The 144179-nt window shown below is 43.5% G+C and overlaps 1 protein-coding gene across 2 annotated transcripts; it reads left to right on the forward strand.

The window, feature by feature from the left end:
• The first annotated feature begins 45956 nt into the window (after positions 1-45956).
• OS9 (OS9 endoplasmic reticulum lectin) lies at positions 45957-114306 on the forward strand. Of its 2 annotated transcripts, XM_088465917.1 has the most exons (15): positions 45957-46146; positions 61652-61828; positions 61973-62036; positions 70844-70920; positions 78272-78370; positions 79198-79399; positions 79854-79997; positions 83104-83246; positions 84592-84637; positions 85006-85094; positions 90834-91058; positions 92954-93155; positions 102668-102835; positions 107591-107700; positions 113949-114306. In XM_088465917.1, the coding sequence occupies exons 1-15, from the start codon at positions 45994-45996 to the stop codon at positions 114084-114086; spliced, it is 2037 nt and encodes a 678-aa protein (XP_088322043.1). In that variant the 5' UTR covers positions 45957-45993; the 3' UTR covers positions 114087-114306. The 2 variants fall into 2 exon arrangements, with proteins under 2 accessions (XP_088322043.1, XP_088322044.1); XM_088465918.1 differs by lacking the exon at positions 102668-102835.
• The last annotated feature ends 29873 nt before the right edge of the window (positions 114307-144179 follow it).

Raw genomic sequence — 144179 nt, forward strand, 5'->3', positions numbered from 1 at the left:
GAACATAATTTTAAAGTTATCCATCACTATTTTGTTTGAATTTTTTTTTTTTTAAATACAGTATACCATAAAAACAGCAATTTTTATGTTATACTGTAGTGATGGCCATTGAACGCTATACCATCGATGGTTCAACCATCATTAGAAGCCATCAATTGCTTAGCGATTGGTCGAGATCCGTGTAGACCACAACTGACGATGTTTCCTAAACATCGTACTGATTCCTAATAGTCGCTATTTAGCACTGCAAGTCGCTTAAGAAAGAATTGCTTTCCAGACGAATCGTGTGGTTCCAAAGCACAAAAAGTTATTTATGTAAACAAGGAAAGCTTTAACAATTAGAATAAAAAGCAATGAAAATAGTATGGCCGATACATACGCTTTGTGCTACTGGTCCCAGTATGCAGTATTTCAATCCTGAACCCTGCTGTCACCGTCACCCAAAGAAATGGAGAAATGACTGCATACTGCACCCAGCTCACAAGCCTATATTCGGTACAGATTACAGAGACAACAAAGGCATGCAATAACAGATTCTCATTGGTTCTTGCTTCAGGTCACTCTGGTCATTGGTTAGTTCATATGTTGTCATTAGGGGTATGTCTCAGTTCTCCAACAGCTTCTTTGTGTAGTTTTCCAGCCGAAAAACTAGCTAAACTGGCTACAGACACTTAATACAAAATGGTAACATGCTAACCAATGACTCCCTATGATCCATTACTAGCGGATGCATTATGCAATCTCCTTGCCGATAGAACCAGAGATCTGCGAATAAAGAGGGATTTAGTGTAATACCAAACACGACCTGTCCACTGTATTCCGAACCTTAAATCTCATTAAAGTACATATTACATCTTAATCATTATCTCACAATACCTTAAATAACTCTGATTATTAACCGTAGTGAATGGGAACCATTTTATACCTATGCGTGTAATGTAATGTTCATATGTATGGATATGAGTATGCATGTGAGCGTCTATGTGTACGCATGTGGATACACATACGAGTATCTATGTATATGCATATATGTTTATGTGTGTGTTATGAGTAATGGAGATATATATATATATATATATATATATATATATATCCGTAACTTTATCCATTTCTGGCATATTTAACATTAAGCTTGCCTGCACCGAATTCCAAGGTGTCTTAAACAAAAAGGTTGTTCTGCTCAGAGGAGATGAGCAGATGTTTGCTGGAGTCATGAAGTCTGATAGCTCATCAAAGGTTTTCCTCTGCTTATTTGGAGTGTAAATGTCAGTTCCTCTTAACTGCTTTAGCATTGAACAAAAGGCATACAATTGCTAAAGATATTCGGACTTCTGACAGTGGTTTTTAACTCTGCATTTAAAACACTCCTCTGCTCATACCAATATCTGTGTGCATTTTAATTATTTGTTACAGACATACCAATACACTGACTAAACCTTGCATAAATATATATATACGCATTTGTGTGCATCGGATTGCGCCGACGCTGAGTTGTGTCCGATTTACTCTTTATCAGCCCATAGACGACTAGATCGTCAGATAATAATTGTACAGTGATCATAACCAATTATTTGACTTCGACAATCGATTGATGGCCACCAGCAATTGCAAACCACTTGTTTTCAGTCAGACCATCAATGGTTTGCAAACCATCGATGGTCTGTTGCCGTCCACAATTAGAGGCTCTGTGATATCTATCGATATATCTGCGTGTGTGTGTATATATTATATATATATATATATATATATATACACACACACACACACACACACACACATATACACATATACATAGCGTTCCCGCTAGGCTGTTTTAGCGCGGCACCCTACCCTCCTTTTGGAGTGCCCTTTCCTTACTGCGCAGTGTTCCGCTAAAACTGCAGTCTCCATGGGTGGAGAAATGTGCGGTGACCCGGTCACTGCTGATGAATAGACGCCGGGTGCATGTGCCCAGCATCCATTCTTCCTTTCAGGAGCGCTTGGGGGCTGCCCGGTGTGTCCGTAAGTGCCGGGCATGCCCCCAAGAGTGACGAACAGGGGACGTGTCTTATAGACACGCCCCTTTTCAATGGCCACACCCCCTTTTCAGGAGAGCACGTGGAGGTGCCCTCTCTAGCTCTGGCGCCCTGCCTGCAGCCGGAGCTAGAGTGAACACTATACACACACATAGTATATATTTACAAACAATCTACTGTCCAATCACTGCGTCCAGCAGTGATCGGGACAGAGGAGGAGCTTGAGCAGGGAAGAGGACTGGGAGGTATCAGGTGCCCGGCCCAGGGATAGAAGCAGCCGCCGACATTGGAGGAGGTGGCCTGCTGGCCGGTGGGTCACAGAAGCGGCCACCATGCTGGGAGGAGAAGGCCAGCCCCGGGATGCAGGAGCCGCCATGCTGGGAGAAGAAGGAGGTGGCCAGGATGCTGAAGCCGCCGCCACTGACGCCATCGCGCTGGAGGTGGAGGATGGACCCGGGATGCAGGAGCCGCTCTCTGGGAGAAGGAGGTGGCCAGGATGGTGACGCCACCACGCTAGGAGGAGGCCGGCCCCGGGATGCAAGAGCCGCTGCACTGGGAGGAGAAGGAGGTGGCCAGGATGCTGATGCTGCCGCTGACACCACCACAGCGCTGGGAGGAGGTGGCCGGCCCAGGGACGATGGAGCAGCCGCCGCGTCTGGAGAAGGTACACAATAGCAGGCAGCCGGTAATTGTAAGCAGGAGCAGCCAGATGGTGTGGCGCTGGCTGCTTCTGATTACAACTACCTATGGAGGAGGGTCACGCAGGCTGTCTGATCACTGCTGGCCACAATGATCAGGATTTACTGGAGCCTGCAGATGCACTGGTAGGGAGGTGCTGCGAGATGCCCGATCACTGTGGCCAGCAGTGATCATGACAGGCTGGAGAGGCAGCCACAGTTGCAGAGGGACCAGCAGGTCCCTCTGATGTAGGAGGCTGCTGGAAGATTAGCTTCCCACAGCCGCCTAGTGGGCACTTCTGACTGGTCGTATCAGATACGACCATGTCAGGGAAAGCCCAGCCTGGTGTGGTTGTATCTGATACGACCGTGCCAGGCAAGTGGTTAAAAGATTATTTTGGGGTAATTTGAGGCATTTTTTTTTTCACCCCCAAAATGACAAGTAATTATTAGAGACGAGTGGGTCCGGTTTTCAGAGAACCAAACCCACCCAAACATAGACAATCTGAGCAGGATCTGAGTCAGGCTCGGGTTTTCCTGCCTGAATCTTAATCCAAAAATGAGGCAGAACGTAATCCTCCTGCTTTTAGATTCTTGCAGGTTTTGGATTGTGTACAAGTCCCTCCCGGCTGTGCTCCATTGAGGGAGGGCTGTGCTGTCTAATCCAAGGGTGTGCTGTGTCCAGGGGGCTGTGTTGCCCATCCACCAGGGGTTTGCTGTGCAGGGCTGTGTTGTCCAATCCAGACAGGGTGTGCTGTGTCCATGGTGCTGTTTGCCCATCCAGGGGTTTGCTGTGCTGGGCTGTGTTGTCCAATCCAGACAGGGTGTGCTGTGCTGTCCATCGAATGTAAAAAAATAAGTAATAAAAAAAATGTACATTTTTTTTGTGTTGTACCCCACACTGTGACGCTATATGCCATACCCCCCCTCCCCCAGTGTATCCAAAAGCACTGTGATGCTGCTGGCCATATTGTGAGTGATGCTGTAGGTTCATCATACTGCAGTTCAAATAAAGCATTGTGAGTGATGCTGTCGGTCAGTAATACTGCAGTGTAATGTTCATAAAAATAGTGTGACACTGTAAGTCATTGATACCGCAGTATAATATTTAAAATTGGTACAAATTGATGTGTGGGCTGTACCCCACTTCTTTTGTGTTAGTTAATATGGAGAATGATCAGTTGAGAGGAGAGCAGGAACCACATACTAGTGCTGAAGCTGCTTCCAGTACCACCAGTCATGACGAAACTAGTCTGTCTACGTCATATATTAAAGCCGATGCCCAAGGGCATACAGAGCTTAAGTAGGGGCATCTAAAATCTAACCAATCTTTCACAGTTGCAAAGAAAAAAACATCAAAGGGAAAGTTAGCTGCAGAAAGACATACAATTGTCAACATGCCTTCCACCACATGAAGTGGCTAAGGCCATGACCTTTATTTATGACTGGTGGTTCTGCCTCTTATGATGATTTAAGCCCTTCTCTCTATAGACATTTCAAAAAAATGAAAATTGTTAAGGCACAGGAACCAACTGTGTGCTCAGAAATGTCACAAATCCCTGAAGAAAGTCTAAGTGTGTTGGCGGGTGCCATGTGTGAGCCTGACCTTTCTAATACTGTACTCAAAGAGGAGCCTCCTTCCACCACTTGTACGTCCTCTATAAATGTGGGGATGAGCACCACAATTCAACATGCTGACATAGAAATCAAGGATGCTTCTGTGGAAGTGCACCAGGATGGGGAGGATATTTGTGTAGCTGACGCTAATAAGGATGTTGATGATGAGGATAATGTTGATGATGAGGATGTTTGTGAAAATTAGGCACCAGTGGAAACAGCTGTTGCCCATGATAAGGAAAAGACCATTGTCATGCCTGGGCATAAGACAAAAATTCCACTTCTTATGTGTGGAGTCATTTCTACCCAAAACCGGACAATAATTGTCAATGCATCTGTAAAGCCAGAGTAAGTAGACGTATGGATCTTAACCATCTAGGAATCTCCTCCCTGTTACATCAACTGCAGTGCATCTATCCAATGTATGATTACCTAATGATCTATATACCTAAATGTCGCTATTTAGCGTTGTAAGTCGCACAAGAAATAATTGCTTTCCAGACTTTGAGTGTGGTTCCAAGGCACAAAAAGTTATTATTCACATAAAACGCATTTAGTTACACGCTGTGATCTAAATACAATTAGCGCAAAAGATTATACATAAACAAGGTACAGTCGATACATACGCATGCGCTCTGGATCCAGATTTACAGCATCAAAGGTGAAGCCTCTGTCAAAAGAAAGAATATGATGACTAACTACTGAATATAGAGCGCCTGAATATATACCCTTACAGAGAGTAGGCAATACAATAGAAACGAGTCGGCATTATCCTATTGGTTCTTCTTCTTGGTTCTTCTGTCATAGGTCAGTTTGTACAATGGTAGTTCAGCGCTCCAATGGCTCTTTGTGTGTGTTTTAACTAATCAATAGACACTACATACAAAGTACATTCTAACACTTAATTGTCTATAATCCATAACTTACAGACGCATGTTGCCGATGGAACCAGAGATCTGCAAATAGACAGTGGTTTAGAATGGTACCAAACATGGTCTGCTTATCATGTGCTAAACCTTAGATATCAAATACATGCATTTTACATCATAATTAGTAACTTTAATATAAACTATAATGTGCAGGAACCTTTTATGAGTGCGTGTATATTTATGATTATATGTAAGTATGTGTTGTGTGTCTTCATGCAGCGTAAAAGGTGCGCTGCATGCAGGGGTTGTATACAGCACAAAACATACGCTGTGTGTGTTTCTATTTATTATTGCAACTGTATATATATATATGTGTACATGCATTGTGGATACCCATGTGATCGTTTAAGTGTATATATACACATATATATATATTTTAATATATTCACATTATATATATAATTATATACACATAGCTTCAAACAGTAATATTACTTCTGTCTGAACTAAAAAAAATTACAGACAATGGCGTTTGTCCTGTTCACAGGTGGAGCAAGCTTTGGCAAGAAGTCTGATAACTTTAACAAAAGGCTTTTCTATGTTTATTTAGAATACAATTGTCACTTCTTAACCACATCAGCATGGGACACAAGGCCTACAATTGCTAACGATAGCTACACGTCTGAAATTGTTTCTAAATCCACATTCAGAACACTCCCTATGAGCATATCAGTGTCTGTGTTATACTTCAATTGCCACAGTCTTTAAATATATGTGTATTCATGATTATGTAAAGACTTTAACAGTGTGCAGTAACACGGCAGATGTACACAATGCTAAAATAGCGCCCTGCACAATAATATTATACTGACTATGCCAGATGGCGTCGTGCAAATATTATTTTTACAATTTAGGTCATCCGGCTTTGAAAAAAGTTTTTGCCAAATTCAGAAACTTTGGCTAAAAAAGTAACAAGCAGTCCAGCATCAGCTAGCTCCCTTCTCTCTGCTAGATCCAAGCACCTGCCATATTCACCACCAACAACTTCATCAACAATATCCTCAATCATGATTGGAAGTAGTCCTGCATCCAATTTGATAAGGCCTCAGTCCTACCCTATCCAGGATTCCTCAGAAGAATCCTTGAGCGCTACGCCTGCTGCTGGGAGTGGATCGTCATTCCAGAAGGAGTCCAGGAAGACTACAAGTAGTAGTTTAAAAAAAAAATGGAATGCTTAATCCTTTGCAAGGGGGAGCAAGTATGACAGCAGTCATCCAGTTGCACAGCGGATTACTGATTACATAACATCTATGCTGGTATTAGATGTGTGTCCAATATCCGCAGTGGGATTTAGACAGTTAATTGAGGTCCTGTGTCCCCGCTACCAAATCCCATCTAGATTCCACTTCACTAGAAAACCATTTCTCAGCCTGTACAGGGATGTTAAGTTTTTTTAGTGTCCTTCAAAATGCCGTTGTACCCACTATCTACTTAACCACAGGGCCGGCGCTTCCACTAGGCAAGCTTAGGCAGCTTCCTAGGGGTGCCAGCCACTAGAGGGCACCCGGCCCTCCGATCACCCCCCCCCATTTGCCGAGTGTCCGCTGAGATTGTGTTACCAGTGGGCACCCGGCTCCTTCTCTACCTCAACCACCACCCCGCTCCGCTCCCCTGGCACCAGAGGATGGAGCTGACTCCTGAACTCCAGCTTCCGGGTCCTGCAGTGCACTATGGGAGTGACGTCATGACATCACTCCCATAGTTCCGAGGAGCGGGCGCCGGGGACGGACAGCAGCAGGCACTGGAGCGGGGTTTAAGGTAAGCATTTTTTTTTGTGTGTGTGCGCGTGGGGTTTATTACAGGGGCCGCATTACTGGGGGCACTACAGGGGGCATTACAGGAGCCGCACTACTGGGGGCACTAAAGGGGGCACTAAAGGGGGCACTACAGGGGCCTTACTATTGGGGGCACTACAGGGACTTTACTATTGGGGGCACTACAGGGGCTGCATTACTGGGCACTACAGGGGGCATACTATTGGGGGCACTACAGGAAACATTACAGGGGCCACATTACTGGGGGCACTATAGGGGGCATTACAGGGGCTGCACTACTGGGGGCACTACAGGGCCTTACTATTGGGGGCACTACAGGGTCCTTACTATTGGGGGCACTACAGGGGCCTTACTATTGGGGGCACTACTGGGGCCATTACAGGGCCTTACTATTGGGGGCACTACAGGGGCCTTACTATTGGGGGCACTACAGGGTCCTTACTATTGGGGGCACTACAGGGGCCTTACTATTGGGGGCACTACAGGGGCCTTACTATTGGGGGCACTACTGGGGCCACACTACTGGGGGCACTACAGGGGATATTACAGGGGCACTACAGGGGGCATTACAGGGGCCGCACTACAAGGGCGTTACTACTGGGGGCACTACAAGGCCCTTACTACTGGGGGCACTACAGGTCCCTTACTACTGAGGGCACTACAGGGGCCTTACTACTGGGGGTACTACAGGGGCCTTACTACTAGGGGCATCATATGGGGGCACTACAGGGGCCTTACTATTGGGGGCACTACAGGGGCCTTACTATTGGGGGCACTACAGGGACCTTACTACAGGGGCCTTACTACTGGGGGCACTACAGGTGCCTTTACTACTGGGGGAACTGCAGGGGGCATTACTACTGGGGGCACTACTACAGGGGGCATTATTACTGCTGGGGCACTGTGTAAGGGGGACCATTACAGTGGGCATTGCATAAGGGGCACCATTACAAGTGGGCATTTAGTGTCTTAGGGGAACTACTACTGTGGGCATTGTGTAAGACCTAAGTTAGGGGGGACTCTTAAAAATTTTGTTATGTTACATGTGTGTGTATATATACTTCTGCCTGTGCCCCCCCCCTTTGTACTAATTTAGCCCCTCAGGTGAAAATTACTTTGCACAGGCGGAGTGGCGGATAAGTTTTGTGTTTTATATATATATATATATATATATATATATATATATACACATATATATATATTATATATATATTGGCAGTATCACCAGAGATGGCACTGGTGAGCAGCAGATTCTGTGTGGGGCAGGAGAGATCCACCCACACAGAGAAGAAAATGATTCTGGGAGATTGTGTAAGGGTGCCCAGTGGTTTCAGTCCAGGGAGGACTGAGGCAGAACAGTCAGACAGAGGGCCTGATTCGGATGCTCGTTCTGAAAAAGGGGCTGGATATTTAAATTGATTGCTCGCTATTTGCGGTATGTTGATGCCTCTATGTCTGAGCGAGCATTCAAAAAATGTGCTCGCTATTTTGTAAAGATGCCCCTTTGCCGTTCGCATCACACGTCATCTCCAGTATTTATTAGATTAATCGGGAACATCGAAAGGCATCTGAACTGCTCGCAGTGGTTGTGGTAGGATTTTCTTACCGCTATCACTGCGAGCAGTTCAGGCTAAAAGACAACCAGTGACGTGGTCGATGGCGCGCCTTTACTAATTATGCACTCCCATTAAACACCCTTTTGACAGTTAGGCACGCCTGCGTTCGGATCTCCACTCCCCCGTTTTCAAGCACCTTCCCCTGTTACCACCCACAAACGGTACATTCTGTCAAACAAATTAGCAGCCCCTCGCTGTTTTACGAGCGCACGATTTCCGACCGCAATGACTGGTTTGTGCATGCGCATTATGACCCATACGCATGCGCAGTTGTGCGAACATCGCTCAGAGCGAACGAGCGGCCGTTTACAAGCGGCTCTGAATCAGGCCCAGAGCTCATTGTGCCAGGAGGCCTGAGCCTAGACCTGTGAGATACAGGGAAGGCCATCAAACTCTGTGACTGAGCTATGGTACCTGCAAGGAAGCAGGCTAGACTGTGAGGCTGTGGCAGCCAGCCAACTAGAGACCAGGCTGAAGCCTGTGTTAACCTGCAGGAAGCATGGCTAAGCTGTCTTTGGACTTTTTGTTTGCAGACTAGCTGCACTTTAATAGTGAGGGTTCAAGAAGTGAGCTAGTGCCCTAAGAGAGGGCTAGATTGTTTTTATTTTATATTCTTGTTTCCTGACTGTCATGCTTAAGTAAAGCACCATTTCCTTTATTTTACTGGAATACAGCATTCCAGTAAAATTCCAGGGTGTGGACGCTCATTAAGCACCTAAACACTGCACCAATCCTCCCTCTACTGAGCTAACTAACCCCAAGCCATCACAATATGTGTATGTATGTGTATATATATATATATATGTAATTTTTTTTTGTTATTTTTTTTAACACAAAACTCCTCTGCCTTGACACCTGTGCAAAGTAATTTTCACCTGAGGGGCTAAATGAGTATCGGGAAATGGGGGGGGACGCATACAGAAGTTTTGCCTAGGGCGCCTAGAATTCTAGCACTGGCCCTGCTTAACCACAGATATGTGGAAAAGCGGACCAGGGCAAACGCAAGATTCCATGACTGTAACAGCCCACTGGATGGGTATATTGCCTTCAGTGGCACCAATAGCAGCAGCAACTAAAAAACAGCAGCTCATTCAGAAGCAGGCTACTCTGCGTATCACCAGTTTCACTAAGAAGCATAACACTGACAAAACTTTTAGGGGAACTCAGGGAAGTCATTACAAAATGGCTTACCCCACTTTTACTCTCCTCGGGATTTGTGATTTCTGACAATGCCACCAATATTGTGAGAGCATTACAGCAGGGTGAATTCCAACATGTCCCATGTTTTGCTCACACAATCAACTTGGTGGTGCAACATTTTTAAAAAAATGACAGGGCCGTGCGGTAGATGGTCTCTGTGGCCCGAAAAATTCCTGGACATTTTCATTCTGCAGGTGCATGCAGGATTGCCGACCGCTGCTCTGGGCCCAGGTGACAGGGGGCATAGCCTAATCATGGGTGGCATGGCAACGCTCCCTTAGAAAAAGTGAAAAAAAACACATTTCGAGTGCAGCGAAGCGGCGCTGCATGCTGGGGAGGGGGGCGCTGTGTGCCCCTCAGCCCGATGCACAGCCAATGGGGGGCACGATCAGCGTGATCACTCCCCCCATAGGCATAGGAGACTGCTTCGGCTGCTGCTTTAGCAGCAATGAACAGTCTCCCAGTGCAGCCCAGTACACAGCAGCCCTGTCACCAGCTGAAGCAAGAGGTAGTTACAAAGTGGAACGCCACCCTTTACATGCTTCAGCGGATGGAGGAACAGCAAAAAGTCATCAAAAGCTACACAAAGAAATATGACATAGGAAGAGGAGGGGGAATGTATCTTACTCAAGCTCAGTGGATAATACTTTCCGTGTTGTGCAAAGTGCTGAAACCTTTCGAAGTAGTCACCTGTGAAGTGAGTTCAGACACTGGCAGCTTGAGTCAGGTAATTCCCTCAATTAGAAATACAAAAGGATAAGTACATCTGCACACACCTACAATATTAAATGTAAGAGCCCCATATTATTATCATAAATAAGTTATTGTTCCATTTGGTGGTGCTGGCAACTGACACAGAAAGCTTATTATCAGCGGAACACGTGTCAGCATGCCCGCGCTGTGTGTTTTCACCTAAACATTACCTGTGATGTAATCTCAATAAGAAATGTGTAAATATAAAACTGTTATGTGGAAATAGTCCTAGTTACAGGGACATTGATATGTACACGAGCCCTTAAGTCACACTATCTGAAACTAATCGAATGTGGCAACATTGTTATAATGTGTACCTCTCCTGAATGCCCTGACAGCAGCCACAATAGGAAACCAATACAGGCTTCAGTGAGAGATCTCTGAACATCAAACAGAAACTATGAATGAAGGCTGATCTCAGGCTGTGACTGCAATAGATAACAGACCTGTATATTATTAAGCGTCATAATAAATAGAAGATTTAAGGGGAATTAGATACTCTGGGTTAATACATATACCCAAAATATCTGTTTAGGGGAGAGAGATTAGTGAACCTGTTGTAGCCCAATAAGTATTAGTAAAAATAGTAATATAATTGATAAGGGGAATGTATATCCGGACCTTATAAAGCCACTATTATATTACATATAGCAGTTGACATCACATTGCATGGGCAAATTTTCCCATTGTCAATCAATACTATACTGTAAATGCACCTTTAACTAACATACTGTATAAGGCACAGTATACATTGACTTGTAAGCTAATGCTGTATAAGAGATGAATTTATTACGAACCAATTAACAACAAGGTTGAATAATCTGATTGGATTAGTTACGCAACGTCCAGCTCCTATTGTATGGAAAAAGATATAACTGTCCAGCATATGATTCATATAAAATTGATCTACCGATGAGAGAATAAGTGGACAATATTTTATATGGTACAGTATAAACACATTGATTGGACGAGTCAAGACATCCATGCAATAATAATTATTACAAAAGCATATTTGGAGACTAATTGTATTAGTCTGATTTATTAGGCTTTACATTACCAGCTATAATTTATTGTAACGCAACTCTCACTTTCTCATTACCGCTATGACTCAAAGCTCAATATAAATATTTAAATACATATTATGATGAATTAACAACACAGACACACAGTGGGGATAATATTTATTTTAATACACATATTCAATATACACTTTTTGTCACCACTTTCTAATTTTTAATCTCTATTTCGCTGGGACATTTTTAAAGTATACTTTAATAAACGTTTAGCTTTTTATATAAATTAATTGTTGTGCACCTCCTAACAGACAAAACCTCTCTCTTCTTGCATTATTGAATTCCCCTAATTAGACTGTCGGAAAAGAAGCTTAAGAAACTGAAGGAGGAGCTGAAACGAAGTGATTCCACTAAGAATGTCGGACTTGTAGATCAAGTACTTTATTCTGCGGCGCTAAATCTCAAATAGATGACAAAGGTTTTTTCTTTCCTTTCTCCGGATACTTTTCAACCTTCTCCTTTTACCCAAGTCTCTCAATAAAGAAAAAAAGAAACAGAAAACAATAGTGTAATATTGTCTGGTGATTTTAAATAAAACTTGGATTAAGGATCTCCTACCAGAGAAAGTGGTCTACATTCAAGTAGACATTCAGGCATGTAAGGTTTGGGCAACTTATGTCATATTCTGTCCCGTTTATGCAACTCTTTATACTTTTCACAGTCACTCAGTAGGTCATCCGTCCAGAAAATATGTAAATAAATATAATAAATCGATAGTATAATACCATTTTATTTATATAAGACAACACTAAAAAAACATAAAAAATGAAGAGAAGGTGGACTCTCGCCAGATGGTGTTGTCTACCAGATAGAATAGTAGACAAACAACGCAAGTATTATCAGGCACCAGGCGTCCCCAGGCGACAAAACTGGTCCCACCTTTGGATAGAGTCCCAAGATCCCCTTTACCTCCGTCCTCCTTTTCTGCCAACGCGTTTTGATATATGGATGTATATCTTCCTCAAGACATGTTAGGAGGTGAACTGGGGACTGCTTATTTATACCCCTGTCAATCAAGTACAGATCATCCCTAATACCAGACAAGGACCAACTAATATTTCCTATCTCTACACAAAAAAACACAAATTTCCAGTCCCTTTGTGCCGTTTCATTGTTTATCATTCACCACGTCTTCCCGCTTTCTTACTCCCTTCCGTCGGACATGCGCACATGACTTTGAAGGATGTTCATCCTTCAGAGTGTCCAATCATCAGATGGTCACGTGCTACTTCTTATGTAAATAAAACGGTATTATACTATCAATTATTATATTTATTTACATATTTTCTGGATGGATGACCTACTGAGTGACTGTGAAAAGGATAAAGAGTTGCATAAACGGGACAGGATATGACATAAGTTGCCCAAACCTTACATGCCTGAATGTCTACTTGAATGTAGACCACTTTCTCTGGTAGGAAGTCCTTAATCCAAGTTTTATTTAAAATATTACACTATTGTTTTCTGTTTCTTTTTTTCTTTATTGAGAGACTTGGGTAAAAGGAGAAGGTTGAAAAGTATCCGGAGAAAGAAAAGGCCTTTGTCATCTAATTGATATTTAGCGCCGCAGGATTCTTTTGGTGATATTTTTTCTTTGCTCATAATTTGGGGAGTGTGAGGTGACACTTCCACACCTTTTAAGGGACCTATTGGCTGCTTTAGCGCACGTGTTTATGTTCACATTTTTTTTTATCAAGTCCTTTATTCACTTCGCCAGGATCAAAGAGTTGTCAGGATCTTATAATCAGATCAATACATTTTGGCGACCGCGCTCGATCCCGGGTTAAAGTCATACGTCATGTCTTTTTTCCCAACGGACCCATATCTGAAAAGATGCAAAGAGCTGTTGGTAAGGAAATTGTCAGCTCAAGTAGAACATGATGCAGCGATGGCTCCTCCTTCAGTTTCTCCAGCAAGTGCAGCTGCCAAGAAAAAACAAAACTTTCACAAAAAAAAGACCCACTGGTGATGAAGAGGAGTCAACACAACCAAGTTTTGACATCTGGTCGGGTCTAAAAGAATTGCCTACAATTAATGAGACCTCTACAGTGATACGGTCACCATTCAAAGAATGGTTGAGGACTATTTTAATGATAGCGTCCAAATAGGCATGTTCAGAAAGTCCGTTTCACTACTGGCAGGAAAAAAAGCAATTTGGAGGCCCTTGCACAAATTGACTTTGCTTTGCTTGAGCTGCACACCCTCCAGTGTGTACTCAGAAAGAGTTTTCAGCACAGCCGGGAACCTTGTCAGCGATCGGTATAGGAGGCCATTTCCTCAAAATATGGAAGATGATGTTCATCAAAATGAATTACAAATTCCACGAGGAAGACCTTTACCACCAATTACATCCAACAATTAGAGGCACCTGTAATGGTAGATTCCAGCGGGGACAAATTAGTATTGTGTGAAGACAATGGAGGCGGCTTCGGCTCTGACGGGGCACCTCCTCCATTGTCCACAACATATTCATCCCACTTAGGGCTGTAAATATGTACCTGGAGTGTACCGTCAAGGCCGCCCAATACATGGCACCCCTTCCCAGCACCTGAGAAACCACCATACACTAGTGGACGGCTCCATATCAGATGATCAGCTGCTGCCTTCGTTTATCTATAGCCTGTCTGCATGCGAATTGCTACATTACAGTGTCAGCGGTTGTGACAGGGGGGGCACCAAATTATAACTTGCCTCCGGGCGTCTGGGATGAACTTACGCCACTGTACACACTGATGAGGGTGAGGAATTGGATGATGATGGTGACATCTTGCCTCTGTGAAGTGGTTGCCAGCAATGTCAGCTGCACATTGGCAGCTTGTTTCATGGGGGCCCAATCTAACCAATCGCTTCAGCCACAATTGGCAGTCCCTGTCGCTGAAGTGATTGGTTTGTTAAACTGTGCATGTCCTGTTTAATATATAGAACATAAGGGTGGGTGGAAGGGCCCAAGGACAATACCATCTTGCACCTCCTTTCTTTGCATTATGTGCTGTTTGGGTCATTGCTGCCTGACATTTTTAATTTCATAGTTTAGTTTATTAAACTGCCATCCTGTCTGCCACTGCAAATGTTTCATAGATGTCCTATATTTTTTTTAAAACTGCTGTGCTTTTGTGCCGCTCTTTTTTTTTAGATTCATACTGTATGTATTTCAACTAAAATCACAAATAGGTACATTTGCAAAATACTCTTATGTCATTTTTCAAACTTGATTTGTAGATACCAACCTGGTAGGCTTGGTCTTCTGTGGTCATAAGTCATGTTTTGTCAGATGCAACTCAAACAGCAAATGGAAAGGCTATTTTGTGATGGTATCTGGAGATGTTCTCCCTCTTCCCCTCCCAATACATTATCACAGAAGTACAATAATAACATATGTTTAGTACCAGACTTTTAAATCCCTCAGCCCCTTTCCAGTTCAGAGCCCCTTTGTGTGCTGTCACAGATAGCATCTCCTGCATGCCCCTTTAATTTTTTTTTTTTTAAATGTTGAACCACCAAAGAGCTCAACTATGGCAAGGACTGATGTGAATGAGACAATTTTCTTTGTAAATGATTCCCCTCCTCCCTGAAAACTTTGCTTCAGAATCCAAAACTTAAATTTACTACGAATCAACCCTTCCTTTCCCTGCCTGGAATCGGTATGAGAAGCCGGCAACTGAATTCAGCCGCCGGTTCAAATACTGATGCTGGAAGGCCGAATGGTACAAAATCCTGACAGGGGCAGATAAGTACCCTAACCCTCCCCTTTCCCCCCCTAATCCTCCCTCCTTTAGTGGTGCCTGACCCTAACCTCTCCGGGGGTGCCTAACCCTAACCCCCTCCTTCCCTCACCCTAAACCTAACCCTCCTTGGGGGGTGCCTAACCCTAATCTCCCCCGATGGTGCGCAACCCTAACCCCCCCTTCCCGTAGCCTAACTCTAACCCTCCTGGGGGGGTGCTTGACCCTAAGCTTCCCCCGGGGTTTCCTAATTCTAACCCCCCCCCATCTCCGGCTATCTGCACATACTTACCACCATCCGGACGTTCGGGATTCCGGCAGTCTGGATGGCGACGGCGGTATCCTGATGTCCTTTGGGATATCAGCGCTGGCATTATGGATAATAATACTTTGCAACAAAAACAGGCCCAAATTATGTGATTTTAGCTGTTTTTATGATTTAAAAAATTAAATGCAGATCCAAAACAAGAAGGAGATACAGATTCAAAACAAAAACTAAAACATGGGGTCAGCGCACATCCTTAGTAATTGTTGGCCCAATAAAGCTAATTGAAAAATTCCAAATACCGAATTAGGCATTATTGGGGATGTCCAAGTGGATCAGAAGCAAGTCGCAACATTTTTACCTTAAAATACAGATTTTTCCTACCTTTCACCTGCTCAGGGGGGTGTGAACAAAACCAGGTGAATTTACTCTGAAAAAGAAATGAGAGTATGGAATTGAATTGCAAATGTAATGTGCAATGTGAGTTTGCCTTGAATTTGCCTCACGGGACCAAACTCACATCCAATTGAATTCCCCCCTAATTGTGCTGAGTAACTCTGCAGCCTCACTGTTTACCTGTTTTCACATACAGCATTCTATGGTGTCTGGTGTGTAACCTGCTGATATGTGCAGTGGCAAACGCAGGATTTCTAGAGGGGGGTTTCCAAATGCGTGATTTTAGAGTGAGTGTGGCCGGTCCATGAAGAGGGCATAATTACCACTTATCCAGCTTTAATATGCGTCATACAAAGTGTATTGTGTGTCATCATTCCAACATATACAGGATCACAGTAAGCCATTAGATATGGCAGTAGGGCCATCCTGCCTGAGCTGAATGTTTTTATTTTAGATGTGAGCACCATTCCAGGGCATGGGAGCAAGTCCAGGAGTTTGGGGGAGCAGCAGAAGAACCTAGCACTGTCCTGGACATATATGTAAATATTGGGCTCTATAGCACTGCATCCCTAATACCTCTTTTCCACCAAAAACCCAGGTCCGACCTGGGTTTTTGGACATGGTTCCAACCCTGGTCAGACCCAGGTTAAACCCATTTACACTGCACCTTCGATCTGGGTTACTCCCAGGTCAGCCCTGTTCACACTGAACTCAGGTCTGCCCTGCTAAACCTGTGAGGTCATAAAAAGTGGGAGGTGACTGCTCCACAACCACCAATCAGCTAATTTTAGGCATGACCCAGGTTGGATAACCCGGGTTGCACCGTTTACACTGCACCATTACCCGGGTCCATCCTGGGTCCAACCCTGGTAGCTACCTGGGTTGGGTTGCTGGGTCACTTGACCTGGGTTATTTTTCAGGGACCCTTTTACACTGAGCTGCGACCCGTGTAGACCCAGCAAAAACCCAGGTTTTTGCTCTGGTGTAAAAGGGGTATAACAGTGCATGTTTTCCAAATCCTCTAATTGGTGCACAGGTTATTTATTACTGGCTGATAAATGTTAAAAGATCCACAGGTGGTGCTATTTATTTCATTTATGATACTGAGAAGAACATGCAGCGTTAGTAAAATTCCATTATATTACCATTTCTATTGTGGTTATGGTGTGGGCTGGGAAGGGGGGTTTCCATCTGCGTTTGCCTATGATGTGAGTACTAATCTGTGATGTACACAGATCATAAATAGTAGACACCAGTGTAAAGACGTATTTGAAGGCACACCAGGTGAATACATTTAAACAGGAGCTTAGGTTTACTGCAGTACACAGGTTTCTACAGCCGTACCTACAGTTACACAGACAGATAGCAAGATGGAGTGGAGCATACAGTGTACCAGCTTGTCATGTACAGTATATGCAGCAGTAATACAGGATATTGCAGGGTAGTACTGTGGCGCTCAAACACAGTGACAAGATGGCACCGAACATGAGCAGAAGATCTGATGACGCCTTTCTTGAGTAAAGGACAGATGCTTTAACCACTTGCCTGGCATGGTTGCAATTTTCCGACCATACCAGGCAGTTCTTTATCTGCTCTGGTCGCAAAATTTCCACCAGTCAGATAAACATGAAGGCGGCTGCAGGAAGAGAATCTTAATGCAGCTGCTGCTCAGAGGGACCTTCCGGTCCCTATGCTAGCCTGCACCCTCTCCTCCTGTGTCTGCTGTGCTGCCGATCACTGCTGATCGGCCAGTAAAGCAGGTCCCCAAACCCAGCGGCTGCAAAGATTAGCAGCCGCTGGGAAAAAGTCAATTACTTCCTCCCTCACCTCCTTAGTATACATGGTCCCTGAATACGGTGTCAAATTGAAAGTCGCAATGTTTCCAGTGTTCCGATGGTGGTTCCGATGTTTGAAAAAACACTTTTTTTTTTTTTTTAAATGAAATAATTTTGGATAAGTTGAAATAGATGGTCCTCACCTAATTCACTCATAAAAAAACCCGACAATTTCGGAGCGGTTTTTAGAAAACAAAATAGTCGGTTAAGTGGTTAAGTAATGGAGCACCCACACCCACAGCTCTAACGACCGCTAGGGGCTTACGACGAGACCCTAGGGTAGGGTCTCACTTGTCGTAAGCCCCGGAGAGCTTGGGAACGCCTCCGTTTGGGCTGCCACCCCCCCGGCCCACCTTCCAAATGGGGCGAGCTGTCAATCAACATCGACAGCTCGCCCCCTTTGGAAAGAGACCCGCTACGACCGGCGCTGTCGGTCGTAGCGGGTCTCACGCATGCGCACGAAGGAGCTGGCTCCCTCGTGCGCATGCGCAGTAGACAAATATCGAGGCGGCCGTGCGGTCGTAGACCGTACGGCCGCCTCTGAATAAAGCCCTCTGTGCCGCCAAGATGACACAAGCGGCTAGGAGTAGAAATGCACACTGTGCCGCCTAGATGACACAAGCGGCAAACAGCAGATGTTATGTGGACAATGCCGCCTGGATGGTACAAACGGCAGACAAGAAATAAAGCAAACAGGAGAACTGGAACTTGACTGATACAAACAGGAGACTGGTCACAACCGGAAACACGTGAAAACGCTCTCACCGGCAAGGAATGAAGGGCTGGCTGCAATTTAACAGATTCAGGGTCCAATCAGAGCAAGCCCTGCAAGCCTCCCTAATGACAGGCTGTGTGCACAGGCCAGGTGCACACTAGAGAAGACAATTAACTAGTGTGCAGCTGATACTGCACACAGACAGACAGTAATTAGAACACATGAGATCAGCACACAGACAGACAGGAATGACAGGCTAGGCTAAACACAGACAAGACAAGATTTAATGCAGTGTGATTATCTGCTAACCACAGATCCTAACACACCCTCACCCCAGGGATACTGGGTGCCCAATTTACATTGGCTGATCACGCCACAAACGAGCACACGCATTGTGTCATGCGATTCCATGCACCTGTATCTGTTACGTTATGCTATGGAGTGTGCTGCGATTGCACCATGCATTCCTATCGAGACACGGTCGGGTACGCAGTGTGTATATCCGCTCTCGGGCGCGCATCTCGCACTATGCATCGCACAATTTGCCGCGCCAGCTTCAAGGATATAGCTGGGCAGATCTTTATGTTAATTTTTTTTTGTAGATAACCCCACCACCATAGCCACAAAAAAAAATATTTTAATAGCCTGCATAAATTTAATAGGTGTGTATGCAGAAGCGTTAGCTGACAAAAGTCTTCAAGTGTCCCAGCATTGGTCGTATCGGTAGGTCGGGATTTTATGTCCTGAGTAAAAATTGCGATGTCTGACCTCCTGAAAGAAAGAACACACAATGACTGGATGCACAATGGCTGGATAATTGCTCTAAGGCAGTGGTTCCCAAACTTTTTGAAATCACGGCACCCCAGAGTATCAGTATTGTTGTCACAGCACCCCTAAGCCAATAGTTTGTTATTGAGAAATTCAGAAAAAAATTTAGTATGTAGTAAAGTGAAGTAAATTGTGCTTATCGGTCATCCTTAGGCTCAGTTATGTGGAGGTGGACAGGTTTGCGTTTCTGTTCTGTGGACAGGTTTACGCTTCAGGGTGCCCCGGCGCACAGTTTGGGAACCACTGCTCTAAGGATTATAGCTTTTTTATCTAACCTGCAGAGTGATCTGCAAAGTGTGCACCCAGCTTAACAATACTGTGAAGATGTTATTATTGCACCACCTTGTGGTAGAAATATAAAAGGCAGACTTACATTCTACAAAATGTGTGAATAGATTAAAAATCATATGCTGTGATCTGGTTGTAATTAATGACATGGGCGTCGAGAGGGGGGGAGCGGGTACAGATTACCCGGGCCCGGGCTTCCTGAGGGGCCCGGTGGGGGCCCGGGTCCGGCGCCGCCCCCCCTCCCTCACAGCAGCCCAGCACACAGCGTGTGCTAAGCTGCAGTTGGAGACTGCTCGTGGTTGCTGAGCAGCAGCCACAGCAGTCTCCTATGCCGGTGCAGTGGAGCGATCACACTGATCGCGCCCCCCCCGGCTTTGCGGCGGGCTGAGGGGGCTCAGAGCGCCCCCCCTCCCCAGCACGCAGCGCCGCTTCGCGGTGCTGCAAATCTTTTATATTTTTCCTTTTTTTTGGCAAGGAGGCATGGCCATGCCTCCCGCGATTAGGCCACACCCCCTATTACCAGGGCCCGCTTTGGCTCTTGGCGGGCCTGATTAGTGATGAAGGACAAACAAACTTTTGAATTTGTAGAGATATGCATATAAACAGAGCCATAGGGCCTGATTCAGAAGGGGACGCAGTGCTGATCTTTGTTTTTTGTACTGCACATGCGTCACGATTGTTAGCGCTGGGGAACGCAGAACAAATTGTTGTGCAGAGAGAGGCAATTTTAGTGGAAATTCCTGGGAGGTTACATGGGCTATTACTGGTGAACAAGCCCTATCTCGTGGGTGAAACGCGCGTCCAGTGGAGGGGCTCCCGTCGGCGCCGATGGGAACTCCCTCATACTGCTTGGAGAGCTAGGCTGATTCTTCTCATTCATGACACACACAGGTATTTCTTCTGGTTATTCTATTGAGTCACTCTCTCATTCGGTCCTGTAGTGGTATCTTGCAATGCTACACAGCTACTTGTCGTAAAAGAGGAGAGGATTGGATTGCCGGGTCGAGTGACCCGGCAATCCAACCCAGGTAATTTGCAAGGTTTAACACAGGAGTAACTCGTGAAACCCTGCAGTGTGAACTGCATGCTCCGCGTCACGATGACCTGGAGGGCGCCGCATACCTTCCGATTGGCCAGCTGCAGTGGCACTTGGAGATGACGTCATCTCCAAGCGTCCACTTCAACGCCGGAAAAGCCCCGGTGTGACCGGTGCCAACTCGGGAATATCCTGGGTCAGCATCGGCTAAATTCCGGGTCTGATCCGGATTGGAACCCTGTTCCAACTCCGGGTCAGACCCGGAATTTAGGTGTAAAAGTGGTATTACAGTGTTTGTGATACTGATTCAAGACTGCAGAGTGCCTGTCTGGAGCGTCCAAAGGAAGATACTCAATATTTAAGCAGTGCCCCCACAAAGGGTTCTGTCTATTTTTGTAGTGTTCTCTTTGTTGCAACAAACCTTTTCCTAGGTTACATGGGGGGCTAGTCAGATGTGAGCATGTCGTGACCAGTCACTGCATCTTTTTTTGCAGATGCACTGGCAATGGCGGCCATGTTCAGACATTGGGGCAGATGTATGAAGCTCTGGAAAGTGATAAAGTGCAGAGTGATAAACGGCCAGCCACTCTGCTCCTAACTGTCATGTTACAGGCTGTGTTTGAAAAATGACAGTTGGGAGCAGAGTGTTTGGTCCTTTATCACTCTCCACTTTATCACTTCCCAGAGCTTCATACATCTGCTTCTGAGCAACCATAGGATTGCTCTAATGTCTGATGGTGCAACGGATGTGCGACTGATGGTGCAATGGTGTGACTCCTTACACAAAGTAGCGGATTAGAGCCGCAGCTGGTGGGTGTCTCTGTGCAAATTCCATCAGCTGTTGCATTAGCATAAAGACGTAGTCATGGTGCGTAAAAACACGCTCTGACCTCTCGCTCTTCTTGGATCGATGTGTTCCTGCTCTTTCGACCATTTACAGATATACAGTAGATTTTTCGCTGCATTGTTCTCCCATATTTTAGCCGCAGCTAAATCTATAATTGCTAGATATTAGAAGTCCCCTGACCCTCCTGTAGTTTCTGCTTTTAGGAATTATGTTTGGCATATTGCTAGCATGGAAAAGATTACCTACTACCTACTGTACAGTACATGATTGCCCAAACAAGTCTGAACTCGTCAGGGTTCTTAATCAGACTGCCTGCCTTGCCGTTCTCGGGTCCTCCTCATCGGCTTATGTGCCTTGTGGCCTAGTAAGACTACATCACTTATCATTTGCATTTTCCTGATGTGTATTGTTTGATACGAACCAGTCTCCCCACCCCCACCCCATGTCTTTGGTTTTTTGTTTGAATACCTCGTTTTACAAAATTTTGGAAAAAATGTGGAAACATTTCTGATATATAATTTGTATTCTTTTTGAAGTGGATTTCTGTTTTTTCCTTGAACAAAGAAAGAGTTAAAAAAAAAAAAAAAGAAGATGCTGTCACGGCTACATTAACACCACCTCTGCATCAGGCGCATAGTCCTCTAACTTCTCACTACAGAGACAGCAATACAATTCTGACACAAGCAAATCAGTTATAGAAGTAAGGCTGGGTTACACATGTAAAGATTTTCTGTCCAACCATCCAACTAGTTGGTTGGTTGGAATGAAAATCTGGTAACGTATGGGAGTAACTGATGATTAGCAATTTGCTCTTAAATGGCAGAAAACAGATGAAAATGGTCGTCAGAGAAGTTTGTTAAATGTTTGAGCTAAACCATTTGTTCAAACAACAGTTTTTGTCCATTTTCCGGCGTTTGGGAGCAAATTGCTGATTGTCATTTGCGTTCATACCTTACCAGATTTTCATTCCAACCAATCAACTATTTGGGTGGTTGGACAGAAAATCTTTACGTGTATATGCAGCTTCAGAATTCCATTAACCAAGTACAAAACCAGCACTTCTAGTTTCAGTACAGATACAGATATCTGGTGCAGTGATGTGACGCAATATTTTCCTGTGGATGAAAGAAAGGGTGAAAAGCTTAGTTATCTCTCCTACCTCTTTGTCAGACAATAGCTGAAGACTCATGTAACTCTCTATGCCAGAGGTTTCCAAACACAATCCTCAAGGCTTCTCAACAGTTCAGGTTTTAAGGCTATCCATGCTTGAGCACAGGTGAATTAATTAGTACCTCAGACAATTTAATGTAACCATTTGTGCTCAACCATGGATATCTGTAAAATCGGAACTGTTGGGGTGCCTTGAGGACCACATTTGGGAACCTCTGCTCTATGCTATATAACCAGTGGCGTAACTATAAATTTTGCTCCCCCCCCATGGCATTTTGGTAAAATCATTACAGGGCCATTTATACAAAATTTGTCTCCCAGTGCAAAAGTTAAAAGCATGCCCCCACCCCCCCTAGACAGTTTACAGTATTTTTCCTCCTTGTAGTAATACACCTTACACATTATGCCACACACTGTAATGCCTAATACTAAAGTGCCACTTACATATTTGCCCCCTGACACCATTTTATGCCCCACAGTAAGGCTTCTAATTATCATTATCAGGAGTCTTATACAGTGCCCCCAGCAGTGTCCCTTATATAGTGCCCCTAGCAGTAGTCCCCCCTATGCAGTGCCCCCAGTAGTGGTCCCCCTTATGCATGCCCCCAGTAGTGATCCCCCCTATCCAGTGCCCTTATACAGTGCCCCCTGTAGTGGTGCTCCCTATTTAGTGCCCCCAGTAGTGGTCCCCTAGCAGTAAGCCCCTTATATAGTGCCCCAGTAGTAGTTTCCCCCCCAGTAGTAGTCCACAGTAGAGGTTCCCACTCACGATGCAGTGCCCCCAGTAGTAGCCCCCCCAGTTGTAGTCCCCAGTAGTTCCCCACCCCAGTAGAGGTTCCCCCCAGTAATGGTGCCCTCAGTAGTAGCCCCCCCCCGTAGTGCAGACACATAAGTTAATAAAAAAATTTTTAAAATGCACTTACCTGAATCCACGCTCCAGCCACTGCTCCAGCCGCCACGGACGCCACACGTCAGTCCTCCCCGGCTGGCGCGCTCTGCAATATGGGAGAGACGTCATGACGTCTCTCCCATTACCCACTGCAGGAGCCAGAAGGCGGAGCTCATGAGTGAGCTCCAGCCTGGCTCTTGCAGTGGGTGCTGCAGCAATCAATGAGAGTCTGTCTGACTCTCATTGGCTGCCGGTTAACACACACATCGCCTCCATGCGGCGGTGATGTGTGTGCAGCAGCAGCCAATGAGAGGCTGTCTGACTCTCATTGGCTGCTGGTAAACACACACATCACTGCGATGTGTGTTTAAACTGCACAGCTTGAGCCCACCTCCCGCCCTCCTCCTGGTGCTATTGGGTAGTGCTCAGGGGGAGGGAAGGGGCTGGGCTATGCAGCTCAGGACCGGCGCTGGGTGCAGGGAAGCCTAGCGCTGGTCCTGTGTAAATGTGTAGCGCTGACCGCACACACTGCAGTCGGCGCTACACTGCCTAACTAGGACTGGCTGGACCATGGACGGTGGTGCCCCCCGTGCCGCCGGTCCTACGGTGCTCAACCCCCTTTAGTTACGCCACTGCAGTGAGGAAGAAGCATGGAGCAGCAGGTTAGGATGAGAGCTGGAAGGCTTTGATGAAGTAGTGGGTCTTGAGAGCCTGTTTGAAGATTTGTAGAGAGGTGGAGAATCTGACAGGGAGAGGGAGAGAGTACCAGAGAGAGAGGGAGAGAGTACCAGAAGGGTGCAGCACAGGCAAAATCTTGGAAGCTGGAGTAGGAGGAAGTAATCAGTTTGTCAAGAGAGGCGGTGTGCATTTGTTGAGCAAAGTGGGCAGGCAGGAGTCTGAAGTGAGGAATCTGAGAAGTAAATGGGAGAGGTTTGGGTGAGGGTTTTGTAAGTGAGTGTATGAAACTTGAATTGGGCTGATGGGGCAGAAGAGGCAATGTAGGGCTTGTATGAGAGTGGAGGCAGATGTTTGGAGAGGAAAATGAGCCGACCAGCAGCATTGAGGATAGATTGGAGTGGAGAGAGGTGGGAGTCAGGAAGACCAGATAAGAGGAGTTTTACAATAGTACAATATGGAGATGACCAGGGAGTGGATGAGAGTCTTAGTTGCCTCCAGGGTGAGAAAGGATCTGATCTTGGAAATATTTTGAGATGGAAGGTACTGAATGTGTGGTTTGAAGGAGAGGGAGGAGTCAAGGATAATTCAAGACAGCGCACTTGAGGGCTAGAGGAGATAGTTAATAGATAATGAAATTGTGGGAAGTGAGGTTATGCGGGAGGGTGGGAAGATGATCAGCTCAGTCTTAGACATGCTACTGCGTCTTTGTATGCAGCAGCTGTGCATAAAATATGCAAAAGTCATAGGATGCCCACTGCCGGCTTCTGTGATCCACTGGTTGTATCCCAGGACTCAGCATATCCTCTGCGTGACCATTGGACATCTGAGTAACCCTCAGTCTGGCAAAACCACACTGCCGGGGCCAGTGAAACTGCATCCATGGACGTAATAACTGGTTTCAGCACACCCAGAAAATGAGGCTGACATTTTCTGGAATGCTCCCCAAACCCCAGCAGCATGTTAATCATGCTGCAGCTTACGTGGCACTGCGACTGTCCATTGTACTTGCCTACTTTCCCAGGAAGCTCCTGAATTTTCAGGTATTCCCCTAGAACGACTGGAATAGTAGGCACTCCTCCCACATCCCGCCCGCTTCCTAGAGAAGGGCAGAATGCGGAGAAACTTACCTGGAATCGGAGGGTCCATGAGAAGAGGATGGGGCCTAATGACATGATTTACCTGGAATTGGCGGTCCATGAGAAGAGGATGTGGCCTAATGACATGATTTATCTGGAATCGGAGGGTCCATGAGAAGGGGCTGGGGCCTCATGACATGATTTATCTGGAATTGGCGGGTCCATGAGAAGGGGCTGGGGCCTCATGACATGATTTACCTGGAATCGGCGGGTCCATGAGAAGGGGTGGGGCCTAATTACATGATTCTATAAAAATCACTTAATTTGGACGCACAACCTATTTAAATATGCATGAATCGCTGTGTTTTGCCATGAGGGGGTGGGGCCTAATGACGCAAATAGCCCGTTGCTGTCCCCATCACCTTCCACCTGCTTCTCCTCCCCGGGCCGCTGATTGGCCAACAGAATGGCCAAACAGCGACCAGGCTGTTGATTGACAGCCTGGCCACTCACAGCTTATCAATGGCCGCTTACTCTAGTAGCGGCCTTTGATTGGATGACAGCCCGGCAAGAACTGTATGTGAAAACACATACTGTACATATCTTCTAATTTTTTTTTTGTTTTAACCCCTTAACTGATTTTTTTTTTCTAAAAACCGCTCCAAAATTGTGGGGGGGGGTTTCTGAGTGAATTAGGTGAGGAACATCCATTTTAACTTATCCAAAATGATTTCATAAAAAAAAAGATTTAAGATTTGTAAAAAAAAGTGCTTTTTTTAAACATCAGAACCACCATCGGAACATCAGGAAACATCGCGATGTTCAATTTGAAACCGGTTTCAGGCTCCAGGTACACTAGGAGGGGAGGTTAATTTACTTTTTCCCGCTGGGTGGGGGGTCCTGCTTTGCTGACCGATCAGCAGTGATCGGCAGCACAGCAGACACAGGGGGAGAGGGTAAAGGTCCCTCTGAGCAGCAGCTGTGGGAAGATTCTCTTCCTGTAGCTGCCCTCATGTTTATCTGACTGGTCAAAATTTTGCAACCAGAGCAGATAAGGAACTAGAGACAGGTGTGCAATGTAGTCTATGTGAGAGCTGAAAAATGTCTAATGAGCTGCTACACAAAGTGGAAACTGCAACCCACTGAAACATGTAACAGATATAAAGGGAAAAAGATAGTGTTGATAGACAAATATAGACAATTTATTACAACACAATGTGCAATAAAACAAATAAAACAATTAGAATCTAATGTTGCAATGCAATAATGTGTAACAGTGTAGTTATGCCCTCCTTCTGAAGAAACTGGGAGTCAAGTCCTGGAGAAATGCGTTATGGCTTATGGGCTATCTGTTTTTATGCTGCTACTTTGGGACAGACTAACATTGAAGTGATCTCCTCCTTTTGTTCTGGAAACTATCCAAATCCCTCAGTCTTGGTCGGCTTCTTGTTACACAGTCTCCGTTTGAAGCTCCCGGATTAAGGGGGTCATTCAGACCCGTTCGCAAGCAAAGGACGCTCGCAAACAGGTCGCTGTTGCCCCACTGCGCATGCGCATGACGGAGGGAGCTCCATCGTGCGCATGCGCGAGACCCGGATAGCGACGGGCTCTCCGTCGCTCTGGGTCTCACAACAAAGGGGGCGTGCTGTCGATGTTGATTGACAGCACGCCCCCTTTGGTGGGCGTGCCGGGGGCATGACTGCCAGACAGAGGCGTTCCCATGGGAACGCCTACCGTCTGAGTCCGGCCCCACTGACATCAGTAATGATGTCAGTGGGAGTGATTTTGGCTCTGATAGAGCCAAAATCACTCCTGGGCTTGCGGAAGCGAGACCCTACCTCATGTCACACCTATTTGGATACAAACCAACAGCGGCTGCTGGCCATTCAGGCACTGACACATATACAGGGTGTCAGCTGACTTAGGGCGTGATTCAGAGCTGAACGCTCTGACCAGAGCGCTCGCTCTGAATCAGGGCCATCCCAGCTAAATTTGGAGTGGCCTCCTGGCTGCTCGCATAGCTGTGGGTGACCACCCACAGCTTATGCGAGCGGCCAAAAAGATGGTCGCAATTGTCAGGGAAATATAGATCAAGATGGAAGCGAAGCTGGTTGTGTAAGGGTTAATTAATCTTGCTGTGTTGCATAGACCTGTAAATGACTCCTTTATGTATACCCTCACCCTGTAGACATGGTATTACTTACATGGTACAAGAACAAATGCTAAATCTCCAATCTAAGTTTAAACCCAAAAGGGGATCTTTGGAGAGGTCATGAACGGTAGAAATGATGGATAATGTCTCTCTTTTGACATGTGAACCTTGTATGACCGAACATGAAGTCCTCCATGTCTGATTTATAAATAGTTGTGTTCAACATGTAAGCCCTTCGTCATATTAGGAAATAACTTGTAATTAGTTATGCTTGTGTCTGTTACCATATGTGGGATGAAACCTGCCTATTTAAGACTGGAAAAAGACCTGTGCAAATTGTCTCCTTTCATTCTGACTTTAAGAGGAGACACCCATACATGTATGTATTTAAATAAATTACTATATTGCTTTCAACTGATCTGAGTGAATGTATTGAATCATTAAGATTATTGCTACATCATTTGGTGTTTCTGCCCGGTCAGATTACTTTATTTATACAGGAATACTACAGCCACTGGATGCTCTGTCACAGAAACTCAGCAGCTGCAGGTAAGATGTTTTATTTTTCCTTCATTTTTGGTGATGGAATAATACAGTGGGTCAATCCTGTGTAAAGCAAAGTTAACTCCAAAAAACGGACTCCTTTTACGGGGTACGGATCAGGTGAATGCTTACTTTTTCCTAATGATTATTAATTGTTGCTTATTGTACCCTGTGATTATTGAATTGAACAATTATTGAACTGTGCATTTATGTTTCATATGTCATGTTTTATGGTTGCATGATCTCTGCATTGTTTCAATAATATTGAATACTGCTACTAGGAAATCCTGTGTTATTCTGAATGTGTGAATGACTGGAGAGAAGCTGTGATAACTGAGATGTGTTGAGCGTGAAATAAGATCTCTGCTTGCAAAGAGCTGAGAGTGGTTTTGCAGTTGTGAATGAAACTTAAGGTGTGAGGACTTCTTGGCCAAAGAGTAACAAGCTTCACACATGCTTGTGAAAAACAAGGGTCCCGGGCTTCATTTCAGGTGGAAATTTAGCTTTTAAGGTTCCGTTTTTGTTGGACGCATCAACGACAGGTTTTGACTGGGTCATTTGAAATACTGTTCCCGTCCCTTATTGCGATAAGGGGTCCTATTTTTCTGGGGAAGGCTGGGTTAAGAGGATGAGAGTGCACTACGAGTGTGACGAAGAGAATGGGACAGGGACGATCTGTTGAGGGGAAATATCCCCTGAACGGCCCAGCCAGTAATATGTATCGAAAGAATGGTATGATTGCGGTGAAATATTTGAAGAATTGGAATAAACAAACACAGGATAAATCTAACGTTTCCTTTTACAGGTACATTTAACAGTATATTTTTAAATGGTCTAGGAATGTTTTTACAAATTGAAATTTGCAATCCTTTAGTCATTATAAATATAAAACCATGATCCTTTAAATGAAACATAAGCATGAATAAGAGGGAGGAGGTACCATGGGTGGAATAAGAAGTTACATTCATTCCGGGGTACCTCTAGTAAAAAATTATACAAAGCGCTTCTCAATTAAAAATCTGATCAGTAGGTGGCCAGAATCTAAAGGATTTCAGAAAACCTAAAAAACTTCAGCTGAGAAAATTATATAGTTTAGTATAGATTTATTATCTTACACAGAGGTAAAAAGTGTGCCATCTAAAATAAGCACACAAAACAGGAGGAGGGCAGACACATTATCCCAGCTCTCCTAACCTGTAAATTACTACAAAGCGAAACACTACACTACACTACACTACACTAAGGAAAGGGCCTGTTTAATTTATGTGCTTCAAAATATCTGTTGCCATTGCTAACAGTTTTTCATACTATAAATAGAAAGTTATACCAGGTTTATGAATTATTAAATTTTATTGAATTAATGTATACATGTGCAAGATACTGATTTGCATTCTGTAGGATTATCACATTCTACCATTGAAAGCACTAAGCCTTTTGTGATAATAGCAAAGTTTGCAGAATAAGCTCAGAGTAAGTACTCTGACACATATTGGTAGTATGTCAATTTTAATCTTGTCTCTTATGAATAGATGCTCGAAAATAGTTTGCCATATTTAAGAGAAAAGGATTGTGTTTTTGATAGGACATGCATGCCGATGGAAACGTTAAAAGTATTCCGGTCACAATTTGTGTTAACTACTGTAAAGGCAACCAATTGTTTCTAATTAATAAAACATGCTGAACAGCTATCCCAGAACCTTGATAGTACTCGCAGGAAACTAAACAAGATTTCCAAGCATTAGAGGAACTATCTTTGCCACCACCTGCGCTAGGAATTCCTAATTAAAACCAACTTTTCTTTTTGCCATGAAGTTTTGGGCCATGCTGCAGGAGTGTTAACTCAGCGTCATGGGGACAACCAGCATCCAGTAGCATACTACAGCGCTGTTTTGGACCCAGTAGCGAGGGCTCTCCCTGTTTGTCTGAGAGCCGTAGCAGCAGCTGCTACACTAGTTGACAAATCTGCAGACATTGTCCTGAATCAGCCTTTGTATTTGTATGTACCTCATGCAGTAGCTACTTTACTTACCTACAAGCAAACTCAGCACCTAACTACCTCAAGGATCACTAAGTGGGAATTGGCATTACTTGCACCCAGTAATCTCATCATCCTGCGGTGCAACATTTGAAATCCTGCAACCCTTCTGCCATTTGATAATGAGACTTTTCAGTCTCAGAGGGAGGAGGGTGGGGATGGGAGCACACATGATTGTCTTTCAGTTGTAGCACACAATTTTTCCCCACGTCCAGATCTCTCTGATGATCCTATACAAAATCCAGACTTAGTTTTGTTTGTGGACGACAGCTGTCTGAGATGGGAGGATGGCAGTCTTGGGTCTGCATACGCTGTATGCACAACAAATGACACTCTGGAAGCCAGAGCCCTGCCTGCCCCTCACTCAGCTCAAGCAGCAGAACTTGTAGCTTTAACAAGAGCCTGTGAACTGGCCCATGGTAAAAGTGTGTACATTTATTCTGATTCCCGTTAAGCTTTTTGGAAGAACGAGATTTTGTTGTTACTTTGTGGAAAATTAGAAATGTTCGTTTACAAAAGTCTATTTGCATGCATAAATGTGAACTGCTTAAGTTAATCCAAACTGCTTTAGATCTCAATTATTAAATATGTTCAGTAACTTCGATCTCCTTCACTTACAATCTTTAAGCAGACGCATGAGATGAGGACAGCCTTTACTGTCTGTTGTGACACCACATAATTTATAGACTCTAGGGACATATGTGTAAATGTGCTTCCAAAAGAGTTATTCGTGTTCATATGGTGTTGGTTATAAAGATTACAGTCAACTGCATCCTGATAATGTTATTCTGGGCCAGTCATAATATTTATATGAAACCCTTGCAATTGTCTTTACCTATGTGCAAACGATCTCTTTATTTAGCTACCTGCAATAATTGTACATGCCTACTGAAGCAACCTCCCCATTTCATGTTGTAATAACTTAGGATTTTGGATAATGAGACTTCTCAGTCTCAGAGGGAGGAATGTGGGATATGCATGATCTAGGGTATGCAGGATTGTCTTCCAGCTATCTCTAAACACAAGTATAGAAACTAAAAATATAGAAGCGAGATCATGAGGTCATGTAGCTGCACACAAGTTAGAAAAGTCAGCTTTTAAGAATCAAAGAAATGAGAAAATAAATGTGTAAATTAAAAGTTGTGTGTCTGGGGAAAACATGATTTTAAAATATTCACCTATTGTACACGATTAAACATTACAGAAATAAAATAAAAACTTTTAAGCATACTAATGAAAACTAAGCAAGACTATTACTAAGTATAAGAAACACAGGAAATGCATGAATTGATAATATGATAAAATAATTATGACGACAAAAATACAAGTGCATTTATGTTTGTAATTTGTATGTTTTGCAACCAGCTTCCGATTCACAGAGATCTCCACTGGGAGCAGGAAGGATGGCAGCCAGATTGTTGGAGGCTTGCGACAAAGTATAAGGACAAACCAGTAGCACCTGAGTCATTTTGGCTCGTGTCAGCACAGATCACATATGGTCTGATCCACGCAAATAAAAACAACGGTGACTCATTTGGTTGAGACTCACTGGTATGCTTCTGGGTTCTCCAATTTTGTTTCCTAGGTTTGTTCCATTTATATGCAGAACAATCTTGGAAGAACGCTACCCAACCAATCACCATGCCTTCCTGCTCTAGAGGGACTATTTCAAGTGGTATTGATTGATTCCATTTAGCTTCAGAAGGTAAAACAAGCATAATTATAATAATGTTTTGTGTATAAAAGTGTTTGATAAATTGGGGGTAGGGGAATAATGGCAGAAATGTATTTATAAAATGGGTTTTCTCAAGTTACATCAAGGGAAGGGACACATTAGACAAGAAGGTATTCAAGAACATGTGTAATATGATGAATTCTCATAAGGCAACAGGTGCACACCCCTTGTTATCCACAGTCTGTTAAAAATTAAGATAGATGGACTCTTGCACCAAAGTAATGTCTCTGGCTTTGTACATAATATGAACTATGCCCAAAAGATTCTTATATCTACCTCACCTTATGATGGCCCCTGCTCCAGACGTTTCTACAGCACAAGATGTCACAGTCAACTATCTAATCACCATGAGCAAACAGATCAAGCAGATACATGAAGCTAAAGTTTCACAGCAGCCTAGTAACCCTGCGGCTTGTCATGATTTAATGCCTGGTGACTTTGTGATGATTAAAAACTTTTTGCGTTCCAGTTCCTTATCAGATCGGTGGGAAGGACCGTATCAGGTGTTGCTGACAACTCCCACAGCAGTAAAGGTTGGAGAAAAGTCTACCTGGATTCACGCATCACATTGCAAAAAGGTCCGTTCTGTTCCACCGGGAGAACCTGAGGATATTCTACTGACAACCTCGCTTGTTCTACGCCCGGATCTGTAACCGCCAGAAGGGACATAATAACCTCCCCTGGTTTTGTGTTACCACCTAAGTCGGAAAGGAGCAAGCTCCTCGACCCGTGAAGAAAAGAAGATGTTGTGGGTACTGTTCACCTTGCTTTCACCTGTCATGATGAACCCACTTGTCGACTACCAGGGACATGAACTGAGAGAAAAGAACTCTATCCTAGCCATTCATGAGGCCATTGCTAAAGTTAATAACATGACTGATTGTTGGGTATGCACACATTTGCCAATGAATTCTGAATCTGGTATACCCTTAGTAGCTGTTCCTGTAACTTGGGAAGAACCAATGAGATTTGATTGGGTATATTGGAGGGATAATTTTTTAGTAACTACCCGAAGTGCCAGAATTAGCCCAGAAAGAAGGATAAACTCACCTCCATTAGAAGTAGTAGCCAGGATAGGTACCCCATCCATATGTGTAAAGCATAATGATTCTACTGCCCAAGCGGTACCAAATCCTGAAGCAGGGAAAATACCTACATATAACAGAAAGACAACAGATGGGGGACACTGACTGTCCCCAGGGATTTGTAGTTCTAAATAACAAAAATGGAAAAAAAGATATATATCGAAATAAGTGGGAACAGTATTGGTATTCAATATTTCCACATGGAAAAGATGCTGCATCCGGCAGATTAGATGCATACAAGCAGTGCCTCGACCTCATGATCAGTACTGAGGACGACCACCTTGAGGAGGAAAGTAACAAGGAAACACAAACACTTAAAATAGCTTTGCAAAAAAGATTTGCTTTAAATCAGGTGCGGGCCTTAGAAGAAGGAACATGTACACTAACAGAAAATGAATGTTGTATCTATATTTCTAGCGAAGAGGGAACAGGACATAATATGTGACAAAGGAATTTGTCAGAGGGAGGAATTGTCAGGGAAATATAGATCAAGATGGAAGCGAAGCTGGTTGTGTAAGGGTTAATTAATTTTGCTGTGTTGCATAGACCTGTAAATGACTCCTTTATCTATACCCTCACCCTGTAGACATGGTATTACTTACATGGTACAAGAACAAATGCTAAATCTCCAATCTAAGTTTAAACCCAAAAGGGGATCTTTGGAGAGGTCATGAACGGTAGAAATGATGGATAATGTCTCTCTTTTGACATGTGAACCTTGTATGACCGAACATGAAGTCCACCATGTCTGATTTATAAATAGTTGTGTTCAACATGTAAGCCCTTCGTCATATTAGGAAATAACTTGTAATTAGTTATGCTTGTGTCTGTTACCATATGTGGGATGAAACCTGCCTATTTAAGACTGGAAAAAGACCTGTGCAAATTGTCTCCTTTCATTCTGACTTTAAGAGGAAAGGACACCCATACATGTATGTATTTAAATAAATTACTATATTGCTTTCAACTGATCTGAGTGAATGTATTGAATCATTAAGATTATTGCTACATCACGATGGTCAAAGACCATCGCAACCATCGGGCTTGCGACGAGACCCTGCAGTAGGGTCTCGCTTCCGCAAGCCCAGGAGTGATTTTGGCTCTATCAGAGCCAAAATCACTCCCACTGACATCATTACTGATGTCAGTGGGGCCGGACTCAGACAGTAGGCGTTCCCATGGGAACGCCTCCGTCTGGCAGTCACGCCCCCGGCACACCCACCAAAGGGGGCGTGCTGTCAATCAACATCGACAGCACGCCCCCTTTGGTGCGAGACCCGGAGCGACGGAGAGCCCGTCACTATCCGGGTCTCGCACATGTGCACAACGTAGCTCCCTCCGTCGTGCGCATGCGCAGTGGGGCAACATCTACCCATTTGCGAGCGTCCTTTGCTCACGAACGGGTCTGAATGACCCCCTTAATCCGGGAGCTTCAAACGGAGACTGTGTAACAAGAAGCCGACCAAGACTGAGGTGAGCCACAGGACCAGACGGGTATTATTCCACAGCACCCTCAATTATCTTTATACTCCGGCAGCATCTACATTAGCTCCACTGTGCTGTGCATGCAGCTTGTTATAGAGACTTTCATTCTATATACCGGATTTGACATTTCAAATATTTCCTATTAGGTGAGATCCCATATTAACTGGAATTCGTTATGTATGTGCATGCCTTTCAAAATCATTTCCAATCAACTGAATTTATTACAGGTTGACTCCAATTAAGCTGTAGGAACACCTCAAGGATAATCAGTGGAAACAGGATGAACCTGAGCTCAATTTTGAGCTTCATGGCAAAGGCCGTGAATACTTATGTACATGTGATATCTTAGTTGTTTTTTTTTTTAATTAAATTTGCAAAAATCTCAAAAACACTTTTTACACGTTGTCATTATGCGGTATTTTGTGTAGAATTTTGAGGACAAAATGAATTTATTACATTTTGGAATAAGGCTGTAACATAACAAACTGTGGAAAAAGTGAAGCGCTATGAATACTTTCCGGATGCACTGTATCTCACTTCTTGAGCCCTCACTAAGCTAATCTGCAAACATAAAGTTTCTCAAAGTCTCTCACAGGTTCTGTATATCACAGGCTCCACAGCTACTCACATGTACAGCCTCACAATCTGCCCTGCTTCCTTGCAGGTAACATAGACTCCAGCCTACTCACATTCACAGCTCAGTCCCAGGGTTTGGTGGCTTTCCCTATCTCCAACAGGTTTAGGCTCAGGCCTCCTGGCCCTTAATGGTTTGCTAGCACAATGAGCTCTGTCTGGCTTCCACAATCCCACTTGGACTGTCTGACTGCTCCATTCCCACCTAGGCTCTGTACAAATGGTAGCCTCTAGGTGTGTTCCCACACTCCTCTTATTCTGTGTGCAGGCAGATCTCTCCTGCTCCACACAGAATCTGTTATTCACCAGAGCCATCTCTAGCGATACTGTCACAATAACTATTGCAACGATCTATGCTCCAAACCCTAGATAAATTTCCTCTCTTAAAAATGCTTTTTAGTAAATTCAAAAATAAAAGATTGGCAATTTATTAATTCGAGGAGACTGGAGACTTCAATTTAATATTAGACCTGAAAGTAGACAAATCAATCCAAAAGAAACACTGTGTTATGGTTCTAGCATGATTGAGAGAGACCGCAAGAATGCTGACTAAGGCAAAGGTTAGCTTGAAGTGGCAGTCCTCCACAACTAAAACTTGCTGGAGTGAGGCTGGAGAAGAATGGTACTAGGATAGATATATGGGTACAGTACACAAGCAGCGGCAGATGATTATGGTCTAAGGTACGTTACGGGACTATGGTGCAGCTAAGTCACCAACAAAGACAATCTGGGAAAATGTGTTAGCTGCAAGGCAGGAGTAACCAGGACTGTGAAATTGCAGGATTTCAGACAAGGACTAGACAGGCAAGATACAGACAAGGACTAGACAGACAAGGACTTGACAGGCAATACACAATAGTTCACAGACAAAGTTCAAGGTGCGGCCTTGAGGGCCAAGGTGCGACAAGAACGACACGGTGCGACCTTGAGGGCCGAGGTGTGACTGGAACAGGATGGAGGTGACAGAAACTAGACGGAGCGGCCTTGAGGGCTGAGGTGCGACTGGAACAACAGATGTGGCCTTATGGGCAGAGGTACAACTGGAACAGGATGGAGATAACAGGAACAAGACCGAGCGGCCTTGAGGGCCGAGGTGTGACAGGAACAAGACGGAGAGGCCTTGAGGGCCAAGGTGCGACTGGAACAACGCGATGCACCCTTGAGGTGCAGCCTTGAGGGCTGAGGTGCGACTGGAACAGGACGGAAGAGACAGGAACAAGACAGAGCGGCCTTGAGGGCCGATGTGCGACTGGAACAGGATGGAGGTAACAGGAACAAGATGGAGCGGCCTTGAGGGCGAGGTGTGACAGGAACAACACAATGCAGCCTTGAGGGCCGAAGTGTGGTCTTGAGGGCCGAGGTGTGACTGGAACAGGACAGATGTGAAAGGAACAAGAAGGAGCGGCCTTGAGGGCCGATGTGCGACTGGAACAGGATGGAGGTAACAGGAACAAGATGGAGCTGCCTTGAGGGCCGAGGTGTGACAGGAACAACACAATGCAGCCTTGAGGGCCGAGGTGTGGTCTTGAGGGCCGAGGTGTGACTGGAACAGGACGGATGTGAAAGGAACAAGAAGGAGCGGCCTTGAGGGCCGAGGTGTGACAGGAACAAAAATATGCAGCTTTGAGAGCCGAGGTGCGGCCTTGATAGCTGAGGTGTGACTGGCACAGGACAGAGATGACAGGAACTAGACGAAGCAGATTTGGGGACCGAGGTACAACTGGAACAACACGATGCGGCCTTGAGGGCCGAGGTGCGACCTTGAGGGCTGAGTTGTGATGGGAACAGGATGGAGGTGACTGGAACAAGATGACAGACAGGTGCAGCAAGAACACAGGCTGGAGGCAGTGAGGTTGAGAACACAGCAGGCTTGAATTGACTGGAAACAGACTGACATGGCTTGGCTGGGCTGTGGTATGGACATGCCATGGGCAGCAGAGAAGTGGGCCACGGGCAGCGGAGAAGTGGGCCACAGCTGCAAGAGTCACTTCTCCAGGAAGTCCAAACAGCAAGGAAACATGGCAGATGACACAGGCGAATACAGGTCAGGCAGGAACTGCAGAACTACAGTAGGTAAGACCGGCTGGAATTCAACACAGGAAAAACATACTATGGATGTCAGACTGTATAACGAGCATGAAGTATAGGGCTGGCTGTAACTTATTAGGAGCAGGCACCAATCAGAGCAATCCCTGCAGAGAGCCTCCCTAATGACCAGATAGTATGCAGCTGGGCTCTGCACACACACAGACAGGCAGGAATGCAGCAATGAGATGCATAGAGACAAGACAGGATTCCAGCTGAGAAATGATGCAGTGTTTCAGTCTCATTTACAGCTGGGACCTGCCACCAAGATGATGCGCTGTCGCGGATCCTAACACACTGCAAATTGAGGTCCTTCAACCACATTTAGGAAATTAGTAGCAAAACATAATCTATATGACATAAGGAACCTACACCCATATGCAAAGTTGTATGCATATGAAGATGCAACCACATCTGCATGTATGCCTAGTTTTCTACTAAGTAAAAGGAAAGGGCTACAACCCGCACTGGTTTTATTGTAACCTGATATATAGAGAATAAAAACTCTACTAGTGATCATAAATACAGTACATTAACTTCATGATTATTGTTATTCTTTATTGACATGGTGCCTCAAGAAGTTTGCAGTGCCGTACAAAAACAGAAACAGTGTGAACAAAAACCAGAACGAAAGTGACTTACAACAATACAGAACATTGCAGAACATGGACATTGTTTATAAACATTGCTGCATCAGCGGTCATAATATTCAAATAAGCAGCAGGGTGGCAGAGCCCAAAGGTTAGGTGCCGTTGTAGGCAGTGGGGAGGATATGGTGGTAGAAGTGAGGGAAGGAAAAGCATAAGAGAGAAGAGGGCCCTGTTTGTGAGAGCTAACAGTCTAAAGCGGTATATGGAGGGTATGAGTGTGGTTTAATAAGTAAGGTAACAAGACCTCTCATGTGTGTAATGTTCTCTATTTCATTCTAATTTCCCACCAGGCCAGAGCAGGTAGACCACTGCTTCCCCTCATGGCTATTAGACTGAGCCTCATATCAGTCATGCTGTCCCAACATCAGTTGTAAGATAGCGGGGCTGAAGAAAACACGGTCAAACATTGAGGTGTGTAGAGTGATCAGATTTCTATGTCTAAAAGGCACATCAGCAGCTAAGAGGTGTATGGTCATGGAAACAGGTTTGGGATTGGTGCACTGCCTTTGATAATGGCAGGACAGACATTCAAGATGAGCAGCAATCCAGCCGATCAAGCACGTCCACCACAGATGACAACTTGAGCCACACTGAAGGTCTGATTCAGGAGGACAGGTGCATTCGAGTTAGTGATATGGCTGACGAACTGAACATGTCAGTGGGTACTGTGCACATCGTTCATGAGAAACTGGGGTAGTAGCAGTCAGTCCTCTCTCTCCCTGCGTGATTGATGTGCCACTTCGGAGCAATCACACTCACCTGCTTCCCCCACACCGGCACCCCTGCTAGTGCCGCATATATATAATATTTTTTTTTTTTCCTAAGGAGGGGGTCTGATCACACTTCCCGAGCTGGCCACACCCTCTTCCAGTACCGGGCCCGACAGAGCTGTCGGCGGTCCTTCATGTACCTACCCGAGCCCCCTGAATTGTGTCATCATGTTCCCTTTTAGGCCCCAGAGCGTATGTCAACATGCCTCCCCCCACCCCTGAGTGTATGTCACCAGGCCTGTGGGCCTGATTCAGACCCGGTCGCAAGCGCTGAGCGCTCGCAACCGGGTCGATGGTGGCCTAGAGCGCATGCGCACGACAGAGCCGGCTCTGTCATGCGCATGCGTGAGACCCGGATAGCGACGGGCAATCCGTCGCTCCGGGTCACGCACCAAAGGGGGCGTGCTGTCGATGTTGAGTGACAGCACGCCCCCTTTGGTGGGCGGACCGGGGGGGTGGCTGCCCAGACGGAGGCGTTTCCATGAGAACGCCTACCGTTTGGCGGCGGGTCCACTGACATCACAAGTGATGTCAGTGGGAGAGCTTTCGGCTCTGTTTGAGTCGAAAGCTCTCTGGGGCTCTTGACCATCGCGACCATCATCCTGGCCGCTCGCATTAGCTGTGGGTGGCCGTTCCATAAAATAAAAAGACACCCTGATTCAGAGCGAGCGCTCTGTCAGAGCGTCCGGCTCTGAATCAGGGCCTCAGTGTGTATGTCTTCATGTCCCTTCTTTTTTTTGTGCAATCTATTTTTATTGAAAACAAATCAGTAACATATACTGAAAAAGGCATATACAATATACCATCACAGTAAGCAAATTCAACTAAATAAAATGTATACATAGAGATAAAGTAAGTAGCATATTAACAATTATTCAGCCTGATTCAAATCCTCATAAAACAAAAATACAAAATAAAAATCTTAGAAAAACAAATGAAAAGGAAGGAAGGAAGGGAGGGGAAATAAAATTGTCACCATACCTATGAAAGTAAATTAGGAATTTGTCTATGTGCAATTTTTTATCTCAGTAAACATTAGTTCTTATCTAATATTTGGTCTTATCTAGAGATTCCTATTGGCTACATACTGCAACATCGCCAACACTTTAGGGATATAGAGTGCATTATCTGCATTGTTTACTTTCGTTATATGTACCAATAGAAGGACAGACACCCTTCTATAAGTACAGCCTACCCCGAACACCTAGCCTCAGTCCAGTGCACAATTAAGTCCCCTTTTTTTGCCTTTAAATATACGGGACCATTAGTCCTCTGTCAACTCTCTGTTCAGGTTTTTGATAAAAAATGGATATTAAATGTCTGAGATGGGCTGGAGATTCCATGCATCTAGTGCTGTTGGGCGAATGAGATGAGCCAGATGGAGAGTGAGTGTCCCCAGCAAAAGCATCGTCTGGGGTGAGATAACGAAACAGATTAGGATGCGAATGATTGTCACCCGTTTCTTGGCACTGGCCATCTGAGTCTCTTTTTTAGATTTTCCCACTGAGAAATTGTGGCAAAAATAAAACAGCAAGTAGAAAGAATATATTCACAGTAATAGGAGGGCCTTTTGCAGAGAGTTCCCAGATTACAGCCACCAACCACTGTTCTCCATTATGCGGGTGGTCAGGGGATCATGGCTTTATAGAGCAGTAAGATTCAAACCGTATGCACAGAAAAGTCTAATCCCAGACACGTGTGGAAAATAAGTAGTCATTGACGTGCAATTCTAGGACTCTCCGGTAGATGGCACTGCATTCCTACAATTTATTATTATTATTATTATTATTATCCTTTATTTATATGGTGCCACAAGTGTTCCACAGCGCCTTACATAGTACATAGAACTAATAGGTGAACAAGAAACAAGTAACTTACAGGACATTACTGTGCAGGACAAGGACTCGATTTATATACATTGCTGCAATAGCAATTAAAGCACTCACAATAAGCAGCCGGGAGTTGGCAGTCACATGTTAAGTGCCCTTATGAGGAGTAAGGAGTAGAAGAAAGTGTAGGGAGAAGCACATGAGGGAAGAGGTCCCTGCTCGTGAGAGCTTACATTCTAAAGGGGAGGGGCAGACAGACAGGTGTGACATAGAAGGGGAAGATAGGGAGGAAAGAGCATGAGGTGGGTTAGGATGAGTGCTGGAAGGCCTTGATGAAGTAGTAGGTCTTTATAGCCCGTTTGAAGATTTGTAGAGAGGTGGAGAGTCTGATAGGGAGAGAGAGAGCATTCCAAAGGTAGGGAGCAGCACGGGCAAAATCTCGGATGCGGGAGTGGGAGGAAGTAATCAGTTGGCAAGAGAGGCGGCATGCATTTGTTGAGCGAAGTGGACGGGTGGGAGTGTGAAGGGATAGAAGGTCAGAAATGTATGTGGGAGAGGATTTGGTGAGGGCTTTGTAGGCGAGTGTAAGAACCTTGAATTGGCATCTGAAGGGGAAGGGGAGCCAGTGTAGGGCTTGAAGGAGAGGGGAAGCAGATGTAGAACGTCTGGAGAGGAAGATGAGTCGAGCAGCAGCATTGAGAACAGACTGTAGTGGAGAGAGGTGAGAGACTGGGAGGCCAGCTAGTAGAAGGTTACAGTAGTCACAGTATAGTGGGTTATTATTATTATAATTTATTTATATGGCATCACAAGTGTTCTGCGGCACCTTACAAAGTAAATAAACAAATAGGTTGATTTACAGTGACTTACAGTACAATACAGGACATGGATAATATACATTGCTACATTTGTGACCATAACACCCAGATAAGCAACAATGCAAAGCAACCAAGTGTTAGGTGCCCTAGTAGAGAGTAAGAAGTAGAGTAAGGAGAAGCACAAGAGGGTAGAGGGCCCTACTCATAGGAGCTTACATTCTAAAGGGGAGGGACAGACAAACAGGGGTGACACAGATGGGGTAGGCAGGGAGTAAGGAATATGTAGCAGCAAGTTAAGATGAGAGCTGGAAGGTTTTGATGAAATAGTGGGTCTTGAGAGCCCGTTTGAAGGATTGAAGAGAGGTGGAGAGTCTGATGGGCAAAATCTTGGAGGCGGGAGTGGGAGGAAGTAATCAATTGGCGTGAGAGATGGCGTGCATTTGTTGAACGAAGAGGGCGAACAGGAGAGTGAAGGGTGATGAGATTCGAGATGTAAATGGGAGAGGAATGGCTGAGGGCTTTGTAAGTAAGTGTGAGAACCTTAAATTGGGTTCTGAAAGGGAAGGGGAGCCAGTGGAGAGCTTGTAGGAGAAGGGAGGCAGATGCAGAGCGTTTTCAGAGGAAGATGAGCCGAGCAGCAGCATTGAGGACAGACTGGAGAGGGGAGAGAAGTGAGTTGGGGAGGCCTGCTGAAAGATGAACCGTCTCCCCAGTCTGAGGTCAAGAGCGTTCTGGAGCAGGTTTTCATCAAGGATGTCTCTGTACATTGCTGCATTCATCTTTCCCTCTATCCTGACAAGTCTCCCAGTTTGTACCGCTGAAAAACATCCCCACAGGATGATGCTGCCACCACCAAGCTTCACTGTAGGGATAATATTGGCCTGGTGATGAGCGGTGCCTAGTTTCCTCCAAACATAATGCCTGGCATTCACACCAAAGAGCTCAATCTTCATCTCATCAGACCAGAGAATTTTGTTTCTCATGGTCTGAGAGTCCTTCAGGTGCATTTTGGCAAACTCCAGGTGGGCTGCCATGTGCTTTTTACTAAGGAGTGGCTTCCGTCTGGCCACTCTACCATACAGACTGATTGGTGGATTGCTGCAGAGATGGTTGTCCTTCTGGAAGGTTCTCCTCTCTCCACAGAGGAATACTGTAGCTCTGACAGAGTGACAAACGGGTTCTTGGTCACCTCCCTGACTAGGGCCCTTCTCCCCCGATCACTCAGTTTAGACGGCCGGCCAACTCTAGGAAGAGTCCTGGTGGTTCCGAACTTCTTCCATTTACGGATGTTGGAGGCCACTGTGCTCATTCAAAGCAGCAGATATTTTTCTGTATCCTTCCCTAGATTTGTGCCTCAAGACAATCCTGTCTCAGAGGTCTACAGACAATTCCTTGGACTTCATGCTTGGTTTGTGCTCTAACATGCACTGTCAAGTGTGGGACCTTATATTATAGACAGGTGTATGCCTTTCAAAATCATGTCTAAACAACTGAATTTACCACAGGTAGAGTCCAATTAAGCTGTAGGAACATCTCAAGGATGATCAGTGGAAATAGGATGCACATGAGGGCTTCATTCAGAGCCGCACGTAAGCGGCCGCTCGTTCGTTCCGAGCGATGTTCGCACATATGCGTATGCGTACGGATTGTAATACGCATGCGCGAACCAGTCAGTGCAGCTGAAAATTGTGTGCTCGCTAAATAGCGAATGCCTGCTAATTTGAGTGACAGGAGGAGGCATATGTGGGTGGTAACAGGGGAAGGTGCTTGAAAACGGGGAGTGGAGATCAGAACGCAGGCGTGCCTAAAGGTCAAAACGGGAGTTTTAAGGGTGAGCATAATTAATACAGCAGCGTCATCGACCACGTCACTTGGTTATTTTATAGTCAGAACTGCTCGCAAGATTGCGGTAGGAAAAACCAACCACAAGAATAGCGAGCAGTTCATATGCCGTTCGATGTACTCGATTAATCTAATAAATAGCGGACATGACGTATGATGCGAGCGGCCAGGGGGCGTTTTTTTCAAAATAACGACCGCATGTTTTGTTTGCTCATTCAGACATAGAGGCGTGAACAGACCGCAAAGAGCGAACGGTTAATTTAAATAGACACCCCCTTTTTCTGAACGAGCGAGCGCAAATAGCGTCCGGCTCTGAATCAGACCCTGAGCTCAATTTTGAGCTTCATCGCAAAGGCTGTGAATACTTATGTACATGTGATCTCTTAGGTTTTTTTTTATTAAATTTGCAAAAATCTCAAAAAACTTTTTACAGGTTGTCATTTTTGGGTATTGTGTGTGCAATTGAGGACAAAAATTTATTTATTCCATTTTGGAATAAGGCTGTAACATAACAAAATATGGGAAAAGTGAAGCGCTGTGAATACTTTCCAGATGCACTGTATATGTATCCATGTTCCTCCAGGCCCATGAGTGTCTCTTGTCATTCTTATTTGTGTCTGGCCTTTGTTTCCTCATTTGCTTTTGTTTCCCATTACCCCTCTTAATATATCTGTCCCCCCACCTACTTCTACCATTTATCCACCCCCACCCACCTTTCCCCATGCCCTTCACAAACCAATATTCCTCCTGTCCTGCATTTTCTCCCACCACCCCTTTCTTCTTCCACTTCTTCCCTCTTCACCCCTTATTTTCCTCCTCCTCTTGCTGAAGGCAATGAGGCCCTGTTGGCTGCCGATCAGAAGTGACATGGAGACATCTGAGAAAGGCATGTGATAACCATCATTTGATCTCAATAATTTTTTCGCTATAACCTACTGTCACTGGCGAAAAGCCTGACAACAGTAACATTAGTACAAAAAAGGAAAGAAAAGCAGTATCGTGGTGCACAAATTGAGAGATAGTAATTAAAATGTAACTTTTAATAAATAATTAAAAATAGATCCCCTTGACAAAAAACATCATTGGCAAAATATTAAACAAAATCTACACTAATAAAGGAAATAAATAAACAAAAATATTTTAATTGATAAATGAATAAATGAAAAAGGGTCATATTCGCATCAAAAATGTACTTCCTGTATATGTTGATTATTATCAAAGATATTAAATAGATAATCTACTCTGTATTGATATTATCCTTGTTAGGTGGTAATAAATACCAGAGTATCTCTTTCTTATAAGACCACTTTAATAAAACAATGTTGCATGTTGAGTTGTTACACTATTTTGCTGCTTATCAGTAGACATACCACAGAATATTGTATATTGCGTTGCTATAATTGTTATATTAAATAGTTCTGATAATGTTTTACTTATTGGCAAATATACAACTCATCTATTATTAAAGATGGTGATAATTTATTTAAATCATTCATTAGCATACAATAGATAATTCGTATATGGAGTGCAACAGATATAACTTTATTAACCATGTTAGTGTATTGGGACAGATGGTAGGTGTCTCCAAAAGGTCTTTAGGGATTGTAATGTGTGATGTTTCACTATGATTTTATTTTAGGATTAAATTCCAGAGCAGGTCCCACATATGGGCATTCCTTCAAGCATCTTTTTTTTCTTTTCTTTACCATGATGCATCTTTACAAAACACAAATGCACTCATGTGCATATCTAAATAAGGCCGCTCCTATCTTTGCATTTACTTATTCTAGTCTGAACTAATGCATTGCTGTCTAAAAACGGGTGTGGATTAAAAGATAGATACCAGATGTTTGACATTCAATAGGTCGACAGGGACAAAAGGTCGACATGTAAGAAGGTTGATGGGTACAAATGGTCAACGGGGTCAATAGGTCAACACAAAAATGGTTGAAACATATATTTTTTTGTTTTCTAACTCTAATCTTCACCTAACCTTCCCCTTGGTGCCTAACCCTAACCCTCCCTCCTGGTGCCTAACCCAAACCATCGTGGTAGGTGTCTGACCCTAACTGTCCCTTCTAGTACCTAACTCTCCGGTAAGTGCCTAAGCCTTATAAAAAATAAAAAAAAGTCTACCATTTTTTTGTGTCAACCATTTTTTGTGTGTGTCGACATTTGACCCTGTCGACCATTTGTACTTGTCAACCTTCTTACATGTCGACCTTTAGTGTGTCAACCTTTTGTCCCTGTCAACCTATTGACTGTCTAGCATCTGGTGTCTATCTAGAGTGACAATGTCAACCTTTTTACTGTCGTTCTATAGATAGACCAAATTCCCTAAACACAATCCTCTCAGAAATGATTTGCAATGAAAAATTAAATGGGATCTATGAGACAATTCTGCACAGTGTGGATGATTTCATGTACATTTGTCTGAATGTAAACAATAATGAATAAAAGGTTCCTTCACTATCCAGTGTCCGCATATGAATTTGAAACTACCCGGCTTCAACACATGATGAGCCTCTCTTTGCATCCACCACCAGCAGAAAGAGAGTTAATAATATTAGCACTGCCAGTTTCATGGGATTGGTTGAAGTCACCGCTGATTCTGGCCAATCACCGTTACAGTCTGTGAGAGCCAAAACAAGCCCACGCCGGCTCTCTTACAGCCAATCAGGAGTGACAGAGTGGAGTGAGTGACATTTCTTCCCGCCAGTGGGTTTACAGCTCGTTGTTATCACTCTCTGTGGGCGGGGACGTAGATAAGGAAATGCGTTGCGTCCGTGAGGTGAATAGTGACAGACAGTCGCCTTGACCTATGGGAGTGCCTCCTGTCACCGAGCGGGCCAATCAGCGTCTGGCAGGCAAGAGCGAGCGGCATCAGGGTGATTTAGCACCGTGCATATTGTGTAAGGGCAGGCAGGGAAGATGGCGTTACCTGGGGTCTGTGCCCCTGTTGCTGTCAGTCTATGGCTGCTGTTTGGTGTCGCATTGGCGTCTTTGGGCTTCCTTAACATAGAGGAGCTGACGGAGATGAAGTACGGAATAGAGATTCTGTCAGAGCCGGTGATAAAGGGACAGGTAATCACATAGGGCGCAGCAGCTGTTAGCTCGGTGCACCGGGGTCTGCTCTGCTAACCTGTCACTACAGGTGTAATAGTCCCAGCTGTGCCCTCACCCGTATTACCCGTATTACACTTACCCCCCTCCCCATTACCGTATTACTGTATGTGCTTATACTTATTCTGGGGACTAAGGGCCCTTCAGTACCAGGCTCACTCCCCTCATCCCCATATCCTGTTGATGCTATTTCTTTATTTTGGAAATGTGAGTATAATCCTAGAATGGCTGCAGTGGAAACTTTTTCCAAGACAAAAGGAATGCATTTCTTACCCTATTTTTTATTTTTTTTGTTTTAAATCCCAAACTCCTATCGCACAGTTGTAATAAGAAAGCACTGACATACATTAGATGTGTTAGTGAGTGTTTGTTTCACAGCATCAAAAATAGCTGCACTCCTTCATTTGAATTACAGATGTGTTAAAATGGGTCATGAATGTGCATGTCCAACCTTTATGTTGCAGCCACCAGTGAATAATAGGAAGCGCCATTAATATACTGTTGTTCCCTGGACACTGACTCATTTTAATTCTTGATCACTAATGTAAAATTTGCATCAGATTCCATTTAAGTACAGATGACTTTCCTGAAGGGAACATCTGTTCACGTTTCATCTGTTTGTAAACCAGGGTTAGGTTGATTTTAAGACAGATTTTACTTTTGACATATTGGTGTAAATAATGCCCCTTTCAGACTTTAGATCCGGGAAATTCCCAGGTTTCAACCCGACCCTGGCAAAGAGCAGAGTTGGGCTGAAAACCTGGCTCGATGCGCATTCACTTGGATCTCTACAGTTGTGCTGAATAATGTCAAAAAGGTAACCAAAAAAATGGGGTCTCCATAGGACATGGATGGAGTTCTGATAATGTGTTCCTCACACGCTGGACCCTGAATTATGAATATCCCTTTGGTGTCTGAATTGAAAACTATAAAGTAAGTTTTAAGACTTGCATTATCTTCCTCTGGTAAATCGGTGAGTGTGACTCAACCAATAGGAAACATCTGTCTGATGTACTAAATTAAGCTAGGTACACATGGTTTATTTATTTTCTTGACAGCTGACATGATCTAGAGGACATCCAATTTTCTGTATACATACACAATTATCGTTCCTATAAGTAAGATACATTTCCGTAAATATTGTTGAGGTGATGTTTATTTTTACATGCAGTTTGTCAGAGGATGTCTGTATATACTGCATTTGCTGCATGACCTCTGCTTGTCGGGGACTGACTTACGCCGCGCAGCACTCCTGGGGGGCATATTCAATTGGGAGCAAGGTTTAAACTGCAAAAGACCTCGTTGCCAATTTTGTGTGGGTATGCCACTCCCAATATCTCTGGTGTCCAACTAAAAAAAAAAAAAAAAATGCACATGGGATTTTTTTTCTTATAAAACTCTGTGGTGCGAGGGGGGGAAAAAAGAAGAAACTTATTGGTCCGGTGGTCTCTGTGGCTCCCGGTCATCTCCCCTCCATCTTTGCACTGGGGAGATGTAGTTCTCCCTTCTTCTGCCTCCAGGAGGGGCATGCAAACATTCAATCACCCACTGACACTCACTCACTGACACACATTTATACACACACTTGGGGAAAAATTGGTTGTGCTCTGGGGCTGTGAGGAAAAAAAAAACCTCCCTCTGCTCAAAAAATTAAGAAAACAGCAACTAATTGAATAGCAAGAATCCCGCACCTGTGGGAAAAAAAACCCTGAAGGAGCGGGATTTTTGCTATTCTCGCACCTAATTGAATATATGCCCCCTGATGTCTGGACCTGATCTGTTGAGTTTATGAATGACAGTCAGCTCCAGGTGCTGTGTACACACTGTGCAATAATCGGAATGAGCAGCCGTGAATTGGCTGTTTGGCCTGATAATTGCAGTGTGTACCTTGCATTACTCTAAAGGCACACATCCACTAGACGACAGGCAAAAGACTGCACGATTACGACATTGTAATCGTGCAGTCGTTTGTCTGTCTGTGATGTGACTACACTGAACGAGCAGTCGTTCAGTGAAGGCACATCAATCATCTGCAAACATGTTGAACCTGACGATATCGTCAGGTTGTACAACATATTTGTACGATGATAGTGTCTAAACGACCAGCAATCTGTAAACGATTTTCAAATTATTATCGAACAATAATATTGTAATCGTTCAATCGCTGAATTAAATCGTCTAGTGGATGTGTGCCTTAAGTAGAATGTTATCAAGGAAATGTAAAAAACATTTAGCAATTGGCAAACTTAAGCTAGGTGCAAACTATGCTATTCTCAGCCTGAAGTTGCTATATCAGATGTCAGGGTCAATAATTATGTAGTGTGTATGAAGCACCAGGGTCCCTGCGGTTGGTCTAAAATCCTCCCAATTTCATGCGTTCTAGCTTGTGCTACACGCGATATGTCTGTCCCGTCAGAAAGGCATAGTTCGGAGCCTGTTGCGTGTGCGAAGATCACCCAATCCTGCATCTAAAAAGACGTCGCCTCAACGATTTAAAGTTAGGTAATCGATTGAAACTGAGCAATTATTGTGTAGTGTGTACACTCCACATCTGGTCTTATTGGGATTGTTTTGGTCATATGAATTTGTCTAGGTGTTGGCAGATCTGTCAGGTGTGTACCTAGCTTTAGTTTATTTTCTGTTACACCAGTTCTGGATTGAATTCAAGCAGATACATTTGGTAACTTCATGGTGTATTATAGTGATACTTATTATCTGCGTTCTGTCTGTACGCACTGAAAACTTTATCCTTTTGCAGTAGTGAGCAATCCATTCTGAATAGATACATGAAGGTATAATTTGTATTATTGACATGTTCTCTAAATGTGAGACTATGCATTGCTTTATGCTATTTTGTGCCTTAGTGCAGGGCTAGCCAGTCACCATTCTTTGTTAATGCTTGGACTAAAGCTGGATACCCACGTAAAGATTTTCTGTCCAACCATCCAACTAGTTGATTGGTTGGAATGAACTCTGGTAACTTATGGGGAGTAACTGATGATCAGCAATTTGCTCCTAAATACCAGAAAACAGATAAAAATGGTCGTCAGACAAGTTTGTTAAATGTTTAATCTAAACAATTTGTTCAAACAACAGTTTTTGTCCATTTTCCGGTGTTTGGGAGCAAATTGCTGATTGTCATTTGCTTTCATACCTTACCAGATTTTCATTCCAACCAATCAACTAGTTGGATAGAAAATCTTTACGTGTATATGCAGCTTTTGGCTGACCTCAAACTACAGTAGGTACACCTTAATCTATCCTTGTACTTCAGACCAGTAGCTGTTATAGTAATTGTAATAGCAATAATGGTCTGTTGGTAACACAACTTTCTGATTAAGCTTGTGAAGTGAATGTACGGTACAGTATAGCAGCACATTGTTGGCTTTGCCCATGATGTGCCTTTGTGATGCATTACAATGCTGGAAACTGCTCCCTGAATTGTTCTAAAATCACATTTTAGTTCACAGCCACATAGAAGTGTGTATTCAAATACATGATTTACTGGCTACTATAAGTGTGGCTGTTGTGCAGCATCGTGGTCATCGCTGCTAGTTGAATTTAAGTAATAGATTATTCATTTGCTAGGGAACTGTTTACTCTCCTTCATACCTGATGCTGTTTTCTAAAGTAATATGTAACTGGTAGCTCACAGGCGGGTGTCTAAACAGATGCACAGAGATGCTGCGTCTTATGGGAGTGTCACAGGTGTTGCTGATAGTGGTTGCATTCAAAGTCACAGAACCGTTCACATCGGAGGCCATATACAGAAGCCTGATCTGCAACTACCATAGGGCTGGCGCAAGTTTCCACGGGGCGTCTAAAGGCACACCAAGCAGTATGTCAGCATCAGTCCTTGCACGGATGTGCATCAGGGAAGGACTTTGTAGCAGACTCAGAATAAGGCTCTTTATGAGCAAGGACACGTAGGTACTTGATAATATACATGGATAAAAAAGCTACAAAGGTGGGCAATTCCTTTAATTGCACTACTTGAATTGTGCAAGGTTTGTGGACTTTAGTAAATAAACAATAAAATGTCATTCAAAATATTCCCCTACCTGAATAAAAGTACTACTTTGTGGACAGTGACTTATTAGTACTTTAAAAAACAAAACAAAAAAACTCCAAAACTTGTGACATACAGTAGGCGTGAAGGTCATTAAAAAATCATCTTCTTTAAATAGGGTAAATGAACTGCCAGCACTGCTTTCTGTTTTGTTCCAGGATAATGAAGCCCTGTTCTCTTGTTTTAAGGTGCAAACCTCTAAATTAAATAGTTACTGCAAAGTTCTATTTAATCCAGCAGTGCATTCAAGGGGAAAAAGACAGTTATAAACGCTACCGCTACATAGTTTCACTTCCCCCTGCAACATTTATTATGTATATTGCACAGCAATTAAATGATTCAGTCTTTACCCCTGTCAATCTTGCAATATTTTGGGGGCAATTCAATTGTTTTAGGTGCCCATAGCTCCCATCTAAACTGACTGGGATCTATTCAGTTGTATTGGGCGCCCAGCCCTGAGGCTGCACTTATCGCTGATTTCTGTTTGCACCCTTCTGAGGTGCGAGCAGAAATCTGCCTAAAGTAGGGTTTTGGCGAGTGCCAAGTCTCCCTACTGCAGTACAGCCAGCACTTAGCGCGGGGGAAGCTGCCTTATGCTGCTAATCCTGTGCATTTGTGCGCACAAACAAATGAACAATTCCTGTCACTTTAGATGGGAGCATTGGGCGTTCAAAACAATGAAATTGCCCCTTATATTCCCTCTGACACCAACAACACACACATGTATCTAGGGGGCCATTTTATTTAGGAGCAATGTGCCGCGAACATCCCACAATGGCCGGCTGTGCACATATTTGGCCAAGCCACTAATTGATTAGCGCCCTGTGACTCTGGCATTTGTGAGAAAACCGGAGCACCCAGTAGTAACCCACTACACAGTGAGAACATGCTAACTCAAGTCACACAGTCTAACTCATGGCCCCAACAATGCTTATCATTTAACACTGATGACATAAATATACATATGTGATGGACCACTATGGAAACTGTGACTCATCATGGGAATCAGGAAGTTGAGAGAATTTTTGGGATAAATCAAAATATTTTTGACTGTCCGTTTGATCAAATGACATATCTTGTACAGTAACGGTAGTTTCAGGTTTACAGCAACTTTGAAGGGTTTCTCCCTTCTTTCCCTTCCTCTTTTTGGGTGCTAACTTCTGTTTCTTCAAGCTACAATACTCAACCTTTATTTGCATTGTAGCCATGTCCAGCTTGAATTATAGATACTTTTCTCATTCATATGCTTCTTATTATAGGTTTTCATAGTATTATTCATAATATATACACAGTGCCTTGCTAAAGTATTCACCCCCCTTTGCATTTTTCTTGAATTAAAGGGGGGTGATTACTTTAGCAAGTGTCACATGCTAAACAACCTGGAATTAAAATGGATTGTTTGAAGGTGTGTATCATTTCATTCACAGAACATGCCTACAATTGTGAAGTTGTTGTGGGTTTTTTTTTTTTTTTTTTTTTATATTGTGAATCAAACAACATTTAGGATAACATAACAGAAAAGTTCAGCGTGCATAACTATTCACCCCCCTAAAGTCAGTACTTTGCCAAGCCACCTTTTGCGGCAATTACAGCTGCAAGTCGCTTTGGATAAGTCTCTATGAGCTTGCCACATCTGGGATATTTGCCCATTCCTCAAGGCAAAACTGCTCCAGCTCCTTCATGTTGGATGGTTTCTGCTTGTGAACAGCAATCTTCAAGTCTGACCACAGATTCTCAATTGGATTGAGATCTGGGCTTGACTTGGCCATTCCAACACATTTAAATGTTTCCCCTTAAACCACACGAGTGTTGCTTTAGCAGTATGCTTCGGGTCATTGTCCTGCTGAAGACCTCCGTCCCAGTCTCAAATCACAGGCAAACTGAAACAGGTTTTGCTCAAGAATATTCCTGTATTTAGCACCATCTATCTTTCCCTCGACTTGAATCTGTTTCCCAGTCCCTGCTGCTGAAAAGCATCCCCACATCATGATTCTGTCACCACCATGTTTCACTGTGGGGATGGTGTTTTTGGGGTGATGGGATGTGTTGGGTTTGCGCCAGACATAGTGTTTTCCTTGGTGGCTGAAAAGTTACATTTTAGTCTCCTCTGACCAGAGCAGCTTCCTCCATACATTTGGGGAGTCGCCCACATGCCTTTTGGCAAACTCAAATCGTGTCTTCTTATTTTTATCACTAAGTAATGGCTTTTTCTGGCCAGTCTTCCATAAAGCCTAGCTCTATGGAGTGTACGGCTTATTGTGGTCACGTGCACAGATACACCAGTCTTTGCTGTGGGACTCTGCAGCTCCTTCAGGGTTACCTTTTGGTCTCTGTGCTGCCTCTCTGATTAATGCCCTCTTTGCCCGGTCTGTGAGTTTTGGTGGGCGGCCCTCTCTTGGCAGGTTTGTTGTGGTACCATGTTCTTTCCATTTGATGATGATGATGGATTTGATGGTGCTCAGAGGGATCATCAAAGATTTGGATATTTTTTTTCTAACCCAACCCAGAATTGTACTTCTCAAAAACTTTGTTCCTGACTTGTTTGGAGAGTTCCTTGGTCTTCATAGTGTGATGCCTCTTGCTTAGTGGTGTTGCAGCCTCTGGGGCCTTTCAAAAAAGGGTGTTTATACTGATAGATCATGTGACACTTAGATTTCACACAGGTGTACTTCATTTTACTAATTATGTGACTTCTGAAGGTAATTGGTTGCACCAGAACTTTTGAGGGGCTTCATAGCAAAGGGGGTGATTACATGTACATGCCAATTTTCTGATTTTTATTTATAAAGATTATTTTTTATATATATTCTTCTCATTTGACTTCACCAAATTAGACTTATTTGTGCAGATCCATCACATAAAATGCAGGTTAAAAAATAAATAAATTACAGGTTGTAATGTAACAAAAAAGGTAAAAAGCCAAGGGGGTGAATACTTTTGCAAGGCACTGTATATATGTGTGTGTGCTAGCATATTCAGTTGCTCTTTGCAATTACACTGGTAGATATTGAGAGTGAAGCTGGAAAATGAAAGTACTTTGAAATGCTACAAGCATAATGTTTTACATTCAGGAGTATAGTGCTTTGCGCAATAGTTAGCGCTGAATCTGCACTTTTTTTTTGTGTAACTGTATTTTTTTTTGAGACAAATATTAAAGTACAGATACATATTGAGATACATATGAAGATATATATATTATAGCTTGACGACAATTCAAGGGTGAACATAGCAATAATAGGCTTCAAATCGCAAGTGATTTTGGATAACAGTGAAACATAGTTGGTGAATTAAGCTCAATTGTTCTTTTGCTATGCGTTTTAATATTTTGGAAATGAAAATAAATAGTTTAGGCTCAACCCAATTTCGCCTTATTATAATTAACAGAGAGGTGAGACCTCAGAATTTCAAAAGTTACATTTAAAAAAAAAAAAAAAAACCTTTCGTAAAATTAAAATACAAACACTGGAACGAAATTGTTGCATTGAATTTAGAGTTCTGTTAGACAAAGAACATAATTGTCTCATGTCTAATTTTATTTTTTATCAATTGTATAAAAGACAGAGGAAAGGATATGATAAAAGATAAGTATATATGAAAGATCTAGATGAATAAGGGAAAGAAAGAGAGAGAAGGAATAGGAGGGGAGGTAAAGGGAAGAGCAGTGGATCTGGAGCACGGAGGAGGCCGCACTCCACGACAGCTAAGTATACGGGATGAAATTAGATATACTCTATGGCTGGACTGGGGTTTTGTCGGAGGCAAGATATGATTGCAGCCACTGCGTTGGTTGAAAACATCTAAGTATCATGCTTCCAATTTTGCTGGGTTGAGATTCGATGTATCTCCCAAATGCTAAAGAATTTTTTAACATGAAGCTCTTTACAAATAGGAGCTTCTGTCCTATCCATTTTAAAAACGAAGAACAGCTTCTCCTCAAACAGTTTAAAGGAAGGTGGGTGTGGGGATAGCCATTGTTGCAGGATACTCTTACAGGCAACATTAGAGATTATGATAAGAATTTTCCTGTTGTCTAGATGTAGATGGTGGTCAGGGTTTAAAAAACCTAATACTGCCCATTCAGGGGTTAGCAAAAATGATTGGGTAAAAGTGGATGTTGTATAGCGAGCGATTTGTGACCAGAATGTCTGGTTTGGAGTGCAACTCCAGAGTCAATTAAAAAGTTTAGCGGGAGAAATGCTACATTTGAGACAGGAGGGGGAATCCGACACGCCAACCACATTCGTGCGTGATAGGGAAAGGTAGCCTCTGTAGAATATTATATCTCTATCTCTCATCTCGCTATCTGTAGTTGCTAGTAGAGTATTCAACGAATATGAGAGAGTGGCCAGGATATCAGGAGTTTGAAGGTGTGGAGATTGTTCCTGCCATGTCGATATGCCTGTGCGGTGTTGTTGGGAGAAACAAGGTGAATGTACCCGTGAATAAAAATGAGAGATCAATCTAGGGGGTTGGTCCAGTCTGAGGAATCACTAGTCTCATATATTATTCCAATCAGTAGGTGATAGATTATGTAGGGACTTATTTGCATAGTGCTGAGATTGGAAAAAGGCGAAAATATGGTGTTTGAGAGAACCAAATTTTTCTAACGCTTTATGGAAAGTTAACGGTTTACGAGATGGTATATCCATAATGCATCTAAGAGAAGAAAGCCCTGTTCTAGACCAAGAGTAGAAGGAAAAGTTGGTACCGCTGTTTGGAAAGCTGGGTTACCCAGAATGGCAAAAACAAGGAATGGGAGGGCTTTAAATTCCAGGGTTTTCTTATTTTGAACCACACTGTTCTAGTAGACTCTACTAAGTAGAGGTTAGCAACTGATTGTCTTATACTGCAGGTGGGATATCTGTTTTTTGCCATGTGAAGGAAGGCTACTAGGTGAATACCTGGTATGAGTTGTTGTTCTAATTCAGAGTTGGAATATTTTATTTTTGGAATGTATCCAATCAGATAGCCGCTTGGTTGTAAAAAACTATGTGAGGAAAATTTATGCCCCCTTCTTTTTTTAGTTTGTTGTGTTTTTTTTTTTTTTGTAGGATTTTTAAGGCTGATTCTGGGTTTGTTGCCATTACGAATTTGTTCATCTCTATTAGTTAATACTACGGGTAAGACCTGTAAAGTGTATAATAATTTCGGAAAGGATATTATTTTTATGAGTTGTGCTCGGTCCAAAAATAAGAATTGTAAATTTTGCCAATTATTCAATTCAGCCTTGACTTTGGAAATTACTTAACTAGTAATATTGAGTATAAAAAGGATAGATTTTTCATTAATTGAATACCTAGATAGGGAATAGAAGTAGAGAGCCACTTGAGATTTAGGTTTGTTGCCCAACGGGGACATTGAACTTGAGATAAGGTCATGGCAATTGAGTTCTGGATGTTAATAGAAAAGCTAGAAATTAGGCCAAATTGAGATATATTCGACAATACCTCATTCATACTTTCTTCAGGGTTGGAGAAAATCCAGAATTTTAAGGGACTTGGTATCTATAGAAATGCCTTTAAAATTGTCTAGGGTTTGAAAAATACGCAGCAAGGGGTGCAGGGCCAAATTGAAAAGGTGGGGGGGAGTTTAAAGGATACCCTTGCCTTGTTTCTCTAGCAAGATGGACATGACACCTATTAAATTGTTAACAATTAGTTTGATTTTGGGGTCGGAATAAAAAAAATGGATCAGTTTGATGAATCGAGGACCGAATGCTCTCCAGCACCTAATAGAGGTGCGGACAGGCTGTCTTAAAAGGACATTTTGATAATTTTTACAGTTTTTAGACACAACGATGGCAGAAATAGCTGATCGAAGACCGAATATCGCGAATTGGTAAAGCCTAATTGATGTGTCAAAAGCGAAGGCATCAGTGTCTGTAGGCGGGTGATGGTGATTTTAGCAATTTAAAGTCCTGGTTCAGGAGTGTGATGGGGCGATATCACTTCACCAGTTCTTCATCTATTTGTTTTGGTAATAATATGGTATGGGCTTCGTTGAAGTCTGGGTAATGTACACTACCTTTTAAGATAATGTGGAAGAGGGAGTAAAGTGTAGGGGTTAATTCTTCTTCATATAAAAGCTTATAGTACTCACCACTGAAGCCATTTGGCCTAGGAGCTATTTTAAATTTAAGTGTTTGGATGGTATGCCGGACCTCCTCAACTGTTATGTCCGCTTCCAACATCTCCCATTGTGACGTTTCTAATTTAGGTAAATTTGCTTCAGAGAGTAAGGAAGATGCTAATTGGGGAGAGTCAGGAGTTGCTAGGTAAAGTTCAGAAAAGTACGAATAGAAGCTGTTTTCTATGTCTGATTGGGACGTGATAAAACCTCCTGAATTTTTTAGTTTGGAAATAAATTTCCTTTTGGATTGCTGACGGCCATATGTGACAATAGCGTACCCACCTTCCCTTCCCATCTGAAATATAAATTTATTGCATATGACTCCTTCAATTGGGCTTCGTTAGAGAGAAAAGTTTCCAGGAGACTTTTGTGTTGTATATAAACATCTTTGTGGATGTCTGACGGGTCATTTAAGTATCTGTGATAAGCTTCACTAAGATTTAGGTTGAGTTTTTTTTTTTTTTTTTCCTCTCTGTTCCTTTGTGACATGTAAGTGATTACGTGGCCACACATAACGGCCTTTGCCGCAGACCAAAATAGGACAGCGTCGTTTTGGTGAATATCATTGGTGGTTTTGTAGAAATTCCCATTTTATTGTGCTTTTAGATTGATTGATTTATTTTTTTTATAAATCTTCATTTGAGTATACATAGGATAGGAAGTGCCAGGTCATGTTTTTGTTATGTGAGGAGCCCAAAATATACAATACCCTGGTGTCCAAAGTCAAACAGGGCAGCAATCTGCACTAATAATAAAAAAATATAATATACAGCAGAGCATCCCAAACTTCTTTGAATCGCGGTGCCCTAGAGTATCGGCGTTGTTTTCATGACACCCTTAAGCCAAAAGTCTGTTATTGAGCAAAAAATTAAGAAAATTGCACTTACCTGTCATCCACAGGTTGAGGTATGTGGTCTTGGACAGGTTTGCGCATCTGTTTTTCCACATACAGGTTGAGTCTCCCATATCCAAATATTCCGAAATACGGAATATTCCGAATTACGGAATAATTTTGGCATGACTGAGATAATAAAACCTTTGATTTTTGATGGTTCAATGTACACAAACTTTGTCTAAGGCACAAATTATTAAAAATATGGTATAAAATTACCTTCAGGCTGTGTGTATAGGGTGTAAATGAAACATAAATTTATTTCATGTATGTACACAAACTTTGCTTGAGCCACAAAATTATTGAAAATATTGTATAAAATGAGCTGCAGGCTATGTGTATAAGGTGCATATAACACATATATGCATTCTGTGTGTATATTGGGGTCCCATTCCCAAGATATTTCATTATGATATGCAATTATTCCAAAATACGGAATATTCCGTTATCCAAAATACCCCTGGTCCCAAGCATTTTGGATATGGGAGACTCAACCTGTATTTACATTTCATTGACCATAAATAATTTAATTTTGTGCTGGACCACCAACCTGAGGCACACCTGCAAGTGTCCAAAGTCACCCTAGGGTGCTACGGCACACAGTTTGGGAACCACTGATATACAGTATATACATTTTTGTAAAGCATAAGCTAAGGGTTATGCACAGTAAACCAATATAGCCACAAGATGGTGCTGTTGTTGCTAAATTACATTGTGTGAGAAAAATAATGGTCAATCTAAGTAAGCTATACACCAGTGGTTCCCAAACTTTTTGAATCATGGCGCTCTAGTGCATCAGAATTGTTTTCATGGCACCTCTAAGCCAAAAGTTTGTTTATTGAGAAATTCAGAGAATAATGTAGTGAGCAAATTGTGCTGACCTGTCATCCTTAGGCTCAGTTATATAGTGGTGGACAGGTTTGTGCTTCTTTTTGTGCACATATTTACATTACATTGACCATAAAGAATTTGATTTGGTGCTGGACCACCAACCTGAGGCACCCCTGCAAGTGTTCAGAGGCACATCCAGGGTGCCGCGACGCACAGTTTGGGAACCACTGCTATACACTGAGAAGTATCCCCAGTTGGGATGATATATAGATATTTTATAGATTAAACTTCAGTATATATTTTATGCCAGTGGGGGCGAGAGGGAAGGGCAATTGGGGAAGAGAGGTAATATGGAGAGGGCTAAAGGTGGAGAAGTATAGACAATAGATATGGAGGTTGATGAGAAGGGGTAGAAAATTCAGGTTAAAAGGAGACAAAGAATATGAAGCATGGTCACACTAACAAGAGTCCAGTCAATGGTCTTGAATAAACTGGACAGAGACACGAGACTCTTCCTCCGCAGATACAAGCTGACTGGCAGTGGATTACTCCACACCCTCCAGTGGTCGGTAGGTAGTTGGATGGATCTTCCGGCCAGGTAGCAGGCTTACGTGGAGTCAGGCACAGCAGGAGACAGGTCCACGTCTGCAGCACCCCCCGTGCAGTTTCTCCAGAGGTCGGCAGCCACAGCGGGATCCCTCCTCTCAAACTGGAGCGGCAGGCAGTGGGGGGTCAAGGGATGAAGAAGACTGGGACAGCAGCCGGAGAAGATCCGTCTCTCAGTAGCGCCAGGTCCCATCAGCGGCACAGCAGACAGCTCCCCCAGCAAGGCTCCTGGCTCTAAGGATCAGACCTCTTGAAAGCAGGGGTGAGAGGTCAGCAGTCACAGCGGCACACTTCTTCTCAGATTCAAGCGGCAAGCAGAGAGGAGCCGAGAGTCTAAGCAGGTTGGATCAGCATCCCCACGGGGTCTGTCCAGTAGCCGCTTCAGGTCCAGTCAGCGGCAGTTACCCCAGTAGAGCTCCTGGCTCTATGAAACAGACCTCACAAAAGCAGGAGGGAGATGACAGGGCGCCCAGCAGTGCAGCCCTCCAGAATTTTCTCCACATAAGGAGGACCACGCCGCACTGGGAGCTTGTTCACCCGGTAAGTGGAGCAGCCACCAAAGGGTCCGTTCTCCGGTGGCGTTCTTCTGCAACAGGGGGGGAGAATAGGAGAACAATGGTCGGGTGTGAGACAGAGGGTTGGACTCTGTGCAGCCCAAGTGCTCAACTAGTCGGGTGTCTCTTCGCCTTGGAATGCCCACGCCATGTGGCCTAAGTATCTGAGGCCAGACTCTGGTGGATAAGATGGTCTGTTCAGCTCACAACCAGGATCACCCGATGGCTCTCACCCTAAGTTTACAGATGTGGTATTAGTCAATTGGGTCATGGATGGATAGAGATGTTTAAGAGCTGAGACTTGGAGCTGAGTAAAACTTGGCAATCCCGATGCTCTGCCCACCGGAAGTCCGATTCTGCACTTTTAAGGTTTGTGTAGCGTGTTGTCTAAAAGAGAGAAGGATAAAAATAATTATATTTGAATCCAACTTTTTGTGCTCATGGGAGTTTTGTGCTTGTGTTAGCCCATTGGCATTTTTCTTTTTTAATCTTTTTACTATGCATATTGTATGCAAATGGACATTTGACATGAGTTTTACTAATGTTGTTTGGCCTCCCAAGGCGCCAAAAATGTGGAAATGCATAGAGATTAAAAACTTGTATACAACACAAGGAAATATGCCAATGGTTGTGAAAACATCAATGGTTTGTCATTTTGGTCCTGTTTATGTCATGAAGAGCATGCAAACTCACTTTAAAAAAAAAAAAGTTGATATACATGCCTTAGGTGTTTAGTTTTTGTTACGCTTCCAAAAGTTTTCGTAAGGTTATTGTGTACCATGAACTCTGCAATTACACTGTTTGCTATTCAGCAGTAGAATGTTTGAGCACAGAGTTTATTAAACAGTGAAACAGTCACAGATTTAAGTCACCTCTTTTTGGTGTTCTGTTAGATTAAGGACAAATTTCTTATTCATGTAATTGGGGTACATTGGACCATTGGCATGGGGACCATTGGCATGTAGTGCCTCCTTTATTTCTACCAATGGCACAGATTGCGTATTATCAGAAAACCAACTACCCAAAGGCTAATCTTTCTCGGTCTGTTGTTAGATTGAGTAGAGGGTGTTGCTCCCAGTATACAAGGCTCTTGACACAGACTGGTAAGGTATCTATTGGCTTGCAGACAGATCTCTGTATAAAGGTACTGCGGAAGGTGTGCAGTTTGCATTATATAATTTTCATTCTCGAAATGGCCTGTCTCGCCATCACCTTGATTGATTTCCTGTCTCCGTGGATGCATTGGTCACTCCTCTGGTATTTGTGGGTTGACAACTTCAACAGGAGATGTCCATTTGCCACATGGAACTGGATAATTATGATGATGGATGCTAGCCTTCAGGACATAGGGGCTGTTGTTCTTCATAGAAATTTTCATGATTTGTAGTCACCAACAGATGCAGCTGCCAATCGGCATTCTAGAGTTAAGGGCAGTTAGAAATGCTCTAGTTCAGGGACAATTTCTCTTTCCATAGGAATTGAGTCCGACATGCCACCATGATGGCCTACATCAATCATCAGTGAAGCACAAAGAGATCCCTTGAATTGAAGACCTCTGAGATCATGCACTTTGCAGAAGAAAACATTCTGGCAATATTGGCAGTATTCAAACTGTACCAGGAGTGGAAAACTCCACATAAATCGTGTCCTGCATACAGGAGAATAGTCTATCAGCCAGGACATTTTTCAGTGAATTGTGTACAAATGGAGCTTCACCTGAACAACCTGTTCCTTGGTATCTATGTTTACGAATGTTAATGTTTTCATAAGTCCAATAGTGTAGGTTTGGTTGGAACCACACTGTGAATGTACCCATTCAAAGAGAAAGCCTTGTGATGTCCCTATTCTAAATTATCACCCAATTAAATCCTTTTGGTCTGAATCATTGTGTCGCTGTTATTTTTCTTATAGTATCATTATATTTAGGTTCTGTGCAGTGGAGTTCCTGCACATTGGACATACTGTATAGAAGAGAGTGAGGGGAACATAGACTGATTTTATTTAACGTTCCAAAGTCCTAATGCAGGTATGGTCCAATGTTCTCCAATTAACCAAAGTGCAAACATGTTTACATTGTTGTACAAAATGCTTCACTTGTAAACCAGAGCTATATCTTAGCTTTATGATATTGCAACATTTATATAGTAGTGTTTATTGCACCATATAGGTGAAATGATCTGCAAATGTAACAGAAAGCAAAGTGTTTGAGTGTCTGTATGTATATTGTGCCACCACTATAATCTGCATTTTAGAGAATTACAAGTTAGACATGAGTAATTTGCAGAATAAAAGGGAAATTTAAAGTAAAAAGATAATGAAGATATTCGGCCCCTTAGAGCTTAATGATTTAATGGAAAACTATTGATATTTTTTTTTTCACTGCAGAGCAAAGCTGGTGACATTGTTACCATTTCCTCAAAGTACAAACAGAATTATGAATGCAAGCTCCCAGCGGTTGCCGTGAAATTTCAGCAGGAGAAGGAGGACGAATCTCAGGCTTACACCGGTCTCGGAATAGCTGATCTTTTGAAGCCCATGGAAGCCGCACCATGTCTAACAAAGGTAGAATTTTACAGCATACCAGTGATTTGGTTTCCTATGTGCAGCTGTTTGTATTCAGTGATAACTGTGTAATAGGATTTGTTTTTTCTAAATTAAATATTGAAAATAATAAGACGTTCTAAAGAGGTTTTATTTTTTTTTCAGACTAAAGACTGGTGGACATATGAGTTTTGTTATGGAAAGCACATACAACAATACCATATTGAAGGTATAAATGTTTCTGAATATTGCTGCAGTGAATAATACAAATTAAATCTTGCGTGTTGCCAGCATTCTATAAACGTTCCAGTTACATTTTGCTAGGGAAATGTCTAATGACTTCACACTTGATGGGACTAGAGCATGTTAATGGTTAATATCTTTGGTTGTATTTTAATATGTACTTACTCGGCATGCAGCATAAGAACATCCACAAATAAAATGCACTTAGAACCTGAAAAGTGATAAAGTGGTGTTAATAGAGCAAATTATTGAAGGTTTCTGGTATATTTCAAAATCTTGCCCTGTAATTCAGAAAGTAATGGGCAAGAAAAGTTTTACTTCCAAGGGTCTTTTTTAGCAGTCATTTATTGCTCTGAGCACTGTGGCTCACACCTGCTTTCTGCAAAGACCCTTTACACAAACTGCATTGCTTAAGGAAGAGTTGGCTTAAAGCAGTTGCCCACTTGCAGGTAAGCCCCCTTTACTAAATAGTGTCCACACTCCTGTCTCCTGTGTCACTAGGAACTGGCTTATACACACAGCTTATTGCACTTGGCAACTCAATCCCTTTCTGATAGAGCTCTGCTGTAAAGGATTGTGTAAACTATAATACGTCATTGTGAGCGGCAGATTGGGTGTAGCAAAAATATCTGAGATCTGGTTCTTATCCATGGGAGAGTGGATGTATGCACCTTTCATTTTGCTAAATATGGAGAGTCAGGGGGGAATGGTGTCTAGTAGGAATTATATCTATCTATCTATATATATCTATATATCTCCTTTTACCTGTTCACAACACACAATGCAGGCTGTTGCGTTGTTGGCTATGTCTACACTTTTTTAACTAAGAAATGATGACCAGATGACTTAAGTGATAATTTGGACAATACAGCCTATTTATAAACTAGTAACAGTAATCAGTCATGTATATCCTATCTAAATAAATCTCATGATATTCATTTTTAAAAAAAAAAATTTTTTAAATTGAGTAGTTCATCGCAGTGTAACCTATCGTACAGCACTTTAGCAAACCTGGACTGTAGCCACCTTGAAATACCTGCCAAATACGATCAAATTTAGATTCAGCCTTGTGGGCAAAATATAGATATTAATCTAATCTCATGACATTCCACCGCACAGTGGGTTGTAATGAGGCACGTTATTTTCCGGATCTAATCCAATGTATCTTGAAACTGGTTAGGGAAGGCACTGGTGTGATCTGTGCACTCTGGCACTGATCCGATCCGAGTCTCCTAGCAGTAAAGCAGAAGGGATAGAAGAAGAGTCTTGGTTATACCCTCATGAATATTGTCTCAGCCAATGTTATTAATTTATTATAATTACATTGTTAATTTTTTTTTAATTATTAATAATAAAAATCATAATGTAGGTGATAGATGTGCTTACAATTTTGGTGCTCTAAGCAGATGCTTTAATGTACTCTTCTCTGCTTTCCCTTTTTAGTCTTTTCTATTGTTAAATACGAAGACCTAAATATAGTATTGATGTTTCAGGAATTTTCTATTTCTAATTACCCAAAACCTTTCCTTCAAGCTTAATATTCACATTACAGTATCCTTTGAGGTGTAGCATGAGGTTCTTTGGTGTAAGGGTTTGGGGAATAGAAAATTGCAGGGTCATTTAGGAACTGAGGCGTTTGCATAGCACATATAAATTTTTCTAGTTTTGCTTACAGTTATGGATTGCATAGTCAACACTGAATGCTTCTCACCATATTGTTCTCCTCTGGCAGTTGCATAAATCCCCAAAAATTTAGGGAATGGCACTTTCACAATTATATACAGATCATTGAGAGCAGAATTGCCGTATATACTAAAATACATTACTAGATTTTTTTTTTTGTTGAGTGATTTACTGAAAGCCAACCCACACATCCGAGCCAGTGATTTTAAACCACTATTTTTATAACCACCATGAGCTTCTTATATATGGGTATAATAAACTGTAAGATGTATTAAGTGGCAGATTGCCAAAGACACATGGCAAGAATCCAAGATTCCGTTCACTATTTGTGCCATCTCTTGCTTGTCATCTGTATGTTTGCTCATAGCCTGTACAGAGAGATAATATACAGTTATTACCAATATCTAAATTTTATTCTCGCTGTTCTATGCAAATAATTTTTACATTGGATAACCTTTTATATTCCATTGGCTTGTAAAATAATTAATAAAACATAGTGCTTTATTTCTCCTTCATCCACTAGGGGACACTGGAGTCTCAGTACAGTGGGGTATAGATGTGGGATAACCTGGAGCTGGCACTTTAATAAATTTGAATAGTAGCTAGCTCCTCCCCCTCAATACCTCCCTACAGGTCAGTCTTAACTTTGTGTCAAGGGACCTGGTCACGTACAAGAGCTCTCTGCTAAAAAAAAATCGGTGGATCCTCGATCAGCATGAGGATCAGACAGGCAGCTCACTGCCCCTGCCTGTCTGCTTCGTTGGAGCTGCCAAGAGACCTCACGCGCTGGGGTCTTCAGCTATAGAGACCACTGTCTCTGGGGGGGTAGCCAGATGCGCCGCATTTGTCGCGCTCCCCCATTAGCAAGCCCGCCGCCGGCAGCATTTGGCAGCAGAGGGTTAGTGACTCCTGGCACTCTGAGTAGCAGGGTGACCAGGAGGAAATGACAGACGGGCACTAAAACTAAGCAGAGGCGCTGAAAGGTGCCAGAACGGAGGGGGCGGAGCCTAACATGCAGTTCTGCTCCTGCCTCCCAGCAGCCCCAGCGCTTCCAGAAGGAGGCTGGTGGCCATTTTACAAACACAAGGCTGCTGACACACACAGAGAAAGATCTGTCTTCCCAGATTGTGCCTGCACAGTGGGGATAGATTTGTGAAGACCAGGTCGGACTGTGTTTACACAGTGATTAAGACATTATATTGTGTTAATAGCGCTGGTCTCTGAAGCAGCGCTGGTTGGGCGGGGTTGATAGCATAATCTCCCTCTATGCCCTTATCTCTTCTTCAAACAGTCTCTCTATGTGTTTGTCTGTATCACTACTATTCTCTGTGTGTCTGTGTACAGTGAAGTGGTAGAATGACATCTAAGGGATCTAAGGCTGCACAAAATACTTTCTCCTGAAAGAATTGTACAGAGAAGTTTACACAGGGACTATCATCCAGTTCCCTGTTGTGTGATGATCCGGAAAAGGACGACATGCCTGATACAGAGGAAGGGAAGGTACAGGTGCCAGAGGAAGCGGAGCCTGTATATCAGGGGGTAGAGGCACTGATTGCAGCGATACGCCAGGTGTTACATGTTGAGGACAGGGATCCTGTAGAGGCTGTCTATCTTTAATAAAAAGCAAAGGCTGGAAGCCTCCTTTCCAGTGTCTGAGGAATTAGACGAGAGTGTGGAAACACCCTGATAAAGTTTCAGGTTTCAAGAACGCTTTTATCATACTATCCCTTTCCTGCAGAAAGCAGGCATTTAAGCAAAACACCTCCTTCAGTGGACCCTTCAGTGTCACGTCTGTCAAAAAAGACAGTGCTCCCTGATCCAGGGGCAGTGTCTTTAAAGGAGCCTTCTGACAGGAAGTTAGAAACTACCTTGAAGTCAATGTACACTGTAGCAGGGGTGTCTCTTCGACATGCATTAGTCAGCTGTTGGGTCAGCAAGGCGGTGGAAGCATGGGCTACACAGCTCGTTGAGGGCCTTAAGACTGGGGCTCCGGCGGAGGCTCTGGTTCCTCTAGCCAAACAAATTGCAGAGTCTGCTGCTTTTCTTGGAGAGGCTTCTAAGGATATTTGTAGTCTTTCCTCTAGATCCTCTGCCTTGGCTGTCTCAGCCTGCAGAGCCCTGTGGCTGCGACAATGGCAGGCGGATGCGGAATCCAAGAGAGCCGTGGAAGCGCTTCCATTCACAGGAGAAGCTCTGTTTGGAACAGAACTGGATAAGTGGCTATCTCAAGCCACAGGTGGTAAGTTCACTTATCTCCCATCTGCTGCTCCTCCCCCCAGGAAGCCCTTTGCCGGACCATCCTTTCGTATTCCAGGGAGATTCAGGGGCCGTGGCAGAGGTGCTCCCGCTATCTCCCGTGGTTCCAGAGGCAGGGGAAGAGCCACTGCATCCTCCTCCCAGAAATATAAGGCTTCATTTAAGCCTCCAGCATGACGCGCTCCCTTCTCTCCTGGGGGACCCCAGGGTGGGAGCTCGCCTTTGCAATTTCAAAGAAGTTTGGCTCCAGTCTTGCCAGGACGAGTGGGTCTGGGACATCATTATTCAAGGGTTGAAGCTGGATTTTCAGATTCAACCTCCTCGTTTTTTCACAACCGGTTTGCCGGCATCTGCGGACAAACTGGTTATTATACAGGAGGCAGTAGAAAAGCTACTGTCTTCTTGAGTACTAGTGCATGTCCCTATCCACCAGCAGTGCCAAGGCTTTTATTCCAGTTTGTTTGTGGTTCCCAAGCCGGATGACTCGGTGAGACCCGTTCTGAACTTGAAACATCTCAATCCTTATTTGCGGACTTTCAAGTTCAAGATGGAGTCCCTGCAATCCATCATTGCAGGGCTAGAGAGGGGCGAGTTTCTCGTATCCTTAGACATAAAGGATGCTTATCTCCACATACCCATTTGGCCGCCTCATCAGGCATTCCTTCGGTTCGCAGTGCGGGCCTGTCATTTTCAATTCCAGGTCTTACCTTTCAGTCTTTCATCAGCACCAAGAGTGTTCACGAAGGTCATGGCAGTAATGATGGCCCTTCTTCGGATACAAGGGGTTACTGTCGTCCCTTACTTGGACGACCTATTCCTCAAGGCTCCGTCAGTCTCTCAATTACTGCAGGACATCCGGATAACACAGAGTCTGCTGTTGCAACATGGATGGATCCTGAATTACCAAAAATCTCATCTGCAGCCTACACAGCGTCTGCCTTTTCTAGGGATGATTTTGGACACAGTAGAGCAGAAAGTATTTCTTCCGCAGGAAAAAGTCGCCTCCATCAAACACATGGTGCGATTGATACTGCGTCATCGTAGGGTGTCAGTGCACCTGTGTATTCGCCTTCTGGGAAAGATGGTTGCGTCCTTCCAGTCCATCCAATATGGGAGGTTCCCTGCCCGTCCATTCCAACTGGACCTCCTCTCTCAGTGGTCAGGGTCCCACCTCTTCCTTCACCAGCGAGTTCAACTGTCACCCAGGACTCGGGCATATCTCCTTTTGGTGGCTGAATTCCTCTCATCTATTGGCAGGCAAGAGGTTTGCATTGTGGGAATGGATTCTCCTCACCACAGACTCCTGTCTGAGAGGATGGGGGACAGTGACTCAGGGAAGCCACTTTCAGGGCCTCTGGACTCTGCTGGAGGCAGTACTGCCCATAAACATTTTGTAGCTAAGGGCCGTTTTCTATGCTCTTCAGGTGTCACATCCTCTGTTGAAGGGCAAGGCCATCAGAGTGCAATCCGACAATGCCACGGTTGTGGCGTACAACAAATTGGGTGGAACCAAGAGTCGGTCTGCCATGAGGGAGTTAAGCCGCATTCTTCTCTGGAAAGAGGAATATGTGGTAGCGATATCAGCAATTTTCATATCAGGGGTAGAAAATTGGGAGGCCGATTACATCAGTCGACAGGACATCCATCCGGGAGAGTGGATGCTCAATCCACAGGTCTTCCAACAACTGATTCAGCGTTGGGGTCTGCCTCAGGTAGATCTTATGGCGTGGAGACTGAACCATCAACTGCCACGTTACTGCTCCAGGACGAGAGATCCACAGGCAGTGGCGGTGGATGCTCTAACAGCTCCTTGGCGGTTTCAGTTTGTCTACCTGTTTCCACCACTCCCACTCCTTCCTCGTCTGCTGCAAAGAATCAAACGAGAAAGGGTAAAGGTTCTGTTGGTGGCTCCAGACTGGCCCAGACGGGCGTGGTATTCCAACCTACGTCTTCTACTGATAGACGACCCGTGGCCTCTCCCACTGCAAGAAGATCAACTGCAACAGGGTTCGTTCATTTATCAGGACTTAAAGCGGCTTCGTTTGACGGCGTGGTTGTTGAAAGGGCTATCTTAAGAAAGAAGGGTATCCCTTCCAGCGTGATTCTACTATGTTAAGGGCTAGAAAGGAAGTTACCTCTAAGCGATCATCGTATATGGAAGGCATATGTCGCTTGGTGTAAACGCAAGGGTGCGCCACCGTCAGAATTCAACTTAGCCAGGCTGCTGCTTTTTCTACAGGCTGGTTTATCAGCAGGTCTTCGTCTGGGATCTTTAAAAGTTCAAGTATCGGCTTTGTCTATTTTCTGTCAAAAGCGACTAGCATTATTACCGGATGTCCAGACTTTTCTACAGGGGTTGTCAGATTACAACCTCCGTTTGTACTTCCTACGGCCCCATGGGATTTGGATTTGGTCCTCTCTTTTCTCCAATCTTCCCTATTTGAACCTTTACAGACAGTGGAATTAAAATTTTTCTCATGGAAAGTGGTTCTCCTGTTGGCGCTCGCCTCTGTTAGGCGTGTGTCTGAGCTAGGGGCGCTTTCTTGTCCGCCTTACCTAATTTTTCATGAAGATAGGGCTGAGCTACGCACGCAGTTATCTTTTTTTGCCTAAGGTAGTGTCTGTGTTTCACATCAACCAACCGATCGTGGTTCCGGTGTTTAAAGAGGATTCTTCGGCTTCCAGATCCCTAGATGTTGTCCGGGCTCTTTGGCTTCATGTTGATAGGACGGCATTCCACCGGAAGTCGGATACGCTGTTTGTTCGATATGATATGGTGCGGCCAGGCTTGCCGGCTTCTAAGGCTACTATTTCTAGATGGATTCATCAGACAAGCCTATCTGTCTGCATCAAAGCAACCACCTACTTCAATCACAGCACATTCTACGCACTCGGTGGGTCCTTTGTGGGCGGCTGCCCGCCGGGTTTCCCTGACCCAGCTTTGTCGGGCCGGCATACTTTTACCGTTTTGACACGTTTGCGGCATCTGCTTCACAGTATGACCGTGCTGTTTTGCAGGGTCTCAGCACTCTCTCGCCGGGATGTGAGCTCTTGGACGTCCCCACTGTACTGAGATTCCAGGGTCCCCCTAGTGGATGAAGGAGAAAACAGGATTTTGGTACTTACCGTTAAATCCCTTTCTCAGATTCCACAGGAGACACTGGATGCCCACCCGGCGCTGTTCCACCTGCATTTGTTATTGTTCTGCCAGGTTTGGACAGTCAGATTTTTTTCTTCAAGGTCTGCTTGATTTGTTTGCATATTTGCTACTTGTTTATGTATGTTCTAGTTCTCTTCTCCTCTGTTATTCTATTACCAGCTCTCCTCGGGCACAGTTTATTAAGACTGACCTGTAGGGGGGTATAGAGCGGGATGAGATGGCTACTATTCAAATTTATTAAAGTACCAGCTCCCGGTTATCCCACATCTATACCCAACTGTAATGAGACTCCAATGTCCCCTGTGGAATCTGAGAAAGGGATTTAATGGTAAGTACCAAAATCCTGTTTTTTTTTAAATAAGGCAAAAGGTATCCTCTTACAAATATAAGTAAAAAAGCTATGAAACTATAAAGTTGTTATATTGCTTCATAGACTGTATCATAATTAATAATAAGTTAACTATATAGTGCACACATTATGCAGAGCTTTAAATACCATATTTAGTCATTCATGTCAGTCCTTGCCACAGTGATGCTTACAATCTATATTCCCTATTTTCAGACACACTAGGGTTAATATATTTTTTTTGCTAAGCCAATTGGAGGTGTGTGTGTGTGTGTGTGTGTATATATATATAAAATTATCATCATCATCCTTTATTTATATGGCGCCACAAAGGTTCCACAGTGCCTCACAAAGTACAAAAACAAATGAGCAAACACGAAAACAGCGACTTACAGGACAAGGACATAGTTTATAAACATTGCTGCAATAGCAATCATAACACTCAAAGCAGCAGGGCATCAGCATTCAAGTGTCAAGTGCCCTTATGGAGAGTTTGGAGTAGATGATCTCTACACGACTCGCGGTGCGGTGTGAACGGGTAACCCAGGTTGAGGCGACCTTGGTCCCGTTCACTGCATAGGGAGAGCCGGCGTTTGGAGATGAGAACTCCAAACGCTGGCTCAGCAGCGATGGTGGTGACGTCATCGAAACGGCATTAGTGTCGGGCCGCCAGTTTGAAAGGGGTCTTGGGCGGATCGCTCCTGTGATTGACTCATGCACAGATCCTGGGTGCGACCCGCCATTAGCGATGTGAAAATGGTATCGCGCTTACTGCAGGGAGCCAGCAGTTATCATACCTGACATAACCGAAGTACAGACTGAGCTGGTTCACTAGTGATACTCAGTATTAGGTGAGAATGTTACAATTATTACACCAGATTGTGGAATAAATATTGTTGTGAGATTGCATCTAAACTGTGTTGCTTTTCTCTGTGTCTGGGGATTCCTTGCCCCCTGCTGGGGTGTGGCATCAGTAAAGAGCTGCTGAAAGAAAACTTCCCACCAAGGAAACTCTGATCTATATGCGCACCACACATTTTATCACCCTTACTACTTATCACATTTACATACTAAATATTTTTATTTTTGGACTGTTGGAGCTAACCAGAATCCCTGAATGAAACCCATGCACGGGGAGAGAACATAAACACTCCTCAAAGATAGGGCTTTGATTGGAATTAAACCCATGAGCTCAAGGCAGCAGAGCTAATCACTGCACTACCGTGCTGCCCATTGACAAGAACTGCAGAATTAACATAAAACAAAAGTATCTTTATTACGTATGAACATTTGAGCATTCTTCTCTTGTGCCCTCTAGTTATTTGCTGTGTGTAAAATCTTTCTTTAGAATCAGAGGTAAAAGGAGACATACTGTATCTTGGATACTATCAGTCGGAATTTGACTGGGATAATGAGACTGCAAAGGTGCGTGGATTTTCTCCATCCGTGTCAAAGCTAGTTGTTTTATTTGCAATTTAAGCATGTATTATAAATGTTTCCTAAAGTAATACCCCTTTTCTACCAAACAAATAACCTGGGTTATTGCCAGGTCGATCCGGGTTGATGCTCTGTGTGAATGGCTCCCAAAAAAATAACCCGGGTCGATTTTACCAGGCAATCTTACTCTGGTTGAGAGCAGGGTTGAAAACGGGTTGTTCCCGGGTCATGAGGCAGTGTAAACGGGTGCTACCCTGCTTATTTGACCCGGCTAGCTCTGAATGATGCTGATTGGAGCATCTGGGGCACTGGCAGATGATGTAATTTGTCAGTGCCCTGCCTAGAGAGACTCACATGAAGCCATCGCTTGCCTGCCTAACTTCTTGCACCACAGCAGCCTGACCAGCAGCCACAAAAGCAGGCAGTCACACAGCCTGCCACAGCCAGAACTGCAGCCTGCACCACAGCCTGACCAGCAGCCACAAATGCAGGCTGATACACAGCCGGCCACAGCCAGAACAGCAACCTGTAGCAATACTGTAAGCTGTCCCCACCCCTCTCTTTTGCTGCCTTTTGTGACCATCTTTGTCAGACCTTAAAGCAGACCATTTTTTAATGACTTCTATAGAGAAAAGCAGGGATTACCAGGGTTCAGTGTAAACTGGGCAAACCCAGGAATAACCCGGGTCGAGTTGCAGTGTAAACTGGGTATGAAGCCGAGTTCAACCCGGGATTGACCAGTGTTCAAATTCCAGGGTCGGACCCGGTATTTTGGTGTAAAAGGGGTGTAACTGATCAATAATGCAAGTCATGCTTTAGGTAAAATGTCGGATTGCTGCATGTTACAGTAGCTTTCAGTCCTATCTAGGATGTCCTATATACTTTAGCATAAACTATATTATTTAAATATATTTTAACTACCTATATTGACTTCCCTTTCCATGTTTACATAGAAAATTATTCAGGGCTTGCTCATGCATGCTGTCATCATTGTTTTATTGTGTCATCTTGTAGACCAGCAAGGAAACTTGTATCCTAGGTTTAAGATGCGGTATAGTCTGTGACTTCTCTTGTGGTAAAACTGTTTGGCCCAAATGTAATGGGGTCAGAGTTTTGGCAACTGTGCGAGTATAGCACTATACTTGCACATTTTTAGAACTCGCCCTATGTAATACGGTGCAAGAACATGCAAATGCTCATGTTTCTCACATTCCTGCAACTTGCAGTGGCCAAACTCCCATCCAGATTTTTTGCCATTGTGAGGATACAACTCGGCCAATGTAATAAAGTGCGAACTGATCCTGGTTGTAAAAATTACTGGAGGAAAAAAAGACACAGGGTTCCTCTATATTTTCATCAACCAGCACCAGGCTCAGTGAGCCTGTCCTGGTTGTGGAAATACAGGGGACAAAACGAGTAGGGGTCCCCTGTATTTTCCACAACCAGCAGCGGACTATTTCTAGCGAGGGTGTAATGCCGCATCCATGGGACCCTCCCACAGGTTCCCACATCAAAGCATTCTTCACACCTTGCTTGTCAGTCTAGGCGGAGGATCCCTGGGACCCCCCCAATAAAGACTTGGCTGATAGCCTGGGGCTATACACAGCACCCCTGGCTGGTGGGTGCCAGGTTGAATTGTGTAAAAAAACAAAAAAATATTTATATATATAATTTATATTTCTCACTCTATGGGGATGATTCAGTTGTTTGATTCACCCCGCTGGGCGTCTATACGAATAGGTGCCTGACGGAGCGATTCAATTATTGCTCCGTTCATACGTTTAAAGCTGCTGGGGGATACAAACCTCCCACATTAGTCGCTGCAATAGCCATTAATGCCATTCATCCACTTGCCGTCTGTGAAATGAGTGTACAATTACAACATTGTAATCGTGCAGTCGTTTTACAGTCTGTGATGTGCCTACACGGAACGATCAGTTATTCAGTATAAGCACATCAATCATCCCCGAACATGGTCAACCTGACGTTATCGTCGGGTTGACCAGCATGTTCGGGCGATGATGGATGTCAAAAACGACCAGCGGGCGCACGCATAGCTGGTCGTTTTTGACATTAAACTTCCCGATTTGCGGCCGATTAACAAGCGATTTAACGATGTCGTTATCGTTCAATCGCTCTGTTGGTTTAATCGCGTAGTGGATATCCACTAGCGTAGTGGATACTCTGCATTCTTTAACCACACACACCTTCCTGGGCAGGGCTCAGCGTCCAGTGGGGATCCTCTAGCTAGACCATGGAGGGCTGTCTCCGGTCTTTGATAGGTTCTGAGGTTGTTATCTGGCCTTGGCGAGCCCTGACATGGGTGGTGTGAGCTCTGGTCACTACTGCTGAAAATTTAGTTGTGGGGCTTCACAGTGATTTGCCCTAGGATTCCCTTTTGAATTGTGAGGACATTCGCGTCAAGCTCTGTGTGGGAGGCCAGGCAAGACTGAGGTAATTTCCAGGTTGTCTGCTACGGCTGCTTTGGCTTGAAGGGCCCTTTGGCTCTACATTTCTCATACGCATTGTTCCTTACACTATCTTCTATTTGGTAAGGATGTTCTCTGCCGGTGGCCGTCCCTAATGGCGTGTTCCGCATTGCCAAGTTTTCGCTCCTCCTTCGAAGTGGTGCGTTCCTTGGAAGGTCAGTCTGACGCAAGCCGATTTCTTCCGAGGGAAGAATTTCTAGTAACAATCACTGGGGACATAGCTCCAAGGAAGCCTAGGTCCTTTTACGGAGTGGCTCGCTCAGGTTCGGAGACTGTTTGGTGACGTCTTTGCCTGAGACCTCGGTGGTTCGCTACCACAGCAATGCTTATTATTTTTTCACAATTAGGTGTGCTATCATACCACTCCTCTCAGTCAACATTTATTTGCTCCCACTTCTGCTGCAGTTACGGAAACGGGGGTTCTATCTCCTTCCTAGTTCGCAGGCCGAATGGCTCATTCCGGCTGCTTTTGTCTCTTCGTGCCTTGAGCACAGGGGGTGGGTGGCTCAGTTTGCATGAGTGGGTGGCTCAGTTTGCATGAACTCTCTCCAATCAGGCATCCACAGCATGGAGGCCAACAACTCCTCCTTTGTAGGCATCTGGAATTCATGTCTTCAGATTCTGTTTGAGGCAGGTCGTTATACCTCTTCAGTGGGTATTCGACTCAATCCCATGTCTATTCTGGACCCTACATTTTGGTGGTTTGCAACACAATACAGTCGGTGCTGCCGTGCATAGAACATATCATAATTCATCCCTCTGGAAGTTCGACTTGTGAAGCATACCTCAGCTTCACAGTTACGGACCTTCCTAGGTCGCTTGTTTCAAGCACTTTCGGATCAGTGCTATATCCCGACTTTTGCAAGGTATCCCTTGTCTCCTTGTCTGCGCCTTCAGTTTGGGGGGTGGCGTCTGAAAACTCTCCAGCAATATTGTGTTTTGTTTTTTTTTTACTTGCGGAGGTCAGTGAGCGGACTCTACAAATTTTGGTCAAAGTTTCGGTCTGTGCCTGGTCCGTCAATCTTATAGTCAGGACCAGGTTCTACTCACGGGAGCCCCAGTGGGTAATTCTCCAAACTTGACAGAGTTGCTCGGCATCCCTCTCGTCTCGGTTTCCAGTCTGTCTGACAGCACTCGTCACTCTCCATTTGAAGAGGGTTTCCATTCTTCTCCCCCAGGTCCACTCCTTGGTCCTTCTGGATTGGCTCATTGTGGCCACAGCCGCGCGTCTCCTGGGCTGAGGTGCCGAGAAACTGCGTATCGCCTCTGGGCCCTTGGGTCACCATCCACAACGGCTCGGCTGTTCGATGGGCTCGAGCTCCAAGCCATCGTTCCACTTCATCCAGATCTGCTGCAACTAGGGTCATTTTCTACCAGCGCACTTCCCTGGTTGTTTTTCACACCTGGCCTTCTATGTTTGAGAGTGAGAAAGCTGCAGGTCTTTCTCTCTTAGTCTGTACTAGGCTGCAAGCAAGGACTCCGTTGCCATCTCAGTTTTCGCCTCACATTACTTTGCCTTTCTTTTGGAGGGTTTGGAGGCCAGTTGCCAATTTTGTTTTTTGACGTTACAGGCTTTGGCCCTGTCATTTTCTTTTAGCGGCGTTTGGCGGCTCTTCCAACGGTCCAAACCGTTTTGTAAGGAGTGCAGCGTATTTAGCCACCGTTTTTGTCTGCAGATGCATCAGTGGAATCTTAATAGTCTTATCGGCTCTCCATGGGAGTCGTTACATTCAATGGATCTTCACTTAGTTGCTTGGAAGCTGGTCTTCCTTATGGCTATTGCCTTCCCTTGGCATAGTTCATTTTTTTAGGGTTCACAAGGCGCCTTTGCTCATCTTCCATGAAGATTGTGCGGTTCTCTGTACAGGTTTTATGACTCCAGCCGACACTGGTTTTGGATATTGTCCTTCCGGTTCTTCCTTCTTTGGCGAATTCCCGGGACTGGGATGATTTGGCTCTGCTAGTGGGGCTGAGCTCTGCAGATTTCCTTGGACATTTCGTCTTTGGTACGCCACACTATTTTCTGTGGGTTCTTTAAGATTCTTAGGACCATGGTTGACTGGCTACTCAGTAGACCCTTGTGCGTTGTATCTACTCGGGCATTACTCAGCCCTGTGACTTTTTTTTTTTTTTTTTTTACATTTTTTGCGCAATGCAATTTCCGGATCTTAACTTTTTTTTTTACGATTTTTAATGATTCACGGAAATGTTTTACACGTGAAAAATGTTTCCCATAGAAAATGTATGTGTTATTGCCAATATCCAAGCGTCCATTTCAAACCTGAAGTGGTTAATGGTTATTTGATCGGCAATCTGGGTGACAAGAAAATCTTTCTGAAAGTACTGTACTTAACTATTTAATTTTTTAAACAGTGAAGCTTTTTTCATTTTTTTTTTTAACCTCAAATGGTATTTTTTTTACATATATATATTTGCATGACACTCCCAGGGTATAATGTAGAATGGTTTATGTCAATGCACTTCCTCCAGCTCATCTGGATATTGTCACTCCATAAGGATTTGAATGAGCAACAAGTGATTGGCTTTTGTACAGGGAGCATTTTGATTTATGGTTTTATCAAAATATACAGTACATGTATTTCACTGACCCATAAAGGAGCCTTTTTCTGATATTATTTAGATGTACATGTTCAGTGCATGTACACTGCATCTGGAAAGTATTCACAACTCTTCACTTTTTCTACATTTTGTTATGTTACAGCCTTATTCCAAAATGGAATAAATTCATTTTTGACCTCCAAATTCTACACACCATACCTCCCATAATGACAACGTGTAAAGTTTTGTTTTTGTTTTTTTTTGCATATATTAATAAAAAAAACTAAAATCACATGTAAATAAGTATTCAATACTTTGATGCACCTTTGGCAGGAATTACAGCCTCAAGTCTTTTTGAATGATGCCACAAGCTTGGCACACCTATCTTTGGGCAGTTTCGCCCATTCCTCTTTGCACCTCTCAAGCTCCATCAGGTTGGATGGGAAGTGTCGGTGCACAGCCATTTTCAGATTTCTACAGAGATGTTCAATTGGATTCAAGTCTGGGCTCTGGCTGGGCCACTCAAGGACGTTCAGAGTTGTCCTGAAGCCACTCCTTTTGATATCTTGGCTGTGTGCTTAGGGTCGTTGTCCTGCTGAAAGATGAACTGTTGCCCCAGTCTGAGGTCAAGAGCGCACTGGAGCAGGTTTTCATCCAGGATGTCTCTGTACATTGCTGAATTCATCTTTCCCTATATCCTGACTAGTCTCCCAGTTCCTGCTGCTGAAAAACCTCCCCACAGCATGATGATGCCACCCCCATGCTTCACTGCATGGCCTGGTGATGAGCGTTGCCTGGTTTCCTCCAAACATAATGCCTGGCATTCACGCCAAAGAGTTCAATCTTTGTCTCATCAGACCAGAGAGTCCTTCAGGTGCATTTTGGCAAACTCCAGGCGGGCTACCATGTGCTATTTACGAAGAAGTGGCTTCCGTCTGGCCACTCTACCATACAGGCCTGATTGGTGGATTGCTGCAGAGATGGTTGTCCTTCTGGAAGAATCTCCTCTCTCCACAGAGGAATACTGTAGCTCTGACAGAGTGACCATTGGGTTCTTGATCACCTCCCTGACTAGGGCCCTTTTCCCCCGATCGCTCAGTTTAGACGGCCGGCCAACTCTAGGAAGAGTCCAGGTGGTTCCGAACTTCTTTCATTTACGGATGATGGAGGCCACTGTGCTCATTGGGACCTTCAAAGCAGCAGATATTTTTCTGTACCCTTCCCCAGATTTGTGCCTCGAGACAATCCTGTCTGAGGTCTACAGACAACTCCTTGAACTTCATGCTTGGTTTGTGCTCTGACATACACTGTCAAGTGTGGGACCTTTATATAGACGGGTGTATGCCTCTTCAAAATCATGTCCAAGCAACTGAATTTACCACAGGTGGACTCCAATTAAGCTGTAGGAACATCTCAAGGATGATAAGTGGAAACAGGATGCACCGGAGCTCAATTTTGAGCTTCATGGCAAAGGCCGTGAATACTTATGTATATGTGATTTCTGAGAGTGTGTGTGTTTGAGATTTTTGCAAATTTTAATTAAAAGAAAACAAACTTTTTGCACGTTGTCATTATGGGGTATTGTGTGTAGAATTTTGAGGACAAAAATTAATTTATTCCATTTTGGAATAAAGGCTGTAGCATAACAAAATGTGGAAAAAGTGAAGCGTTGTGAATACTTTCCGGATGCACTGTACTTACCGGACCCTTGTCTGGATCCTGAGCATCGAGATGCCGCTGTCAGTATATTGACAGCAGGCATCCCGAGTGTCGGGATTTCATACTGATTCCCTTCAAAACCAGTGTACTTATTAGCATAAGATTCGGGGGGTTTCTTTACACATGGCAGGATGTATTTTACCAAATTTAATTGAAATTAGAGAATGTAAGGTATAATTTTTTTTTTCAGAAATTGTGCTGATTTGATGCGGAATGACCCACCTGCACCTTGCTTTCAGCCAGTAAAAAGACGGTTTTAAAATTGACGCATTTTTTATATATAATTTTGATATGCTACCAGCCACTTCACTTCACTTCTGTTAATATGTTGGCCCTTGTCTTCAAAAGGCAGCAGCTATAAGTAACTACCATTTTATGTATTGTGGTGTAGTAACTGCCATTTATATGTGACGCATAGTCATTTACTCCTATTTGTTTGCGTTGCTAGAGGTCCCCTTGGTTGGCCTAGATTGTCTTAGGATATTGTAGATAAGTGAATTTCATGCACTGCAATGTGTACTGTACAGAAGGTCTTCTTTTTATATCTGATATGAGTCGTTTTATTTTCAAAGGCATCGAAACACCACAAGCTAAAGCGTTACCACAGCCAGACATATGTGAACGGCTCTAAATGTGATCTGAATGGGAAATTTAGGGAGACTGAAGTCCGGGTAAGGAAAAGACACATTCCCTTCCCATCTATTTGTTGTTTCTGACTAGACTGTGAGAAAACCTAGTGTATCGGACCCTCTAGGCCTATTTGCTATCTGAATAATTTGTAAATTGTCTTTTATATGATAAACTTGCAAATACAAAGCTGCAGTTCTCATAACTTTATATCAAACTATGGCTACTTTTTTAAATTAAAACAAAACACTGAATGAAATATGCCCGCACTTGGGTTTTCCCCATAGTATACACTGTACTTGTGCATGGCAGTGTTTAATGCAATACACGAATACAAAACAAAGACCATTGTTAAGCTGGCCATACACGCTACAGTTATCGGAGAGATCTGCCCGATATCCACGGATCGCCCCAATTATTGTAGCTTGTGTGCGGGGCAACCGAGGGTTAAATATCGACCAGCATGCCCGTCCGATGCGATATTTGTGAGTTAAAATGTCGACCGCATTAGGCAGTGTATGCCCAGCCGTGGCCAACAGACAGACATGTCCTGTGTTCCTTCCCATGAAAGGAACAGAGAAATGTCTTCTCCCCCAGGGGCGGAGCGCAGATGTCGGGGCTAATACACTGTGAGATATCTCCTGTGTATGCCGCCGATATCTGACAGGCATTTTATCTGGCCGTGTATGCCCAGCATTAGTGGGAGTTATTGCAAATGTTTGTGTATCTAACAAAGTAACAGTATTAATGTAGCACTATTGCTAATTTTCTTTTTATATGGGCGGCCTTATTTATTATTTTATCTGATTTGTTATAAGGTAGCCAAATGGAAGTTGAAAACGCTAAATGAATTGTTATGTTGTTACTGCAGTTCGTGTGTGAGGAAGGCTCTGGAGACTTCATTGCCCGCGTGGATGAACCACAGTCCTGTACTTACGTGCTGACCGTTCACAGTGCTCGCATCTGCCATCATCCTTTCCTGCGGCCTCCCACCACTGGCAATTCACAAGCCATAAGATGCCACCCCGCTCTCAGCCCGGAGCAGTATGTTGAATATGTGAAAGCACAAGTCTGTAAGTAGAATGTTACAAAGTGTTGTCTGCCTTATCCTTCGTGAATTGAACACTACATCCATTCATTACCAAACGGTGAACTGTTCTATATTATTATTTTCAGACTTCATCCTTACCAGCTTGACCAATATAGTGCTGGCTTTCTGAGCTATTCTGGTCCACCTGGAAAAGCTGGGAAAACCTATTGTAGGCCAATTCCCTCCAATGAGCATGGATTATATATTTACACCTTATCCCTCGCCATTTCTGCATTCATACTACTGCTTTACCTGCATTCCTGCTTAACATCATCAAATATTTCTATAATGCAGTATAGTATTAATATTTTATAGCGAGACAACTTATTTCATGCCATCATTTCAAAAATGGTTGATTTTTAGCAATTCAGATGTGTTTTTTGAATTTAAATTAAAAAAAATTCCATGTCATGTTTAGATGATTCTTTACTTCACAGCTGACACAAAGCGTATAGTGGAGGAGCTCTCTGAGGAATTGAAGACCCTTGATTTTAAAACTTTGACACCTAAAAAATCTGGTTCCACACATCAAGAAAATCCAATTAAGATGGCAGAATCTGCAGATCAGCAAGTGGAGACTGGTAAGTAGCAGCTGTAGATATCTGATAAAGATCGGGTATATTGTACCTTTGTAAAACCCACAAAAGCATGTTGGCTTCTGATGATATTTAAGTAAACAACTATACAGATGTGTCCTCATATACCTAGCCTCAATACCCACACGGCGCGAGATGCCTGGTTCAAGTGAGCCACCAGGTCCCGTGCAACTCTGCTAGTGCCCGGCATCTCTGACTGTCTGTTTAGCCACCTCATCTGGAGTTCCAGCTACCTTTTAGTCCCGTTGGCTATGCTATAGGTTCCCTGCTTCTTAGAGGAAACTTAATTTCACTCTGGGTTATAAAGAATTCACAGTGTGGGAAAATATGACTAGACTCCAAATAAATTCTAAATCTTTAATAGACAACAGGCAAAAATGTTCTGCAATTTAAATTCTCCCTTATTAAGAAACAGTTGGCAGATTTTTTTTTTGAGTCCACATCTTACCACCGTGAGCAGCAATTCGCATTAAACATAACGTGTGAGCACTGTGCGACTCTGTAGTGCAGAGCGTCTTTTTTTTTTTTTTTTTTTGTGCAACTTTTTACCTTCAAATGCGTCTTATTTACAAAGCTATGCAAAAAAGACACCCAAGAAGCTTCTGTTGATTAACATGATCTGTGACGAGCCTATATTCTGTGTGTGACTGCTGGTGTATCTGCATGCAAAACGCTACGTTAGTGTTACAGCTGCTGACATTTTAACGTATTTCACATTCAGATACACCCGCAGTCGCACACAGACTATTCGCATCACTTTGTGAATAAGACTCTGGTGTCTTTTTTGCTGAAAATGCTCCTAAGATGCGATGCGACCTAGGATGCATCAGCAGACTGTGCTGATTAATTTGGTATGTAACACTTGTATATCTGTGTGCACCTGAGTTTGACCACAACGAAATAAAAAAAAAAAACTGTGGCTGCTACATTGTAACACTTTTCGTATACAGCTTCAGAGACTCGGGTGCACACAGATATAAAGTGTTGCATATCAAATTAATCAGCACAGTCTGCTGGTGCGTCCTAGTCGCATTGCATTGCAACTTTAAAAGCATTTTCAGTGAAAAAGACGCTCTGTGCTAGCAGTCTCACGGGACCTGGAACGCCAAGAGAGGCTTTTAACGTGACTGCAGCAAAGATGTAAAAGTTCCATAAAATGCATGTAAATAAAAACGCTAAGTCACTGTTTCTAATATTACATCCCTTTTTGCCTTTGTACCCATGATATCGTTTTGCAGAGTACTACTTATTTTATTTGTCATACCTCTCAATGCATTGTAAAGTGTTCCGTTGCATACTGAACATTTGTGTGTAATTTCATTTTTGCTATTTTGGGACAATGGAGTATCTAATATATGTGTGTGTGTGTGTGTATATACACACACGAGTTCTGCTATAAGCTACAGACTGGCATTTTGGGGATTAGAAGGGCAGCACGGGCAGTGTAATGGTTAGCATAACTGCCTCTCAGCAATGATTTCCTGGGTTTGATTCCTACCATGGCCCTATGTGTGTGGAGTTTGTATATTCTCTCTGTTCTTGCATGAGTTTCCTCCCACAATCCAAAAATATACTGGTAGGTTAAATGTCTCCCAACAAAAAATAACCCTAGTGTGTATGTGTGTATACATGTTGTCGGGAACATGGGGGGGTCAATCTAATTAGGTGCGAGCTGCTGTTTTCTCTTTGAACTTGCATAGCGAATTTTGCAATCCGATTAGCGACTCGCACCGAACCAGTCAGAGTGAATTCGCATCTTTCCATTCGCATCTCCCTGAGGGTGAGGGATAGAAGGGAAAATCTTTATTTTAAGGTTAAAATGTCGGGACACCGTACTGAACATGAACACCCCCCCCCCCCCCCCCAATGATTAATTAGGCATGTGGAGGGTTCCAATTGGCTTAATTAGTCCAATAATTACATGTCATTTTGGGGGGTTAATAAAAAATGGCCTCAAATTACCCCAAAATCAATTTTTTTGTTGGTTTAGGCACCCCAAATGTAATTACAGTATTTTTATTATTGAGGAAAAAAGTACCCCAAAATCACTTCTTTTTTGGTTTTGTTTGTTTATTTTGTTGAGATTAAATGAAAGTTTGCTTTATTTAATTTACAAATCAGCCATTTGACACCATTTAAAAACCTTTCAGTACTTTCCTAATGCCCACAAATGGCTTTCTATACAATCCTGCTACCGAAATTATCAATTTTAGGGGGTCCAAGATGGTCTCCCCATTTTTTCATGCACTTTTCTCAAATCGCATTTGACAGTCAATTCGCAAACCTCCACTGCGAGTACCGCAAATAGGCATTTTTAATTGGATTGGAGAGTGCCCAGGTGCGCGCATTCGTGCGAAGTAGTCGAGTTTTGTGAAACTCTCTACTCGCAATTCACTCCTAATTGGATTAACCCCATAGATTGTAAATGGCTAAATAATCTCTGTAAAGCTCTGCAGAATGTGTGCGCGTTACATAAATAACTGGTAGTCAATAAATAAATAATGTAAACCTTACAAGAAACTGCAAATTTTCCAGAACAACAAAATATTCATGCACTAGAAAATATAAATTGTCTCCTTTTTACATTTGTTGTTAATATGATAACATTATACTGTATTTCATGTAGAAGTAGTTTACAAAATAACTATAAACACATTTTAATAGGGCATATAGCTTCATTTATCCTGTGCAATATAATTTCTATATAGCAGTTGTGGCAGTGAGCTACTCCCATACTTGCTGCCAGTAAATGACTGACTGGAATTTGGGATGGCCTTATCAATTTATTTCCTATACAATTGTTGTGACCAAACACTCATGTCAAGAAAGCTCATACTTTATTATTCCTGAGCCATATATAAATCTCATAGCTACCTTGTGTATAGCAAAAAAAGACCCCAAACTATTTGTTTATTCTTCTACTGATAGGATTTTTTAATTTAGGCAAAAGTGAGATTTTTTTTTTTATACCAAGTTTTCTCCTTTTTTGTGTTTTGGTGCATATTTTTTTAAATTTTTTTTTTTTTTTTTTGTACTTTTATTTTGGAGGAGTGGTACATTATGATTTGTAGATTTCATATTTTATATTTAGCATCTGAATCCCCAATTGAGTCTGAGAGCACTGAAGATGTCAATGGTGTAAATGTGGAGCAAGAAGACGAAGAGACTGATATATGGAATAAACTAATCCATTCACAAGACTCGGAAACACAAGCTCCAGAAACTGACACTGTGGTAAGGCTTTATAGTCGCTGCAGTGTGTACAAGTTGTAAACTTTTCTTGTTTTATGCCTTTCAAAGTATATGTTCGTTTTTTGTGAATTTAAAAGACACTTCAGCAGCTTAGATGGAATCTGTGGACGGCACGCTTGCGGTCAGATGACACCGATCCTAACCTCCCTGGAGGTGCCTAACCCTAATTCCCCCTGTCCAGTGCCTAACCCTAATTCCCCCTGTCCGGTGCCTAACCCTAACTCCCCCTGTCCGGTGCCTAACCCTAACTCCCCCTGTCCGGTGCCTAAACCTAACCCGCATACTTAACTTCGAGATGCCGGCGGTCTGGATGCCGTCTGTTTCTTGATCCCTTTTGGGATGCCGGTGTCTGCTTTCTGACGTGTGACTGGATTCCGGCGTCAGTATACTGATGTCCGGCATTCCATTCGCTGGTATCCTGGTTGTATCCCACTTAGATACTTAGTTATATTTCACTGTATTTAACATGCTTCCAAAAAGTCTAAGGGGTCTGTTTACTAAGCAGTGTTAGGAGACAGTGAAAAGTGATAAGAAAGTGATAAGGTGCCAGCCAATCAGCTCCCAACTGTCATTTATCAAACACCGCCTGTGAGATGGCAGTTGGGAGCTGATTGGCTGGCACCTTATCACTTTCTTATCACTTTTCACTGTCTCCCAACACTGCTTAGTAAATAGACCCCTAAAAAAGCAAAGCCAGAAACGCACCTTTCTGTGCAAAATAAGTTGTTACAGTATGTGCACACCACTCAGTCACTTACAAGTTGTTTTACAAAACATCAGGTGAGTGGTGATTATAATCACCTGAAGTAGTTATGTAATCTGAGATCTTCATGACCACTTCTATAGAGTCCAGAGCCAGAGATATTGGTTAAAATACACAGCACAAATGATTGTTGCCTGATTCACTATACAGTTCTCTGTCCTGCATATTGTTGCATGATGGTCATTCCTGATAATGGAAGCTTGAATTAAGGGAAATATTTCCGTAGGGATATCTCTTATCTATGTGTTTAAACACATAGTATAGTATTATATAATATACTATGTTTTAATGCAGTGTTCTGCTTGGAATATCCTGTGAAATATGGGATGTGCACTTGTAATAGGAGCAGTATGAAAAAGAAGCATTATATTTGTTTGTGTGTATGTATATATATATATATATGTGTGTGTGTGTGTGTGTGTGTGTGTGTGTAATATATATATATATATATATATATATATATATATATATATATATATATATATATATATATAGATAGATAGATTTTATTTTTTATACTTTTTTATTTATTTTTTAATATTCACCCTTTCTCTTTGTATCTAGCAAGACTCATTTCCCCCTCTCAACACACCAGCTGAGGAACCACTAGGTTAGTACTTAGCACTAATCGAACATGCAATTCTGTAACATTTGCATCACTTCCAGGCATATCCCACCTAACTAAATTGTGTTTGTTGCCTGTATGTTATATTTATTACTTTCCTTGTCCTCCGCTTCCAGTACTGAACGTGATTCCTACCAGCTCTTTTGGTTGTGGGTTGGGGACATTCAGTACCTCCTAATGTATATTGTAGTACGACCTCTTGCTTGGTCTGAATTTTATCTAAACCAATCTGAAAACCTCTGTAATACGAGAGCTGTTTGACTTGCAGCTCCCTTCTGCTACTTGAAGTTCCTTGGGGATGTCCAGTCCACTATAGCACATATCGATTATACTTTGGTTTTGTCGACCTACAGATACACACAAGACACTTCGTTATAAAATAATAAGGAATCCAGAAGACCTGGTGAAGTTTATTGCAGACTTAAAGAAACATAATAAAAAGGTAAGTGATAGCTTGGGCTAGACCTGACTGAAACTTCCATATTTTGTTCAAACTGCAGATCCTATTCTCTACCTACAGTAGTCAGGATACAGAAAAATGAGAGTACTACAGAGGATACACAAAGTGAGAGGCAATTCTAGTGTGTATTAAAAGCCACAAACCTTATTCTAAGTGCAGCATCACTTAAGGACAGCATAGATAAGAAATGCGTAGCAGTTTATTTCTGTCGCCGGATTCTCTTTGACACATTGTGGCATGTACCTGTCCGTAAGTGGTAAATTGATTAGACAGGAATTTATAGTGTAATAATAAACATCTGTGTTTATTCCCTTGGTTGACACATTCTAATTGAATAGCTATGCATGCACACAAGGTTCATGCACTTCAAGCCTCCTTTTTGTGTTGCGGTTTTTTTATTGTCATACACAGAGTATCCCAAGCCTCCTTATGGTAATTAATATTCTCCAAGGCTCATTATTGCTTAAGTCACCTGCATTTGATATAACTATTTATAATACACATATCTAATAATCATCCAATCATAGAATATCATACAATAAACATAATATACTAAAACTTTTTAATATTAGGATTAGTGTTACATAACAATGATACACAATCATATTATTGGAAATGTATGTAAATTTTTCTATTTATAACATAGCCAATATTTTATTCTTCTGATCCATATTGAATAATCAGGGATTAATAATTATATCTAAATTTAAAAGTCTAAATATTACTTCTAACGTCTATTTCAGGGGTGGCCAAGTGGGGTCAAGCAAAACCTGCAAGGTTTGTTGTGCTCCCTAGAGTCCGAGTTACATGTAACTTTTTTGAAGATGGAGAAAAGTAGACTCTGAGGCACTCTTAACCTAAATGATTTGTGTGTATATTAAAATCTAACTTTTATTGACTACTATTAAAATATATTTCTCAAGTGATCATGAATAGCAAACATGGTGATGCATCCAGTTACCAACTAAAGGGGTATACACACTAGATGATTTTTTTTATTAACGATATCGTTCATGTCGTTCATATCGTCCAGTGAACGACCAACGATGCGTGCTCCCACGGGTCGTTAACGATATGCTGATGCCATGCTGCCGAATGCAGCCTGGCTCCGCCCCATCCGCCCGCTGTTTTTCGTGGCCGACATTGGTAAGTGTGTAGAATGTGTAGAATTATTAACAATGTCGGCACCTCCGCCGGGTCCCACCACACACGATATCCCTGCATACAGACATAGTTTAGTGTGTATGCGGCATAACACATTCTAAAAAATCTTCATGTTATCTGGCAAACATGGACTGTTTTGGGTCCTTGAGGACCAAACTCATCCATCCCTGGTCTACTCCATACTAGATATTATAAGGACTACATTTATAAAATATCTTGGTCCTGAAAATTAATTGAGTTTATTTACCATTGGTTATTTGTCCAATTTATATAAAATGTGGGCTTAGTGTCCATAATAACATTAACACAAGAATGATACAAATGTGCATTTCTCTTGCAGCAAGGCAGGGGAACACTGGACAATGGGATTGTAGGTTGGGGCTGGAGCTGGCACTTAAATTGAACTGTAGCTTTAAAAAGTAAGCTCCTCCCTCCTGCAATCCCACAATGCCAGTCGTTGTCTTTAAGTGCTTCAAGGAGTAGGGCATGTTTTACAGGGCTGCTATTCTGCTTGTAGCAGCGCACAGACTGAGTGCGGCGGCTGCTTTTGTCAGCGGCCTGGCGCGGGTGAGCACACACCGCGAGGACCCCCCACCGCAGTCCCGTCTCTAGAGAGACCAGCACGCAGTCGTCTTTTAGAGGGTGCCGGAGGAGGTTGTGGTCCCGGATGGCAGCTGCCATTTTGATGGGCTTTTTGCGGTGCTCCCACGGAACAGGGGGTGTGCAACAACAGGGCTTGACGACCGGAGTTTTAGCTAACCTTGGGTACTCCAGGTCTGAGTAGTGTGGGGGAGGGCGGGGGTGCTTTAGCGGAGCTTCAAGCGCTGCACTTCCCTCCTGCAGCAGCACAGCATGCCAGCTCTGCCTTCAGCATGTGATGGTAGAGCATTCTACTTCTGTTGGGACAGCTAGTTTCTCCTGCATGTCACAGGATGGCTCAGCTTTTCTACTTGTAATAGTATTAGCTGCCTATGTGTTCAGCTGCTGCACTGAATTCCCTCGTCTCTGTGACAGGCTCCTTTCCCTCTATAGGATTAAGTTCCCGGCCACGGTATGTCCCGCTATGGTTCCATGATTTACTTCTGGTACCTGGCATGCTTTTTCAGGAATTCTCTTCTGTGCAGGGTGGTCTTGGAGGCGCATTTCCCTATCCAGGGCCCCATTAGATGTTTTGCATGCGCAGGAACTTACGTGGCTTTGCGCTGTCACAAAGGGTGAGGTCCTACTGTCCTCCTTGATTTATTGCTGCTATGTGACACTTTCTAGGAGGTTTAGATATGAATTCTCAATCGGTGGCTGTGGGTCTGTTAAAGCGTTGGCGAAGGAAAGTTACGTTCCTGTCTGTGAATCTCTCCGGTCTCCTCAGGGAGGATTAGGAGACGTCTGTTTCAGAGGCTAGCGGATTGAGGGCCTGATTCAGACCCGGTCGCTAGATGCGTACGCTCGCACTCAGTGTATGCAAATTTTACAAATTGACGTCATGGGATGCGATCGCTCGCCAAGGCATAAGAACACCCTCTTTGGCTGTGCGAGTGATCGCTCTGCATATGCAGACACCACTTAGCGTATGTAGAGACGCCCACTGGCACACGTCATGTCCAGGAAGTGTGTGAAAACGTTGGTAAATCGAGGATCATCAGATGCGAACGCAGTGCTTGTGGTAGTCTTACCCTACCGCAAGCTCTGCGAGCATTTCAGTGTAAAAAAAAAAAAAGCCAAGTGACGTGTACTATGACGCTACCTGTTAATTATGCACGCCTCTGAAACGGCGTTGAAACACTCGGGCACGCCTGCGTTCACATCTCCAAACCCCCGTTTTTACTGGACTGCCCCTGTTACCGCCCACAAACGGCCTCTCCTGTCACTCATTACACTGGGCTGTCTTTGCAGGGTGAGCGAGCGGTATGCGATCACAGTGAGTAGCACGCGCAGAACAAAGCATGCACGTACGCAGGACATCGGGCCGCTTGCGAGCGCACGCATATAGCGAACGGGTCTGAATCAGACCCTGAGTATGCAAGTGGAAATGCTTCCCATGGTAGTTGCTGTGGTAGCCGTTTAGATCACCGCATACCCTTCCTGTGCAGGGCTCAGCGTCCGGTAAGGATACTCTAACTAGACCTGGGAGGGTTGTCTCCGGTCTGTTTTTATAGTTTCTAGGGTCGTTATCCTGCCTTGTCGAGCCGCAACATGGGTGGCATGGCACTTCTGCTGATAAATTCATCTAGGGGCTTCAGTGAATCGCCTTGGAATGCCCTGCTGAATTAGCGGGACATTCGTGGGAGGCCAGACAAGACTTGGGCACAGGTTGCTTCTGGGTTTTGGCTACTGCCGGTTTGGCTTGAAGGACCCTTTGTTAATGAGTTTTTATGCAAAGCGCAGAGTCAGAGTGTTCCTTACGCTTTCCTCTGTTGGATAAGGACGTTCTCTTTTGGTCAAAACTGGATAATCCCCACCAGTCTGGAAAGCACTTTTTTGCCGGTGCCGTCCTAACTGCGGGGTCCACTTTTTTTCCAAGTTTTTGCTCCTCCTTCGTGCGTCCTTGGAAGGTCTGTTTGACACAAGCCGATTCTTCCCCAGCAGGGGTTCGATTTCCGGGGGCAGGTTTAGTAACACTCTTTCTCAGTTCTGGGGACACTGCTCCAAGGAGGACGTGTCTCTCTCCTTTACTTAGTTCACTTGAAAGTGGTCGGGCGGTTGCTCTGGTTCAGTGACAGCTGTCTGAAGAAGTCACTCAACAAAGTGCTTGGCATCTTTCGCCTTGGTTCCAGCTGGGACCTCAGAGGTCCGCCACCAGGGTGTTTGTTGTTTTTTACCATCGCTCTTCCCCAGGAAGCGGCGAATGCGATGACATTGGGCCGTGCTATCGTTCCACTCCTCTCAGCCAGCATGTTTTTGCTCCAGTTCCGCCGCAGGTACGAAAACTGGGTTTCTATCTCCTTCCTAGTTGAGGCTTCCCAAGTGAGGGTAATCATAGTGGCTCCAGGCTGGCTATGCTGGTCATGGTACGCAGACGTCCTCCCTAGGTCGGTAGGTCCAGGGTGGCGTCTTCTGCTTCGTACAGACTTGCTGCAACTAGGCCCGGTCTACAAGGGCACTTTCCCTGGTTGGTTTTCACAACTGGACTTCTGTGACTGAGAAAGCTGCAGGTTTTCCTCTCTCATGGTCCGAACTAGGCTTTCCATCTCGCGCTTACTTCCGGGTTTTTGGAACCTCTACCGTTAAGTTTTTGCTTCTCACGTTTCTTGGGCTTCCTTCTGGAGGGTTTGAGGCTGGTTGATGACTTTGTTTTTGTGACCATACAGGGTTTGGCTCTGTCATTTTCTTTCCAGCTGCGTTTTTTTCTCTTCAGTGTGTCCAAATCATTTTTAGAATGTATGCTGCGTATTCGTCCACAGGTGGAGCCGTGGAATCTTAATCTAGTCCTATCAGCTCTCACACAGGCTCCATTGGAGTCATTGCGTTCAGTGGATCTTCAAATAGCCATAAGGAAGACCAGCTTCCAAGCAACTATCACCTTCCATCGGCATAGATCTGGGTTTAGGGATTGCAAGCCACTTTTTCTTGTCTTTAATGAAGGTTGTGCGGTTCTCCGTACAGTTTTTGCATTCCAGCCGACGTTTGTTTTCCGCTTTGTATTCAGGCTGCTGTCCTTCCAATTCTTTCTCCTCTGGCGAATTCCCAGGACTGGCATGATCTGGCACTGCTAGTTGTGCTGAGCTCTGCAGATTTTCTTGGACACGTCTTCTTTGGTACGCCGCACTGTTCTCTGCGGGTTCTTTATATGACGCACATGGTTGGCTGGCTACTTGGTAGACCCTTGCGCGTTAGATCTGCTTGGTCATCACTCAAGCCTGTTGTGGTGCAGGGGCGACCATGTGTTTGCGCCTTCCACTAGGGCGTTGGCAATCTTATGGACAGTGCAATGAGGAACTTCAGCAGCACAGGTCACGTTTTCAGGTTTTTTGCCTCCGGCGGCACCCACTTTGGGCGTACAGTTCTCCGGTCAGGCAGTCTGAGCGTTCCCTCCCCTGGGGACGACTTTTGAACGTCCCGTTGTCCAGTGTTCCCCAGCCTTGCTGCAAGAGAAAATAAGAATTCAACAGTAAGTTGACCAAAAATCCTTTCTCTTAAGCAAGCTGGGGAACACTGCGATACCTTCCCCACGCTCAGTTGTGCAAGGTTTTTGTTCTTGACTGTATTTTTTGTTCCCTACTGGTTTTTTGGTTGTTCTAACCATTTCACGGGGTTCCTGCTACTCCTCTCTGGACTCTTTTTTTAAAGAAGTACTGGCATTGTGGAATTGCAGGGAGGAGGAGCTTAGTTTTTAATGCTACAGTTTAATTTAAGTGGCAGCTGCAGCTCCAACCTGCAATCACATTATCCTGTGTTCCCCAGCCTGCTTAAGAGAAAAGGATTCCATGGTAAGTTGATCAAAAATCATATTATCTACATTGTAGTTAACACTGGTGAAGCGTTCTGTTGCTTGAAATTTTTTATTTCAAGGTATCGTTCTTTAGGACCATATTCTAACGAAGACCAACATTTCTGTTGCAGAAAGAGGATGAAGACACTGATGCTGAAAACAAGAAGTTGAATAGTGGTGGAGAGACTAATTCAGTGGCTGAAATGCAAGATCCTGAGGATGAAGATGAGCAGGCCCTCATGCAGGAGTTTGAGAAGGAGCTGGAAAACATTCTGCTTCCCAAATCTGAACAATCACAGATAAAAGAAACTGTGAAAACAGAAATGGAGAAGGAATTTGACAATATCATTGATGAAGTAAGTCCTAGGTCTTTGACCATTGAGATTTTGTTGGGTGATGCAGTAATGTTCTGTCCATAGAAACTGTGCAGACCGGAAACTTTATTTGTTGTTGCTTACTTGGTTTGAAGAATGGGGCTGTGTGCGGGACTGCATGTAATCATACTATAATATCTAACAAAAACAAGTATAAGGTCTACTCTCTATATGTAAAGGGTTTGCAACATGATTTTTCGGCAATTCATTTTCTAATGTAAATTTCACTGTTATATTTGAGTATTGTCAAACAAGATTACAGTGTGGTTGGTGTTTCTGCTGAATAGTAGTTCACAGTTTCTCAAGCTCTGTTCTCAGGACCTCAAACAGTGCATGTTTTCCAGGTATCCTCACAGAGTGACAAGTGAAATAATCTTAACCTGTGGATCTTTTAAAATGTGTCGGTGAGTAATGAATACACCTGTGCACCTGCTGGGTGACCTGCAAAACATGAACTGTATGGGATCCTGAGGACCGATTTTGAGAACCACTGCTGTAGCTTCCTGTTTAATGTTTTACTTCCACTAGATGGCTGTATCACACTACTGACCAAGCCAGAACATGTGTTACATGTTAGGGCTCATGCAAAATAACTGTTTTGAGTTGCATGTGCTGATTTTGTATTTGATGCCCAATGGACAGGCTCACATAGCAGTCAAGGGTCCTTTTATAAAAAAAAAACATGTACTTTTAACATATGTCATGACAAGATGAGGATTGTCTAAAATGGATCAATGTCTGCTTTCTCCTGGTTCGGACATCTGTTTTATTCTGTGTCTGCATAGAACCAGTAGAATGTTGCAGATCAACCGGTTAGCTGCATAGTTTAATATTTTTCTATCTGGTTGCCCTACTAACCTAAATATATACTTTTACAGTTTGCAGTATGTGTGCTTTAAGCCAACAATTTAATATGGTTTTAGGGACAATCAGAACTTTCTGTAGGTTGTGACGAATATTCTTGTCCACTTTGCATTAGGAAGATTAATGGAACAGTAGATTTGCTTTTTGTCTTCTCCATACTCCTGAGGGCAGCTGAGATCAAACTTCCAAGGAGTAGTGAGTTATAGTATTGGTGTATACTGGCTGTAAAGGTACAGTAGATGCAGGTATATATTTAGCACTTCTCTTAAAATGAGCATTTGATTTTCATAACATTTGCTGCTCAGTAGTTACAAAGGATCAGGTTCACTCAAAAGGACAAGCTGATATCTAGCCTGGCATCGGGTTTCTGTTTTCTCTGTTCACTTACGGTTTCTTACAATGATTCCTCTTTATATACTCACTTACCACCATATGAATTCTCTGCACAGTAAAACAAATATATAATCTTGCTAATTAATAACAATTTTAAAAAAATATATATATATATCTCGATCAATCTATATCCTTGTATCGACCGGCACTCCACTCATTCAACAAACTGTACTTGCCCGGGTGCCCTTACCCCGGTAAAAGCAGCTTTCCCCCTGTATAGGACAGAAAAACAGGTGGCACTCACAGGATTTGAAAAATGGTAATCACCGACAGGTCACTTATTCCTCATCCAACGCTTCAATAATCTCCCCAATTAGATATTTTCCTCAGTATGGTCCCTGAGGAAAATCTCTTGATTGGGGAGATTAAAACATTGGAGGAGGAATAAGTGACTGTGTGTGTGTGTGTGTGTGTGTGTGTGTGTGTGTGTGTGTGTGTGTGTGTGTGTGTGTGTGTGTGTGTGTGTGTGTGTGTGTGTGTGTGTTTTTTTACTATATGCCATTTATAAGATCAGTTTTGCTTGAATATCAGTCTCTTATAAAATAGGTGGGAGCACAGTATTTATATTTCACCACGATGAATCATTCATACTGCTCATTTTATGAATGTTTATGTTGTAGGCTCAGGAAGAGATGGAAACTGAAGGGTTGAAGGGTGAGTTTGACCGGAAGCAAGCATCAAAATCACTTGCCACCACATTGAACAAATTAATAGATAAACTGGACAATACTGCAGTGGAGAAAGGAGAAGAGACAGAGCCTGTGGAGAGTAATGAAGTTATGACACCAGACAGCAATGAGCCCGCTGCCAAAGGACCATCTGGTAGGTTGTAAAGTACACGTACAGAAAAAGATGGAAACACCATATTAAAAGCAAAGGCTCCATACATGTGACTCATTCGTTCAGCCAATAATATTGTCAGGGTAATATACAAAAGAGCTGGACTGTCCCAGATACCTATAATTATGGCTGACGTCAGAACACCTCATTGACTTAAAAATAATGGTGAAAACCATATAACTGTTTGTTCTACAACTAAGGCCCGTATTCAATTTGGAGCGAAAAGCCGTTTTCGCGTGTTTTTGGCTAAACTTTTTCGCAAGCGACGTCATTTTCGCCTGTTTTGGTTTTACCCCGTATTCAATTTGAAGGACTTTCTGCCTAGGAGGAAAGTCAATGCAATGTACCAGGCGAAAAAGTTTTGCCTATGAATAGCAGGCGGAAAAAAGTGCAGAATTGGGGTTTTGGGGTGCAACGTTGTGGGAACCCCCCTGCAGCCTTCAGACAGTCCCCCAAATGTAAACTGTGTCAAAAAATTTTAAAAAAACACTTAAGGACCCCCCAAAAAATTACTTTGAAAAAGGGGGCAAAAAAAATAACAGTTGGGGTACAAAGTTAAAAACTAGCGAAATTGACTCTGAGGGGGATCCCAAGTATGCCCCAAGTGTTTTTTTGATTGCAGGTGCTAGTGCAGGTGGATTTTTCACGATTTTTACAAGTACACTTTAGCAACTTTTAAATATGCAGACCCCCATTTTTCAAGTACCCTAAATTTGCTGGGAATAGCTATTTTCATAAAAAAATACTCCTGAATACTATTCTGCACCACGTATAGAAAAACGCTATTTAGCAGCTATTGAGCCCGTTTAAAAATCCAAAATACCTTCAGCAAGCCAAATCGGGGGGTATCATAGTGAACCCCCATGTCAGAGCAACTTTTGGGGTGTGTCAGACTGATTTCCCCAAATCTGACAGCACTTTCTGCTTGTTTCAGTTTCGCCGGGTGCCGTTTTCGCATACTTTCATGTTGAATACGGGGTAAAGCGTGCACACGCGCGATACTTTTCCGCCTGCCAAACAGGCGAAGTAGGTGGAAAGTCCGGACCACAAAAAAGTATCTCTGCTCATATTGAATACGGCTCTTAGTAAGGTCTAAGATGATGTCTGCAAGGAAACAACATAATTCACAGAAAGCAACAGTGGGCAGCAACATACTCCAGTTTTATGATCTCTGTGCATTAATTTGAGGTGCTGGGCTAAACAGTGAGAAGCTGCTGGTCGAATTTCAGCCTCTTGGATCCTTAACCAATTTAATAAAAAAAAAAGAAGATAATAAGAAAAACAGTCAAACTGGATATCCTAGCTGGATGGCAGTGCATACACCGCTCCTCATACGAATCGGTCAATGGATGTGCAGAGAGCACAGACAATTGGCTACCAATTAGATGATTTGTCCAACATGAGGTCAGTGTATAAAGCAGTGCTTATGTTCCTTTAGTTTTCGCAGAAAAAATGGGTTATTACGGCTTCTGCAAATCTGGGATTTCTCCAGTGGCACCATGGTTTTCTCGTATTGACACTGCTGACATACACAGCTTATGGCAGCAAAGCGTTCTGGCCACTTAATAAGTAGAAAAAAGCTAAGCTGGTCATTGCTCATCTAATAACTCATAGCACCATCTGAGAAAGTCACTGCTTACCTACATGCCCTGCAGTCTACAGACATTCCTCACATGTGCAGCCCTGGCAAGTGAAATTACGCAAACGGAGCTGCTCAATATCAAATACATATCACAGCAGTATTGTACTGAGGTGATACAGCCTGTCCGAAATCTCCAGAGGGGTGAGTTTACGTACTGTACTGTACATATCACCTCTCAGGTCTCTTTGATACATTACAGTGCTAAAACATCTTACAATGTGGTGGAGCAGGATGTCTCTTAAAACAACCCTTTGATACATTTGCCCAATGTCCTTTACAACCAGACAAGTATTACTTAAATAGCTCTACGTTCCTGAGGGCAGTTTCCCGACAGTGAAAGTTTCTCATGGATTGTAATGCGAGGCACCTGGGCATGACACTGATGCTGTCCAATGGCATGTCCACAGCAGTCAGATCTGAATCCAATCCAGCATTTGTTGCATTTTTTGTTTAGTGGTTCAACTTTTTATATTGGTGTTCCATTTCATTTATTGTTTTCTTGTCTACAAATGTTTTTCTACTTTCATTCTGTACAAGGGTTCTGCTGCTGCCTTTACTTCTAGACCTTGTGGGATCTTTATATAATAGCATGTATGTATGTATTTAGACAGCTCATGTGACATGATAGATGGATTGTAATTAATGATGCTACATGGAAAGAGAATCCTGTGGTCTGAGAATCGCTCAGTCTTGAGATTCCTGTACAACAGTGTACGAATTATTTTCACAAATGCCAAAATGGGTCTCTAGAACACTGGTGTCTGGTGGTCAGGCGTCTGGGGACCCGTCCAATAGCTCCTGATTTTTGTTGGAAACTGAAGATAGCCAGTTATACTTTAGTAATGCCATCATTTTATATACTAGTGCTATTTTGAAAGTTTGAGTTCTGGTGGAACCTGGAAAGCTGTGTTGATCAGTGGTAAACAGGTTAAATATTGTCTCTTTTATATCAAAGTGGCTTCTATTTGTGTGTGTGTGTGTGTGTGTGTGTGTGTGTGTGTGTGTGTGTGTGTGTGTGTGTGTTCCGTTTTCAAAGTATTTGGTGAGAGGTTCTTATATACCGTTAACACGATCTGTACTACAAGTTATTGGCTTGTTAGCATTCTGTTACTGTTGCATTGCAAGGACAATTTTTTTCATAAAATTAAATGAACTGGTTTTGGATATTTTTATCCACAATTTGGTCTTTAACTGGGTTTGTTATTGTGAAGATTAATGAATGTTAAGGTGGGTACCCACTTGTAGGTATATCATTCTTTCAAACGGCATAACTGGTGTGCGACGTTGTTCAGACATAGCGTGTCGGCCCTGCAGCACAGCTGATGCCGATATATCTGTGCATGTGTGTATGAGTGACCTGACCACCTGTACAATGGCTGCAGGGACCGCCGACCCTGACATCACAACTGGGCGGGCAAATTTAGATGCCTGCCCCGTTGTGATGTCTTGGTAAGTGGGTATAGCTTACCAAATTGGCTGGTCGGTCACTGGGTAAGGTAAGTGTGTACCCAATCGGTTCTAGAGAAAGAGAGTATATCTGCACACTCTAATAGATTGAGTTACGGTCATATATAAGGCCCCATAGTAATTAGCAACCAGTAGTATTCAATTTATGGGGGTGCAGCCCTAATCCAACCAAGTTAGACTATATTAAACAAAAATAGGCTTGTGGTTGTTAGAGATGGGCGCACATGCACAAAATCAATACATTAAAGCTTGATTTTTATTAGTTATTATACTAAAAATTCCATTCACTAGGAATGGTACGGTGAAAATTAGAGGTAAAAAATTAATTAATTGAATTGGTAAACATACATCTAGATCAGTGTATAAAGATAGAAAAATGTGAGCAAATAATGTGTAAAAAAGCAGGATCCACCATTTCTATTACCCAGTATTATAAAAGCAATGTACCATGTTGAAACAGAGCTAAATTATATGTAGTATGTATATTCAATATGCAGTCCCTTACAAAAGTAGTCACCCCCCTTTGCATTTTTCATGTTGTGTTGCCTCACAACTTGGAATTAAAATGGATTGTTTGAAGGTGAGCATCATTTCATTCACAGAACATGCCTACAACACTGAAGTTGTGTTTTTTTTGTTTTAAATTTTTATATATATATATTGTTGATTTTAAAATGAACCTCTAAGAATATCGCCAATTTGCGTACGCAGACTGACCGCAAATAAAGACAGGAGTGGAATCTGTGGTTCCAAAGCACAAGTTTTATTCTGGTAAAAGTTCAGTCAGTTACACGCAATTGATACATACACAATTTAGGCGTAAAAGGAAATAATACAGACCCAAGTACAGTATACATACGCTGCGCCTCTGGACACGGAGATAGGCATCAGTAAGAGACCCTCAGTTCATACAGCATTCAGCATGGACTAAAAAAAACAGTATCCGGGCACACATATTTATCCCCCCCAGACTAAAACAGGACAATGGGGAAGTTTCTTGCTGATGTCATTGGTTCCCAGAGGAGAAGCATATGTTACAGCACATTTAACAGGCTGGTTCAAATAGACTCTCCCTGCCTCTAACAGCAGGGGAATCTTTCTAGTCATGCCCTCTGTAACATCCTAACAATTATTCATGAGATAAAACATTTTGTTGCTTGTAGGTTCTGCGATCCATAACTTGCGAATGCACGATGCGATCTCCACACCGATAGTACCGGAATTCTGTTGAAAGAGTACACATCAGTACGGACCCAAACACTGCTTTCTTATCATGTACAGAACCTAAGTTATCAAATATCTTTATTTCACAGCATTTAAACTAACTGAACCAACTTAAATCATATACCTTGATGCTTATTAAACCTTATGTGTTAATATGTAATGTGTGAGTATTCGGGGTTTGATATAAAGACGCTAGTTAACTTGGGGCAGATGCGTGCGCATAAAGCTAATAAACGGTATTTTCATTCGGGATCTTAAGCATAATATGTGTATGTGAAATGGTGAAAGATGCAATCGCATGATGCTAATAATTGTGCATTCGCTACTGGGCGTCATGTTAGCAGCTCAATTGTGCGTAATGTGCGGTGTTTATGCATGAAATTCCATCTATGTTGGACTTAACAAATATATATATATATATATATATATATATATATATATATATATATATACACACACACACAGTCAAGTCCATAAATATTGGGATATTGACAGAATTTTCATATTTTGTCCTCTATTCACCACCACAATTGCTTTGAAATGAAACAAACAAGATGTGATTTAACTGCAGATTTTCAGATTTAATTTGAGGGTGATTACATCCAAATCAGGTGAACAGTGTAGGAATTACAACTGTTTCTATATGTGCCTCCCACTGTTTAAGGGGCCAAAAGTAATGGGACAAACTAAACAATCCTAAATCTAACTTCCACTTTTTAATACTTTGTTGCAAATCCTTTGCAGGCAATTACAGCCTGAAGTCTGGAACGCATAGACATCACCAGACGCTGGGTTTCATCCCTGGTGATGCTCTGCCAGGCCTCTACTGCAAATGTCTTAAGTTCCTGCTTGTTCTTGGGGCATTTTCCCTTCAGTTTTGTCTTCATCAATTGAAATGCATGCTCATTCGGATTCAGGTCAGGGGATTGACTTGGCCATTGCATAACATTCCACTTTTTAGCCTTAAAAAACTCTTTGGTTGCTTTTGCAGTATGCTTTGGGTCATTGTCCATCTGCACTGTGAAGCGCTGTCCAATGAGTTCTGAAGCATTTGACTGAATATGAGCATATAATATTGCCCAAAACACTTCAGAATTCTGCTGCTTTTGTCAGCAGTCACATCATCAATAAATACAAGGGAACCAGTTCCATTGGCAGCCATACATGCCCACGCCATGACACTACCACCACCATGCTTCACTGATGAGGTGGTATGTTTTGGATCATGAGCAGTTCCTTTCCTTCTCTTCCCATCACTCTGGTACAAGTTGATCTTTGTCTCATCTGTCAATAGGATGTTGTTCCAGAACTGTAATGGCTTTTTTAGATGTTGTTTGGCAAACTGTAATCTTGTCTTCCTGTTTTTGTGGCTCACCAATGGTTTGCATTTTGTGGTGAGCCCTCTATATTCACTGTTGTGAAGTCTTCTCTTGATTGTTGACTTTGACACATATACACCTACCTCCTGGAGAGTGTTCTTGATTTGGCCAACTGTTGTGAAGGGGTTTTTCTTCACCAGGGAAATAATTCTTTTGTCATCCACCACAGTTGTTTTCCGGGTCTTTTGGTGTTGCTCAGCTCTCCGGTGCGTTCTTTCTTTTTAAGAATGTTCCAAACAGTTGATTTGGCCACACCTAATGTTTTTGCTATCTCTCTGATGGGTTTGTTTTGATTTTTCAGCGTAATGATGGCTTGCTTCACTGATAGTGATAGCTCTTTGGATCTCATATTGAGAGTTGACAGCAACTGATTCCAAATGCAAATGTCACACCTAGAATCAACTCCAGACCTTTTACCTGCTTAATTGATAATGAAATAACAAGGGAATAGCCCACACCTGTCCATGAAATCGCTTTTGAGTTGATAATCCCATTACTTTTGGCCCCTTAATAAGTGGGAGGCACATATAGAAACCGTTGTAATTCCTACACCGTTCACCCGATTTGGATGTAATTACCCTCAAATTAAATCTGAAAGTCTGCAGTTAAAGCACATCTTGTTTGTTTCATTTCAAAACCACTGTGGTGGTGAATAGAGGCCAAAATCTGAAAATTCTGTCAATGTCCCAATATTTATGGACCTGACTGTATATACACATCATTCCTCACTCACAGTTTCAGACTGCAGTGCAAATGTGACCTCCAGCTGTGAGACTAGACCCTCCTGTCTAGATATGAAACTAAAACCTGTTTGGATTCAGACAAATCCAATTGTGTAGATCAATGCCTGGATTATATTACAATTGCCGCAACTATACTTTATCTGCATCCAGGGATTCCCAATTTGTATGTAAAAATACCTATTGTCTATTTCTATTTACTTTTACTCAGAAAGCTTGTTTTTCCAGTTGCCCTTGGTAGATTAACATTGCCATCTGTTCTTAGCTCCTGAATTGTAACTTGAATTGACACTGGCCACAAAATGGTGTCTTGTGATATCATTTCCAAAATGGAGTCTTGCGGCCATTCGCAAGATGGCGTCGCCGCGATTACATTTTAAACTGAACTTGTCTCAGCCAATTATTCAGCTTCGACTATCTATATATATATATATCTATATATATATATATCTATCTATCTCTCTCTCTATATATATATATATATATATATATATATATAAATATATAAATATTTTGACTCAAACAACATTTAGGACAACATAACAGAAAACTTCAGCGTGCATAACTATTCACCCCTCTAAAGTCAGTACTTTGTCGAGCCACCTTTTGCGGCAATTAAGCTGCAAGTCTCTTTGGATAAGTCTCTATGAACTTGCCACATGCTGCCCCTGGGATTTTTGCCCATTCCTCAAGACAAAACTGCTCCAGCTCCTTCATGTCGGATGGTTTCCAGCAGCAATCTTCAAGTCTGACCACAGATTCTCAATTGGATTGAGATCTGGGATTTGACTAGGCCATTCTAACACATTTAAATGTTTCCCCTTAAACCACTCGAGTGTTGCTTTAGCATTATGCTTCGGGTCATTATCCTGCTGGAAGGTGAACCTTCGTCTTAGTCTCAAATCACAGGCAGACTGGAACAGGTTTTGCTCAATAATATCCCTGTATTTAGCACCATCCATCTTTCCCTCGACTCGAATCAGTTTCCCACAGCATGATGCTGCCACCACCATGTTTTACTGTGGGGATGGTGTTCTTGGGGTGATGGGAAGTGTTGTGGTTGCGCTAGACATAGTGTTTTCCTTGGTAGCCGAAAAGTTACATTTTAGTCTCATCTGACCAGAGCACCTTCCTCCATACATTTGGGAGTCGCCCACATGCCTTTTGGCAAACTCAGATCGTGTCTTCTCATTTTTATCACTAAGTAATGGCTTTTTTCTGGCCACTCTTCCATAAAGCCCAGCTCTATGGAGTGTACGGCTTATTGTGGTCACATGCACAGATACACCAGTCTCTGTTGTGGAACTCTGCAGCTCCTTCAGGGTTACCTTTTGGTCTCTGTGCTGCCTCTCTGATTTAATGCCCTCCTTGCCCGGTCTGTGAGTTTTGGTGGGCGGCCCTCTCTTGGCAGGTTTGTTGTGGTACCATGTTCTTTCCATTTGATGATGATGATGATGATGATGATGATGATGATGATGATGATGGATTTGCTGGTGCTCTGGGGGATCATCAAAGATTTGGATATTTTTTTTATAACCCAACCCAGAATTGTACTTCTCAACAACTTTGTCCCTGACTTGTTTGGAGAGCTCCTTTTTGTCTTCATGGTGTGATACCTCTTGCTTAGTGGTGTTGCAGCCTCTGGGGCCTATCAGAAAAGGTGTTTATACTGACAGATCATGTGACACTTAGATTTCACACAGGTGGACTTCATTTCACTAATTATGAGACTTCTGAAGGTAATTGGTTGCACTTTTGAGGGGCTTCATAGCAAAGGGGGTGATTACATATGCACATGCCAATTATCAGAATTTTATTTATAAAGATTCTTGTGTGTGTATATATATATATATGTATGTGTGTGTGTGTGTGTGTGTGTATGTATATGTGTGTGTGTATATATATATATATATATATATATATATATATATATATATAAATATAAAGCCAAGGGGTGTGAATACTTTTGCAAGGTACTGTATCTAATAGCCTACATATAAATGCTCCTTGTTGATCATAGAGCTAAATGAATAAAGGAATTCTCTAATATTGGTGGTAATAATATCACATCTACTTGAGTGGCTTGCGAAAACTTCAGCAATAATGTCCTCCTTTTAATATAAGGCATACTGTAACTGCTGGTTCAGTCCTTTAAAGGTCAGAGAGTCACATATAAATACTTATCTTTTGCTGTCTCATGTGTCACAATTTATTCAATTAATATAATACACATTATTAGTGTGACGCTATTCTATGCTCACAAACCACTGCTGTATGATATCAGTTTTATTCTGACTGATTTCATATGAAGCTCACGGATCACTTTAAGCTGTGCTGCCAATGAATAATGTTAATGCAATGTTAACATCATCCCTACTGAAGTAGCATTATCACCACACGATATCTTTAGGCTGTACTGCCAATTAATAGTGTTGTTGCAATGTTAACATCATCCCCAGTCATGTAGCATTATTACCACAGCTCAGATAATCACCTATTGATAGTAATTAGCTATGTTATTCTGGTAGTTGTTGTTGTGTATTCATGAGCACTCCTAAACTGATCAATTCATATGAAGCTCATAGGTCACTTTAAGCTGTGCTGCCAATGAATAATGTTACTACAATGTTAACAACATCCCTACTCAAGTAGCATTATTACCACACCATATATTTATAGTGGTATAACTTCTGAACTAGTGCAAGCATGATATATACATTTTCATGGGTCCATGTGGTGGACCCACTTGAAACGCCAACGTGCACGTTTCACTGTGTAAACAGCTTTAGTTATTTTAAATCTGTGTTTTTCAGGTCTTCCTTTCCTTTCAATATAAATTGCTGTACCATGAAAAAGTGATGTTAGCAATATCCCTTCTGTCCCGCTGTTAAATAGAAAATATTGTACATTTTACATGTCAATTTGACTTGCGCGAACGGCCATGACCCACCTGCTCAATTGAGCTAGGTGTCCATATACCCAGTCCTCTTTAAGAATACTAAACTTGGTGGGTTTATCTTTCCTATCACCTTTTCACATTAGATGACCGTTCAGATGGCCGTGTAAAAGTCAGGGTCACTAAGATACGGCGGGGCAGCTCTGAGCATCCTGAGAGGAGTGTGAAAGAAATGAGCAGTGAAAACCCACAGCTGAGACACATTGAGAATGTTGTTAAAGACCTGCTTGAAAAGGAAGGCCTGAAGGCAGAAGGTAGGCCCCTCAGCAAATCATGTTGATTTGTCTACTTCTCTTTTTTGTTTGCACTTGGCAGAAAGATCCAGGTTCTTTGGAATTGGAGCGTTATGGTCTGTGCTTTGTAGCAGTAATTGCTTTGCCATTTGATTGGTGTACTTCTGTCTCTTACTCTTGAACCTGTGCAATCTGATTATTCTGCTTAATCTAGTGTGTGTGTCGATGGCTATTTTTCACCCTGGCTTGTAACTCTTAAAAATTATTTCTGGTGGATTTACCTTTTTGTTTTAAAACTGTTTATTTCTTGGGTGTCTAAATAAGCAGGACATACACCAGTAGTGTAGGCCACAATTGAGACACTGTGTTCCCCGGCAAGCCCTAAACTCCTTGACCCATTGAGGGAAGACTCTGCAACAAACTCCTAAATACATTATTGTGCTACACATTACTAACAAACTTTACAAGAACCAAACAAAAAGATCGGCTTAAAATTTATGTGTATAGGAAGAAGGAATAGAGAAAATGACAAATGTAAATGCACATTAAAAAATAACTTCTATTGCATAAATGTACTTCGTTTTGAGGCATAGATACCACTGATTGAATTTTTAATCTAAAGAAAACACTCTATATTCAACTCCTCAATTAGTTAGGGGTACTATATTCAAAAAATGAATGCAAAATGATTCCTTTTGAAAAATAAATTCTGATCACCGCCTCTCTTCAGTGGAGGAATGTGGTCAATAGCCATGAAATGAAAGTCAGTCATTGTGTTTAATTTGTAACAAAGTTGCTTGTATCTGGCGGAGTGTTATGGGGTCCGTACATCTGAGTTGAATTGCCACAATTCCCGGGAAATTTAACATTCGTGTTCACTCTAGAGTGAACAGTGGGCAGAGTGCCGTCTGGAGAAGGGGCAGTTCTGCACTTGTCGAAGCCTGAAAAGGGGAGCGTGGCCACTCTGGGAGGTGGTGTGGCTTCATGGCACGCCGCTTGTATGTCACTCTAGGGGGCATGCCATGGGGATGTCTGAGGGCAGGCTTTCAGTGAAACAGCCTAGTGGGAACACTATTCAACATGTTGTACAATAAATATCAATTCCCTGATCCCCGACCCAAACACCATCGGAATTGGCAAGTCGGGGATATTTTACATGTCAAATTTCCTCGATCTGCTGATGGATCACTGATCATCGATGGCCGCAGAGCAGGGAATCGGGGCTGTACATGATGTTCATAGACCAATCCTTTTTTATTTTTATTGAAAATTGGAATAGGATAATTCTCTAAGCATTCGCATGGTTTTCTCTACACAAATCATATTGCAGGGACAAATAATCAAACAACAAATTTATTGTATCATGTAAAATGTTTAATGGAATATTGTTGATAGAAGTGGGATCATAAAAGCAATCTCCTCTTCTCACCCATGGTAATTGAATACCCACACCAACTTTGTCCCTGATTCAGAGCCGGACGCTCTGAAAGAGCGCTCGCTCTGAATCTGGGCGTTTTTTTTTTTTTTTTGTGCTGCCTCCTGGCCACCCACAGCTATTGCGAGCGGCCAGGATGATGGTCGCGATGGTCAAGACCATCGCGACCCTCGGGCTTGCGATGAGACCCTTGTGGTAGGGTCTCGTGGTCGCATGCCCCAGAGAGCTTCTGGCTCTAATAGAGCCGGGAGCTCTCCCACTGACATCACTTGTGATGTCAGTGGGGCCGCCCATAAATGGCAGGTGTTCGCTTGTGAAGCCACCCCCAGCCACACCTACCAAACGGAGCGAGCTGTAACTCACCATCGACAGCTCGCCCCCTTTGGTGCGAGACCCGGAGCGACGGAGCCGGCTCCGTCGTGCGCATGCCCACTGGGCAAACATCGACCCAGTTGCGAGCACTCAGCGCTTGCGACCGGGTCTGAATCAGGCCCTTTATTTCTTAACAGCTTAATTGGCTAAACGATATATCACGACTTTACGTTTCTCCAGTGGCTGCTAGTTATACACTGGAGGGGTGCTTTATTTACATTTCCCAGTTCTGCCTGGGAATTGGGAAAGTCAACATTGGTGTTCACTCTAGAGTGAAGAGCAGGGAGGGTGCAGGCGGGAGAAGGGGCACTTCTGCGTGTGCTGAAGCCGCTCAAACTCCCAAAAAGAAGACGTTGCAACTCTGGGAGGGGGTGTGGCTTCATGGCATGATGCAGCCACCCCTTATAATGCGCTCTACCAATGTTTTTTCTCTGTAAGTGACACTGTTCAGTACAACACTATGGTCCGTATTCAATTAGAGGCGAAAAGCCATGATCGGTGAAAAGCTTTCGCTGATGCGTGGCTTTCGCCTGTTTCTGAAGTATCTCTGTATTCAATTCCAGGACATTTTTGTCTAGGTGAAAACTTCATATGCAGAAACAGGTGAAAAAGTTTCTCCATCAAAAGGCAGGAGAAAAGAAGTGCAAAATCCATATTTTGGGGTACAAATGTGGGGACTTGGTTCAGAACCCTTTGAACACCCACCCTAATGACCAATTAAGAGAAAACATTTTTTTTTGCCTAATTCCCCCCTTAATTTTTGAGACGAACACTTAAGTGTTGGAAAATGGGTCTAAAATACTGGGACAGTTATTTTTGGGGGCTGTATGGATGGGGCAGGTGTGTTTAGGATTGGAGGTGGCTGCAGCAGGTGTATTTTTATCATTTTTTAAATCTGCACTTTATAGACTCCAAAATATACTAGTAGCTATTTTAATATACCAATTTAACTACAGCAATTCTCTTCTCCCCCCAAAAAATGCTTTCCATTTCTCCACACTTATGCAGATATGCATATAACAGCCCTTTGACTCAATTTAAGTAACCTAATTTTTATTTTTAACTTTTATTAGTATTAATACATTTCTATATTGATACCCCGGTGAGTTAGGCCATGTTGGGGGTTCAGACTGATTCTCCCCCCCCCCCCAAAAAAAAAAAAACCCTGTCCTTTTCGCCAGTTCCGCTATTCGCTGCATTCATCAATATGCGTTTTCACCTGTTGTACAATTGAATAGGGCTAAAAGCGGGTGCGGGCATTGAGTAAGCAGGCGAAAACTTTGCCTCAAAACACGCCAATGTGGTGAAAACATTGTGCTTTTCGCCAATCTCTGCTTTTCTTGGCTTATTGAATCCGCTCCTGTATCATGGACAGAGCAGGAACATGTATGTACTCTCTTGTGACAGGCATTTGACGGTACAATGCTGACGCTTTTTCCAGTTTTGCTTCTGTCCTGCCTTTCAGCTATTTCTTATTAGGTTGCATATCTGACACAAGGATTGAGCAATGATGTTACTGATGCTTGTTGCTGCTTTAGTCATCTTAAAAGGGGTCTTTTTAATTTAAATTCACTTGTTGCAGTTCAACCCGTTCACCTGAATCTGGTCCTAGCAGCAAGGGGTTAACTGTATTCATCACCCAAGTAAATTTCCCCCAAGCTTCATATTTCTCTCTTTGCTTTTAACCAGTGTGAGTGTGGACGGAAGGGGGAGGGAGAGGGGTTACTGAATAATCCCATAGACAGAGGGGAGAGAGAGCTGTCAAAAGATAAAAGAAAAAAAAAAAAAAGACACCGATTCTGCAGTTTAATTATCATAGATCTGTATGGGAGAAAATAACAAGAAGCCGCTAAATACCTCCCTCTCTGGAGTTCCTCAGTCACTACTGCAAATTGAAGGAAGATGTCAGCAGGGGGCGTCTGTGTATTTAGTTTATTTCCTCACACGCACTCTTTGGCCAGAATTAGCATTATATCAACTAAAACACTTGGGATGGTTTCTAGGTGCCAGGATTCCTGGTGCATTTATAGCTCATAACCCATAAAAAGTCTACCTAATTAAAAACCAAATAAAATTGGTCAATTCCATGGACACACATAAGTAAAAACCAATAGGTCTGTTATACAGATTTAATTTTAGGGTTCCTATTTGCTTTCCTCAGAAGTAACTGCATCTTTTTTTAATTGTTACACTACTAGAATGTCTCGACTTGTAGGTGCCAGTGACAAAACAGTACAGATTTATCCTTATACATCTTTGCTGCAGTCGCGCTAAAAGGCCCCTCTAGCCGCGCCAGGTCCCGCGAAACTCTGCTAGCACCGGGCGTCTCTGTGTCTTTTTTTTGCCAAAAATGTCTGTCGCAATAGGATGCAACTATTATTCACCAACAGACTGTGCTGACTAATTTGATATGCAACACTTGTATATCTGTGTGACTGAGTCTCTGCATCTGTATATGTAGTGCTACAATGTAGTGGCCGCAACATTTTCATTCCAAGTTCCATTGTGGTTCTACAGGTTTCGGTGCACACAGATATACAGGTGTCACATATCAAGTCATCAGCAGAGTCTGCTGGTGCATACTAGTCGCGTCGGGTTGCAGCTTAGACACATTTTCTGGAAAAAGACGCCCAACGCTAGCACTGGACCTGGCAGCTCAGTCACGGCAGACAAGTTGCGCTGCGTGTCATATTTAGGCTAGATTATGAGAACACATCTGTATGTGACACAAAAGTGGATTCTCAAACAGTTCAGGAATAGATATTTTGCAAACCATATTGCTATGTACTAGCAAAATATTAGTTGCTAGTGTCTAGCCTGCAAATGTGTGCTTTCGGGAACTTTTTAACTGGAGTTGGGAACCACTGTTCTAGAGGATTTGTCGAGTAAAACATGAGTAACATTGGGTTTTTCACTGGCTGTTTGCATATTTGAAAATTAAAAACCATGATGATTATGTTCCCCAACAGGTAAAATAGAGATTAAAATCCTTACAGGTGCTTTTGGTGATGATGACGATGGGCACTGGCTTTCAGATGAGGACACAAAGAACCTGAAAGATATATTTTTTAACATACTGGTATGTATGCTTTTCCTGTGCAATTTAATGTTTCGGTGAGTAGATGCAACAAAATTTCCTAATTTCATACCCCATTGGGTTAGGTGACTCTCCAGCAACTGTGGAACCGGAAGTCCCATCAACCCCTACCAGGCACTAGCCATAGGGTGTCTAACTGACAGATACATTTAGGCTCTACCACAAGTGAACACTAGATTGCCTGCTTTACAAAAACAAGTCGATGATTCTAGTTTAGTAGGGGAATTTCCCAAAACAACTTAGGACCGTATTCAATTTGAGGCCTTAAGTCCGGATTTGCGGTAATTTACCGCCGATGACGTCATTATCGCCTGTTTTCGTTTTCCTCCGTATTCAATTTGAAAGACTTTCCGCCTAGGCGTTAAGTCAATGCAATGTAATAGGCGTTAAAGTATCGCCTATGAATGGCAGGCGTTAAAAAGTGCAGTTTTGGGGTGCAACATTTCGGGAACCCCCATGCAGCCTTCAGACAGTCCCCCAAAGGTAATATGTGTAAAAAAAAATGGAATTTGAAAAAGGGGGGTAAAAGAAAAAAAAGTTGGGGGACAAAGTTAAAAAATAGCGAACTTGACTCTAAGTATGCCCCAAGTGTTTTTTTCATTGCAGCTGTTTGCGGCAGGAGGTTTTTCACATTTTTTTTAACCTCACTTTAGTGAGTTTAAAATATGCTGACCCCCATTTTCAAGTTCCCCAAACCTGATGGGCATAGTTATTTTCCCCCCAAAAAATCTTCTAAATGCTCTTCTGCAGCACTTTCTTCAAAGCCGCAGTTATTCACCTGCCGAGGCTATTCGAAACCCGGACTTCCTTCAGTAGTTAAAAATGGGGGTACCCATAGTGATCCCCAATGTCTACACATCTTTAGTGGGGTCCCTAGAATATTTCCCGAAAATTCCCGTTTTTTTTTTAACCTGTAAAAAAAATTTGTAAAAATTTACAAAAAAAAATGACATTAGGTCCCCCCCCAAAAGCCAAACCAGCCCCAGGCTTGCCAGCCGGTGGTGGTTTCTAAAAATACGGGGAACAAAATGTGTAGGGTTCCAACGTATTTTAGAAACCAACACCAGGCTGCAGGGACTAGTGCTGGTTTTAAATATAGGGGGCAAAAACGACGTTATAAACCAGCACCAGACCCAACCGACCGGGGTGTAATGCCACAGCCCGGAGACCTAATCACCGGGACTCCAGGTCCAAAGCATTACACCCGAAGTCGGTCAGCGCAAGCCGGTGATCTCGGGGGAGTCTGGTACACCCCAAAAAAGGATCCCCCCTCTCCCGAGCACCACAGGCTTTTGCTGAAGCCTGGGGCTCTTCCCCATACCCCTTGCTTGGTGGGTATGGGGGTAATAGGGGGGCCAAATTATGTAACACTATTGTACTTTACAGTGGAACTACAAGTGCCAGCATGCCTGCCATTTTGCACTTGTGGAACTACAAGTGCCAGCAGACATGCGGCACCTGTAATTTCACTGTAAAATAAATAGTTAAAAAAAGACAAAACACACACACCGTGTCCAGTATAAGTTTATTACACACACCTACCCATTCACACATACTTACCTATACCAGATGTTCGGTCCCCTTGTCCACGTAGAATATCCAAAAAACATGGCCCTGCAAAGAAAAAAATCATACTCCCCTCTATCCTGGCGCTGGTCTCCGCAGTAATCCACGTACTTGGCAAAAAAAAACAACCAATACCCGACCAACGAACGAGCTATGAATATGTGTGTTCCCACCAGGGCCGGCCCTAGCCCAAATTTTTTGGTAAGCAAGTATATTTTTTGGCGCCCCCCCCTATGCAGTGCCCCTTTTACAGTGCCACCGGTAGTGGTCCCCCCTGTGCAGTGCCGCTTGTGCTCCCAGTAGTATTCCCCTTATATAGTGCCCCCAGTAGTAGTCCCCCTATGCAGTGCCCCCAGTAGTGGTACCCCCTATGCAGTGCCCCTTTTACAGTGCCCCCCCCTGTGCAGTGCCCCTTGTGCCCCCAGTAGTATTCCCCTTATATAGTGTATATAGTGCCCCAGTAGTACTCCCCCCCCCCCCCCCCATCTCCCCCTCCCCCCCCCTTACCCCCCATCCCCTATGCAGTGCCCCCAGTAGTGGTACCCACTATGCAGTGCCCTTTATATAGTGCCCTCAGTAGTGGTATCCACTATGCAGTGCCCTTTATATAGTGCCCTCAGTAGTGGTATCCACTATGCAGTGCCCTTTATATAGTGCCCCCAGTAGTGGTCCCCCCCCTTGTAGTGCTCCCTAGTAGTGGTGTCCCCCCCCCTTGTAGTGCCCACTAGTAGTGGTCCCCCCCCCTTGTAGTGCCCCTAGTAGTGGTCCCCCCCCCTTGTAGTGCCCCTAGTAGTGGTCCCCCCCCTTGTAGTGCCCCTAGTAGTGGTCCCCCCCCCTTGTAGTGCCCCCCAGTAGTATTACCCCCTGTAGTGTCCCCAGTAGTATTACCCCCTGTAGTGGCCCCAGTAGTATTACCCCCTGTAGTGTCCCCAGTAGTATTACCCCCTGTAGTGGCCCCAGTAGTATTACCCCCTGTAGTGTCCCCAGTAGTATTCCCCCCCTAGTAATTCCCCCTTGTAGTGCCCCCCAGTAGTATTACCCCCTGTAGTGGCCCCAGTAGTAATCCCCCCCTTGTAGTGGCCCCAGTAGTAATCCCCCCCTTGTAGTGGCCCCAGTAGTAATCCCCCCTAGTAGTGCCCCCCAGTAGTATTCCCCCCCCTTGTAGTGGCCCCAGTAGTAATCCCCCCCCCTTGTAGTGGCCCCAGTAGTAATCCCCCCCCCTTGTAGTGGCCCCAGTAGTAATCCCCCCCCCCCCTTGTAGTGGCCCCAGTAGTAATCCCCCCCCCCTTGTAGTGGCCCCAGTAGTAATCCCCCCCCTTGTAGTGGCCCCAGTAGTAATCCCCCCCCCCCCCTTGTAGTGGCCCCAGTAGTAATCCCCCCCCCCCTTGTGGTGGCCCCAGTAGTAATCCCCCCCTTGTGGTGGCCCCAGTAGTAATCCCCCCCTTGTGGTGGCCCCAGTAGTAATCCCCCCCTTGTGGTGGCCCCAGTAGTAATCCCCCCCCTGTAGTGCCCCCCGTAGTATTTCCCCCCTAGTAATCCCCCCTTGTAGTGCCCCCCAGTAGTATTACCCCCTTGTAGTGCCCCCCAGTAGTATTACCCCCCTGTAGTGCCCCCCAGTAGTATTACCCCCCTGTAGTGTCCCCAGTAGTATTACCCCCCTGTAGTGTCCCCAGTAGTATTACCCCCCTGTAGTGTCCCCAGTAGTATTACCCCCCTGTAGTGTCCCCAGTAGTATTACCCCCCTGTAGTGTCCCCAGTAGTATTACCCCCCTGTAGTGTCCCCAGTAGTATTACCCCCCTGTAGTGTCCCCAGTAGTATTACCCCCCTGTAGTGTCCCCAGTAGTATTACCCCCCTGTAGTGTCCCCAGTAGTATTACCCCCCTGTAGTGTCATAAGTAGTATTCCCCCCCTAGTAATCCCCCCTTGTAGTGCCCCCCAGTAGTATTACCCCCTGTAGTGTCATAAGTAGTATTCTCCACCTCCCACCTTGTAGTGCCCCCGCAGTAGAGACGTAATGAAAATTTAAAAAAAAAAACACCTGAAACCCGCTCCTGGTCCCGCTGCCGATGCCAGCTGCTCCGTCCGCCGCTTTGCATCATGACGTGACGTCACTCCCATTACCCACTGCGGGAGCCGGAAGATGTCCGGCTCCGGCAGTGGGAGCAGCAGCCGATGAGTCTGTCTGACTCTCATCAGCTGCTAAAGCAAACACACAGCTGCCGGCGGCTGTGTGTTTGTGCTGTGTAGCGCTGACCGAACTCCGTCCGGTCAGCGCTACACACGCGGTGCAGCTGTGTCACAGAGACACAGTCTGCACCGCGGCCCACATGGTACGCAGCTGAGGCGCCCTTCACTATGTGGCGCCTTACGCAGCTGCGTACCATGCGCAACGGGAGAACCGGCCCTGGTTCCAGCGCATACTCATAGCTCCCGAATACCAGCTGACGGCACATCCACGGAGCTGGCAGTCCTGAGAGCCAATCAGTGGCCGTGCTGACTGTAGAGTGGCCGCTGATAGGCTCCGGCTACTGACAGTTCCCACGTGGGCCAGTCACACCACGTGGGAACTGTCAGTAGCCGGAGCCAATCAGCGGCCACTCTACAGTCAGCGCGGCCGCTGATTGGCTCTCAGGACTGCCAGCTCCGTGGATGTGCTGTCAGCTGGCATTCGGGAGCTATGAGTATGCGTGGGAACACACATATTCATAGCTCGTTCGTTGGTCGGGTATTCGTTTTTTCTTTTTGCCAAGTATGTGGATTACTGCGGAGACCAGCACCAGGATAGAGGTGAGTATGATTTTTTTCTTTGCAGGGCCATGTTTTTTGGATATTCTACGTGGACAAGGGGACCGAACATCTGGTACAGGTAAGTATGTGTGAATGGGTAGGTGTGTATAATAAACTTATACTGGACACGGTGTGTGTGTGTTTTTTGTCTTTTTTTTAACTATTTTACAGTGAAATTACAGGTGCCGCATGTCTGCTGCAAAATGGCACATATGCTGGCACTTGTAGTTCCATTGTAAAGTACAATAGTGTTACATTATTTGGCCCCCCTATTACCCCCATACCCACCACTCCAGGGGTATGGGGATGAGCCCCAGGCTTCAGCGTAAGCCTGTGGTGCTTGGGAGAGGGGGACCCTTTTTTGGGGGGTCCCCGACTCCCCCGAGATCACCGGCTTGCACTGACTGACTTGGGGTGTAATGCTTCGAACCTGGTCCCTGCAGCCTGGTGTTGGTTTCTAAAATATGGTGGAACCCTACACATTTTGTTCCCCGTATTTTTAGAAACCACCACTGGCTGGCAAGCCTGGGGCTGGTTTGGCTTTTGGGGGGGGGGGACCTTATGTCATTTTTTTTTGTAATTTTTTACAATTTTTTTTTTCTTACAGGTTAAAAAAAAACGTGAATTTTCGGGAAATCTTCTAGGGACCCCCCTAAAGATGTGTAGACATTGGGTATCACTATGGGTACCCCCATTTTTATCTCCTGAAGGAAGTCGGGATTTCTAATAGCCGCGCCAGGAAAAAACTATTTAAAAACCCAACTTTCTTTTGCAGGCAAAAGCAGGGGTACCCATAGTGATCCCCCATCTGGACATCTTTAGGGGGGTTCCAGGCATATTTCCTGAAAATACCCGTTTTTTTTTTTTTTTTCTTCGTAATTGGGGTTAAGGGTCATTTAAAAAAAAAAAAAAACAGTGAACTAAAGTTTAGATTTGGGGTTTAGGGGTGCAGGCTTATAAAAATTAGCCTGTACTTTTGGGAATGCCCCCTTAAAACGAAATGTTGCTAAAAAAAAATAATAAAAAAAAAATCGGGACACCTCCAAAAAAAAAAATAATGCAAAACAAAAAGCTAAACTAACGAAAGTAATACTGGTGGGGTCCCCAAGTATGTGGAAGGTGTTTTTTTTTTTTTTATTGCGCAGAGTAGCGGTAGGTGTATTTTTGCAGAATTTATAAAATTACCTTTAGGGACTTAAAAATATCATAGTACCCATTTTCATGTACCCCAAGTTTGATGGGACCACTTTTAAAAACGAAAAAAAAAGCTAAATGCTCTTCTACATCACTTCTTCAATGTCGGGAAAAAAACACCAGCCGCCGCTATTTAAAAACCCCGACTTTCTTCTGCAGGCAAAAACGGTGGTACCCATAGTGATCCCCGAGGTCTGGACATCGTTAGGGGGGTCCTACAATTTTTTCCCAAAAATTCCCGTTTGTTTTCGCCGATCAAAGTATTGCCGGAGCCGTTTTCGCTTACTTTCAAATTGGATACGCGGGTACGCGCGCAACACTTTAACGCCTGGAAAACAGGCGAAGCCAGCGTTAAGTCCAGGCCGTGTTAAGTTAACGCGGCTCGGCTCAAATTGAATACGAGCCTTAATATTATAAATCTCTACTGCCGAATGGATTGTAATACTCGTACTAAAAAAGTGATGGCTGCTACATTATTTACAGTTTTGTAGGTAAACTTAACTGCACATTTCTCTTACACATACATCGGCCGTGTTTGAACTGTTAAATTAGGCTTTCATGACTGATACATATACAGTTACTTTGATTATGGATGCAAGGTATTGAGTTAACAATACTGTGTGTTCTTTACCTTCTCATGATTTAGTACACCTAAACATCAATAATGTTTGCATTATTCTAGATTCAAGGTTCAGAGGATGCTCACAAAGAACAGAAGCGGCAGCAACAGCTCGAGGATAATTATCGTTTTGTCTGGAACAAAAATGACGATTCACAAAGCACCAGTGCTTCTACGGATTCGGACGATGTGGACTTCTAACATGGATTTATAAGAAATTAACCAGCACCTACCAGGGTCTCAATCTTGCCATGTGGATTCGAGCTTCATAATAAACCTTTTTAGGATAATGTGCTGCATTAAGGAAATGGGATTTTCCCAACCTGTGGAACGATGCAGAGGCTTCAAGCTTAGTTTACAACCAGAGTTTGTTGGCTTGCTGGATCAAAACAATAGGAGAATAAAAACAAATCTGAATTTATTTTGATTTATTTTTCTTTTAGCTTTTCTGAAGTGAGGAAGGCAGGTTTATCCACAAGATTAACAAATATGATAACTGATTAGTCTCACCCACTGGTATGAACATACTGTATTTTCATTTGGAATAGTGCTTTTGGTATTGACGGCCTTTCCCATCTACTGTGAATTCTCTCCGGTTGAAAAATTTTCTACCCATATAGGAATATTTCCTAGGTGTACAGAAATGTGTGTATATATAAGAGATCTATTACTCAAGGAGAAGAAAAATTGTATTTCCTGTAAAGGAAAGGGCAGCTATTTTATCCAGGAAGATTGCAAACTTTGCTATTGTATAGCTCAGGAAATAATAGATTTTGTTTTTAGGGTTTGGAAGTCTTCACAAAGACTAAAATTCTCCAGTCTACCATTGCCATAAATGAAGCATTAAAGAATTAGAGAAAATCTTCATCTCATTTTAAATGCATTTCTGACAGTTTTATTGGTGTTAAGGATAGTATATTCTATAATGATGGGCATAGACTGTACAATTATCTGTCAGACATCTGTCCAATCTAGCTGGTTGAAATAAAAACCTGGTAATGTATGGAAGCAAATGATGATTGTTCAAATTAGTTAAACTCGTTTGATTTAACCAATTTGTCTGAACAACCTTTTTTGTCGGTTTTCCAGTATTTGTGAGCAAATGCTCGATTGTCATTTGTTCCCATACATTACCAGATTTTCATTCCAATCATCCAAACTGGACAGATGTCTGACAGATAATTGTATAGTGTATGCCCAAATAAACAGTTGCTCATTGTATCCTGCAGGAGAATCCCATCTTGATTTCATTTTTGCAGAGTTGAAGGGAATAAAAATCATGCTCCACAGTCCTGCTAAATTGTGTAATTTTACAACAACAGTCTTTTTTTGTTTCATTTTGTTCTTTTATTGTTGCAAGAGTCAAGTTGTTTTTCCTTTTTTTTTTTTTTTTTTTCTTTTTTTTTTTGCTTTTCTGAGGTCTAAAATTATTTTGTTAATTTTGTCTTATGTCGAGATATTTATTACAATAAAATGCTTTTACTTTTATTTTATCTTTTTATCTGAACACTCATCAGCATAGTGGAAAGTCTGGAATTATTTTAATGCAAAAGGTCAAGATGTGCCATACAGTTGCTTGTTTATCAGTTAGCATTCCTTATGCTGGGCATACACAGCAAGATAAAATGTCTGTCAGCAGGGCTGCCATCAGAAATTGTGGGGCACCGGGACTGACAGAATAGGCAGGCCCCCCCCCCCCCCCTGTTATTGAATGTGCAGCCAGGCCCTGCATTTTTATTACCTTGCCCCCTCCCCTTATTGAATGTGCAGCCAGGCCCTGCATTTTTATTACCTTGCCCCCTCCCCTTATTGAATGTGCAGCCAGGCCCTGCATTTTTATTACCTTGCCCCCTCCCCTTATTGAATGTGCAGCCAGGCCCTGCATTTTTATTACCTTGCCCCCTCCCTTTATTGAATGTGCAGCCAGGCCCTGCATTTTTATTACCGTGCCCCCTCCCCTTATTGAATGTGCAGCCAGGCCCTGCATTTTTATTACCTTGCCCCCTCCCCTTATTGAATGTGCAGCCAGGCCCTGCATTTTTATTACCTTGCCCCCTCCCTTTATTGAATGTGCAGCCAGGCCCTGCATTTTTATTACCTTGCCCCCTCCCCTTATTGAATGTGCAGCCAGGCCCTGCATTTTTATTACCTTGCCCCCTCCCCTTATTGAATGTGCAGCCAGGCCCTGCATTTTTATTACCTTGCCCCCTCCCCTTATTGAATGTGCAGCCAGGCCCTGCATTTTTATTACCTTGCCCCCTCCCCTTATTGAATGTGCAGCCAGGCCCTGCATTTTTATTACCTTGCCACCTCCCCTTATTGAATGTGCAGCCAGGTCCTATATTTTTATTACCTTGCCCCCTCCCCTTATTGAATGTGCAGCCAGGCCCTGCATGTTTATTACCTTGCCCCCTCCCCTAATTGAATGTGCAGCCAGGCCCTGCATTTGTATTAACCGTCCCCCCCCCCCCCCTCCCCTGCTGACCAGCCATTTCCCCACTTACCTTATGCGGCAGCTACTTCCTCCACGGTCCACCAGGTCAGCACTGCACTTCATCCGCGGCTTCTCCGACATCGCCTTTGCCCTACAGTGGCGCGCCGTGATGTCATGATGTCACTCCAGTCCCGGCAGTCCCCCCCTGATGGCGGCCCTGTCTGTCAGACCGACAGACATTTTATCTGGCTGGCTGCCAGCCGCAGATGTCCGCGGCATACACTGTGAGAGAAAGCTCACAGTGTATAGCCCGACATCTGCGCTCCGCCCCCGGGGGAGGAGACCTTTCCCTGTTCCTTCCATAGGAAGGAACACAGGAAATGTCTGTCTGTCGGCCGCGCTGGGCATACCCTGCCCGATGCGGCCGACAGTTACCGGGTAAATATCGCATCGGACGGGCATGCTGGACAATCCAGCATGCCCAACCGAGCAATATTTAACCCTCGGTCACCCCCCCCCACGCTACAATTATTGCGGCGATCCGCCGATATCGGGCGGATCGTCCCGATAATTGCAGCGTGTATGGCCAGCATTATCGATTTTACTGTATGTGCAATAACTAAATGTAACCATTTATTACAAATGTATTTTGGTTTTCAGGAGACCCTGGAATTGAAATAGTACAAGGAACAAACAATACACTTTTCTTTTTTTTTTTTTTTTGCACATTTAACAGACTGTCATTACATGGACATTCACATCCTTGTTTATAGCATTTTGCTACATGGTTAATAGTTTTTACACCTGCAACAAAACTTTTGTCTATTGAGGATTTTATAACTTCTGGTTTGATTGTATAATCTTATCACATACGGTATGTAAAGCCTATCACTTTTTTTATAGGACTATTAACATGAGATGGTAAAATTTTATTTTGTGTCTATATAAAAATACACTTTATACAGAGAAAGGAAGCACAAAGATAGAAACCGGTGATACAGTACTTGTCCAGACTGAGTTGGATCGAAACTTCAAAGGCTGCTTGCTTTAACAAATGAAGGAAACACCTGTCTTGAGAGCAGTTTGCAACTAAAATACAGCTACTGTATTTGCTACATGAATTAAGTTTTAGATAGTGGTGAATGCAGAATATTTCCGTAGAGCTACAGATGTGTCCTTAGACATCTTTGCTGCTGTCGCACTAAAATAAAACCTCCTTGACGCACTAGGTCCCATGAGCAGGGCATTTTTTTTCTCCGCCAATGCTTTTGCTGATTAATTTGATATGTGACACTTGTATATCTGTGTGCGACTGAGTCTCTGCATTGTAGCACTTCGTATAAAGATTCAGAATACGCAGCTTTTTTCATTCCAAGTTCCATTGTGGAAACTGTCACATATCAAATTAGTCGGCACAGTCTACTGGTGTGTCCTAGTTGCATCGCGTTGCGACTTTAGACGCTTTTTTGGCAAAGAAAAAACCTCCAATCGCTAGCAGAGTAGCAGGGGACCTGGTGGCTCACTCAGGGCAGGCAAGTCGCACTGTGTGCTGTATTGAGGCTAGATGTATGAGGACACATCTGTACTTACTTTTTCGATAGAGGCGTTTATGAGAGGATTTGTCCATATTCATGTATGTAGGAGGTAAATGGAAAAACTGCTTAAAGAGTTGCAAGTCATCAAAGATTTTTCGTTCTGCCCCATGAAATCTGCATTGGACCCAACTTTGCTTGTTTGAAGCAATTATTTGGCTGGTGACATGAAGTGCGATATACTGTAGGGCCAATTTGGACAAAAAGACTAGACAATGGGATTTATGTATGTGCGGCCAGCATTTGATTGATGCTTGTAGTTGGCCAAGGTCTGTAGGTAAGTGGGAGAAATATTTATACCAGATCTGCAAGTCCAGAAATACAAACAAGATAATTTAAACATGTTTTCTTCAGTGTCCATAGGGATCCACAGGGATACCATGGTGGGTGTGGTTGGAGCTAACCGGGCACCAAACAGTCAAAAGATTTAGCTCCCAGAACGCACCGGTCCTCCTCCACATATAGCATGCCCCCAGCCAAAGGCAGACAATTTTTCGTTTGGTGCTGGAAGGGCTGGTTGCACTTTTAGACAGGGGGACTTCATTAAGCAGCCCCAAGCTTTATGTGTATTATTTCTTCATTTTTATTTCTTTCTGAGCAAGCAGCGCTGTGCGTCCTAATGGGCAGCAGCACTACTGCTCCAACTACCCCCGCCGGTGCGGCAACAATGGCAAACGGGGAAGACTGGTAAGGTGATTCCCCTCTGGCAGGGAATCAAGTGTTTATGCAGTCCTTACCTCTGGGTATGGAAACTAGCCGGAGGACGCTGTGGTGGGGCATCTGGTTTGCCCGCACCCCCACTAGACCACTGGTACAGTTTAAATCTGGCGTCGCAACATTGTAAGGCCAGCTACACCCGGTGGTTGATACAACAATGGGGAGGTAAGCTCTCCCCCGGCAGCCCAGAGCGCGTTCCCTCACGAGGTTTCCCACCTCCTCCCTATATGAGATGCTCAGCAGCCATTATTCAGGGCTTAGCTGAAGCTACAGGTCTCAGGTTATACAGCGCTCAATCCTACCAGCCTATTAAAGCTTGAGTAGTTGATTCAGTTCCCATTGCAAGTATATTTATTTATATGCTTTGTATGTGACTTTTGCTTGCTCTGCTGTTGTGATATACTGTCTTGAACTTTCTGACTGTCTGTTAGATCTATCCCTGCTGCTCTTTCTTAAACCCTCAACTACCAGGTGTGTAGGGGTTCATTATTACTTCACATCTACCTGTATTTGTGAAGGGTGTCACATTGCATTACTACAGTAACTTTACACTGTTGTGTGCTGGTTATTACTATGTCTTCTCTAGGCTAGGGTAAACAGGAGTTTGCGGCCCCTGTGCTGGTTACTTGCAGATCCTTTTCAGCGGGCTTGTTCCCTTAGGATTCCGTGCAAGATGGTCTGTGTGCTATTTGTTATGTACCACCTCTCCAGCCCCAGTCCAGGAGCCACCTTGGGTGTCCTCATTTTCCCAGGTTATGATGCAGCTAGTTGGCTGCTTGTCAGCCCCCATGCTGTCTCCCACCATGGGGCACCCACAGCTATTACAGCCTACTATGTCGATATCCCCCTCATACGGATGTTTTTGCCCACTCAGTTCAGAATATGGCTCAAACGTCTGCCGCCTATCGGCAAATGTAACAGGTGGACAGACCTGTAGCCGCCAAAGCACATAGGCGGACTGTATCATTCTCTCAGTCCACCCAGCTTTCAAATTCTGACGCATCATCTAAGGAGGCAGATGATGCACAAGGTTCTCTGCCCGGGTCGCCCTCGGGCGAGGAGGACCATCATTCAACAGTGGATGTCCCTTCCTTAGTGAGGGCGGTTAAATCAATCCTGAATATAGAGGATGAAGAACTGGCCCCCAAGCCTAAAACCCTGATGTTTAAACATCAAAAGGTGGTTAAGGCTGAATTCCCTCAATCAGACCAGCTCATGGGGGAAGCTTGGGGTACTCCTGGCAAACTGTTACACGTCCCAAAAAGAGTAGCGTCTTTGGAAGTCATTCCTACTGTTGATTCGCATGTTGCACGCTTAGTCAGAAGCTCTATGCTGCCTTTACTGTCTACATCCTCCCTTAAGGATGCTACGGATAGAAAACTGTAAACTCGTCTCGTCAGTCTACTCGCTTTCTGGCGCTATTACTTGACCGGCTATGGCCGCGGCCTGGGTAGCTAAGGCTATTGAAAGATGGACAGAGGCACTGGAAGACAGCCTGCCATCAGACGCCACCAGGGAAAACTGGTCTACATTTCCCATATTCAGGAAGCAGCCTCTTATTTGGGAGAAACTGCATTGGATACTTTACTCCTTGCCTCTAAGGCATCTGTGACCTCCGTAGTCGCCCGCTGGTTAGTTTGGCTGCAGTCCTGGAAAGCAGACATGGAATCTAAGAAGGCCCCGAATCCTTACCCTTCTCTGGAGACAGGCTCTTGGACAGGGTTGGACAAAATCGTGGCAGCCTCAAAATTTGTACTGTTGCCATCAGCACCTGCCCCTAAGCCTAGGCTGTCCTCTGTTTTGGTCCTTTTGCCCTCAGGGTAAGGCAAAAGCACAGTCCTTTCCCAGGCAGCCTAGTTCTCGCAAGACCACCAAGCTGCGATCCAAGCAGTCTTGGTCGACCAGATGCCCAGCTTCCAAGTCTGACGACAAACCCTCCGCCTGATGGGACGGGCCTCGTCCTGGGGGATCCCAGGATGGAAGGCCGACTTCTTCGATTTGCCAACAACAGATGCCTGGGTCCAAGAAGTGGTCTCTCTGGGAATTCCCCACGGGTCTCACCGACCTATTCTGAATCTTAAATCCTACAGCAAATTTTTCTGCATGGAAACTCTACGATCAGTTGTCCTGGCAATGGAACCTGGGGATTTTATGGCTTCTCTTACTCCAGCCTACCAGCGGTTCCTAAAGTTTGCTGTCCTACAGCAACATTACCAGTTTCGGGCGCTGCCCTTTGGTTTGTCAACTGCCCTTTGGGCCAAAATAATGGAAGTTATGGCGGCCTACCTCAGGCGCCAGGGAGTCATAATCCTGCCATAGACAACCTCTTAATATTGGCACATTCACCGGCTCTGTTATGCCATCTCCAGCTGACCATTGTCTGCCTGCAAACATGTGTCTAGCTTATCAATTGGAGAAAGTCCTCCCTTCCTCCCACACAGCGGATGGTACGTTTTGGGCGCACTCTTGGATTCCCGAATACCACTTTCAATATGGTGGAATATGCCCAGTTCCACCCAAGGCCTCTTCAACAACTGATTCTCTCCCGGTGGAACAGGCAGTATCATCTGATCTGGTCCCAGATGATTCTCCTCCCTCCAGAGGTCCGGCTCTCCCTCTCATGGTGGCTACAGACATACCATCTGGACCAGGGTCGCCCCTTCTAGATTCTAAATTGGAAACTTTTCACTACAGATACCAGCCTTCACGGGTATGGCGCGGTAACCGGTCATCATGCCTTTCAGGGTCGGTGGAGAACCCAGGAAAGTCCCTGCCCATAAACCTTCTGGAGCTTTGAGCAGTGTACAGAGCACTCACTCTGGTGCGAGATCTGCTTCAGGGCAGGCCGGTACAAATCCAGTCTAACAACGCGACTGGGATGGCCTACTGTACCTCAGCCATCAGGGAGAAACGCAAAGTCGGGCAACCATGCAGGAAGTAGCACACATCCTGGTCTATGCCAAATATAATCTCCCGGAAATCTTGGCAGTGTTTATTCCCGGAGTCCTCAATTGGGAAGCGGACTTCCTAACTCGTCAGGAGGTACTCAGCGGAGAATGTGCTCTACACCCGATGTCTTTCAACTCCTGGTGGACAAATAGGGACTAACAGACGTAGACCTCACTTCACAACTACAATGTTCCCAGTCTTGGACCAGAGACCCCTCATCAGCCCTCATGGACGCTCTGGCAGAGAGGTGGGACTTCAGTATCTCATACCTCCCTCTTCCTGAGGGTTCTCTGAAAGTTCAAGCAAAAAGGCGGCACTGTGATACTGATAGCTCCAGCCTGGCCCAGGTTCCCTTGGTTTACCGATCTATGAAGTCTCTCCATAGACACTCCTTTTCCACTTCCTCTATGGCCGGAATCTGTTTAAACAAGGTACTTAACTGTACCTGGACCTACCTCGTCTGTCTTTGATGGCATGGCTTTTGAGTCATCCCTCTTAAAGGCCAAGGGTTTCTCTAGCTCTGTGGTCCAGATGCTGCTCAGGGCATGTAAGCCTTCCTCTGCCTGCTTCTATTACAGAGTTTGGTGGTATTAGTTTCTGGGGGAACACCACTGAAAGTATGATCCTACGGTTTATAGGGTTTCCCGGGTGCTTGCCTTTCTCCAGGCTGGGTTAGACCTCTGCCTCCATTAGAGTTCAGGTTTCTGCTCTGTCAGTCTGGTTCCAGCAAAGGATCGCTCCCCTGTCTCATGTTAAAATGTTCTTTCAGGGTGTTCTCCACATTCAACCTCCCTTTGTGCCTCTGGTGGCCCATGGAATTTGTCCTTAGTTCTCCGAGCTCTACAGGGTTCTCAGTTTTAACCTCTGGACACTCTAGACCTCAAGTGGCTGATAGCAAGGAGAAAGAGCATCTTTGCCATCGCCTCTGCCTGCGGGGTATCTGATTTGGCAGTGCTCTCCTATCACTCTCTCCCTTCTTGACCTTTCATCTGGACAGAGCTGTCCTCTGTACCCGGCTTGGTTACCTCCCTAAAGTGGTATCCTGGTTCCATTTGAATGAAGAGATTGTGGTTCCGGCCTACCAGTCCTTGGATCTCTCTGCAGGCGAAGCCTCCCTGGATGTGGTTCGTGCTCTTCGGATCTACGTGGATCGCACCAACTCCTTTAGGAAATCAGATTCTCTTTTTGTGTTGTATGGCTTTCACAAGTGAGGCTGGCCAGTTAACAAACAAACTCAGGCTCGATGGCTCCCCACAACAATTTCTCAGGCCTATGCGCAAGCTAATCTCCATGTTCCAAACAGGGTTACAGCACATTCTGCTCGGTCTGTGGGACTCTCGTGGGTGGGTCGACGTGGCGTTTCTGCTGAAAAATGGTGCAGGATGACCACGTGGTCATCTGTCCACACCTCAAGTTCTACGCCTTTGACACCTTTGCCTCTCAGGATGCTTCCTTTGGGCGGCGGATTCTCCTTTCTGCTCAGGAGCGTCCCCACCCTTTGGAAAAACTGCTTTAGGACATCCCTATGGTATCCCTGTGGATCCCTATGGACCCTGAAGAAGAAAATAAGTTATGGTAAACTTACCTTTTTGTTAACTGCTTTTCTTCGAAGACCATAGGGTCCACAGGGTGTCTCCCTGACTCACCTGGCTTCTTTGGGTATTTTTCTCTTGTTCACCGATTCCCTCATCCTTTGAGTGTTTTTCATGAGTACTGTTCTGCCTTCTCTCTCCTGCCTTGGACTTGTTTACAAAACTGTTTGCCTTGGGCTGGGGGTGGGATATATGTGGAGGATGACCAGTGCATTCTGGGAGCTAAAGTTTTTTTACTGTTTGGAGCCTGGTTAGCTCCAACCACACACACCCCATTGTATCCCTGTGTACCTCGAAGAAAAAGAGTTAACAAAGGTAAGTCAACCATAACTCTTAATATTTTTTTTAATATATATATATATATATATATATATATATATTTTTTTTTTTTTATATACATTGCTCTATATAATCTGTCAATATCTCACATGTACAATTAACTCTCAATTGAGCTATCTACTCCAGTGTTACTAAAACCTGTCCTTCTTAATTTTTCAATACTCCTTCATTATTGTATTGTTGGTACTGTTATACCTTTTGGATTGACTGTGGCTAGCATGCTGGGGTTATCGCTTTAGATAAAATTGGTCTGTACACCAAAGCCTGCCCTTTCTAATACACTGGGTGCATGTGGCTCACTTTTCAGGAGCAATTTCCATGCAGGAGGGACAGCCCCACCAGAACAGAGACCGTTGGCAGACAGTGGCTGCGCTTCAATTCAAAGCGATGTTAAATAGTCTAGGGAGGGAGCACCCGAACTATTCAATTCAGCGCGCTTTTAAGTTGGAGACTAACTGTTCTCGCGACTTAACCTGGGTGTCCAGTGGCAAGTAACCACAATCTTTGACTAAAGTGCTGGGCCATGCAGAGGTTGCGAGAAGAAATACTTTAGTGGGACCAAATACCGCGCTAAATTGGGAGTTTTGAGAGCCCCCGCCCGGGGGCTATTCAGCATCGTACATATCTTAAGGTATCAGCCACCAATAGTGTCCTCATAAGACAGTAATGACCTGTCCAGGGTCACCAATGCCCTTGGCGGTGATGTGAAAAAAAATAAAAACAAGTAACTAAAAGCAGAACCTTTTTAACCGTTTTGAGCAATCGGGGTTGTGTTGTCACCATGCCAAGGAGAAAAACATCTGCAATAATGTAATAAAAAGCATGTATTTTGTTTGATATGGCCAGTTCCAAAAGCATATTATGTTTTATTGCACAATGAAACACATTGTTTTCAACAAAAGAATAGTGAAGAGTATCCTGTCTTCTTAGGAGCGAGCGTTTCAGCAAATTCACCTTAACCTCAGCTTTGACAAATTGCAAAGAACCTTAAATCTACATGCAGTGATCTACAGCCATCTGTTAACACTGTAAATATTAAAGTTCATGACTCTACCATCAGAAAAAGACTGCACATACAGTATGACTTCCATGGAATATTAACCAGACAAGGTCATTTTCTACATAAATATTGCATGCTGACGCTCCTAGACAGCGAGAACCAGTGCACCTGGCTTGGTTAATGTGTGTTTCAGTTATTATTGTGCAAGTGCCATTTGTCCTCCTACTAAACTAATATGTAAAATTAAGAAGAGGGTTATTAACACGTGAATTGTACATTCATGAGTTATAGGTGTATACGCTTAAAAAACCTGCTCTTACAAGAACAAATGGCGTTTCAAAAACAAAACAAACAAAAACAAAAAATAGTCCCCAGATATTGATAATGGGACACTTTTGGAATGTTGTAGAACAGGGGTTCTGCAGTTGACAAATAGGCAATAACATCATGATATTAACATGTAACAGAATTTCTCTCAGTTCTTGAAGTTGATGGGCCAAATGTAAATGTAATAGGGTGAGAGTTTAGAAAATGTGAGAGTAAACTATCACACTTTTTAATAAACTGCCGAGTCCGAGAACATGCAAACTCGTGTGTTTTTCCAGACACAAAAAAAACCTGATTTAAACTGTCATACACGCCCCATATTTTTTTTCATTTTGAGAGGAATGTAAGCTGTTTAAAGTATTTTTAAGGCTAGTGCACCAGGGTGCGGGTTTGTTTTTATATTTTTAGAGGTATTCTCATTTGTTTGTCCTGGCTAAGATATATTTGAGAACTGTGAACAACAAAAATTCAGATTCACCAATGCTTGTATGTGAGACTGTGTAGGAATTAATATACTCTGGAATGTGCCTAAAGAAAGACCTAGAGTGCCGTATTTGACTGATATAGTTGGAATAAAGTATAAGATTTCTGATTTAAAAATACTAATTGTTTATGATTAATATTGGAGGATAAATATACTACTTTTAACCCTCCCCGCTTTGTCTCCTTTACCACGTGCACTTAACTGACACACTTTTTCCCCCCTTGCAACCTATAGGCCTCCCTTTAGCACCAGAACTAGTTTACTTAATACTCATAAGACAATGGTGAAAGTGGCAAAGGCTGCCTGACATGCTTGTAGTACAGGTCCGGGACCAGCATTGATTGTAGGTGGCTAATTTGGTAGGGGAAGATGAGTATATGACCCATGCTATGGTGCAAGAAGTAGATGGCATGATGGACACTTTGGTGCTGTCTACAGGTAAAATAAATATATATATATATATAAAAATGTAACAAAAAAAATCGCGCATACCCACAAACTGAAGAGGGGGCCGGGTCAAATAATTAGAATACAATCCACCTTGAAGCAGTCATAAGGCAAACCGCAGGAGACCAGCACACCACCAATACATAGTAGAAGTATCAAGATAACGAATCTAAAATTACGTTACTGAAGAGAGAGAGAGATTGTTTGTCTTAGAGGAACACATATATCGCCAATTTACTAACATAAATAACGTAGTTACACTCAAGAGTTTGTTTCCAACGCACAAAAAATATTATATTGTAAATGGGATAAATGCCTTAATCTAAACAATGAGCGCCAAAGTACAGTAAATAATAATAAATTATGCAATTACCACACGATTCGCAAGCGCACTGGTTCAGGAATTACAGTCGTCTCCAAGATGCTGCCACTCATTCAATGGGAATGTATGAGAAAGCAACTCAACCAGGGCTCTGTATTTATTCACTTTAGATTCAATTGTATAACAAACAAGCGGGCTCATTGGCCTTTATTATGAGTCACAGTAAATGCAGCACTTCAATGGTTATTATACATTTGGTGTCACTAGGGGCTGAACTATGTTAGAGGATCCCATTGTTTCTAATCTCCCACCCTAGGTATGTTAATTCAAAGGGCCAATGCATACAAAGTTGTACAATAAATAATAGGAATCCTGCAGATCTTCATAACTTGTCGGTGTTTCCTCTGAAATTCATGCTGTCTGATCCATAATCCTGTAGAGACATAAGGAAATCTGTAGGTACCAAACACGACCAGTTTATCTCATTCCTCGGGTCAGATATCATATATCTAGTGTTCAACATATATCATTCGGTCGACATCCTATTATAATATAATATTCTTTATATGGAACATTTGCTGTGTCAGTTTGTATGTTATTGAAGTTTGTGTATGCGCTATTTAGCACTATGCGCATTGGTAAATGTAAGTTATGTTTTGGTGTACTCAGCATTGGATTATTGTTAGAATGGGACACAGTTCATTGTGGTGAGGTTTCTGAAAGGATTATTAAAAAGCTTGCTGTGCGATTGATATGGCAATATCTAAATAAAGTATTGCACATTAACTTATTTCATCTAAAATGGCGCCGAGCGCCCAGTCGCAGAGTAGCGTGGTGTGCCATTCACAATATGGCATGGGGCAGCTGTATGGGGATGCGTGCACTACTGGATGATTGCATGCGCATTGGGATCGCGCACGGGTGTGTGCGCAAATGTGCGTCGGGAGCGTGAATGATTTTAAGAAGTGACTGCGGACAATCAAATCGTCCGATGAATATCGTGAAGCGGGTTATGCGCGATTGTGAGATTGCTTATAATCTATTTGGCTTCAACAGTCCACCCTTTGATAGCAACTATACGCTATCACCATACGCAAGCAATTATCTATAATTTTAATCTGTCAAGCCATACACTATAAAAATTTAGTCAATGTTATTTTTATGAGATGGCTTAAGTTGGTAATTGTTAACCATCAACGAAGCACTGCAGGGGAAGGAACATAAAACTAACTTTATGCGCACACCTCGAACCAGATACTAGAATATGATCATGATCATTGGATAGATGTGGGGATGCATCTAACCCATAAAGATAGCCTTAAATTATGTAGAGACTTCATTTTAGGATGTTTTGAAATAGCATTAATAACATTTTTATGCACTGCTAAACAAGTCCAAATAACATCATTACAAGGTACGCGTTCTTATGGGGCTTCTACTACCATTCGGATCTTATTTCAGGCAGACACTGTATTATAAAGTATTGTTCAATGTTCTTTACGATATGACTCCGTGTGGTCATTTAAACCATTAGTAGTGCATCTCCAGGTGGGGTAAAACAGCCCTCATATGCACTCAGCGGATCATATACGAGACCATTGTCAGGATGTGGGAAGTCATCAAGCCTATGAAGGTTGAGTGGGGGAAAAGTGGAGACTACATTTGAACAAGGGTGTCCTAAAGAAACATTGACAATACTTTATCATACATGGCAACATGCAAGCAATCATTAGATCGTACTCTCTAATTCAGGGTTATAATGTAGGGTATTAGTTACATTAGTATTCACAGCATCATGGGTAACTACCATCATTATTTCAGTTTCCCTGTTACCTTTAGAAATACCTTTCCCACATTTCATAACTGCAGGAACACATCTAACACACATGCCAATTAATAAGATGACTACTAATACTAGGAGCAGGAGTTTTCCTACGCTTGCAATTAGTCCTTGAACCCATTCTCCTAGACCCGAGAACCATTTAACAGGGTTCAACCAAGTGGACCACTCTTCTACCTGTTCCTCTACTTCAGCCACTGAAGCATTATAGTTCTTACTAAATTCCCATTTCAGCTGCAGAATTTTGTCCATCTTCCGGTCTATCACCTCCTTGGGGTCACTAGTGCTATTAATGATGTAGGTGCAACACTCAACACCAAACTGGGTGGCCAGGGTTATGCAATACCCTCCAGTGACAGCTGTTAAATAATTTAGTACTAGTCTATGTTGGACCAGTACTTTCTTGTACGCTTGTAACTCCTTTCCAGTATATCTAAATGATTCATCCTATAGCTCGGTGATATTATCTATCAATTTGGCAAGGTCTTGTATGTATTTAAAATTTAATGACCCCCGAGCGATCCTGGTGGGATCAAGTGCAACTAGGAATTGAAAGCCAGTCGTTTCACTAATCATCTGAGTGGCTCTATGCACTTCACCAGGAACCATATTCCTTTTGTTCCTGTGTTCATACTGTGTATGAAGATATGGGGAAGGTACGTTCTTGTGAATACCGATCATTTCACGATGTGTAACAGTCATGATCTCAGGAAGTACTTTTCCTAGATAACACAAGCCACTGGAACTCAGAGAGAGCCACTTGTACGCTTTTCTACCACATATAAAATACACATTGTCAGGGAGGACGTATGGGATAGAATGTATCATTATCATGGAACACATTTCCCTAGCAAATGTTCCCAGGTTCTCCCATCTGGTTAAAACAAGATTCTGGCTGTATAACTTGAGCGCAATACCCTTCTGGTACACTACCAACCATATCCTGGGTGTCACCATGTTTGTATCTATACCGGAAGTGTCTCCCACTTGATCTAATTGAGCGTAACAATTCAAAATTTAATGGCTCATTATCTGCTCTTAAGGAGAAAGTCATCGTCTGATTATTCCCTGTTACTTCCCAACTTCCTGGTCTCTTGAAGTTAGTGATGTTAAAACATAACAGGGATTTATCCAGTTGCTATTGATGAAGTCTAAAGTGTGGTGGTTTGGACATCAAGAATTTCCCATCCAGTGTTTTTCCTTTTTGTAACCCCAAGATATCTGTGACATTTAGGGGGAATGGTACTAACCCTACATTGTGCTGTCCCTGGGGAACATGAGAGCATACCCAACAGTCGGCCTGGTTAAGGACACGGCCCACCATGGTATGATAATCCTCTAAAGGATGTCCACCCCAATACTGCTTATACCCAGGTTGGCAACATTGAAAACATCTCTCATCAACTAGGGACCCACACATCCTACAAATCCACAAGTCCGCAGATGATAAACCTTCACATTGTCTGCATGTTTCCAAGCTATCAGGGTTGGTCAGGTACCGCCCTTGTGTTAGTAGATCTCCATCTCTCAACTCCATTCCACTGATGTCATTATCAACCTCTCTCTCCATTCTTTGACCACCAGCACAGAACCAGGACACCCTGAAGCAAAAGAGCATGAGATGAACCCTGGAAGGATAAACAACAGCAGTCACAATTTGAAACTCCATTACCAGACCCAGGGTCTTACCAGCCTCATTCAGGTGCTACTGATACAGTTAATCGCTTTCACGGAACAGGCTTTCAATAGATAGGTCCACGTTTTATGTCTCTCCTCCACCCTTGATCTCCTTTGGATCGTTGACTTTCTTACAGTGGCTGGAATGGATCCAGGTTTCTCTCTCGGCTACTTTCACAGATGTTGTACTTGTCAGTAGCACTTGGTACGGTCCTTCCCAGCGATCAGTCAAGCAACCTGAACGTAAAAAGTTTTGAATCATTACATACTCTCCAGGTTCAACATCATGACAGTTCATTTCAGGCATATCTGGAGATAGCAATTTCAGATTCTGTTGCTGTTGTTTGAGCTGCTTACTCATTTTTATCAGGTACCTCACTGTAACCTCATTGTTACATTTTAAATCTTCCTGAGGGCTTACAATTACATGAGGTTGCTTCCCAAACAATATTTCAAATGGGGAAAAATTAAGAGGGGATCTAGGAGTGGTCCTGATACTATGGAGTACAAGAGGCAAGGCTTCTGGCCATCCCAATCCAGTCTCAGCCATGACTTTACTTAATTTATTCTTAATAGTACCATTCACCCTCTCCACCTTGGCACTGGCCTGTGGTTGATATGGGGTGTGAAGCTTACTATTAATACCCATTAACTTGCACATACTTTGAAAGACATCTCCGGTGTAATGGGTACCCCTATCGCTTTCAATTACTCTAGGGATACCATACCTACACACAAATTCCTGAACTATCTTCTTAGCAGTAAATGCAGCAGTATTAGTTGCAGCTGGATATGCCTCGACCCAATTATAGAACACATCTGTATAAACCAATACATACTTCAAATTCCTGCAAGGTGGTAACCGGATGAAATCAATCTGAATAACCTGGAAAGGTCCGTCTGCTGGAGGGATGTGAGATGGTTCGGTAGGTATTGTTTTTCCTACATTCTTCCTTAAGCAGGTCAAACAGGACATTGCGCGTTTCTCTGCTTGGGAAGAGAAGCCAGGTGCATACCATTATGCTTTCACTAATTTGCACATACCCTGTTTGCCCAGGTGAGTCAGATCGTGTGCTGCTTCAGCCAAGCTAGGATAGTACGCCTTAGGGGCTACTGGCTTCCCTTGTCCACTTCTCCACAGCCCAGAGGACTCTTGCTCACATCCCTTGGATCTCCAGCTCACCTTTTCCTGTAAGGTACATACTTCCTGCATTTCAACCAACTTCTGTGCATCAACAGTTTCAAATAACATCACACTATTCATTTGATTATACTTTAACCCTGCTGCCCATTTGGCAGCTTCGTCAGCACTATTGTTACCCAATGATACTGGATCGTCCTCACAGGTGTAAGCCTTACATTTAATGACAGCTACGGTCTTGGGTAGCTGGATTGTAGTCAATAGTCATTTAATGTGATGTGCGTGTGCGATTGGTGTGACTGCTGCTGTCATGAAATTTCTCAAACTCCATAGGGCACCGAAATCATGCATCACCCCAAACGCATATCTGGAGTCAGTGTAGATATTGGCAGATTTTCCTTCCGCCAACTCACATGCTCTCCTTAGTGCCACAAGCTCCGCTACCTGAGCTGAATGTGGTGGACCCAGTGGTTCTGCCTCTATGACATCATTGTCATTTCAACAGCATAACCTGTACATATCTCACCTGTGTCAGTCTGTCTATGACAACTCCCATCCGAGTATAATGTTAAGTCTACATTCTCTAGTGGTATGTCGCGTATGTCAGGCCTAGCTGTAATATTTTGATTTAGATACTCCATACAATCATGCACATCAATACCTATACCAAACTCACCTTCTACAATTGGCAATGATTCACTTTTACCTTCCACCCTTTGTGCATCATGAGGCACACATGGTAAATATGTAGCAGGATTTAGATTATTACACCTTTTTATAGTTATGTTGGTGGGAGCAATCAGGGGGTCATTCAGACCCGGTTGTTAGCGCCAATGCGCTCGGACCGGGTCGATGGCCCCCCACAGAGCATGCGCACGACGGCGCCGGTGCCATCGTGCGCATGCGTGAGACCCGCTACGACCGACAGCGCCGGTCATAGCGGGTCTCGGTCCAAAGGGGGCGAGCTGTCGATGTTGATTGACAGCTCGCCCCGTTTGGAAGGCGGGCCAGGGGGGTGGCAGCCCAAACGGAGGCGTTCCCATGGGAACACCTACCATTTGGGGGAGGCCCCACTGGCATCACTAGTGATGTCAGTGGAGAGCTTCCGGCTCAGACAGAGCCGAAAGCTCTCCGGGACTTATGACAAGGGAGACCCTACCCTAGGGTCTCGTCGTAAGCCCCGATGGTCGCGATGGTCTTGACCATTGCGACCATCACGTTAGGCGGTTGTAAGGCTGTGGGTGTTAATCTTCTGCAGGTTCACTTTCTTTTTACTTAATGGTAAAGATTTTACTCCAGTTAACCACTAAGGGGAAAAATACGGCTAACTGGGCGACTATGCGGGCAATGCAATCCTGATTACCTTGATAAACTTTTTCACATCTGTACCTTCTGGGAGACATGCCCTTAACACCACATGCCAGTCCTTATTGGTTGGCTCATGGGCATTGCCTAAGTCCTTGATGAAATGCTGACACTTTGCCAGTTGTTTCCTAGGGTCAGGGAAATCAGACATAATGGAATGTAGTTCCGTCCGTGTCCATGGACAGTGCATCGCTACTTCCCTTGTGGGGATTACACCATTTGCATCTGCAACTCCATTGGGAACAATTATTGTCCGTACTGGATGAATGCTTTCCACTTCTATACCTCTAATCCTAATACTGCAGCGAACAGCATTAGCAACCTCCGTTACTGAAGCAGTAGGTGTCAATGCTTCCTGCGCCCTTATTACAGGAACCTCCCCCACCATGGGTTCTACTAAGGCCTCCCCCCTTTGGGCTAAGAATCCCTCCCCCACTCCTGATGCTAATGGGTAATCTGCCTGTACTTGCTGGGAAGGGACATTCAACAATTGCACAGCATGGGACACGGCTGACATTTCTAAAGGTTCATTTTCTGCATCATAAACATTTTCAGTATACAAACTCAGATGCGGGTACAGCTTACTTGGTTCAGTTACATTTTTATCATTTTTGGTGTATAATGTATCTTCAACGCCCATCACATAAGGTGGTGGTGGTGCGCAAGCGCGAATTGCAATATCTTTGGCAACGCTACTGTGCCGCACATTTGCGTTTTCCTGTGGTGCGCATGCGGTGCTGTTCAGCGTCGCGTGCGCATGACCCCATCACGTGCATGTGACGCAACTCTGCATCTCGTCCGCACCATTAACCCACGTGTTACTCTCATGCTGCCAGAGTTTCAAACAATTATTATGCTCCACTCTTTTCTTCAAGGATTTCACTCTACATATGTGATCCTTGAGGTTATCTAAGATTTCCACATTAAAGCTACCAATCTTTGGGAAAGGCTTCACACTCTTACTCGTCATCTCAAGTTAACCCACACGGCACAGTGCATTGTTGCGTATGCACCGTACTTGGTGTGCATTATATGAAGAGCCGACCCAGTCGGACCTTGCAGAGGCAGCTCATCGTCTGCCTTCTTTGTTGACTGTTTAGCACCCATTTTGACTTACTTTAACCTTCCAACAAAGAAGAGACCGGTGAAAGAGTTAACTTTTAGGCTGCTTTCACGCACCTATACTACGGTTAAACAATACTAAAATAGGGAACACAGGAATACCTGCTAAGGCAAACACAGTTAACAACCTATTAATAGGGAACACAGAAATTATCTAACTATAGATAAACCACAGTTAACAACCTATTTACCCTTCTTTTCCCCACACCCAGATCTCAATCACCTATGCGGTAAAGTTGCAAATCTCAATCACCTATGCGGTAAAGTTGCAAAAACCAATGAATTTTACGACCACACTGGAAGCTATTCTTTATCGTTAATCTTTAACGAAATGACATCAAAAAGATCCCCTCTGCCAGTATACCTGCTATGTATACCCTAGGGATCACATATACACCCTAGTTTTTTTTCAAAAAGAAGCTCACACAGTACTTCAATTTCTCCAATCGCTAACATGCGCCTTTCACACTTTTCTATTTTTCTGGGCAGAAAACTTAAATGCCTTTCTTTGGATTTGGCAGTCTTTTAGGAGATCACACCCTACCACTATGACGTCTTGCAGTCTTAAACAATTGCTTGAAACAATACAGAAATGTAAGAAACACGTGTATACGCCACTGTGTGCCCGGTCGCATTCGCTCTTATGTGACCGCTTACACGTGGCGTATAGTACTCCTACTTCCGGTTGCAAACGCTAGGATGTGACCGCTGTACGTGGTGTGGTGACTTTTACAGCACTATTGTGTGACCGGTCGCTACAGAGCGGTCACTTACACAATAGCGTGGGCAAATGAAAAGACACAAATTTCTCTCTTTTATCCCCAGGTCCCAATCAGCCCTCCCCGTAGTCGTTAAACTGCGAACCTCCGTCTCCCAATAAACAGCAAAGCAGGAAAAAGATCTGCTGGCGCGCCAAAAAATCCACTCTTTGTTGCGAGACGAGGGGAGCAGAGCAGCGAATAGAAGGATGGGTGAATACCAACACACGAGTCCCCAAACTAACGGATCTAAAATGACATTACTGAAGAGAGAGAGAGAGATTGGTTGTCTGCCTTAATCTAAACAATGAGCACCAAAGTACAGTAAATAACAATAAATGATACAATTACCACACAATTTGCAAGCGCACTGGTCCAGGATTTACAGTCGTCTCCAAGATGCTGCCACTCACTCAATGGGAATGTATGAGAAAGCAATTCAACCAGGGCTCGGTATTTATTCACTTTAGATTCAATTGTATAACAAACAAGCGGGCTCATTGGCCTTTATTATGAGTCACTGTAAATGCAGCACTTCAATGGTTAGTATACATTTGGTGTCACTAGGGGCTGAACTATTTTAGAGGATCCCATTGTTTCTAATCTCCCGCCATAGGTATGTTAATTCAAAGGGCCAATGCATACAAAGTTGTACAGTAAATAATATGAATCCTCCAGATCTTCATAACTTGTCGGTGTTTCCTCTGATATTCATGCTGTCTGATCCATAATCCTGTGGAGACATAAGGAAATCGGTAGGTACCATACACGACCAGTTTATCTCATTCCTGGGGTCAGATATCATATATCTAGTGTTCAACATTTATCATTCAGTCGACATCCTATTATAATATAATATTCTTTATATGGAACATTTGCTGTGTCAGTTTGTATGTTATTGAAGTTTGTGTATGCGCTATTTAGCACTATGCGCATTGGTAAATGTAAGTTATGTTTTGGTGTACTCAGCATTGGATTATTGTTAGAATGGGACACAGTTCATTGTGGTGAGGTTTCCGAAAGGATTATTAAAAAGCTTGCTGTGTGATTGATGTGCAATACATTATTTAGATATTGCCATATTAACTTATTTCATCTAAAATGGCACCGAGCGCCCAGTCGCAGAGTAGCGTGGTGTGCCATTCACAATATGGCATGGGGATGCGTGCACTACTGGAGGATTGCATGCGCATTGGGATCGCGATCACGCACGGGTGCGTGCGCAAATGTGCGTCGGGAGCGTGAATGATTTTAAGAAGTGACTGCGGACGATCAAATCGTCTGATGAATATCGTGAAGCGGGTTATGCGCAATTGTGCGATTGCTTACAATCTATTTGGCTTTAACAAAGAAGACATTTATTTCAGCATAATAGGAAAAAACGGGATGTAGTTAGGATACCAGCAGGCACTATCTCACCCACCAATATCCTGACATGGGACTAAAGATAGGCGTCAAAATCCCAACGCCTATCATTAGCCCCACTACTAAATCCTGGCTTACCTTCGTTCGGTAAGCTGGGTGTCTTAGTGTGTAGCTGTGGGGGGGAGGGTCAGCGTTAGGGACCCCTGGGGGAACTTAGGGTTAGGCACCCCCTCAGGAGGGTTAGGGTAGGGAAAGGGGGAGTTAAGGCTAGGCACCCCCCCGGGGGGGTTAGGTTTAGCGTGCAGGGAGGGGGGTTTAGGGTTAGGCACCCCTACAGGAGGGTTAGAGTGCTTACCTGATTGTGTCGGGATTCCGACCCGTCAAGCTCCCGCTGGCAGTATTTGATCCGGCGGCAAAACAGCCGCCGGCATTACATACCGATTCCGGAAAAACATCCATAAAACCATCATAGGGTATAGGCAATACTTATCAGCATTTGTATTATACCATATTTAGTCATAGCTCCCGGACACCCTAATGGCCATTTCAGTGTTAGTCCACCTTTGTCAGGTGGCTGACCCTTGACAAAGGTGGACTAGACCGAAACGGCCGTCGGGGAGGCCGGGAGCTATGACTAAATATGGCATAATACAAATGCTGATAAGTATTGCCTATACCTATGATGCTGAAATAAATATGCCTTTTTAATACTTCTACTAAGTATTGGTGATCTAAATATAGAAGATTACAGCGCCAGATAAGTTTATAACCCTTAGAACTGTTAAGTCTACAAAGTCTTAAAATCAGGTGTACAGTATGAGTATACAATCTAAAAAAAAAATCATAAATAGTGAGTATTTAAAAGCAGTACTCCACACTGGTTTGGATGGCAGCCCAAACAGCAACAATGGCAATATGTATAGACAAATTAAGTTATTAGAGCTGAAATACAGCACTTGCCTTGCTATGTACCAAACTTCATGTATGCGTATCCAAACACTGTTTGTTTATAATAATTTAAAAGTGCAAAGTGTGACAGTGCAATAAATATATCATATTGTAAAGAGTGCTAAAAAATAATAAATAAATTAAATTAATAATAGATATTTGCCAAAGATTACAATCTAAAAATTACCAATAAAATAATAATTTAATATGTGCAAAGAGTAATAAATAAAGATAGTGCAAAGTAAACTGTGTGTATCCTAACATATAATTTAGACAGTGCAAATGAACGTCATGTGTATAGTAACACCCCAATTCTTATTAATGCATATAAAAAAAAACGTTCAGACATTATGCAATATACCCCAATATAAGAACTCCCGAATCCAGCTGGGAACAACACTAGAAAGAAAACATAGAAAGGGGGCACCACATCGTGGTGTGCAATCTTTAAAAATGATAATGCTCGTACCAGAACAAGCAGTCAGAGCCACTGCTAGCGTAAACAGCATAATAATAAGCAGAGGCAGTCATCCGGTCTGTAACCTGGACGTCTCCAAGGACTTCTCTGCACAATCCAAAACGCCAAGCCACGCCACATATATCGAAATTATGAACAAACAAAAAAAAGAGTCATCTTCAGGATTAAGGGAAAGATCTACCTTTTATCCTGTGGAATCTAGAGGTTCATTTATTGACATGTTTACACATCTAGTCAAGAAAGACTTTGAAAAAATTGATATGAAATTGCCAACAAGTTCAAAGAATTTAACTGCAGCAGAAAATAAATCTTTAAAGAATTTGAGGGAAAATAAAAATCTTGTAATAAAACAAACATATGGGGGGGGGAATTGTGTTGCTAGATCGTGGAGATTATGAGAAAGAAATGTTTAGAATATTAGGAGATGGAGCATCTTATATGAAAATAAAAAGTGATCCGACAAAAGAGTATCTTGCTGAGCTGAAAGTTGTGCTAGATAAAGGTAAAAGTTTAGATGTGATTACAGATGAAGAACATTGATATATGTGGCGTGGCTTGGCGTTTTGGATTGTGCAGAGGAACCAGTTCCCAGAGAAGTCCTTGGAGACGTCCAGGTTACAGACTGGGTGACTGCCTCTGCTTATTATTGTGCTGTTTACGCTAGCGGTGGCTCTGACCGCTTGTTCTGGTACGAGCATTATCATTTTTAAAGATTGCAATAAAATATTGTTATACTTTTAAGCATGATGTGGCGCCCCCTTTCTATGTTTTCTTTCTAATATATATATATATATATATCTATATATATATATATCTATATATATATATATCTATATATATATAGTCAGGTGCATAAATATTGGGACATTGACAGAATTTCCATATTTTGGCCTCTATTCACCACCACAATGGCCTTCAAATGAAACAAACAAGATGTGCTTTAACTGCAGACTTTCAGATTTAATTTGAGGGTAATTACATCCAAATCAGGTGAACGGTGTAGGAATTACAATGTTTTCTATATGTGCCTCCCACTTTTTAAGGGGCCAAAAGTAATGGGACTATCAACTCAAAAGCTATTTCATGGACAGGTGTGGGCTATTCCCTCATTATTTCATTATCAATTAAGCAGGTAAAAGGTCTGGAGTTGATTCTAGGTATGACATTTGCATTTGGAATCAGTTGAAGTAGACTATCAATATGAGATCCAATGAGCTGTCACTATCAGTGAAGCAAGCCATCATTAGGCTGAAAAATCAAAACAAACTCATCAGAGAGATAGCAAAAACATTAGGTGTGGCCAAACGCACTGGAGAGCTCAGCAACACCAAAAGACCCAGAAGACCACGGAAAACAACTGTGGTGGATGACAGAAGAATTATTTCCCTGGTGAAGAAAAACCCCTTCACAACAGTTGGCCAAATCAAGAAGACTCTCCAGGAGGCAGGTGTATATGTGTCAAAGTCAACAATCAAGAGAAGACTTCACAAGAGTGAATATAGAGAGTTCACCACAAGATGTAAACCATTGGTGAGCCACAAAAACAGGAAGACCAGATTAGAGTTTGATAAACAACATCTAAAAAAGCCATTACAGTTCTAGAACAACATCCTATGGACAGATGAGACAAAGATCAACTTTTACCAGAGTGATGGGAAGAGAAGAGTATGGAGAAGGAAAGGAACTGCTCATGATCCAATACATACCACCTCATCAGTGAAGCATGGTGGTGGTAGTGTCATGGCGTGGGCATGTATGGCTGCCAATGGAACTGGTTCCCTTGTATTTATTGATGATGTGACTGCTGACAAAAGCAGCAGATTGAATTCTGAAGTGTTTCGGGCAATATTATATGCTCATATTCAGTCAAATGCTTCAGAACTCATTGGACGGTGCTTCACAGTGCAGATAGACAATGACCCAAAGCATACTGCAAAAGCAACCAAAGAGTTTTTTAAGGCTAAAAAGTGGAATGTTATGCAATGGCCAAGTCAATCCCCTGACCTGAATCTGATTGAGCATGCATTTCACTTGATGAAGACAAAACTGAAGGGAAAATTCCCCAAGAACAAGCAGGAACAGAAGACATTTGCAGTAGAGGCCTGGCAGAGCATCACCAGGGATGAAACCCAGCGTCTGGTTATGTCTATGCGTTCCAGACTTCAGGCTGTAATTGCTTGCAAAGGATTTGCAACAAAGTATTAAAAAGTGAAAGTTAGATTTAGGATTGTTTAGTTTGTCCCATTACTTTTGCCCCCTAAAAAGTGGGAGGCACATATAGAAACCGTTGTAATTCCTACACCGTTCACCTGATTTGGATGTAATTACCCTCAAATTGAATCTGAAAGTCTGCAGTTAAAGCACATCTTGTTCGTTTCATTTCAAAGCCATTGTGGTGGTGAATAGAGGCCAAAATATGAAAATTCTGTCAATGTCCCAATATTTATGCACCTGACTATATATATATATATATATATATATATATATATATATATATATGTATATATATAATGTCCACCCAAAAAGAAGACGGCACTCAGAGGTTTTGCAAAAAGGTAATATATTCCATAAAGACCAACAGACGTTTCGAGGTTTAACCCTCGTTTTCAAGCCCACAACATTGTGAAAAGGACACACGATGTTGTGGGCTTGAAAACGAGGGTTAAACCTCGAAACGTCGCCCGGCCTGTTGGTCTTTATGGAATATATTACCTTATTGCAAAACTTCTGAGTGCCGTCTTCTTTTTGGGTGGACATTGTGTATATACTAGACGGGCACCGGAGTGGTATGTGAATTATTGGTGAGTGCCAGCATAACGTGGACTATATTTATATATATATATTAGGGATGAGCGGGTTCGGTTCCCTGAGAACCGAACCCACCCGAACTTCGGGGATCCGGGGCGATCCGAGCCCAAGCTCGGATCTCCCTGTCTGCCCCGGATCCCTCTCCCGAGGCAAAACCTCGAGATCTGCTGTCGGATCTCGAGGTTTTGCCTCGAGCGGCCATTTAAAAAAAAATGCCTTTGCCTTTAATGGGCAAAGTGCTGATTGGCTGACAGAGCCGTCTGTCACGGCTCTCAGCCAATCAGCATTATGGTGCTCATTTGCATGTAGCACGGACTCGTGAGATCCGTGCTACATGCATCTGTGTGATTGACAGTGACACAGAGCACAGATGGGTCAGTGAGACCCGTCTGTGCTGCTGTGTATTTCAATGACACAGATGCACGCACGGACCAGGAGATCCGTGCTACTTGCATCTGTGTCATTGACACAGAGCACTAACGGGTCCGTGAGACCCGTCTGTGCTGCTGTGGTAAATAAAAAAAAAAAAAACCTGTGTAAAAAGAGAAAAAAATGGCGTGCCCCCCCCCCAAAAAAAGAGCAACCAGCCCCGGGCATTAGTGACCCAGTGCTGGGTGTGCTTAAATACAGGGGACAAACGACATAGGGGTCCCCTGTACTTAAACACAACCAGCACCGGGCTAGTCAGAACCAGAGCTGGTTGCCAAAATACGGGGGACAAACGACGTAGGGGTCCCCTGTATTCTGCGCAACCAGCTCTGGGCTCTGATCCGGTCCTGGTTCTGGAAATACAGGGGAAAAAAATGAGTAGGGTTCCCCTGTATGTTCCAGAACCAGCACTGGACTTTTTCTAGCGGGGGGCTGATGCCACAGCCAGGGGAGCCCTTTCACCGGGCCCCCCAGCCGCAGCATCAGCCCTGACCGCTAGTCAGCCCAGGCCGGGGATCCCTGGAGAGCTGGGGACCCCCCCAATAAAGGGGTCACCCTCTCCAGGGCACCCCAGGCCCAGGCTGATAGCCCGGGGCTATCCCCGCCACCCCTGGTGGCGGTGGGTGGCGGGTTGATTGTGTGGTGTGGTGTAAATAAAGAATATCAAACATTGTCTTTACAAGTAGAACTGCAAGTCCCAGCAAGCCTGCCCCGCATGCTGGTACTTGGAGAACCACAAGTACCAGCATGCAGGGCATTAAGGGCCCACTAGTACCTGTAGTTCACCTGTAAAAAAATGTTTAAAAAAAACACAGGACACACACACCGTGACAGTATAAGTTTATTAAACATACATACACACACACACATGTACACATACTCACCTATGTAACCTGTAGCATCGGTCCACTTGTCCGGTAAAGTATCCATAGGGGACCTGTGAAAAAAAACATACTCACCATCTCCTATGCGAGGTTCTGTCCTCTTCGTTCCAAAGTAGGCATCCCCGGACTTGGCAAAAAAAAAAAACGAAAACGCGATCCACGAACTTAGTACCGTTCTATAGAACGGTACTTCCCGAATGAGAGCTTAGCGGCGGGGTATCACCATGGAAACCCCGCTGCTAAGCGTTCATTGGCTGAGAGAGGCCATCTCCCGTCTCTCTCAGCCAATGAACGGCTCCCTCCATTGTAGTCAATGCTGGGAGCCGCAAGGTTATTAAAGTTTACCCTGCGGTTCCCACCATTGACTACAATGGAGGGAGCCGTTCATTGGCTGAGAGACGGGAGATGACCTCTCTCAGCCAATGAACGCTTAGCAGCGGGGTTTCCATGGTGATACCCCGCCGCTAAGCTCTCATTCGGGAAGTACCGTTCTATAGAACGGTACTAAGTTCGTGGATCGCGTTTTCGTTTTTTTTTTTTGCCAAGTCCGGGGATGCCTACTTTGGAACGAAGAGGACAGAACCTCGCATAGGAGATGGTGAGTATGTTTTTTTTCACAGGTCCCCTAGGGATACTTTACCGGACAAGTGGACCGATGCTACAGGTTACATAGGTGAGTATGTGTACATGTGTGTGTGTGTATGTATGTTTAATAAACTTATACTGTCACGGTGTGTGTGTCCTGTGTTTTTTTAAACATTTTTTTTACAGGTGAACTACAGGTACTAGTGGGCCCTTAATGCCCTGCATGCTGGTACTTGTGGTTCTCCAAGTACCAGCATGCGGGGCAGGCTAGCTGGGACTTGCAGTTCTACTTGTAAAGACAATGTTTGATATTCTTTATTTACACCACACCACACAATCAACCCGCCACCCACCGCCACCAGGGGTGGCGGGGATAGCCCCGGGCTATCAGCCTGGGCCTGGGGTGCCCTGGAGAGGGTGACCCCTTTATTGGGGGGGTCCCCAGCTCTCCAGGGATCCCCGGCCTGGGCTGACTAGCGGTCAGGGTTGATGCTGCGGCTGGGGGGCCCGGTGAAAGGGCTCCCCTGGCTGTGGCATCAGCCCCCCGCTAGAAAAAGTCCAGTGCTGGTTCTGGAACATACAGGGGAACCCTACTCATTTTTTGTCCCCTATATTTCCAGAACCAGGACCGGATCAGAGCCCAGAGCTGGTTGCGCAGAATACAGGGGACCCCTACGTCGTTTGTCCCCCGTATTTTGGCAACCAGCGCTGGTTCTGACTAGCCCGGTGCTGGTTGTGCTTAAGTACAGGGGACCCCTACGTCATTTGTCCCCTGTATTTAAGCACACCCAGCACTGGGTTACTAATGCCCGGGGCTGGTTGCTCTTTTTTGGGGGGGTGCACGCCATTTTTTTCTTTTTTTACACAGGTTTTTTTTTTTTTTTTTTACCACAGCAGCACAGACGGGTCTCACGGACCTGTCATTGCTCTGTGCCAATCACACAGATGCATGTAGCACGGATCTCCCGGGTTCGTGCTACATGCAAATGGGCACCATAACGCTGATTGGCTTCCTGTCTGCCACTGCAGTGCCACTCCTAGATGGGCCACGTGTTTGTGCCGCCCCCTTGTGTCGCTTAGCATAGTCATCCAGCTTCCTCGGTACAACCTTTTGGCCTAAAAACAATATTGTGAGGTGTGAGGTGTTCAGAATAGAGTGGAAATGAGTGGAAATTAATGTTATTGGGGTTATTAATAGCGTAGGAACAAAAAAAGGCCCATTTATGTGATTTTAGCGTTTTTTTTTTTATTTTTTAAGAAAAAATCCAGATCCAAAACACAAAACCCAGAACCCAAAACACGGAAGGGTGGTTTTGGCAAAACCAATCCAGATCCAAAACACGAAGAAAGATCCAGATCCAAAACCAAAACACAAAACACGAAAAGTGTCCGGTGCACACCCCTAATATATATATATATATATATATATATATATATATAAGAACAGTTCATCTCTGCACTCACATCCTCATCAAGTGAAAATAGTATATGGGGGGGTGCTCCTCCTCAGGTCAAAAGGCCAGTTCAATAATATATACAAATACCACACACAAAAAAGAACGTGGAATAAGGGCACTCACCAAAAAATAGAAGATCAGCTTATTTTTAATCAGAGCATCAAATTAGTAGTTCATAGGTGCTACAAAATACCGACGTTTCGGTCCAGACAAGGGCCATTCTCAAGGTGCAGCAATCCAAAAAATCACCAATACATCCTGGGTCTACTGAAGTCACAGACTAACTAAGCACATCGGATAGTACATAGTGCAGTCTCCCAGAGCCCTGTTATATAGCCAACACACTCATACCTGGTAGGCAATCAGTAATTAAGCAAATAAGTAACCAGCCACTTACCAGCATGTTAATTATCAAAACAACAGCCAAGACCATGAAGTACGGACGGCGTAAGGAACCAATCAGGTTATCCACCGTCCATCCCGCACAGTGTCGACCCTCCGGCGCAACACACTGATGCACCATCGCTGGTGCGCTCAGCGTGACACGCTCCAAACGTCCAGCAGTGACGCGCGCTACACCATGTGGTTTGCACACGGCTGCGTGCACACGCTGGACGCATAACCAAAGCAACAGGGCTTCAAGGTGATAGGCTGGTAGGTGCTAGGGCTGATGAATCATAAATAAACACAAAATATAGCGCATATAAGGTGCATGTTGTACACAGGGACCCTGAGATATACTGCATGGAAGAATAATGTACATTAGTGTATAAACAATATGTAGTGGCCAAAGTCACTAGGCAGCCAATCATAAAAATAACGCTACACAAGAATAGCAGCAGAAATATAAACATATCACAATGGAAAATATAATAAAAAAAGAAGAAAGAAAGAGAAAACTAAACGATAAATGTGTACGATAATGCAGAATAAACAAACCAATATGCAGAATATGGGAAACATCAGAGAAAACAATTTTAAGGTAAAAACACAGACAGATGGTTAATCTCATTTAAACCCCTTGGTGCCACAGTATCGAGCTTACTAATCCAAAAACTTTCCCTTTGGTGGAGCCGTTTAATACGGTCACCACCCCTAACCAATGGTGGAACCCAATCAATGAGGCGACACCGTAACATCGATATCTGGTCATCAAAAAGAAGAAAATGTCGGGCTACAGGTTTATCAGTGCTGCGTGTTTGTAATGCAGCCCTGATAGAAGATCGATGATTGG

The sequence above is a fragment of the Taudactylus pleione genome, unplaced genomic scaffold, assembly GCF_031769625.1.
Source record: "Taudactylus pleione unplaced genomic scaffold, aTauple2 ptg000065l, whole genome shotgun sequence".
In the NCBI taxonomy this organism is placed as follows: domain Eukaryota; kingdom Metazoa; phylum Chordata; class Amphibia; order Anura; family Myobatrachidae; genus Taudactylus; species Taudactylus pleione.

What these genes read in the sequence shown, in the direction of transcription:
- OS9 (XM_088465917.1), top strand. Translation starts at nt 45,994, where the DNA reads ATGGCGTTACCTGGGGTCTGTGCCCCTGTTGCTGTCAGTCTATGGCTG. An exon ending in ACAACAATACCATATTGAAG is followed by an intron (nt 62,037 to 70,843) that starts GTATAAATGTTT and finishes ATCTTTCTTTAG; the next exon opens with AATCAGAGGTAAAAGGAGAC. An exon ending in AGATCAGCAAGTGGAGACTG is followed by an intron (nt 79,998 to 83,103) that starts GTAAGTAGCAGC and finishes TTTTATATTTAG; the next exon opens with CATCTGAATCCCCAATTGAG.